General features: G+C 47.0%; 1 protein-coding gene and 1 long non-coding RNA gene across 2 annotated transcripts; one reads left to right on the forward strand and one right to left on the reverse strand.

Annotated features, from left to right (window-relative positions):
- Positions 1-24000: 24000 nt before the first annotated feature.
- On the forward strand, positions 24001-69580 carry LOC147971086 (uncharacterized). The gene is made up of 2 exons (XM_087523817.1): positions 24001-24139; positions 68970-69580. Exons 1-2 carry the CDS (start codon positions 24001-24003, stop codon positions 69578-69580), a joined length of 750 nt encoding a protein of 249 aa, XP_087379943.1.
- Positions 69581-95315: 25735 nt separating this feature from the next.
- On the reverse strand, positions 95316-98592 carry LOC147971087 (uncharacterized). The gene is made up of 3 exons (XR_015604525.1): positions 97712-98592; positions 96859-96946; positions 95316-95614 (listed from the first exon to the last, which is right to left on the reverse strand). It is a non-coding gene; the product is annotated as an uncharacterized LOC147971087 (long non-coding RNA).
- Positions 98593-144179: the final 45587 nt, after the last annotated feature.

Genomic DNA, 144179 nt, shown 5'->3' on the forward strand with positions numbered 1-144179 from the left:
CCGCCAGCCCCGCAGTGCCAGGCCAGCCCGCTGCTGCCATCGCGAGCCTGCGTTCCCGCCGGCTACCGTCGCCCTGCCTCTCCTCCTGCTTCTCTGCGTCGCCCTCAACCCGCCTGGACGTCGTCGTCGACAACAGCAGCTCTGCACCCTCTTGTCATCGAGACTCGTCGTCCCCACGCTCCTGCCGTCTTGCCGGACGGGGAGAAGCTGCCTCGTCGTCGGCCAGAACAAGCCAGTCCCGACCTCCTCGCGCCAGATCCAGCAGTGCCGTGGCCTCGCCTCTGCTTCGTGGTCGCGTTGACCTGAGGCCGTCCTTCCCGACGCCCCTACTTGCTGCTTCGACTCCCTGGTCGAGCTCCGTTCTTCATCATGAACGTTGGGGTAGCTGCTGAACCTTGCCATGGATTTTTCCAACGCCGCAAGTCAGACGCTAGGAGCACCTCAAGTCGACTACCCGTAACAGCAAGTACCACTGCGGCCGGAGACCTCGACGCCCGACGCCTAAAACGATCGCCGAACCGGAAATAACGCTAAGTACTAGGTCAACGAGGACCACCAAGTTCGTCTTCTGCCGTCTTCGAAATCGCCAAGTACCACGTCGCCACGAGAACAGCTACCTTTTACGTGCATTTTGCCAAGTACCACTACCGTCGACCCTCAAAAACTCCGTGGACGTCAAGTTTCTCGTCATGTCCCTGAACATCTACAAAAACTTGTGAGACTAAGAACGTGAACGACTACTTCCCACAACGAACCGTTAACAAGAACTTCCTCTACCATCGCCGAGTACCACTACTTCCCACGACGATCGTGAACGACTACACCGCTTGACCCGAACCGCTCCGATAACGCACGCTTCGAAGGTATAACCTCGAGATGACCTCTGTGAACGAATGCTTGCGATGTTTGAGATGCTCGTGTTTGCACCGTGTCCAAATTGTCACTCGCTTCCTTGTTGCCAACTCGTGGGACACCCAGAATCCGGGAGCGCCCCACCATCTTTTGCACGCATCCACACACTTCTCCTTTGCATCGGTATCTCAATCGAGTTACCGGAACCGGAACGTTGCCGTGGCACCATTTCATTATCGTTGTCGTGGCACCCCTTTCGTTTCCGCCACGATGACAAATGCCTCATATCTTATCATGTCAACGTTTCCATAAATACTGCATAAAACTTGCACATGTCATTCGCATCATGATAATAACATTTAAATATTTAAAATTCTTGTTGCACCAAATTGATAATTGCATATGGGGATTTACCAGATTTGTTGTTTGTTATTTCCGGCCTCATTTAAACTTGCCTAAATGTTTAGTTTACTTATGCTCCACCTCTTGCCATGTTTAAACAACATTTAATATTGTTGAGTACCTAACCGAGAGAGAACTAAATAATTGATGTGGTGTTTCGTCAATATGCATCCCGATGCATATTGAGCTCCACTTAATTTCTAGTATTGTTTGTTGCACTTTGCCATGCCATGCCTCTTTAAACTGGACATGCATCATACTTGGTTGTGCATCATGCCATGTTTATGCTGGGTGGAAGGGTACGAGGGAAAAAAGGATCGGGCCAGAGGTTCTAGGGTTAGTGGGGAAAGGTGGGCCGACGTGGGAGAAAGTTGGGCCGGCCTGGGCCTTGGAGGCCGCGGGAGGCTTTAGAGGCAAGGCTGGGCTAAACAGTGAGTCCCAAAGGGCACTGCTGCTATCTCTCCCTCTCTCTTAAATAAATCCCATTAACTTAACATAAAAGAAAGTTAGAGAGAGGAGAAGAAAGAGAGGGTTAGGGAAGGAGTTGCGCATGGGAATAATTTCCCCGGATTCACAAAAATGTGCTCATTCCGCGGAAATAGAAATGGCCAAGATTGAAAGATATAGAAATGGCCAAGATTGAAAGATTAAATTCAAAATCATTTGATTTAAATTCAAATGATTTGAATCGGAAGTGAGGTTTGTGAAGGTCCAAAAAATGTTCGGTCTTTTGGAGGGAACTCGGTAAATGGAAGAGAATTTTTGGCTAGTTGCAGGTGAAGATTGGAGTTTGTTCCTTGTTGGAACATGATTATTGTTGGGATATCACAATATCTCTTATTTTATTAATGCACCTATATACTTGGTAAAGGGTGGAAGGCTCGGCCTTATGCCTGGTGTTTTGTTCCACTCTTGCCCCCCTAGTTTCCGTCATACCGGTGTTATGTTCCTTGATTTTGCGTTCCTTACACGGTCGGGTTATAATGGGAACCCCTTGACAGTTCGCCTTGAATAAAACTCTTCCAGCAAGGCCCAACCTTGGTTTTACCATTTGCACTAACAACCTAGCCTTTTCCCTTGGGTTTCCGGAGCCCGAGGGTCATATTTATTTTAACCCCCCCGGGCCAGTGCTCCTCTGAGTGTTGGTCCGAACTGAGCTGCCTGCGGGGCCACCTCGCGGAAACTTGAGGGTTTGTTTTACTCGTAGCTAGTCCCGTCCGGTGTTGCCCTGAGAACGAGGTACGTGTGACTCCTATCGGGATTTGTCGGCACATCGGGTGGCTTTGCTGGTCTTGTTTTACCATTGTCGAGATGTCTTGTAACTGGGATTCCAAGTCTGATCGGGTTGTCTTGGGAGAAGGAATATCCTTCATTGACCGTGAGAGCTTGTGATGGGCTAAGTTGGGACACCCCTGCAGGGATTTGAACCTTCGAAAGCCGTGCCTGCGGTTATGGGCAGATGGGAATTTGTTAATGTCCGGTTGTAGAAAACTTGACACTTAACTTAATTAAAATGCATCAACCGCGTGTGTAGCCGTGACGGTCTCTTCTCGGCGGAGTCCGGGAAGTGAACACGGTGTTGGAGTTATGCTTGACGTAGGTTGTTCTAGGATCACTTCTTGATCATAGTTTTCTCGACCGTGCCTTGCCTTCTCTTCTCGCTCTCTTTTGCGTAAGTTAGCCACCATATATGCTAGTACTTGCTGCAGCTCCACCTCAAAAACCTTTTCCCTACCTATAAGCTTAAATAGTCTTGATCGCGAGGGTGTGAGATTGCTGAGTCCCTGTGACTCACAGATTACTTCCAAAACTAGCTTGCAGGTGACGCAACCAAGCTCAAGGAGGAGCTTGATGAAGATATCGTTCATTGTGTTGTTTCGTTCCAGTTGATCAGTAGTGGAGCCCAGTTGGGACGATCGGGGATTTGTAGCATTAGGGGTGGTCTTCTTCTATTTTGGTTCTGTAGTCAGACCTTGTTTGTATCTGGATGTTGTAATGCTTTATTCATGTATTGTGTGAAGTGGCGATTGTAAGCCAACTATGTATCTCTTTCCTTATTCAGTACATGGGATGTGTAAAGATTACCCCTCTTGCGACATTGCTTACATTGCGGTTATGCCTCTAAGTCTGCTTCGACACGTGAGAGATATAGCCGCATCGTGGGCGTTACACTTCTCCACATAACACCCCTACATTATATTCTATTCCACCCATAGTGCTATGTCCATGGCTCGCGCTCATATATTGCGTGAAATTTTATAGGTTTGAGATTACTAAAGTATGAAACAATTGCTTGGCTTGTCATCGGGGTTGTGCATGATGATAGCACTCTTGTGTGACGAAAATGAAACATGACTAAACCATATGATTTTGTAGGGATGAACTTTCTTTCGCAATGTTATTTTGAGAAGACATAATAGCTTAGTTAGTATGCTTGAAGTATTATCATTTTTATGTCAATATGAACTTTTGTCTTGAATCTTTCGGATCTGAATATTCATACCACAATTAAGAAGAATTACATTAAAATTATGCCAAGTAGCACTCCGCATCAAAAATTCTGTTTTTATCATTTACCTACTCGAGGACGAGCAGGAATTAAGCTTGGGGATGCTTGATACGTCTCCAACGTATCTATAATTTTTGATTGTTCCATGCTATATTATCTACTGTTTTAGACATTACTGGGCTTTATTTTCCACTTTTATATTATTTTTGGGACTAACCTATTAACCAGAGGCCCAGCCCAGAATTGCTGTTTCTTGCCTGTTTTAGGGTTTCAAAGAAAAGGAATATCAAACGGAGTCCAAATGGAATGAAACCTTCGGAAACGTGATTTTCTCATCAGATAAGATCTAGGAGACTTGGACCCTCCGTCAAGAAAGCCACGAGGTGGTCACGAGGGTAGGGGGCACCCCCCTAGGGCGCGCCCCTGCCTCGTGGGCTCCTCAAAGCTCCACCGACGTACTTCTTCCTACTATATATATATCCACGTACCCCCAAACAATTGGGGACGGAGCCAAAAACCTAATTCCACCGCCGCAACTGTCTGTATCCACGAGATACCATCTTTGGACCTGTTCCGGAGCTCCGCCGGAGGGGGCATCGATCACGGAGGGCTTCTACATCATCATCCAAGCCCCTCCGATGAAGTGTGAGTAGTTTACTTCAGACCTACGGGTCCATAGCTAGTAGCTAGATGGCTTCTTCTCTCTCTTTGGATCTCAATACAATGTTCTCCCCCTCTCTCGTGGAGATCTATTCGATGTAATCTTCTTTTTGCGGTGTGTTTGTTGAGACCGATGAATTGTGGGTTTATGATCAAGTCTATCTATGAATAATATTTGAATCTTCTCTGAATTCTTTTATGCATGATTAGTTATCTTTGCAAGTCTCTTCGAATTATTAGTTTGGTTTGGCCTACTAGATTGGTTTTTCTTGTCATGGGAGAAGTGCTTAGCTTTGGTTTCAATCTTGCGGTGTCCTTTCCTAGTGACAGAAGGGGAAGCAAGGCACGTATTGTATTGTTGCCATCAAGGATAACAAGATGGTTTTTTTATCATATTGCATTAAACTATCCCTCTACATCATGTCATCTTGCTTAAGGCGTTACTCTGTTTTAACTTAATACTCTAGATGCATGCTGGATAGCGGTCGATGAGTGGAGTAATAGTAGTAGATGTAGAATCGTTTCGGTCTACTTGTCTCGGACGTGATGCCTATATACATGATCGTACCTAGATATTCTCATAACTATGCTCAATTCTATCAATTGCTCAACAATAATTTGTTCACCCACCGTAGAATACTTATGCTCTTGAGAGAAGCCACTAGTGAAACCTATGGCCCCCGGGTCTCTTTCTCATCATATCAATCTCCATCACTTTATTATTGCTTTGCTTTTACTTTGCTTTTACTTTATTTACTTTGCATCTCTATACCAAAAATACCAAAAATATTATTTATCATCTCTATCAGATCTCACTTTCGTAAGTGACCGTGAAGGGATTGACAACCCCTAAGCACGTTGGTTGCGTTGAGCTATTGTTTTTGTGTAGGTACGAGGGACTCGAGCGTAGCCTCCTACTGGATTGATACCTTGGTTCTCAAAAACTGAGGGAAATACTTACGCTACTTTGCTGCATCATCCCTTCCTCTTTGGGGAAATCCAACGCAATGCTCAAGAGGTAGCAGGCAGCGGCGGCAGAGTGTGTGGTGGGTGTTGTGCGCACACCCAACAGCACGCCACACGTAGTACACAACACTGGTGACTGCGTCGCTGCCGTGGTGTAGCCTCCCTGCTGGAGCTGTCTGATGCGGCTTGAACTACGTCGGTATTTCCCCAAAGAAGAAGGGATGATGCAAGACAACTACGGTAGGTATTTCCCTCAGTGATGAGACCAAGGTTATCGAACCAATAGGAGAACCACACAACACCGTGTAAACAGCTCCTACACACAAATAACAAATACTTGCAACCCGACGTAAGAGAGGGGTTGTGAATCCCTCACGGGTAAAAAGATAGGTAAAATTGTAGTAGATTGGATAAATAGATCTCATAGGAATGCGAGACAGAATAAATAAATAAAAATTGTAGCAAGGTATTTTTTGGTTTTTGGATTAATAGATCTAAAAATAAAAGCAAATAAAAATTAACCGCGAAGGCTAATATAATAAACAAGAGACCCGAGGGTCGTAGATTTAACTTGTGGCTTCTCTCGAGAAAATAGTATACGGTGGGTAAATAAATCAAATTACTGCCGGGCAATTGATAGAACTTCAAATAGTTATGACAATATCCAGGCAATGATCATTATATAGGCATCACGTCCAAGATTAGTAGACCAATCCTGCCTGCATCTACTACTATTACTCCACACATCGACCGCTATCCAACATGCATCTAGTGTATTAAGTTCATGGAGAAACGGAGTAATGCAATAAGAACGATGACATGATCTAGACAAGATCTATTTATGTAGAAATAGACCCCATCTTATTATCCGTAATAGCAACGATACATACATGTCGGTCCCCCTTCTGTCACTGGGATCAAGCACCGTAAGATCGAACCCATCACAAAGCACCTCTTCCCATGCCAAAAAAATCGATCTAGTTAGCCTAACTAAACCAAAGATTCGAAGAAGAAATACGAGGCTATAAGTAATCATGCATATAAGAGATCAAAAGACTCAAATAACTTTCATGGATAAAAACAAAGATCTGATCATAAACTCAAAGTTCATCGGATCCCAACAAACCTACCGCAAAAAGAGTTACATCAAATAGATCTCCAAGAGACCCTTGTATTGAGAATCAAGAGAGAGAGGAAGCCATCTAGCTACTAACTACGGACCCGAAGGTCTACAAAAGACTACTCATGCATCATCGGAGAGGCACCAATGAGGATGATGAACCCCTCCATGATGGTGTTTAGATTGGATTTGGTGTTTCTGGAACTTGCGGTGGTTGGAATTGATTTTCGTTGACTCCCCTAGGGTTTCTGGAATATTGGGGTATTTATAGAGCAAAGAGGCGGTGCAGGAGCCCACCAAGGTGGGAACAACCCACCTGGGCGTGTGATAACCCACAAGTATAGGGGATCGTTTGTAGCCTTCTTCGATAAATAAGAGTGTCGAACCCAACGAGGAGCTAAAGGCAGAACAAATATTCCCTCAAGTTCTATCGACCACCGATACAACTCTACACACACTTAACGTTTTCTTTACCTAGAACAAGTATGAAACTATTTGGCAAGAATAAATCTACGAGTACTTTGCGAGAATAAAAGTATGGATAAATTGTGAGGTCATAAAAGTGGATAGCTTTTGTCAACAAGGAAGTCAATTGTCCCTAGGCAATCGATAACAAGTACCGGTAATCATTCTTGCAATTTTATATGAGGGAGAGGCATGAGGTAATATACTTTCTCTACTTGGATCATATGGACTTATGATTGGGCCCTTAGCAAGCATCCGCAACTACTAAAGATCATTAAGGTCGTGAAACCCAACCATAGCATTAAGTATCAAGTCCTCTTTACTCCCATATGCCATAACCCACTTATTCGCGTTTAGGCTGCTGTCAGCCCCGCAACACTGACAATAAGCAAACCATGAACATATTGCAACACCCTACAGCAGGGTCCCCTCGCGTTTGCGTGAGACAGAGGGCACCGTAGAACAACACCATAAATAAAATATACAATCATACCAACCAAGATCACGATTAACCCACAGGACAAAACGGATCTACTCAAACATCGTAGGATAACCATAGATCATTGAGAAATAATATATGGAGTTGAGCACCATGTTTAAGTAGATATTACAGTGGGGAGAAGGGGTGTTACACCGCTGCATAGAGGGGGAGAGAGTTGGTGTTGACGGTAGCAAGATTGTTGATGTAGATCATCGTCATGATCCTAGCCTCGACGGCACTCCGGCGCCACCGAGAGAGAGGGGGAGAGAGCCCCCCTCCTTCTTCTTCTTCCTTGGCCTCCCCCTAGATGGGAGGAGAGTTCCTCCACTGGTCCATGGCCTCCATGGCGCTGGAGGAGCGGGAGCCCCTCCGAGATTGGATCTGTCTCTCCGTTCCCTTTTGTTTCGCGTTCCCCATATCTGGCCGAAAACCGTTTCTTATATTCTAGGAGATCCGTAACTCCGGTTGCCTGAAATTTTAACACCATTTTCTCCGGATATAAGCTTCCTTGCGCCCAAAGTAGAGCTCCAACCGACGTACGAGGTGAGCACAACCCACCACCGCGAGCCAGGCTCCTCTGGTGTGCCCTGGTGTCTTGTGGGCTGTGTGGGCCTCCGTTTGCGGTGATTCCAACTCCCAAAAATCACATATATTCCAAAATAATTCTCTGTAAAATTTTATTGCATTTGGACTTCGTTTGATATGGATTTTCTGTGATACAAAAAACATGCAGAAAACAGGAACTGGCACTAGGCACTGTATCAATAGGTTAGTCCAATAAATCATATCAAAAGTTGCCAAAATATGTGAAAGTGGTATAATATTGGAAGGAAACAATGAAAAATTATAGATACGACTGAGATGTATCAGCATCCCCAAGCTTAATTCTTGCTCGTCCTCGAGTAGGTAAATAATAAAAAAGATAATTTTTTATGTGGAATGCTACCTAACATAAACTTGATCATATATCTAATCATGGCATGAATATTAACACACGAGTGATTCAAAGAAATAGTCTATAATTTGACATAAAGACATCAATACTCCGGCATCCAAACAAACAATCGTGTCTTTTAAAATATCAACGCTAAAGAAAGCTATCCCTACAAAATCATATAGTCTTGTCATGCTCTGTCTTCTTAACACAAAGTATTTATCATGCACAACCCCGATGACAAGCCAAGCAATTGGTTCATGCTTTTTAACGCGCTTCATCTTTTTCAACCCTCACGCAATAAATGAGCGCAAGCCATGGATATAGCACTATAGGTGGAATATAGTATGATGATAGGGGTAAATATAGAGAAGACAAAAAAGTAAGAAAGTCTCACATCGACGCGGCTAACCAACAGGCTATGGAGATGCCCATCAATTGATACCAACATGAGGAGTAAGGATTTCCATGCAACGAATGCACTAGAGCTATAAGTGTATGAAAGCTCAATATGAAAACTAAGTGGGTGTGCATCTAATCCTATAATGAAAAATTCCCACTAGTATATGAAAGTGACAACATAGGAGACTCTCCATATGAAAAACATGGTGCTACTTTGGAGCACAAGTGTGGTAAAAGATACTAACAATGCCCCTTCTCTCTTTGTTTCTTTTTCTTTTTTTCTTTTTTTCTTTTTCTTTTTTTCTTTTTTTCCTTTTTTCCTTTTTATTTTTCTCTCATTGTCCAGAGTCTCATCCCGACTTGTGGGGGAATAATAGTCTCCATCATCCTTTCCTCACTGGGGCACTGCTCTAAAAATGAATAATGACGATCATCACACTTCTATTTACTTATAATTCAAAAGAAATAAAAATTATAACTCGATACATATAACAAAATATGACTCTATATGAATTCCTCTGGCATGTACCAGGATGTGCAATGATCTAGCATAACATGTATAAAAAATGATGAACGGTGGCTGAGCCACAACTACTATGTCATCTATATGATCATGCAAAGCAATATGACAATGAATGCTCAAGTCATCAAATGGAAGCGGTGGAAGTTGCATGGCAATATATCTCGGGATGGCTATGGAAAGGCCATAATAGGCAGGTATGGTGGCTGTTTTGAGGAAGATATAATAAGTCTTATGTGTGATAGAGTGTATCATATCACGGGGTTTGGATGCACCTGCGAAGTTCGCACCGGCTCTCGTGGTGAGAAAGGGCAATGCATGGTACCGTAGAGGCTAGCAAATTGCGGAAAGGTAAGAGTGCGTATAATCCATGGACTCACATTAGTCATAAAGAACTCCTATACTTATTGCAAAAGTTTATTAGCCCTCGAAGCAAAGTACTACTATGCATGCCCCTAGGGGGATAGATTGGTAGGAAAAGACCATCGCTCGTCCCCGACCACCACTCATAAGGAATACAATCAATAATAAATCATGCTCCAACTTCATAGCATAACGAGAGACTATACGTGCATGCTTTGGGAATCACAAACCTTAACACCAATATTCTTACTAACCACAACCGTTTACTAGTACCTCCCACATATTCCATCTCTATATCGCAAAACTATTGCAAGGAATCAAACATATCATATTCAGTGATCCATAAGTTTTATGTAGGATTTTATGACTAACCATGCAATTGACCAATTCCTTTTGACTCTCTAACTAGATATAAGTGAAGCATGAGAGATTAATTATTTCTACATAAGACCATGCTCTAACAAATATAAGTGAAGCAAAAGAGCATTCTTCAAATAACGGTTTTCTATGTGAAGAGAAACAGGCAATCCAAACTTCAAATGATATAAGTGAAGCACATGAAGCATTCTATAAAGCCACACTCAAAATATATAAGTGAAGTGCAATGAGCATTCTATAAATCAACCATGGACTATCTCATACCAGCATGGTGCTTAAAAGTAAAATGAAAAATAAACACAAAAGATGATCCAAGATTCACACATATCACATGAACGAAACGAGAACGAAAACATACCGATACTTGTTGAAGAAAGATGGGATGCCTTCCGGGGCATCCCCAGGCTTAGACGCTTGAGTCTCCTTAAATATTTACTTGGGGTGCCTTGGGCATCCCCAAACTTGAGCTCTTGCCTCTCCTCCTTCTCCTCATATTGACACCTCCTCGATCTTTGATCACTTCATCCACACGAAACTCAACAAAAAGCTCGGTAAGATCCGTTCGTATAATAAAGCAAATCACTACTCTAAGTACTCTTGCAAACCAATTCATATTTAGTTTTTGCATTTTTGCTACTGTAATATAACTTTGTCATGGCTTATTCCACTGATATAATTGATAGTTTCATCAAAACAAGCAAAAGAATGCATCAAAGACAGAATCTGTCTTAAACAGGAGAGTCTGTAGTAATATGAACATTCACAATACTTCTGGTACTCCAAAAATTCTGAAAAATTAGGAAATAATAAAAAAATTGTATAGAAAGACTGTGCAAAAGGTTTAATAAGCTTTTGACGTTCCAGTAAAAAAAAGTAAAATCACGCACTACAGCCAAAGTTTTTGTTTTTGCACCACACATACCAACAAGCAATCTACTCATCCTAAAGGCAAATCTTGGCACATTATTTTTATAATACAATGGAATTTTACAAGGGCATAATTATTTTTGTTGAAAAGTTTCTATAATTCAAGATTCACAAACTTTCCAAGGGCATGAACAAAGTTCAAGGCATGCTCCCGCTTACACGGTGCTCGTCTATCTCACTTTCACTTTTCTTTTTGTGAAGTTTTAAGTTCCCCTCTATATTTTTTCTTTTAAAACTTTATAAAAGCACTCAACAGAAATAAATGACTCTCTAAAACTTTTGGGCTGTCTCCCTGGCAGCACTTTCTTTAAAGCCAATAAGCTAGGCATAAAGTGCTCAAGTAATGGATCCACCTGGATCCCAAGGTATATCAAAGCCAATTTTAATTAACAATGATTTGGAATTTAGTAGTGAGCACAAAGCAACATATATCATGCAATGACGAAGTCTAACTCTCTTCCTATGCATCGGCATGTCATACAAGAACAATTCATGCACATCAAGTAAAGGCCAATACATAGCATAAGCAGTTTCTTGCAATTTTATCGTGTTGGAAACATAGAGAGGTGGAGATATAGTTCCTCTCTCATAATAATTGCAAGTAGGAGCAGCAAGCACATGCATACTATATTCATCAAAATCATCATGTGTAATGGTAGAATGCAACCCATCAATGTAAACCTTAATAAGTGCAAACTTCTCCGATATAGTATAGTTTGGAGAATTCAAAAAGATAATAGGACTATCATGTGTGGGTGCAATAGCAACAATTTCATTCTCAACATAAGGAACTATAGCAAGTTCATATCCATAAGCATAATTCATATTGGCATCTTGGCCAAAAGCATAGCAAGCATCAAGTTCTTCAAAAAGGGATATTTCAAGAGAATCAACGAGATCATAGCAATTATCATAGCATTCATCCTTCGGTAAGAACGAAGGGACATTAAACAATGTACGAGTTGAAGAGTTACTCTCATTAGAAGGTGGGCACGGGTAGCTAATCCGCTCTTCCTCCTTTTGCTCTTCGCTCTCGTCATCATCTTTTTCATCCAATGAGCTCACAGTTTCATCAATTCCTTCTTCCATAGACTCCTGCAAAATATTAGTCTCTTCTTGGACAGCGGAGATTTTCTCAATAAATTCATAAATATTAGAATTTTATTTATAATTATCATAGTAATATTTAAGGATAGTAAAATTTTCAGGTCTATAAACCGAATCATCAAAATCTTCAAACTTTTCAAACAAAGATTCAATTTCATAAGCGCCCTTAAAAGCAACAAGTTCTTCTATTTGTTACACATCATAGTAATCATATGTACCATTAGCATAAGAAGCCAAGGTATCCTTATCATTAAATTTGCATGAAAAGGGAAGGGGTGGAGCATTCATCCTAGAGCAACAAGTATAAACATATCTCTGGCATAAATTCCAAGCATACCAATGCAATATATGAATTTGATCCCATAAATTTTTCCCTTTTTGTGTCAAGCGATGATCCCTAAAGTATTCACGTTGATCCAACGTTACTCCCATTATCAAGTTGAATGGGGTTTTCTTGAGATTATCAAAGTAGTGCATAATATTTTTCACACAACGAGCATCGAAGGTTTTAGGAGGTTCCCCATAGCCATGAGTAGCAAGTACAACTAATTTTTTTGGTGTTTCATGTTCCATATCGATAACTAAAGATAGAGAACAACTTAGAACAGAAAATAAAAACTACTTAGTGATGAAGCAAACAAGCACACACGAGAATATTCACACCACGCTATTGCTCCTCGGCAACGGCGCCAGAAAAAAGTCTTGATAACCCACAAGTATAGGAGAGGGAGTCTAGGATTATGGGGTCCTCGGGCGTCCGGGCTATGTGATATGGGCCGGACTAATGGGCTGTGGAAATACAAGATGGAAGACTTTCCCTGTGTCTGGATGGGACTCCCCTTGGCGTGGAAGGCAAGCTTAGCATGCAGATATGAAGATTCCTTTCTCTGTAAACCGACTCTGTACAACCCTACCCCCCTCTGGTGTCTATATAAACTGGAGGGTTTAGTCCGTAGAGGCAATCATAATCATATAGGCTAGACATCTAGGGTTTAGCCATTATGATCTCGTGGTAGATCAACTCTTGTAACCCTTATACTCATCAAAGTCAATCAAGCAAGAAGTAGGGTATTACCTCCATCAAGAGGGCCCGAACCTGGGTAAACACCGTGTCCCCTGCCTCCTGTTACCTTCGATCCTTAGATGCATAGTTTGGGACCCCCTACCCGAGATCTGCCGATTTTGACACCGACATTGGTGCTTTCATTGAGAGTTCTACTGTGTCGTCATCGAAAGGCTCGATGGCTCCATCAGTCATCTACAACAATGCTGCCATGAAGGAGATTTTTCTCCCCAGCCAGATCTTTGTATTCAGCGGCTTCGCACTGCGTGCCAACTCGGTTGGCCACCTGGAGCAGATCGACAGCTACACCCCTGGTCCAGATCAGTTTTGGAAATCTAAACTATGTCGGTGATACCCGAGGAGACCGGATCTTCCAAGGGTTCGCGGCCCCAACCACCGTTCCGGCCTTAGATCCGGAGCGCGTCATCAGGTCCGAAGACGGGAGTCTAGAGCCCGCCGGACTCTCTGCGGCCTTAAAGCTCAACACCGGAAAACCAGAGAGAATAGCGTCTCCGGCAATCATTACAAAGTGGGACTCTTCTCTGGACACTAATTCCGAACCCTGGAGGCCTGCGTCATGTGAGCTCGGCCCGGAAACTTCCGACCCCGTCCAAACCCCGCTCCTAAACGAGGCTCTGGACTTAATGTGATCCCTCATCATCATAGATGAACCGCTCCCGAATTGCACCCAGCCCGGACTAGGGGCTGAAAATAGGGAATTTTACTTCCCACCCACCTCCCACTTTATAGCCACTGTCGAAGATCTAACCGACATGCTTGACTACGCCTCCGAAGACATCAACGATATGGACGATGATGCCGGAGAGGAGCAGGCCCAAAACCCGCCGTTCATCGGACGCTGGACGGCCACTTCCTCGTATGACGTATATATGGTGGACACACCTAAAGAAGGAGATGGCGATGAGAAAAATCCAGTCGAGGATGAACCTCCTAAGATACAACCAAAGCGTCGATGTCAGCGGCGCCGCTCTAAATCGCGTCGCGGAAAGGACAACAACACCAGCACCGAAGACAACGATACTCCGGAGAACGCTGAAGACCAAGAAGACACCATCGAACCAACATCCGAACAGGATGATCGGGAGGACAGGCAGGTTAACCCTGACGAACAAACAGGGAACAACGACTCGTAGGACAGCAACTATCTGCCACTCTCCGAGGACGACGAAAGCCTCGGCGACGAAGATTTTATCGTGCCAGAGGAACCCCTCGAACAAGAGCGCTTCAAGCGCCGGCTAATAGCCATGGCTAGAAGTGTAAAAAATAAACAGCAGAAGCTACAAGCTGACCAAGACCTGCTCAACGACAGATGGACTAATGTCCTGGCAGACGAAGAATACGGCCTCGAGCGCCCAAAAAAGAGTTACCCGAAGCGTAAGCTGCTACCCCAATTCGACAATGAGGCGTTGGAGCCCATACCACCCGTGCGTAATGCGGCTGACGGGCCCGATCGACCACCACGTGGTCGGGACAGAACGACAACTCAAGACAAACACCAACCTGCACCACCTCGCCGCAAAAGCAAAGAAACAACAGCTCGGGGATACACATATGACCTACGGCATGACCTGGAAAATAGGACAGACAGACCAGATCCATCTACGGAACGCGGGGGCGTGCACCGACGCGAGAAGACGGCTATCAAGCCTGGCGCGACAAGCATAACCACGTCCGGGCCGAAAACTGCGTACGGACTTCACCCGAATTGCGTCGCGACTTGGCCCGATACAGAGGCGTCGCACACCCCCTATGCTTCACCGATGAGGTAATGGAGCACCAGTTCCCTGAAGGGTTTAAACCTGTGAACATCAAATCATACGGCAGCACAATAGATCCCGCAGTATGGATTGACGATTTTCTTCTCCACTATCACATGGCTCGCGGTGATGATCTACACACCATCAAATACCTTCCCCTAAAACTTAAGGGGCCAGCTAGGCATTGGTTAAACAGCCTCCCAGAAAGTTCTATTGGAAGCTGGGAAGACTTGGAAGATGCCTTTAGAGACTACTTCCAAGGCACTTATATCCGGCCTCCGGATGCCGATGACCTCAGTCATATAGTCCAACAGCCCGAAGAGTCGGCCAGGAAATTCTGGACCAGGTTCCTAATTAAAAAGAACCAGATTGTCGACTGTCCGGACCCCGAATCCCTAGCGGCCTTCAAACATAGCATCCTCGACGAATGGCTCGCCCGACACCTCGGCCAAGAAAAGCCGAAGTCCATGGCAGCCCTCACAACACTAATGACTCGCTTTTGCGCGGGCGAGGATAGCTGGGTATGCTTTTCCTGTCAACGAAAATGATTGAGTAGTTCCCAATACTTTCCATGCTAGATATATCATAGGCGCTTCCCAAACAGAAAATAAAGTTTATTCCTTTTTCCACCATACTTTCACTTTCCATGGCTAACCGTATCCACGGGTGCCTTCCATACCAACACTTTCCAAGGAATTTATTATTTGACAACATAAAGTAAATTCATTGTTCATTTCGGGACTGTTCATCTCTAATACCTTTGCCGTACTCTTGTGCAATGACAAGTGAATAAACACTCATCTTGAGAATAACACATCTAGCATGAAAATATATCAGCCGCCCCTACCGTTTCATGAGCGGTACGAGCACACAAAAGAGAAGTTTATTTTGAAAATTAGAGATGGCACATACAAATTTGCTTAGAATGGCAAAAGAATACCGCATATAGGTAGGTATAGTGGACTCATGTGGCAAAACTGGTTTAAAGTATTTTAGATGCACAAGTAGTGATCATACTTAGTGCAAATGAAGGCTAGCAAAATATTGAGAAGCATCCAACCAAGAAACGAAAAATCTCATAAGCGAGCATTAAGCATAACTAACACCGAATAATGCACCACAAGTAGGATGTAATTTCATTGCATAACTATCGACTTTCATGCTTGCATAGGGAATCACAAACCTTAACACCAATATTCTTACTAAATCATAATTACTCATCAACATGACTCACATATTATATCAACATATCGCAAAACTATTACAAGGAATCAAGTTTATTTTGTCCAATGGTCTTCATGAAAGTTTTTATTATATCCTCCTTGGATATCTATCACTTTGGGACTAGTTTTCATAGGGAATCACAAACCTTAACACCAATATTCTTACTAAAGAATAATTACTCATCAACATGACTCACATATTATATCAACATAACGCAAAACTATTACAAGGAATCAAGTTTATTTTGTCCAATGATCTTCATGAAAGTTTTTATTATATCCTCCTTGGATATCTATCACTTTGGGACTAGTTTTGGTAGCTCCTTGGATATCATATGTTGCTTTTGATAGCTCAAACAAATCTAAGTGAAGAACATGAGCATAAAAATTTTCTTCTCTCAAAATAATTTAAGTGAAGCAAGAGAGAATTTCTTAAAAGATTTACTAACTCTCAAATAAATCTAAGTGAAGCATGAGAGCATTTCTTCAAAAATACTAAAGCACACCGTGCTCAAAAAGATATAAGTGAAGCACTAGAGCAATTCCATAGGTCATAAAGATTTAAGTGAAGCATAGAGAGCAATTCTAACTAGTCATGGCATAATTTTGGCTCTCTCAAATAGGTGTGTCCAGCGAGGATTCATCACTAAAAATAAAAAGCAAAACAAGCAAAGGCTCATATCATACAAGACGCTCCAAGCAAAACTCATAATATGTGACAAATAAAAATATAGTTTCAAGTAAAATACCGATGGTTGTTAGAAGAAAGAGGGGATGGAACTCAGGGGCATCCCCAAGCTTAGTTGCTTGATACTTCTTGAATATTATCTTGGGGTGCCATGAGCATCCCCAAGCTTAGTCTTTTGCTAATCCTTATTCCTTCATCCATCATAAAGTCACCAAAAACTTGAAAACTTCAATCACACAAAACTCAACAAAACCTTCGTGAGACCCGTTAGTATAAGAAAGCAAATCACTACTATAAGTATTGTTGCAAACTGATGTCTACTATGCAACCTTCTCCTTGTAGACGTTGTGTTGGGCCTCCAATCGTGGAGTTTTGTAGGACAGTAGAAAATTTCCCTCAAGTGGATGACCAAAGGTTTATCAATCCGTGGGAGGCATAGGATGAAGATGGTCTCTCTGAAACAACCCTGAAATCAAATAACAAAGAGTCTCTTGTGTCCCCAACACACCCAATGCAATGATAAATTGTATAGGTGCACAAGTTCGGCGAAGAGATGGTGATACAAGTGCAATATGGATGGTAGATATAGGTTTTTGTAATCTAAAAATATAAAAATAGCAAGGTAGCAAGTAACAAAAGTGAGCAAAAACGGTATTGCAATGCTTCGAAACAAGGCCTAGCGTTCATTGCCCTTCCGACGAAGCACGAATAGTTTACCTCAGACCTACGGGTCCATAGCTAGTAGCTAGATGGATTCTTCGCTCTCTCTCTTTGATTCACAATACCATGTTCTCCTCGATGTTCTTGGAGATCTATCCGATGTAATCTTCTTTTGCGGTGTGTTTGTCGAGATCCGATGAATTATGGATTTATGATCAGATTATCTGTGAATATTATTTGAATCTTCTCTGAATTCTTATATGCATGATTTGATATATTTGTATTTCTCTTCAAATTATCGGTTTGGTTTGGCCAACTAGATTTGTTTTTCTTGCAATGGGAGAGGTGCTTAGTTTTGGGTTCAATCTTGCGGTGTCCTCACCCAGTGATAAAGTACGGGTAGCGAGGCACGTATTGTATTGTTGCCATCAAGGTAAAAAGATGGGGTTTTCATCATATTGCTTGAGTTTATCCCTCTACATCATGTCGTCTTACTTAATGTGTTACTCTGTTCTCTTGAACTTAATACTCTAGATGCAGGCAGGAGTCGGTCGATGTCGGTGTACAAAAGTAGGGGCTCTCCTTTTGCACCCCTTAACTTGTGCATAGGCAGTCAGAGCCGCGCCCACGGCCACACTAAGCAGTGCAGGGGAGGGATGCCGGAGCAACGCCCAGACCAGAGGCGCAAAGAGAGCAAGAGGGCGAGGTGGACTCCCCCGGCAAGACTCTTGTCGGGCTGGCTTCCGCAGCCTCGGGAAGATCCTTGCCGAGGCAACTTGCCCGACGCCAGCAGAGCACGCCACCCTTGAGCCTAAGGGGTTCCTACGCAGTATTGGAACCAAGGCTCGGGAGGCGCCTCCGTGGTGGCATGCAGATCTTTGTAGAGATCATAGACACACAAGATCAGATGGAAACCAGAAGACGACGATCCTTGGCGAGATCCTTGCCATGGAAATCCACGAGACCCCTGGCATGGTCCTTGCCGGGGACGACCGCGGTGCCGCAGCGAGACCCTTGCCAGGCCCTCGGCAAGACCCTTGCCGAGGATGCATGTGGGGCCGCAGCCAGGCCCGCGTCTGCCAAAGACTCCACTGCCGCTCCCATACAGCTGCCAGCTCGACCAACTGAACAGGCATCTGCATGGCAGCGCGCGGCCACTACACCAACTTAGCAAGCACCTACATAGTGGCTTGCAGATCTTCGTGAAGGCTCCACCACCGCGCCAGCCCAGCGACCGGCCAACATGGCGCTATAATGCCTCGTCAGCTTGGACACGCGTCGGAGCCAGGCGAGGCGATGACAGCTGGGACGAGCTTCCTTGGCGTCCCCAATAAAGCGAGAGGGGCACGTCGGCAGCGCATTAAATGCATTTGTTCGACGGTGCCAGGGGATAGACTCAGCCCCTGTACACCTTTCCACCTCCTGTGTGCCACTATGGCAACCCCTTTTTGTCTATAAAAGGAGGCCCGAGGCGTACTGGAGGAGGATTCGGATCTTTTGGACTAGAAAGCCACCGCAGCTAGATCAAGAACACAAGAACACCTCAATACACATACAAGCAGGACTAGGGTTTTACGCGTCTCTGTGGCCCGAACCTGGGTAAACGATTTGTGTGCTGACCGCCAGACCCGCTCTTCGCACAACCCCGTGCCCGCCAACCGTAGAAGGGATCCCAGTGATCCCATAGGTGTCGTTTCCCACCGACATCTCTAGCGCACCAGGTAGGAGGTGCGCGGTTGTGAGAATCTGGTCTAGCAGTTAGTTTAGCGGTTCTTCATTGCCATGGCTCCCATTAAGAAGACGATCACGGCAATCGGCTTATCGAGGGCCGAACGACCCGTATCAGTGCGGGTGAGTGGTGGGGCGGTCATGGACGGAAGCCGAGGCACGGCTCGCGAACACCCGCACCGCTCTAGCAGCCAAAGCCTGGTGAGCGGCGCCATTCGTGTGCAAGACGACGGGCGACACGCCACCAAGTCCAAAGACGGAGCCAGGCCCCCCGCAGGCGGCGCGGGGCCCTCCAGGGGCGGCGTCGTGCCACCCACGGGCGGCGCGGCGACTTCCGAGGCGCCTACGCCGGCGCCCCTGACGCGCTCTTCCCAGTTTGTGCGCGACGAGCAGCGTCGCCACGCTGGCGACCCTGGGCACCGTCGTGGGAAGAGTCATGTGCATCATTCGCGGGACGTAGAAGGCCAGCACGCACGCCGAAGTGCTGGCAAAAACGGCGTACAGCCGCTGGGCCATGATAGAGCTCCTTCTAACGTGGTTAGAAGTCAGAGCGCATCACGGTCCATGCAGCTTTCGCCACCACCCACGCCAGCGAAAGCTTTGGCACGCGTGCAGTTGCTCCTCGATTTTCCTCCTGCTGTGGAGAAACTCGATGAGTGGAGAGCCACCATCCGAAGCCACGTCGGCGTTGCCAATAGAGATGAGCCACGACCAGCGGGGCCTTCTGGCCGGCGCTCCATCGAGCCGCCGCATGCCAATGGTGGAAGGATCAGGGGCGCTGCAGCCACGGTGCACTCCCCTCCTCCACGCCAGCCACCGCGGGTGTCGGTCCGTCGTGACGGCGCTTGTGATAACGTTTCCGTAGCGTCATCTGACCCAAAGACCCACCACGATTAGCACCAAGTTCTTCGAGAGCAGGCCCGTGAAGACGCTCGAACCACCATCGAATGCCGGCGCGACCCGCGCCACCAGTCAGATAGGCGGGCGGGGCCCACTATGGACCACCCAGCACCGGGGGGCTCTGGCGACCTACCCTACGAGGTGGGTTGCCCGGCCTTTACCTGTGAGCTGCGGCAGTTCAAGTGGCCCGCCCACCGCAAGTTCAAGCCAGTCATTGGCAAGAAGTACAACGGCAAGACCCACCCGTCAGAGTTCCTCAGCATCTACACCATCGCGATGCAAGCTGCTGGAGCCCGCGATGACAAGGTGCTTGCCAATTACTTCCCACTAGCGCTCAAACCCAATGTCATGTCATGGCTGATGCACTTGCCGGCGGATTCCATTTCTTCTTGGTCAGACTTGTGCCATGAGTTTGTTGGCGCCTTTACCGGAGGCCACCAAGCTCATGGCCAGGCAAGCGATTTGCATATCATCCCCCAGAAGGAAGGTGAAACCCTACGCAAGTACATACAGAGGTTCAGCCAGGTGCAATACAACACCCTAGACGTTCATCCCGCCGTCGTGATCAGCGCACTCCATCAGAATGTGCGCAACCGCAAGATGCGTGAAGAGCTGGTGATGAACAAGGTCAAGGATGTGGCCGAACTCTATGTTCTGACCGATAGGTGCGCTCGAGTGGAAGAGGGGAGGAAGTACCCCGGCGAGGACATCGGCGCAGAAACCGACTCCACAGACGAAGACGCGGCCACCTCGACGAGAGATCCGAGGGCCGGCACCACAGGGCCGACACCGCAACAGGAAGCGCAAGGGCAATACCGTGCTCGTCGCCGAGGGATCCGAGGATGTCGGCGCTGCCAAGAAGGCCAAGGCAGACAACCCCGGCAAGGAAATTGCCGGGTGCGCCGCTTGCCGGGCCTTGGCGGCCGCCGACAAGCCAGGAGGCTCCGACAAGCAATATTGCAAGATCCATCGCACCAAGGGCCACGACCTCCAGAACTGCCGGCAAGTCGAGCTACTTGCTGAGAAGCAAAAAGCCGAGTATGAGAGGCGGGACAAGGAGAAGGGCCAGGGTGGAGCCAAGAGGTCTGGCAAGAAGTGTGGCGGCCAAGGAGGCCGTCGCGGGAAGGATAATCAGCAAGAGAGGCCCGCCCGGGGCCGCGACAAGAAGCAAGAAGATGATGATCATGACGAGGATGACGAGTCTGGTGAGCACGAATTCCAGAAGGCTACGGAGGCCATGTGCGTCGACGGTGGCGCCTCGTTGCACACTTCTCACCGCCAACTCAAGTAGTGGGCGCGTGAGATTACAGCAACGGAACCATCCCTCGATGCTCAGAGGCCACTGAAATGGTCTAGCACACCTATCATTTTCGATGCTGAGGACCACCCTGACCACACGATTGCGGTCGGGTGTTTGCCGTTGTTGGTCTCGCCAACAATACGCAACCTCAAGGTGACGAAGATGCTGGTTGACAGCGGGGCCGGTCTGAACTTGATCTCGCCCGTTGTGGTCAAAAGGCTGCAGATTCCGGATGGAGACCTCGAAGAGACGGGCACGTTTCAAGGGGTCAACCCGGGGAGGAGCCAGCCGAAGGGTAAGGTCACGTTGCCCGTAACGTTTGGAGGTGAGTTAAACTATAGGACGGAGAGGATTGTTTTCGATGTAGCCAGATCCCCTTGCCCTACAACGGGACTCTCGGCCGCTCGGCACTGGCCAAGTTTATGGCGGCGTCGCATTACACCTACAACACGCTGAAGATGCCGGGACCGATGACCATCATCACCGTCCCCTCCGACAAGAAGGATGCACTAATCTGCGCCGACCAACTCCACTGGGAAGCAGTTGCAGTGACTGCTGCCAAGGCACTCGCTCCTGCCGCTGGGGCCCCGGCAGGGAAGAAGACCAGCAAGACCTCTCGCACCCACTCCGACAAGCGCACCTCTTCGGAGTGTTGTGCTCCCGTCGAGGATGTGCCAGAGAGCTCCACCGGCAAGAGCAAGAAATCCAGAGCTGCGCCACCAGAGACCAAGAGGGTGTCTATCGAGGAGGATGGCATGTGTGGGCTTTCACCATAAGCTCCACCCTGGACAGCAAATAGGAAAGCGCACTCGTCACCTTCCTGTGGGCGAATGTCAACGTGTTTGCATGGCAAGCATCCGACATCCCCGGTGTTCCCAGGGAGGTGATTGAGCACCATCTTGTTGTTTGTCCTCATGCGCAACCCATCAAGCAGAAGGTCAGGAAGCAAGCTTTGGAACGCCAGGAGTTCATCACGGAAGAGATCAGGAAGTTGGAAGCGGCAGGTTTGGTGAGAGGAGTACTCTATCCGACGTGGTTGGCCAATCCGGTAGTAGTGCGCAAGGCGAATGGGAAGTGGAGGCTATGCATTGACTACACATATATCAATAAGGCTTGTCCCAAGGACCCTTTCCCGTTGCCACGCATTGACCAGATTGTTGACTCCACGGCTGGGTGTGACCTGCTATCGCTCCTTGACGCTTACTCGGGGTACCACCAAATCTTCATGGCGAAAGAAGACGAAGAGAAGACAGCGTTCATCACCCCATGTGGCACATATTGCTTTTTACGGATGCCTTTCGGGTTGAAGAGTGCTGGCTCGACGTTTGTAAGGGCGGTCCAGATTGGTTTTGAGCCCCAGCTACATAGAAATATGGAAGCTTATATGGATGCCATAGTGGTCAAAACCAAAGACAGGGCAACACTTGTACAAGATCTGGAAGAGACGTTTGCAAATCTGCGCAAGATCAACCTCAAGTTGAACCCTGAGAAGTGTGTCTTCGGCGTTCTGTCCAGCAAACTTCTCGAGTTCTTTGTGTCACTGCATGGGATCGAGGCAAACCCAGACAAGATCAAGGCTATTGAGCAGATTACGGCACCCAAGCGGATCAAGGACGTGCGTCGGCTCACTAGGTGCGTTGCCTCCATGAGCAGATTCATCTCCAGGTCTGCTGCGCGTGCCCTTCCCTTTTTCAAAATCTTGAAAAAGGCTGGCCCAATGGAATGGACCCCAGAGGCCGAAGTAGCGCTGCAGGATTTGAAGAAATACCTCTCTTCTACACCGATACTGGTTGCGCCCAAACCCCAAGAACCGTTGCTGCTGTACCTGGTGGCAATGAACCAAGTGGTCAGTGCCGCACTAGTGGTGCATAGGGAGGTCGATGAAGAGGTAAGGCCCCTGGACACTGGCGGAGCAGGGCCTACGCAACCAGATGGAGATCTGCCGAAGAAGAAAATGATGCAACACCTGGTTTACTTTGTCAGCTCCCTCTTGCAGGGGGCTACTCAAGGTACTCCGGTGTGCAGAAATTGCTCTTCGGCCTCCTTAGGGCCTCGAGGAAGCTGCGTCATTACTTCCAGGCACACGAGATTACTGTCGTCACCCGCCTCCCGTTGCAACGGATATTGAATAACCCAGATGCAACCGGGAGGATTGTGGAGTGGGTTGTGGAGCTGTCAAGCTTTGGTTTGAAGTTTGAAAGTACTTCGACAATCCAGAGCAGAGTATTGGTAGAGTTCATTGCCGAGTGGACCTTGACGCTAGACGAAGAGATCCAGGAGACCACCCAACCCGGCAAGGAGGCAAGTCACAACTGGATTATGTACTTTGATGGGGCTTTCTCGCTGCATGGCGCCGGCGTTGGTGTGCTGTTCGTCACACCCACCAGAGAGCACATCAAGTATGTAATCCAGATGCACTTTCCCAGGGAGATGTCCACAAACAACACTGCTGAATACGAGGGGTTGCTTGCCGGTCCCAGGATCGCGGCAGACCTCGGGATCAAGAAGCTCATCGTCAGGGGTGATTTGCTGCTTGTTGTCAGACAAGTCAACAAAGATTATCAAAGCTCGTTGATGGAGGCCTATGTGGATGAGGTGAGGAAGCTGGAGGAGCGCTTTGACGGTATACAGGCGGAGCATGTTCCCCGAGTGGAGAACGACATCGCCGACTACCTGTCGAAGCGCGCTGCCTTCAAACTACCTGTGGAACCAGGTACTTTTGTGCTTCGGCTGACTCAACCATCCGTTGAACCATCAACAGAGTAGAACAGGCAAAGGAAATCAGGCCCCGACAAGTACTTTCCCGCCGAGCTCCCAGGAGCCGTCGGCAAGGATGTTGCCGTGGGCATTGAGCCAGTCATGGGGCAACCGGCTCCGGCGGGGCGTCAAGTCCTGGCTGTAGAGACAGCTGCTCCCATGGCCGAGGAAGTGCCTCTGGTCCTTGCCGTCGAGCCTCAGGCTCCGGCATGGGCACAACATACCATCCGATTCCTCCAAACAGGGGAACTCCCTGAGGAGCAGGAAGAAGCAAAGAAAGTAGCCTATCGGTCTGCCATGTATCAGTTCGTCGATGATGTCCTGTACAGGAAAAGATCGAACAGTGTGAAATTGAAGTGCATTCCTTGGGAGGAAGGACTGGAGTTGTTGGCAGAGATACATGGAGGCATATGTGGCTCCCACATAGGGTCGAGGGCCCTTGCCGGCAAGGCATTCCGGCAAGGTTTCTTCTGGCCCACCGCCCTCCAGGATGCAACGGCACTAGTAAACAAGTGTGAAGCGTGTCGGTTCCATTCAAAGAAGCTTCATCAACCAGCTCAAGCGCTCCAAACAATCCCTCTCTCCTGGCCATTCTCGGTCTGGGGGCTCGACATATTGGGCCCCTTTCCCCGTGCTGTCGGGGGCTTTCAGTACTTGAACGTTGCAATCGACAAGTTCACAAAGTGGCCGGAGGTGGAGACAGTGAGAAAGGTGACAGCACAATCGGCCGTCAAATTCTTCAAGGGGCTAGTTTGCCGTTTCGGTGTGCCAAACAGGATCATCACCGACAACGGCAACCAGTTCACGAGCCACGCCTTCATGCAGTACATCCAAGACCTCGGCAGCAAGGTCTGTTTTGCTTCTGTTGCACATCCACGAAGCAATGGCCAGGCTGAGAGGGCGAATGTTGAAGTGTTGCGAGGCCTCCGGACAAGGACTTTTGATAGGCTACGTAGGTGCGGACGACGCTGGATTGATCAATTGCCGACGATTCTTTGGTCAATCAGGACGACGCCAAATCGAGCCACCGGTCAGACACCCTTCTCCCTCGTTTATGGGGCAGAAGCAGTTCTCCCCACGGAACTCACATACGGGTCACCTCGAGTGCTCGCTTATGATGAGCTTGAGCAAGAGCAATTGCGGCAAGATGACGCGACACTCCTTGAGGAAGATCGTCTTCGGGCGGCTGTGCGAGCAACGTGCTACCAACAAGCTTTGCGCCGCTACCATAGCCGCAAGGTTCATGCCTGAAGCTTTGAGGAAGGCGACCTTGTTCTTCGGCACGTTCAGTCGGCCAAGAATTCCAACCAGTTAACGCCGAAGTGGGAGGGCCCTTATTAGGTAATACGAGTCACCAGGCCTGGCGTAGTTCGCCTGGAGACTAACGATGGTGTTCCAGTGAGCAACTCCTGGAACATCGAACATCTTCGCAAGTTCTACCCATAAGGCGCGGTTGCCAGGCCCCTCGGCAAACCACCGTTTGTACCCTAAGCATAAATAAACGAAGCGCCGGCGCCCTAAGTTATAGCATGCATGCTAGGTTGAGTCTCTCCCTCGGTTAGGGTTGATAGTGCTTAGCGGCGGCTAACCCCTAGCTTAGAGGTCGAGTGTGTGTCATTCTGTTCCTTTCCGTCCTTTTTGGTTCGCAAGGTACATGGACATTTCTGCTGAGCTATTGGGAGGAGAAAGAATGGGTCGGTGCTCCGGCCCTGGCTAACCAAGGTTGCCGGGGGCTCCGAACACGAGGATCCAACCGTGGCAGGTCAAGGTTGCCGGGGGCTGCAACGTCAGATAAGTTTTTCTCCCCCCCTCCTTGCGCCCATGTGAACCTTGAACTTATAAGTCTTCGCTCGCTCTCGTACCATCTTGCCCCCTCCGTTCTGTGCCCGAAAACTTTACTTTGGGCCAGAACTTGGTTGTAGTGCGGTGGGAAAAGGGCGAGCGAAAGGCCTAATCCTACTCGGCCATTACCTCCGCCAAGAGCGTGAGCGTAGTCGGGCCGTAAAGCAGGAGGAAGGCAAGGACCTGTTGCCGGGAGACCATGTTTATCTTAAGATAATGAGGACGCGTTCCTCGGTGTGGCCCTCACCCACGCGCAAACAGAACCCGGCAGCACCCTTCCTTTCATTCATACATTGTGAACAAGTGCAATTCATACAGAACGGGTACACAGGAAGGGGGATTACAAAATTTGAAATCTAACAAGTGCCTGCAGGCTTATGAACTAGAAAAGATAAGTGCCCCGTGATCCCCATTCTTGCCCCTTTCCTCCCAGGTGTGGCAGATAAATGCAAAAAGGAAGGTACGAGGAACGCGCCGATGGAGAGCTTGACGAGGAAGGCCCTCGGCAGAGCACACGGTGAAGGGAGGGTGACGGTCAGTCAGAGACGAGGTCGACGTGCCCCCGCTCGACACTCTCATCGTTGCTGTCGTTGTCCTCCTCATCACTCCCACTTGAGGAGGAGTCTTCATCGTCGGAGGAGCTCTCCTCGCAGCACTTCAGGTGAGTCCGAGAGTCTCCAAAGACCTTGACAGAGAGCAGGCCATTCTCCATTAATTTGAAATAGAGAACGAGCCCCATCGTCAGGCTATGGATGCGAGCGAAGGTCTTCCACCCGCGACGAAGATACATGACCCGAGGGGCGGGGAAGTCGACTCGACCCGCGTGCCGCCATTCCCGCAGCCCCTCATGTGCCGCCTCAGGGTTTGGGGCAGATCGAGCTCCATCTCCCGAGCGAATGGCGTGGGAAGGCGAAGGCGACGGTGCGGTGCCCGACGCAGCTTGATGAAGAACTCGTGAGGCTGGTCCCCAACATGGCCCTCCATCGGAGGAGGCATCGCTAGTGGAGGCAGGGTCGGTGCGCCGCCCCGTCCCCTCTTCCCCGAGCGCCACGCCGACCTTGACCTCGCCCCCTCCCCTTCCTCTCGTGGCCGGCTCCGCCACCACGGGCTCTTGGGAAGGAGGGACGCGCTGTCGAGTGGAGACCCTCGCCGCCACCGTCAAAGGACTGGTGCCCCCTCTCACCATGATAGATGAAAGAGTGGAGCCGAGGTGGAAGGAGAGGGATGATGAAAGATTGTGGGAGGCCATCCCCCTCCCCCCTTCTTATAAAGGGACGGGGTCGGGACTCCTCCGCCCCACTCAGCCAATCCAACCATCAGGGGCACAGGGAATCGAGGCCGACCCACTGCCCCAATCAGCAGCGGCCTGTTTCCCCGCCTCGCCATTCAAGGCCCGCACCCACCGCCTACCACCTTCAAAGCATGGGGGACACGTGGCAGACGAGCAGAAACCGAAGGGACAGATGAGGCGGCTATTCTCCACCCCGTGGTCGTGGGGCGCGGGAGCCTTGAAGACCACAACCCGAGCCCATTCAGTAAATGAGCCACACGCCTCTGTGTTTTCCTCTTTTTACGGGGAAGGCGCGAGCTGCCTCTTTACCACGATGTGACACATGCGTGCGGAAACCGCCCCATGCACGACCCTCACGTCACGCATGACCCTCCACATCGCGCGTTCAACGCGGGTCGTGGGGAAGCGCAGCGGAGGGAAATTACTGCGGTAAAAATCCGCCCCACCTGCCCGTGCACCGTTCTGGGACTAGCCCAACAACGCGTCGTGCTTATGTGTGGCCCAGGCTCGGGGGCTCCTATCGATGTACAAAAGTAGGGGCTCTCCTTTTGCACCCCTTAACCTATGCACGGGCAGTCAGAGCCGCGCCCACGGCCACACTAAGCAGGGCAGGGGAGGGATGCCGGAGCAATGCCCAGACCAGAGGCGCAAAGAGAGCAAGAGGGCGAGGTGGACTCCCCCGGCAAGACTCTTGCCGGGGTGGCTTCCGCAGCCTCGGCAAGATCCTTGCCGAGGCAACTTGCCTAACGCCAGCAGAGCATGCCACCCTTGAGCCTAAGGGGTTCCTATGCCGTATTGGAACCAAGGCTCGGGAGGCGCCTCCGTGGTGGAATGCAGATCTTTGTAGAGATCATAGGCACACAAGATTAGATGGAAACCAGAAGACGGCGATCCTTGGCGAGATCCTTGCCATGGAAATCCACGAGACCCCTGGCAAGGTCCTTGCCGGGGACGACCGTGGTGCCGCAGCGAGACCCTTGCCGGGACCTCGGCAAGACCCTTGCCGAGGACGCCTGCGGGGCTGCAGCCAGGCCCGCGTTTGCCAAAGACTCCACCGCCGCTCCCATACAGCTGCCAGCTCGACCAACTGAACAAGCATCTGCGTGGCAGCGCGCAGCCTCTACACCAACTTAGCAAGCACTTGCGTGGTGGCATGCAGATCTTCGTGAAGGCTCCACCACCGCGCCAGCCCAGCGACCGGCCAACGTGGCACTACAATGCCTCGTCAGCTTGGACGCGCGTTGGAGCCAGGCGAGGCGATGACAGCTAGGACGAGCTTCCTTGCCGTCCCCAATAAAGCGAGAGGGGCACGTCGGCAACGCATTAAATGCATTTGTCTGACGGTGCTAGGGGATAGACTCAGCCCCTGTACACCTTCCCACCTCCTGTGTGCCACTATGGCAACCCCTTTTTGTCTATAAAAGGAGGCCCAAGGCGTACTGGAGGAGGATTCGGATCTTTTGGACTAGAAAGCCACTACAGCTAGTTCAAGAACACAAGAACAGCTCAATACACATACAAGCAGGACTAGGGTTTTATGCGTCTCCGCGGCCCGAACCTGGGTAAACGATTTGTGTGCTGACCGCCAGACCCGCTCTTCGCACAACCCCGCGCCCGCCAACCGTAGAAGGGATCCCAGTGACCCCATAGGCGTCGTTTCCCACCGACAGTCGACGTGTGGAGTAATGGTAGTATATGCAGGCAGGACTCGGTCTACTTGTCTCGGACGTGATGCCTATATGCATAATCATTCTCTTGGCTATCGTCATAACTTTGCGCTTTTCTATCAATTGCTCGACAGTAATTTGTTCACCCACCGGATTAGTTGCCTTCATGAGAAAAGCCTCTAGCGAAACCTATGGCCCCGGGTCTATTTTCCATCATATTAGTTTCCAATCTACTATTTTGCAATCTTTTATTTTTCAGATCTATAAACCAAAAAAACCCAAAATATTTTATCTTTTCGTTAGTTTTATCTATCTCTATCAGATCTCACCTTTGCAATTAATCGTGAAGGGATTGACAACCCCTTTATCGCATTGGGTGCAAGTGTTTGATTGTTTGTGCAGGTGCATAGATCGGGGACTTGCTGGTACCTCCTACTGGATTGATACCTTGGTTCTCTAACTAAGAGAAATACTTATCTCTACTTTGCTGCATCACCCTTTCCTCTTCAAGGGAAAAATCAACGCAAGCTCAAGAAGTAGCAGGGTTCAATCTTGCGGTGTCCTCACCGAGTGACAAAAGGGGTAGCGAGGCACGTATGTATCGTTCCTATTAAGGATAAAAGACGGGGTCTATTACTACATGAATTGATCTTGTCTACATCATGTCATTGTTCTTATTGCATTACTCTGTTTCTCCATGAACTTAATACATTAGATGCATGTTGGATATCGGTCGATGTGTGGAGTAATAGTAGTAGATGCAGGCAGGAGTCGGTGTACTAATCTTGGACGTGATGCCTATATACATGATCATTGCCTGGGATATCGTCATAATTATTTGCTCTTCTATCAATTGCCTAATGGTAATTTGTTTACCCACCGTATGCTATTTTCTCGTGTGAAGCCACTAGTGAAATCTACATCCCCCGGGTCTATCTTTTATCATATTATTTCCAGATCTATTATTCCAAAAACCCAAAAATACCATGCTGCACTTTTTCTTTACTTATTTTATTTTGTGTTTTTGCTAGACCTATTTATCAAATCTCATACAATTTAATCTATCTTTTTACCGTTGAGGGATTGACAGCCCCTCTTACGCGTTGGGTTGCAACTATTTATTGTTTGTGTGCATTTACTATTTACATAGTGTTGCTTGGTTCTCCTACTGGATTGATAACCTCGGTTTCATAACTAAGGGAAATTCTTACCATAGATGTGTTGCATCATCCCTTCCTCTTTGGGGAAATACCGACATAGATTCAAGCTATTGGCAAAATAATTTCTGGCACCATTGCCGGGGAGACATCATCAACATCTATCAGGTTCCTAATCACAAATATCATCTCCTTGCAATTTATATTATTTGTAATTTGCCTCTCATTTACATCTCCCCCACTTCACAAAAATTTGTCCTTTATTTGCCATCTTTTTCGTTCGCCTTTTTCCCATTCGATCTTTTGTTTGCTTGAACTTATCATCATGAGTTACTTTGGTATGGCAGAAACAGATGATGGACGAACTCCTAAAATTGGACGATCTAGCAATCTGGATGCTAAAACTTTTGTTTTGTGACAAGGGAACGTTATAGGAAAATAACCTATCAAAGAATTGTTCAATTGTGTTGGAACTTAGACTTGTGATGATGCCCCTATACTTAAAAGAACTAAAACTTATGCAAAAGCTATTTCAGCGCTAGTTCTAAAACTTGAAAATAGATTTAACGGTACTCATCCTACCTTGCAAAGATTTTTTTATGAGCTACCCATTATGAAGGATCCGAAAGCTAATAAGTTAGCTACCCTTGTTCTTACGAAGGAATTTGATCACATAGTACGGGAAGCTAGGGAAATTTTGATTTTTCTGGTATGAACCGTGAAAAACCGGTAATAGATGAGATCCTTTACAATGATGACTATGTGTTAAGACATTTGCTTGGAAATAATCAAATATTTTATGAGAACCTTAAAAAGGAAACCCCCATTTTGGATATGATCCAACAAGTTTTTAATGATGTTAAATTGTTAATCAACAATATTCATGGATTGTAGCCGAGAATCAAAGGGGGTATAAAGATGGACAACTTGATAATGCTAAAATTTATATGGACAATGTGTTTCAAGTTATATTTGAGAAACCTCTTGGCAAAAACACATCTATGGAAAATAAGAAGAAAGATGAATATACTTGAATCTATGCATTGCGCATAGCTAGGGGCATAAACGTTAGCGCTTGTCGGGAGGTAACCCAATGAGTAAAATTTATTTTTACCTTTTTATTTCTGTTATTGAGTGTTTGCACAATTATGTACTGTTATTAATGTGTTTTTAATGTTTTAATTAGTGTTTGTGCCAAGTAAAGCCTTTGGGATCATGTTGGGTGATACTTGCTTTGATCTTGTTGAAAAACAGAAACTTTTGCGTCCAGTAGAAGAATTGATGTGCTTTGGTGGAGCGTGATAAAATTCTGAATTCATTACGCAAGATTGATATACAAATTGCGTATGTTGTCCTAATTTTCCAGAATTTTTGGCATTATAAAAGTATGGTCAAAGTCCAGATTACTACAAGCTGTTCTGTTTTTGACATATTCTATTTTTGTTGCATTGCGTGCTTATTTTGGTGAATCTATGGAATGTATCGATGGGTATAAGCCATGGTGAAGTTATAATACAGGTAAGTATAATGCAATAATAAAATATGAATGGGTTCACAATAGTACTTAAAGTGGTGATTTGCTTTATTATACTAACGGATCTCACGAAAGTTTTGTGTGATTGAAGTTTTCAAGTTTTGGGTGAGATCACGATGGATGAAGGAATAAGGAGTGAAAAGAGCCTAAGCTTGGGAATGCCCATGGCACCCCATGTTAATACCCAAGTTAGAACCAAGCAACTAAGCTTGGGGATGCCCCAGAAGGCATCCCCTCTTTCTTCTAACAACCATCAGTAATTTTACTTGGAGCTATATTATTATTCATCACATATCATGAGTTTTGCTTGGAGCGTCTTGTATCATATGAGTCTTTGCTTGTTTTGCTTTTTAATTTGTCGCAATCATCCTTGTTGGACACACCTATTTGAGAGAGCCATAATTATGCTATGATTTGTTAGAATAGCTCGATGTGCTTCATGTAAATTTTTTGATCTATGGAATTGCTCTAGTGCTTCATGTCGGTGTAAAAACCGGCGGATCTCGGGTAGGGGGTCCCGAACTGTGTGTCTAAGACGGATGGTAACAGGAGGCAGGGGACACGATGTTTTACCCAGGTTTGGGCCCTCTTGATGGAGGTAAAACCCTACGTCCTGCTTGATTAATATTGATGATATGGGTAGTACAAGAGTAGATCTACCACGAGACCAGAGAGGCTAAACCCTAGAAGCTAGCCTACAGTATGATTGTATGTTATTGTGTCCTACGGACTAAAACCCTCCGGTTTATATAGACACCGGAGAGGGCTAGGGTTACACAAGGTCGGTTACAAAGGAGGAGATATACATATCCATATTGCCTAGCTTGCCTTCCACGCCAAGTAGAGTCCCATCCGGACACGAGACGAAGTCTTCAATCTTGTATCTTCATAGTCCAACAGTCCGGCCAAAGGATATAATCCGGCTGTCCGGAGACCCCCTAATCCAGGACTCCCTCAGTAGCCCCTGAACCAGGCTTCAATGACGATGAGTCCGGTGCGCAGTGTTGTCTTCGGCATTGCAAGGCGGGTTCTTCCTCCGAATACATCACAGAAGAATTTGAATACAAGGATAGTGCCCGATCCTGCAAAATAAATTCCACATACCACCGTAGAGAGAATAATATTTCCACAAATCTTAATCTGCTGACACGTTTTGGCAATATGACATCATGCCATGGCTCGGTGATTATTCGAACCGTTTTTCTTTAACCAGCTCCACACATAATGCGAGGCGGTTTCTTGACACGTCTTGTCAAAGCAGAGATCGTGTTCCCCTAATTACGGGATTCTCATCAATACAGTTGTGGGTAACCCAACCGTGTCTAGGACTCCTAGATTATAGGAAAGTCCCAAATGGCTACGGAGAGGACGCTTGATATTCACCCTCTTTATAAAGGGACAAGGCTTTTACTTTTTTCCCTCCCGTGCTCAATCGAATCCTTCCCCCGCCTCGAGTTCTAACACCCAAAGCCCAGGTCAGGTGCTTCGGACCTTCAATCATGTCCGGATCTAGCCTTCAAGGCCGGTGGATGCCCTCCTCCGTTACGGAAGAGGATATCAAGAAGTTCAGGGAGGCCAGATACCTGACCACCGAGGTTTCGCATCGGCTGCCTGCCTGAGGGAAGGTCGTCCCTACTCCCGAACCCAACGAGAATGTTGTGTTCATCTCCCACTTCCTCCGAGGCCTAGTCCTCACCCTAGATCCCTTTATCATGGGTTTGATGTTCTATTATGGGCTAGATTTCCACGATCTAGCCCCGGACTCCTTTCTCCACATCTCGACATTCATTGTCGTGTGTGAGGCCTTCCTCCGCATTACCCCTCACTTCGGCATGTGGCTCAAGACCTTTGACGTGAAGCCGAAGATGGTCGAGGGGTAGTATGCAGCATGCGGAGGCGCATTAATAAGCAAGATAGCAGGAGCTTCGTGGCCAAAAGGTTCCTTTCTAGAGGTGTCCGGATTATGGCAACGGGAGTGGTTTTACATCACAGCTCCCAGAAGTGCCAAGTGGGTGGCTGCCCCTGCTTTCCGCTCGGGCCCTCCACCACAACTGATGTCATGGATTAGTAGAGGACTGAGCTGGGGTCCAGCCAAGGACGTGCCTATATTGCAGAGCCGCATTCAAGATCTCTTCGAAGGAGATTCCAGTCTGGTTACGGTGGTGCAAATCATGCTGGTTTGTCAAGTCCAGCCTTGCAAACGCTGGCCCCTCCGTATGTGGGAGTTCAACCCAGAAGGGCCACGCACTATTTAGAATTTCCTCGGCCTGACGCACGAGGAGATGTACAAATCATTCTTCGGACCCCAAATAGAGTGTCCGGATAATACCGAGGACGTGGGCCTGAGCAGCAACCGTACCGCCGACCAAGTAAGCAATCCTTTAGCCGAACACACCGTCTTTCATTTACCATGATGTCATCTTGAGAAATCGCTCTTTGACCAGGACTGGCTAACAAGGGCAAATATGATTCGGTGTTCGGCCCCCCTTCCTGAGGGTCTGGAGAATCCGGTACTGGAAAAGATGCTCGAGCTAGCACCTTGCCCGGAGCCCTCAAAGGAAGATAAAGGGGGAAATAATGAGGTCGAAAGCGGGCCCCCATCGCTACCAATTCCAACCGAGGGAATGAGCGCCTTCGTGAAGGAGGATAACCAAGGGGAAGAATCTGACCTTCTCTCGCTTCAGGGAAGGAAGAGGACTGCCTCTGAAGATCCGGAAACCAAGGCTTCCAAACGGGAGAAGTCTCCACCAGAGGGTCCTGCCTTGGAGGGTGCTTTTGCCGCACAAAGTTCGCGCGAGGATCAGCCCTCCAACGTGCTGTAAGTAATCAAAAAGTACTTTAATAGTGGAGATATACTACCTTACCTCTGAGGAAAATAACCGAAGCGTTTATCTTGCAGTTCGGATCTTAGCCCTTCTCAGCTGAGCTCGTCTTCGGGAGATCTTCTTCCGGAGATGATGGAGAGCGAAACGCCTCCCCCGGACTCCCCCGCTCAAGAAGCGGGCGACCTTGAAGTGTCATCATGGAGGGCCTCTCCGGATCCGGTGAGGCCAGAAGATAATCCTATAGTCACCCGAAGTCCCCAGCGCCCGGCTCTTGAAGAGAGCAAACAAAAGAGTCCGGCACCGTCTGGTATGCGGCCGGACGTACTGACGGAGCTGTTGGAGCGAGCGGCCATCTCAGAAGAACACCGTACGTTGATGAGTACAGTGATGGAAAGAATTTCGTCCGCCGAAAGCGGATTGCATGAAGCCTTTATGAGTCTACTGACGGGCTTTGAGGTACATGAAATGATATACTTTTTGATAGTACCGCACATTTTTAGGTGTGCCCTGTGTAGATAGTAGCCCCTGAGACTCTGGTCGTCGTCGAGAACGGCGGTGAACAGAGGATCGTAGTCCCAGGTAATAACCATACCGCTTTATGTGCAGGTGATGGGAGCTCCGGTGGCTGGCCGGACTAATGAGTTTGCCGAACTAAAGCGGCAACTGGATGCGGCAGATGCTGACATCGAGCTTGTTAACAAGCGGCTTGACGAGGCACAAGTTAAGTAATGTTTTTCCGGTCAATGTCACATAGTAAGAGCAGCATGATGCCAGTATCTTTAATATGTTGTGACTATAGATGGAGCTGCCGCCATGGAGACCCTTCGGGCGGAACTTGCCCGAGCCAACGAACAAACAAGGATTAGTAATGTGGCCGCTTTAAAGGCGGCCGAAGAGTTAAGAGCCGAGAAGGCCGCGCATTGCGAGAGCAAAGAAAAGATGGCCAAGATGGCTGTAAAGTTAAAAGACACTGCCGACCATTGCTGGTTCCTGGAAGAAGAAAACCAAGCGAAGGCGACGGACCTCGAAAAGGCCACGATGGCGGCCAAAGACACCCGCTCTGCCATGAGGGCAAAGAAGGAAGAGCTGCGTGAAGCTGGTGATATTGTGGCTGGGAAGCCCTTTTTGCTGCGGAGGAAGTTTGGAGATCCGTGGTATGCCCCTCTGGATCGGCCGTGGAGTTCGGCAGACGCATATCTGGATTTGACGGCGAGTGCTGTCGATGCGGCCGAATACTTCCGAGATCAGACAGATCGTGAAGTGGACAAGCTATTCTGGTCGCAATTTAACGTTCCAAAGCGTCCGCTTCCCTTAACTGATCGGCTAGCCGAATGGGCCGAACTCAATAGATTGTCCGGACTCGCCATGAGGTCCGTCGTAGATCATCTGTGGCCAGAAAAATCGAAGCCGAACAGCCATTTCAGCTTAGTGCAACAGTTCCTTGGAGCGGTGCCGCGCATTAATGCGATGAAGAGGTCAGCGAGTATAGAAGGCTCGCAGATGGCCCTTGCCCGTGTCAAAGCATACTGGGCGGAGATGGATGCTACCACTGTTGCGGCGCAGGGTTTGGCCATAGGCCGAGTGGCTGCCGAGCACTATTTTGAAGAAGTTCTTGAGGGTGCTCGTTTGATAGAGGCCCAGTGCTCGAAGAATATTATGTTTGAGTGACATGTATTCCCATTGTAAAAACAATGTTTTTATGAAATTTATCAAGGCTGTATTTATACTTTTGCCCGAAAGTAATATGATGCCTCCTGTGCGGCCGTTTATGTATACATGTGTATAACCTGAAAGATTGCAGTCGTTGGCTTCAGCCCCCACGCATATAATGCGGGGGTGTTCGCAGAAGACGCGTATTCACACTTAATCCAACGTCTTGGTCCTAATAAGGAGGTGATGGCGCAGTGAATTAGGCAACCGGACTATAATGCTTTAACACTTTCACTTAGCCATAGGAGTTTGACAGTGGGGCTACTATATAGGCCCTGGTGGCTCCGCACTCATCCGAATTCGGGGTGCGTACATGCCTGGCCGGGAAACGGCCCTTCGTTAAGGCGGAGGAATTCTAACATTCCGATTGGTCATCGAGTGGTTGACCAGTCTCACGCTATATCATGACAGTCAGTTTTCGGCTTTCTCTACTGAGGTGCTCATCCGGATGAACCAGGGCACAATCGCAGCAGTTCTCCTGGTGCCGCCTTAGCCGATAGAGCGGAACGTAAGGCAGCAAAACACAGGAGCCGGGAAAACCCAACATTTGACCAAAGACATGATTCGGAGCTGATGCATATAAGGCCAAACTCGTGACGCCGAACACTCCCTAAGGTATTCAGTCTTTATGGTGTAAACCGGGCCTAAACAGTGCCCTTTGTAAGAAGCCCCTGTTGTCCAGGTACATGCATTATTCTAACGTGGCTACATGCCAAGACGCCGGCATCCTTCTCAATTGTACTGAGAATCCGAGGGATGTGTATCAACAAGAGACAGTAAAAAAGGTTTACGTAGGGTCTTAATCTAAAAAGAATCCTTGGAACGGGTCCCTGCTGCACGTCTGCGCCTGTGTCTCCGTTGTGCCGTATCCTGGACGGGTATAGCACGATGGTCATCTGTAAAAGAGAGAAACTTAGGTGAAAAGTTGTCGTGCAAAAAGGTAGGTTTAAAGAAACCATGTACAATCAAGATGAGTAAAAATTGCCACTAGTCCGCGCGCGTTGAGCCCCTTGTATTTGTAATAGGGGTGTGGCCTATCAAACCTGTGTGAATTACATATAGCTGCGCCAGACTCATCTAACCGTGTTCGTGGTCTTCACGACCTATCAAATGCTTTAGTTGGTGAGGCCGTTTTTAGTGTGCGGCTGCCAAGGCAGTCGCACTCTCTTCAGCGCGCAAGGATCACTCAATATTTCCATTCACTGTAATGATGCCACGTGGATCGGGCATCTTAAGCATGAGGGAAGCATAATGCGGTATTGCATTAAAGCGAGCGAAAGCTTCGCGTCCAAGTAGTTCTTGATAGCCACTTTGGAACGGAGCAATGTGGAATGTTAAATTTTCGCTACGAAAGTTATCGGGGAAGCCGAATATAACCTCTAGTAGCACGGAGCCTGTGCAATGAGCCCCTGAGCCTGGCGTTACTCCTTTAAAGGTAGTATTGCTGTGGCAAATTTTCGTTGGGTCTATCCCCATTTTGCAGATTGTGTCCTGATATATCAGGTTTAGACAGCTGCCACCGTCCATCAGGACTCGTGTGAAATGGTATCCGTCAATTATTGGGTCTAATACCAAGGCAGCCCATCCTGCACTCCGGATACTTGCTGGGTAATCCCGATGGTCGAAAGTGATCGGTTGAGATGACCAGTGGCAGGACTCCGCGGTGATAGGCCCTTGGGCATATTTCTCTGGGAGTGCCGCTTTGTTTCTCCCCTTGATCACGTGTAACACGTTCACTGTTTTGACTTCTGGTGGAAATTTCTTTTGTTCCCCAGTGTCTTGCTAGAGAGGCTCATCCTCGTCTTCGCTTGGTGTATCCTCCCCCTTGTGTACGGCGTTGAGCTTGCCGGATTGCTTGAAGACCCAACATTCTCTGTGGGTATGATTAGCGGGTTTACCAGGGGTGCTATGGATCTGACATATTTGCTCTAGAATTTTGTTTAAGCTGGACAGTTCGTCTCTGCTGCCTTTAGGGGACGGCTTTTGCTGACCTGCCTGAGAGCTTCTGAATCCGGCGTTTACTGCCGTGCTCTTCGGGCTGTCTTCTTTATTCCGGCGCATATTATTTTTACTGCATCGTGATTTCCCATTTCCATCTCTAACTTCGGATGTACTTGGGTCGCTGGTGCTGCATCTGGCTAGCCAGCTGTCCTCACCCGCGCAAAAGCGGGTCATGAGGCTTGTTAATGCTGCCATTGTTCTCGGCTTTTCTTGGCCGAGGTGTCTGGCAAGCCATTCGTCGCGGACGCTATGCTTAAAAGCCGCCAAGGCTTTGGCGTCTGGACAGTCAACTATTTGGTTCTTTTTAGTAAGAAACCTGTTCCAAAGCTTTCGGGCTGACTCTCCGGGCTGTTGAGTTATATGACTCAAATCGTCTGCGTCCGGAGGTCGGACATAAGTCCCTTGAAAATTTGCCTGAAAAGCGTCTTCGAGCTCTTCCCAGCTTCCAATGGAGCTTTCGGGGAGGCTTTTAAGCCAGTGCCGAGCTGGCCCTTTGAGTTTGAGGGGTAAATACTTAATGGCGTGGAGATCATCTCCTCGAGCCATATGGATATGGAGGATATAGTCCTCAATCCATACCCCTGGGTCTGTTGTTCCGTCGTATGCCTCTATGTTTATGGGTTTGAATCCCTATGGAAATTCATGGTCCAGCACCTCGTCGGTGCAACATAGGGGGTGTGCGGCACCCCTGTACCTGGGTGTACCGCGTTGTTCGGATGTTTGTTGTGTTGCATCGTATACTAGAGCGCGCTTGCGTGGTCCATAGATGGATCTGGTTGCGCCGTCCTTTTGATGCGAGCCCTCGCGTGGATCGCGTATTGGCTTACGTGCGGCGTTGTTTGCTGCTCTATGTTGGCCGTGAGGTCGTCTATCCGGCTAGATGGCCATTTTAATTTTTGGTTGCGGGGGATCTAAGGCCTCCTCATCGAATTCAGGTAGCAACTTCCGCTTCGGGTAGCTCTTGGTGGGGTGATTACCGCCGTACTTCGCTGCTGTGTTGAGCACTTTACTCCATCTAATTCTGAGTGTGTCTTGCGCAGCCTTGAGCCTTTGCTTCTGCTTTTTTAGACTCTTCACGGTGGCAACGAGCCTTTGATGGGCATTCTGTTGCTCCGAGTGTCTGTCCAGTGTGATGTCGTCTGGACTATTATCTTTGACAGAGTTGGGTTGTTCGGTTTGGTTCTCCGTGCTGCCGTGGTCCAGCGATGGTTCACCCTGCTCTAACGCTGGGTCTATATGATCGTTGTTTCTGCCGAGCCGGGATTTAGAGCGGCGCTTACGTTGCCGCTTTGACTGCTTCTCGAGGGGACAACCCTTCGTTGCGTCCTTCCATTCCTTGTCGTCGTCTTCTTTTGGTGTGTCCATGATGTATACGTCATGTGATGAAGTGGGCGTCCAGTGCCCTATGGGCAGTGGTTCCTGTTCGTCTCCTGCATCGTCGTCCATACCGTGGATGTCTTCGGAGTCGGAGTCGAGCATGTCGGTTAAGTCATCAACAGTGGCTACTAAGTGGGTGGTGGGTGGGCGGCAAATTTCTTCGTCATCCGCATCCCAATCCTGCCGGACATATTTCGGCCAGGACTCTCCTGATAAGGAGAGAGACTTTAATGAATTCAGTATGTTGCAAAAGGGCGAGTGCTGAAAGATATCCGCGGAGGTAAACTCCATGATCGGCACCCAACCGGATTCAATAGGAACGGGCGCAGGCGGTTCGGACTCCGTGGCCGAAGAAGTATCCGGCAGTTTAACAACACGGCTCTCGTGAAGGGTAAGATCAATATTCGGCTCGATCGCCGTTGGCGATGCGGCCTCTGTGTCGGGGTCTATCCACCCGTCCATGGGAGGCGCAACTGGCTCTGAATTAAGGGTCAGAGCGGCTGCCGGTGTGATTTCCTGAACACTGTCCGATGGCAGAGCTAAATCGTACTCATCGTGACCGCATGACGCACAAGGCAGGGGCTCAAATCCGCCGAATATCAAGTCTCCGCGGATATCGGCTGTGTAGTTTAAGCTTCCAAACCTGACCTAGTGGCCAGGGGCGTAACTTTCGATCTGCTCCAGATGGCAAAGCTAGTTGGCCCGCAGTGCGAAGCCGCCGAACACAAAGATCTGTCCTGGGAGAAAAGTCTCACCCTGGACTGCATCGCTATCGATGATAGTAGGAGCCATCAAGCCTAACGGCGATGACACAGAGGAACTCTCAATGAAAGCACCAATGTCGGTGTCAAAACCGGCGGATCTCGGGTAGGGGGTCCCGAACTGTGCGTTTAAGGCGGATGGTAACATGAGGCAGGGGACACGATGTTTTACCCAGGTTCGGGCCCTCTTGATGGAGGTAAAACCCTACGTCCTGCTTGATTAATATTGATGATATGGGTAGTACAAGAGTAGATCTACCACGAGATCAGAGAGGCTAAACCCTAGAAGCTAGCCTATGGTATGATTGTATGTTATTGTGTCCTACAGACTAAAACCCTCCGGTTTATATAGACACCGGAGAGGGCTAGGGTTACACAAGGTCGGTTACAAAGGAGGAGATATACATATCCGTATTTCCTAGCTTGCCTTCCATGCCAAGTAGAGTCCCATCCGGACATGAGACGAAGTCTTCAATCTTGTATCTTCATAGTCCAACAGTCCGGCCAAAGGATATAATCCGGCTGTCCGGAGACCCCCTAATCTAGGACTCCCTAACTTCACTTATATCTTTTTGAGCACAGTGTGCTTTAAATTTTTGAAGAAATACTCTCATGCTTCACTTAAATTAATTTGAGAGTTATTAATTTTTTAAAGAAATTCTCTCATGCTTCACTTATATTATTTTGAGAGATGAAATTTTTTATGGTCATGTTCTTCACTTAAATTTGTTTGAGCTTATCAGAAGCAATTGCAATGTATGAAATTAATCTCAAAGTGTTAGATAATCAAGAGGGATATAATAAAAACTTTCATGAAGATCATTGGAAAAAATAAACTTGATTCTGTGTAATAGTTTTGAGATATGATGATAGTAATATGTGAGTCATGTTGGTGAGTAATTATGCTTTAGTAAGAATATTGGTGTTAAGGTTTGTGATTCCCTATGCAAGCACGAAAGTCAATAGTTATGCAATGAAATTACATCCTACCTGTGGTGCATTCTTTAGTGTTAGTTATGCTTAATGCTCGTTTATGAGAAATTTTATTTCTTGGTTGGTTGCTTCTCGATCTATTTGCTAGCCTCCATTTGCACTAAGTGGGAATACTACTTGTGCATACAAAATCCTTAAAGAAGTTGTGCCATATGAGTCCACCATACCTACCTATATGTGGTATTTCCGTGCCATTCTAAGTAAATTTGTATGTGCCAACTCTAATTTTCAAAATGAATTTCCTTTTTGTGTGCCCGTACCTCTCATGAAGCGGCAGGGGGTAGCCAATATTTTTTCCATGCTAGATGCGTTATTCTCAAGATGAGTGTTTATTCACTTGTCATTGCACGAGAGTGTGGCGGTAATAGGGATGCCTAGTCCCGAAATGAAAAAGAAATTTACTTTATGTTGTCAATAATAAATTCCTTGGAAAGTGTTGGTATGGAAGTAACACGTGGATACGGCTAGCCATGGATTGTGAAAGAATGGTGGAAAAAGGAATAAACTTTATTTTATGTTTGGGAACCGCATATGATGTATCCAGCATGGAAAGTATTGGGAACTACTCGGTCGTTTTCTTTGATGGGAAAAGTATGCCTCCCAAAAGATTTTATCTCTCGATTTAAGCTTTGAGCTTTGGCACCTCTACAAATCTTTACTTCCCTCTATGAAGGGCCTATCTATTTACTTTATGCAAAAAAAAATTTGAGTCTCCATCTTCTCTTATAAATTAAGCACCAACTAGGGAGCACTATGGTCATACTTGTGCATTGGATGTAGCTAATATTCGAATGTGTTTCATGAATGGATCAATGATTGAGCATGATGGGCTAAGGATAGCTTTCTTTAGTGTTTATATTTTGAAAGACATGGTTACTTTTTGATATGCTTGAGTATTGAAGTCTTCATGTCAATTATACTCTATTGCTTTGATCGATCTTAAAGTCCAAATGGCCATGCTACAAAAGAAAATAATATGTGATGAACATGTTAGGCAACATTCCACATAAAAAAAAATGTTTTTATCATTTACCTACTCGAGGACGAGCAAGAATTGAGATTGAGTATGTTGATACTTCTCCAACATATTTATAATTTTTTATTGTTCCATGTTGTTATATTATCATTCTTGGATGTTTTAGCTTCATTTTATAGCAACTTTTATCATGTTTTGGGACTAACCTATTCACATAGTGCCAAGTGCCAGTTGCAGTTTTTTGCTTGTTTTTTACTTCGGGAATACCCATATCAAATGGAGTCCAAACGCAGCGAAACTCTTTGGAGTTTTTTTTGGACCAGAAGACAACTTGGGAGCCAAGGAAGCACTAGAGGGAAGGCCCGTGGGCCCCACCACATACCTGGGCGCGCCAGACCCCTAGTGCGCCCCGGTGGGTTGTGGGGCCCATGGGAGTTCTTTCCACCGCCTCTCGGCTCTATAAATTCTCAGATATTCCATGAACCCTATGGGAGTCGGCGAAACACAATTTTAGTGGCCGCAAGTTCTAGAACAACAAGATCCAATCTAGAGCCCTATTCCGGCACTCTGCTGGAGGGGAACACGATCATAGAGGGGTTCATCGTCCTCATTGGTGTTCCTTCGATGATGTGTGAGTAGTTCACCCTAGACCTATGATGCATCTCCATCGTATCTACTTTTCCAAACACTTTTGACCTTGTTTTGGACTCTAACTTGCATGATTTGAATGGAACTAACCCGGACTGACGCTGTTTTCAGCAGAATTGCCATGGTGTTATTTTTGTGCAGAAATAAAAGTTCTCGGAATGACCTGAAACTTCACGGAGAATATTTTTGGAATTTATAAAAAATACTGGCGAAAGAATCAACACCAGGGGCCCACACCCTGTCCATCAGGGTGGGGGCGCGCCCACCCCCATGGGGCATGGCCCACCCCCCTAGGGCGCGCCCCCTATCTCGTGGACCCCCTGAGGCTCCACCGACCTTAATTCCAACTCTATATATTCATGTTTGGGGAGAAAAAATCATGGAGAAGGATTCATCACGTTTTACGATACGGAGTCGCCGCCAAGCCCTAATCTCTCTCGGGGGGGTTGATCTGGAGTCCGTTCGGGGCTCCGTAGAGGGGAATCCGTCGCAATCGTCATCATCAACCTTCCTCCATCACCAATTTCATGATGCTCACAACCGTGCATGAGTAATTCCATCGTAGGCTTGCTGGACGGTGATGGGTTGGATGAGATTTATCATGTAATCAAGTTAGTTTTGTTAGGTTTTCATCCCTAGTATCCATTATGTTCTGAGATTGATGTTGCTATGACTTTGCTATGCTTAATGCTTGTCACTAGGGCCCGAGTGCCATGATTTCAGATCTGAACCTATTATGTTTCCATGAATATATGTGAGTTCTTGATCCTATTTTGCAAGTCAATAGTCACCTACTATGTGTTATGATCCGGTAACCCCGAAGTGACAATAATCGGGACCATTCCCGGTGATGACTATAGTTTGAGGAGTTCATGTATTCACTAAGTGTTAATGCTTTGGTCTTGTACTCTATTAAAAGGAGGCCTTAATATCCCTTAGTTTCCAATAGGACTCCGCTGCCACGGGAGGGTAGGACAAAAGATGTCATGCAAGTTCTTTTCCATAAGCATGTGTGACTATATTCGGAATACATGCCTACATTACATTGATGAATTGGAGCTAGTTCAGTGTCACCCTATGTTATAACTGTTGCATGAGGAATTGCATTCGACATAATTATCCATCACTGATCCATTGCCTACGAGCTTTTCACATATTGCTCTTTGCTTAGTTACTTTTCCGTTGCCACTGTTACAATCACTACAAAACCAATGCTGTTACTTTTGCCACCGTTACCTTTACTTCCATATTACTTTGCTACTAAATACTTTGCTGCAGATATTAAGTCTTTCAGGTGCCGTTGAATTGACAACTCAATTGTTAATACTTGAGAATATTTTTTGGCTCCCCTTGTGTCGAATCAATAAATTTGGGTTGAATACTCTACCCTCGAAAACTGTTGCGATCCCCTATACTTGTGGGTTATCGAGACTATTTTCTGGTGCTGTTGCCGGGGAGCATAGCTATATTCTTTGAGTCACTTGGGATTTATATCTATTGATCACTATGAGGAATTTGAAAGATGAAAGAACCAAGATTTTTCCCTCAACTACGAGGGGAGGTAAGGAATTGCCATCTAGCTCTGCACTTGATTCACCTTCTATTTTGAGTAAACTTGTGACACCTACTCCTGCTATTTATTCTGATATGTCACATGTTATTGATGATGCCACTTCTGCTTTGCATGATACTTATGATGAAACTACTTCTATGCTTGATAATACTGTGCCATTAGGTGAATTTCTTGATAAACAACTTGCTAGGGTTAGAGAATGAAATTATTGAAACTGATAATATTGATGAAAGTGATGATGAAGATTCTCCCCCTAGATATGAATTGCTTGTTGTGCCTGAGGGCTATGTTATGGATGAAGAAACTGCTAGAGACATTTTTGCTTGCAAAGATAGATATGGTCTTAAGAAACTATTAGCTAATCTGGAAGAAAAATCTTTGAATGCTAGAATGAAATATGACCCTGCTTTTGCTACTTCACCCATCTGTACTTCTGATAAGGATTATGATTTCTGTGTCGATCCTGAGATAATTACTTTGGTTGAATCTGATCCTTTTTATGGCTATGAATCTGAAACAGTGGCATAACTTACTAAATTGAATGATATAGCCACCATGTTCACTAATGAGGAGAAGATTCGTTACTACTATATCCTTAAGTTATTTCCGTTCTCATTAAAAGGTGATGCTAAAACATGGTTTAATTCTCTTGATCCTGGTTGTGTGTGTATTCCGCGGGATATGATTTATTACTTCTCTGCTAAATATTTCCCTGCTCATAAGAAACAAGCTGCCTTAAGGGAAACATATAATTTTGTGGAAATTGAAGAAAAGAGACTCCCACAAGCTTGGGGGGCTTCTTTGATTACTTAATGCTTTGCCTAATCATCCTCTCAAGAAAAATGAAATACTTGATAACTTTTATAATGGACTAACCGATGCTTCCAGAGACCGCCTGGATAGTTGTGTTGGTTGTGTTTTCAGGGAAAGAACTGTTGATCAAGCTGAATTGCTATTGAATAATATGTTGAGTAATGATAATGATTGGACACTTCGTGAACCAACTCCTAAGCCAAATCTGAAGAAAAGGGGTATTCTATTTCTCAGTCCTGAAGATATGCAAGAGGGAAAGAAATCTATGAAAGAAAAATGTGTTAAAGCTGAAGATGTTAAGGATTTACCACCTATTGAAGAAATACATGGTCTTGATAACCCGACACAAGTAGTAAAGGTAAATTCTCTCTATAGATTTGATGAAGGTGATATTCCTTATAATAAGTCTGCTAGCCAATGCTTGGATGAGTTTGATAATTTTATTGTTAAACAAGAAAACTTCAATGCTTATGTTGGTAGACAATTGAAACATAATGCTTATATGATTGAACACTTAAGTGATTATATGTCTAGAGTTAAAGGTGAACTTAAACTTATTAGTAAACATGCTTCTATGGTTACCACTCAAGTAGAACAAGTGCTTAAAGCTCAGAATGATTTTCTCAATGAATTAAATAATAATAAAATCGATAATGCTGTTAGAGTTGTGACTAGAGAGGGTAAAATGACTAGGGAACCTTTGTATCCTGAGGGCCACCCTAAGAGAATTGTGCAAGATTCTCAGAGAACTAATATTAATGCACCTAGTCATTCTAAGAAGAAGAAAAAGAAAAATGATAGGACTTTGCATGCTTCTAGTGAACCTGTTGTTGACACACCTGAGAATCCCAATGATATTTCTATTTCTGATGCTGAAACACAATCTGGTAATGAACATGAACCTAGTGATAATATTAATGATGATGTTCATGTTGATGCTAAACCTAGCAATAACAATGATGTAACATCCCAAATTTTCAATTTGGAATGTTATACGTAGGTCATCCATGCATATCATATTTTATTGCATTGTTCTTGTGATCCTCGAAATCCTAAGCAACTCAAGGACCCTCGGAGAGAGTTGGGGATTTTCCCTTGTTCTCATATTTGAGTTTTATCAAATATTGAAACAAGGATCACTTTGGTTTTAATTATTTTTCTCCCCAAAAATATTCCATATTAAAATTATATGAGAGGAGATAATATGACTAATCCAAAATAAAAGAAATGTTGGAGGAAAAATATTAAAATCATTTTGTGTTTTTATTTGGGGTTTTATCGCTATTTTATTTGAATTAGGAAAAATATGCGTTTTCCGAAATTGCATTAGAGGCCCAAATAAATGTTCACCATGTCCGGCGTACTTTTAGAGGATAGGCAAAATTTATTTCAGGATTTTTGGAGTCCGTTTAGTATTTCTTTTCTTCGTTTTTCTGAGCGGAATTATTTGAAAAAAAGTCAACCGACCTAGCCGGGCCATGCCTGACTAGGACTTCGCCGGCCAGCCTTTTTAAGCGGAGGCCCGAGCCGCCCCAAAACCCTAGCCCCGATCCGCCGTCGCCGCCGGCGCCGCCGCCGTTGCGCCGCCGCCCCGTTGCCGCGCCGCCTCGCTGCCACCCCGCCGCTCCGCCGCCGCCGCCCGCGCCGCCTCGCCACCCCACCGCCCCATTGCCGCGCCGCCGACTCGCCGCCACCCCGCCGCCAAAGCTCGCCGCCGCCGGAGTTCGTCGCCACCACCGTCTCGATCTGCGAGGTAGCCGTCGGTTTTATTCTAAAAACTGTTCGGTTTTTATACGAAAACCTAGATGCGTTTTTTTAGATCGGTTTTTTCCCCCGGTTTAGTTATTTAGCAAACGCCCGTTCGTATGTTCATTTTAATGAACGGTTTTCACCCGTTAAACGCAGATAGCGAACGTTTGCTCGTTAGCCTGTTCATCAGTTTTCTTTTTCCATGGTTTTTCCGCGATTATTTTCGATCGCGATTTCTGCCCTGTTTTTCGTTTTAGTTTATCTTTTCTCTTGTTTATCGGAATCAGGTGATTCAAGCGCCTAGATCTTCGTCTCAAAGCCCTCTTTCTGTTTAACCAACTTGAACAAGATTTTGGTACTGTAAAATTTGACTTTAGTCCAGATTAGTAATCGGATCTTGTTTCTTTCGTAGTTTGAGTTTCTTGCTCCGTTTGATTTGATTCTTTTTGCAAACAGGAGTTCTTTAGTTGAACTTTCCGGTTAGATCTTCTTATTGGAGATTTACCCGTGCATCTTTGCTTGATTGCTTATGTTTGCTATTGTTTGTTTGCGATAGAACACCCGGAGTGCGAAGCGTGCTACTACGAGTCTTTAGGATTTGTAGATCGTCAGCAAGGCAAGTAACACTTTGATCATACCCCTTTATCACCCGATTTTTATGCATTAGTTTCAACCTTCACACAATGCATGAGTAGGATCTCTTAACATGTGGTTCTGGGAAGTAGATAATGAGGTAGAACCTATTACCTATTTTATTATCAAACCCTTGGGAGTTACTTCTACGTTATGCTTATATTGCCATGCTATGCTCGTAGACGTGGTTTGGGTTTTGAGTGTATCCATAGCAGATGTGAGTTGTTAATTAATGGTTCAACTTAAGATGGAAACTTTAATACACATCTGGGTGGATTGCTTGTGGGCACTTGGAGAATCCAGTGTTGTCCTAGGATATCCCGGAGTACCCGTGTGATCATCCTACGGTCTGCAGCCCAAGCTCAAAGGGATCATAGGACTATTCATGCTTGAAACTTCCGTGTGCAGCCACAAGCCATTATGGGATCTGGCATAGTTGAGTAAGTTGCGTGAGTTCTTGAAGAGGTGGACTAGCAGATGTAGGGGATTGTAGGTGTACCAGTCCGCCCAGAGTAGAGAGCAAATGCTTCTGAAAGATTGTGTCTCGGTCATCCATTTCTCAAACACCCTGTAGTGCGAGAAATCCAACGGAGGAGATCGAGTCTTGCGGGGAAAAGTGCGCAAACCTCTGCAGAGTGTATAAACTAATCATGGTTAGCCGTGTCCTCGGTTATGGACATCTTGAGTATCTGGCTCTTGGATTATCATATGGATCTCATCACTCTAAATTAATTTGTTGGGTTGATAATTACTTTTAATTGGGATTGAGTTGGAGGAACCTTCTCAATATTGTTCAACTACCATGATAGTTAAATAAAATATATTCCTTTGTTGTAGGAAAAAATTGGCTTTTCGCAAAATATATTAACCATACAGCCTCCACCAGCCATATATGCATATAGTGATAGCTTTTATCTGTTCATTACTCTCCTGTGTTACATTGCCAGCATATTCCATGTGCTGGCCCGTTTTCGGGCTGCAACATATCATGTTGCAGACTTTTCAGATGAGGAGTAAGGTGCGATAGGTCGTTTGTCGTGCACTCAGCCATGCCGTTGGAGTTTATGGACTCACTTTATCTTCCGAGCCTTCCGCTGTTATCGTATTAGATGGCCTTAAGCCATATTTATTGTAATAAGTTATTTCTTGAGACTTTCATTGTAATAAGTGTGTGATTGCCACCCTGTTATAAATCCTTCGAGTACTGTGTGCGTCAGCATTACCGATCCAAGGATGACACTGAAGCATAGAGACTTGAGCGTTTGAGGTCGGCTCGCTACAAGATGGTATCAGAGCACACGCTGAATGTAGGACACGACCACTAAGAAAAGCCATAGGCCACTCTTCTCTACTTATTTCTGACCCCTCTCCATTTTCTACTCTTTAGGATGGCGGATACGAGGAACAAGTTTGCACAACCGGATGAAGACACACCTTTTGGACGACACTTGAAGGAAGTCACTAAGTACCTGAACATTGGAATACCAAGCTTCACCGGGACCTATACCGCTACTTTACCAGAAGAGGAGTGATGGATGATTCGAGTTCAAGTTCCAGGAAGGACGTTCATGCCAGTCACTAAACCCATAGAGTTTTCCTTTGATGCACCCACCTGGAGTCTAGGCAAGAGTATGGTAGCCCACATCGCTATAGGACGCATCGGCGAAGTTTACCACAAGGAGCTGAAGGACACTATCTACCAGATATGTGGGCGCCGAGATGAGCAATGGGAGATGATTAACACCAGGAAGGATAGGTCCATTGCAGCATTCATCCAGGAATTAAACCACCACATTCGTCGCCAGGAGAACCAGATGTGCGCAAGCATGATAGATTTGAAGAAGGCGATGATCAGAATCACAGAGCTAGAAGTGGAGCTTAAGTCTACATGCGATGGATATGAGGAGGAAATGATGATACTTGTGGAGAGGAATGACGACATGACCAGGAAGCTAGGAGTTTTATGGGAGACCCCGCGCCAGGAGGAGAAGACGATGAACCCAAGGAGATTCGTTCCGAAGACTACATCATCATAGACGACACTGATTCCGACCCGGATAGTAGTGATGATGACTATGAAGACGAAACTGGAGCAGATATCATGGAGTCTTCCACCGATCAAAATTTCTAGTAGACCACCATACTATTGGTAGTACCCCCCATGTAAACATTAGTAATCCGAGCACTGTAATGATAGTTAGACCGATTGTATGCCCTTGCTTGCTTGATTGAGTGATATGATATGATTGTGTTTGTCTCATGTGCATATGGGTAGTGTTTTCTCATTAGACCTCATTCTATTCTAATATCTTCCCTCTAAACCCACCAGATGCCTCCGAGACGTGACCCCGGTTTTTCTTTCCCACCGGAGCTCACTCAATTGACCCAGCAGCAGAATGCCTTGATGCAGTTGTTAGCAACAACAACAACAACAACAACAACAATAACCCACTGCCACCACCACCAGTTGACAACTTAGCCCGTTTTCTAAGGCTGCAGCCGCCGGTGTTTTCCAGTAGCACCGAGACTATAGTTGCTGATGATTGGCTGCGCAGGATTGGAATGGAGTTGACCACCGCAGGTTGCACAGATGCTGAGAACGTGCGTTTTGCCGCACACCAATTGGATGGACCAGCGGTCGCATGGTGGGAGAATTACACAGCCACTTTTCCTATAGCCAATGTCACCTAGGAGCAGTTTCAACAAGGATTCCGCACATCCCATGTATCCACTGGAGCTATGAGCATGAAGAAGCGTGAGTTTCGCAACTTACACCAAGGGAACCATACTATAGGCTAGTACGTGGAGGAGTTCAGTAAGTTATCTCGCTATGCTCCAGATGATGTGGCCACGGATGTCGCGAAGCAAGAGAATTTTATGGAAGGGCTGAATGATGAGATGAGTATGCATTTAATGGTGGTAAAATTTAAAAACTACCAGGAGTTGGTAGATAAAGCTCTCATGATCGAAGGGAAGCAACAGCAGATAGAGAGCCGCAAAAGGAAATATGGACAAGGGAAGTACAATTCATGAGCTCAACAGAAGCCTCTCTTTACCCCGAACTCGGGAGGGATTACCCATAACCATGGAGGCCACACTCACAATGGAGGAAGTACCCATAATCATACTAGCCCAAGGAATGGGAATGGAGCAAGCAGCAATCAGAACCGATCCAATCCAGCCACACCCGCTAAGAGGGACCTAAGCCATGTTACTTGTTTCAAGTGCGGGAAGACTGGACACTATACCACGGAGTGCCCTGAAGCGAAGAACAGAAATGGTAATGGGAGCTCTGGGAAGAAGCCCAATCCATTTAACAAAGGACAAGTAAATCACGTGAACATGGAAGAGGTTGAAGAGCAACCAGATGCAGTTATCTGTAAGTTTTTAGTTAAGTCGTTTAATGCAATCGTTCTTTTTGATACTGGTGCATCGCGTTCATACATATCAAGGGGATTTGTGGATAAGTATAAGTTGCCCACTAGAGTTCTTAAGACACCTATGCTAGTAACCTCACCCGGAGCCGAGTATATGGCAAGTAGTGGATGTTTTCAGATGCCATCAACCATAGGTAGTCATGTTTTCCCCTCTGGCTTGATAATTCTGGAGTCGCAAGGATTGGATGTGATAATAGGAGTGGATTGGCTGTCGATGTATGGAGGAAACATCGATTGAGCCAGTAAGTCAATTCTGCTTACTACCCTGGAGGGAAAAAGGATCAAGTATGTATCCAGGCATGCGCCAAGGAGAACCCAAGTACATTCTCTCACGAGAGTTGTTTAGGAGGAAGTGCCTGTTGTGAAGGATTACCTAGATGTATTTCCAGAGGAGTTACCAGGAATGCCGCCAGATCGAGGCATCGAGTTTTTGATAGAGCTGTTGCCAGGCACCGGGCCTATATCAAAGTGACCATACAGGATGTCCACGAATGATCTGGAGGAGATCAAGAAACAGATTAAGGAATTATTGGAGAAAGGTTACATCCGACGGAGTTGATCACCATGGGGAGCCCCAGTACTATTGGTTGAGAAGAAGGATAAATCTCTAAGAATGGTTGTTGATTATCGGGCGTTGAATGAAGTGATAGTCAAGAACAAGTACCCACTGCCGATGATCAATGATCTGTTTGACCAGCTGCAAGGAGCTAAAGTGTTTTCAAAGATCGACCTGTGATCAGGTTACCACCAGCTGAAGATTCAAGAAAAGGATATACCTAAGACAGCTTTTACCACAAGGTATGGGCTTTATGAGTATATGGTTATGTCATTTGGATTGACTAACGCCCCTGCCTATTTCATGAGTATGATGAATAAGGTGTTCATGGAGTTCTTGGATAAGTTTGTCGTGGTGTTCATTGATGATATTTTAGTATACTCAAAAAATGAAGAGGAACACAAGGAGCATTTGCGCTTAGTTCTCGAGAAACTCAGGGAGCATCAGTTGTATGCCAAGTTCAGCAAATGTGAGTTTTGGTTGAAGGAAGTTGGATTTCTTGGGCATGTTATATCAGGAGAAGGTATAGCAGTAGACCCCACCAAAGTTCAGTCATTCACTGAGTGGTTGGCACCCACCTTAGTTGGAGAGATCCGCAGTTTTCTCATGGGATACTATCAGAGATTCATTGAAAATTTCTCTAAGATTGTGAAGCTTATGACGACGTTGTTGAAGAAGGACACCAAGTTCCATTGAACTGAGGAATGTGAAGCAAGTTTCCAGGAGTTGAAGAAATGTTTAACTACAGCCCCAGTGCTGATCCTGCCGGATTTCCAAGTGTATTGCGACGCCTCTCGCTTAGGACTTGGAGGAGTACTTATGCAAGACGGAAGAGTTGTTTCATATGCCCCACGACAACTTCGACCGCATGAGTTGAGTTATGCCACACATGACTTGGAGTTGGCAGCCGTAGTACATGCACTCAAGACTTGGAGACATTTTCTTATTGGGAGCCATTGTGATGTGTACACGGATCATAAGAGTTTGGAGTACATTTTTACACAGAAGGAATTTAACCTCAGGCAAAGGAGATGGTTGGAGCTTATAAAGGATTATGATATGAAGTTGCACTATCATCCGGGAAAGGCCAATGTCGTAGCAGACGCTGTGAGGCGAAAGAGTTATGCCAATACCTTAGTAACAGGAGGATTGCCAAAGGAGTTAGCAGAAGATTTCAGGGAGCTATGTTTAGAGATTGTTCCCAAAGGTTTTGTTACAACCATGGAAGTTTAGTCGACCTTGTTGGGAAAGATTTGAGAAGCCCAGAAGGATGACAAACAAATTGTCGAGATAAAGGAGAAGATGAGTGAAGGCAAGGCCAAATGTTTTCGTGAGGATGAGCACAACACCTTGTGGTTTGAGGACCGGATATATGTGCCCAATAATGCAGAGATCAGGAAGTTGATATTACAGGAAGCTCATGACTCACCATACTCGATACACCACGGAAACACCAAGATGTATTTGGATTTGAAGGAGCGTTTTTGGTGGACTGGAATGAAGAAGGATATTGCCGAGTATGTAGCTGTATGTGATGTATGTCAGAGAGTGAAGGCAGAACATCAGAAGCCAGCAAGATTACTACAGCCTATGCCGATACCCGAATGGAAGTGGGATAAACTTGGCATGGATTTTATCACCGGATTACCCAGGACCTGATCGGGATATGATTCTATCTAGATAGTAGTGGACCGCTTGGCCAAAGTAGATCACTTTATCCTAGTTAAAACCACATATACAAGTGCAAAGTTGGCCAAGATATATATGATCAGGATCATATGCCTGCATGGAATTCCGAGGACCATCGTATCAGACAGAGGAACACAATTTACTTCAAAGTTTTGGCATCAACTGCACCAGACTTTGGGAACCAGGCTGGAGTTCAGTACAGCTTTTCACCCGCAGATAGATGGACAGACTGAGAGAGTCAATCAGATTCTGGAGGACATGTTGAGAGCTTGTGCACTAGACTACGGGTCTAGTTGGGATGATAATTTACCCTACGCTAAGTTCTCGTACAACAACAGCTACCAGGACAGTTTGAAGATCACCATTTGAAGCTCTGTATGGAAGAAGATGCCGAACACCATTGATGTGGGATGAAGTTGGAGACCGCCAGTTGTTTGGACCGGATTTGATTAAGGAGTCCAAGGAGAAGGTTAAGCTGATTCGAGATAGAATGAAAGTAGCTCAGTCCAGACAGAAGAGTTATGCAGACTTGAAACGCAAGGAGGTAGTCTATGAAACTGGAGACAGAGCATATCTGCGAGTGTCACCTCTGCGAGGAGTTAAGCGTTTTGGAGTTAAGGGAAAGTTAGCCCAGAGATTTGTAGGACCGTACCGTGTTCTAGAGCGCATGGGAGAGGTTGCCTACAAGTTGGAATTGCTTGAAGGATTGTCAGGAGTTCATGATGTGTTTCACGTTTCCCAGTTAAAGAAGTGTCATGCCGAGATGGCCGATATTCCTCTGAGAGATACAGTGCCCCTGGAAGCAATTCAGTTGGACAGTGATTTGATGTATGAGGAGAAACCAGTCAAGATTCTCGAGTTTGCCAGTCGAGTTACCCACAGCAAGGTTATCAAGTTTTGCAAAGTTTAGTGGAGCAACCATAGCGAGGACGAAGCCACCTGGGAAAGAGAGGATAATCTACGCAAAGACCACCCACACCTATTTTCTAGCCAACCCGAATCTCGAGGGCGAGATTCATCTTAAGGGGGGTAGGTTTGTAACATCCCAAATTTTCAATTTGGAATGTTATACATAGGTCATCCATGCATATCATATTTTATTGCATTCCTCGGAGAGAGTTGGGGATTTTCCCTCGTTCTCATATTTGAGTTTTATCAAATATTTAAATAAGGATCACTTTGGTTTTAATTATTTTTCTCCCCAAAAATATTTCATATTAAAATTATATGAGAGGAGATAATATGACATCTACAAAATAAATGAAATGTTGGAGGAAAAAATATTAAAATCAATTTGTGTTTTTTATTTGGGGTTTTATCGCTATTTTATTTGAATTAGGAAAAATGTGCGTTTTTCAAAATTGCATTAGATGCCCAAATAAATGTTCACCTTGTCTGGCGTATTTTTAGAGGACGGGGAAAATTTATTTCAGGATTTTGGAGTCCGTTTAGTATTTATTTTCTTTGTTTTTCTGCTCGGAATTATTTTAGAAAAAAGTCAACCGACCTAGCCGGGTCGTGCCCGACTAGGACTTCACCGGCTAGCATTTTTAAGCAGAGGCCCGAGCCGCCCCCAAACCCTAGCCCCGATCCACCGTCACCGCCAGCACCGCCGCCGCCCCGTTGCCGCGCCGCCTCGCTGCCACCCCGCCGCTCCGCCGCCGCTGCCAGCATCGCCTCGCTGGCACCCCGCCGCTCCACCGCCGCCGCCAGCGCCGCCTCGCCACCCCGTTGCCGCGCCGCCGCCTCGCCGCCACCCCGTCGCCCGCCGTCAAAGCCCGTCGCCGAAGGAGTTCGCCGCCGCCGTCGACGTCCTGATTCACGAGGTAGCCGTCGGTTTTATTCTAAAAACCGTTCGGTTTTTATACGAAAACCTAGATGCGTTTTTTTAGATCGGTTTTTTTTCCGGTTTAGTTATTTAGCGAACGCCCGTTCGTACGTTCATTTTAACGAACGGTTTTCACCCGTTAACCGCAAACAGCGAACATTCATTCGTTAGCCTGTTCGTCGGTTTTCTTTTTCCATGGTTTTTCCGTGATTATTTTCGATCGTGATTTCTGCCCTGTTTTTCGTTTTAGTTTATCTTTTCGCTCGTTTATCGGAATCAGGCGATTCAAGCGCCTAGATCTTCATCTCGAAGCCCTCTTTCTGTTTAACCAACTTGAACAAGATTTTGGTACTGTAAAATTTGACTTTAGTCCAGATTAGTAATCGGATCTTGTTTCTTTCACAATTTGAGTTTCGTTGCTCCATTTGATTTGATTCTTTTTGCAAACCGGAGTTCTTCAGTTGAACTTTCCGGTTAGATCTTCTTATTTGAGATTTACCCGTGCATCTTTGCTTGATTGCTTATGTATGCTATTGTTTGTTTGCGAAAGAACACCCGGAGTGCGAAGCGTGCTACTACGAGTCTTTAGGATTTGCAGATCGTCAGCAAGGCAAGTAACACTTTGATCATACCCCTTTATCACCCGATTTTTATGCATTAGTTTCAACCTTCACACATTGCATGAGCAGGATCTCTTAACATGTGGGTCTGGGAAGTAGATAATGAGGTAGAACCTATTACCTATTTTATTATCAAACCCTTGGGAGTTACTTCTACGTTATGCTTATATTGCCATGCTATGCTCGTAGACGTGGTTTGGGTTTTGAGTGTATCCATAACAGATGTGAGTTGTTAATTAATGGTTCAACTTAAGGTGGCAACTTTAATACACATCTTGGTGGATTGCTTGTGGGCACTTGGAGAATCCAGTGTTGTCCTAGGATATCCCGGAGTACCCATGTGATCATCCTACGGTTCGCCACCCAGGCTCAAAGGGATAATAAGGCTATTCATGCTTGAAACTTCCGTGTGCAGCCACAAGCCATTATGGGCTCTGGCATAGTTGAGTAAGTTGCGTGAGTTCTTGAAGAGGTGGACTAGCAGATGTAGGGGATTGTAGGTGTACCAGTCCACCCGGAGTAGAGAGCAAATGCTTCTGAAAGATTGTGTCTCGGTCATCCGTTTCTCAAACACCCTGTAGTGCGAGAAATCCAACGGAGGAGATCGAGTCTTGTGGGGAAAAGTGCGCAAACCTCTGCAGAGTGTATAAACTAATCATGGTTAGCCGTGTCCCGGGTTATGGACATCTTGAGTATGTGGCTCTTGGATTATCATATGGATCTCATCACTCTAAATTAATTTGTTGGGTTGATAATTACTTTTAATTGGGATTGAGTTGGAGGAACCTTCTCAATATTGTTCAACTACCATGATAGTTAATAAAATATATTCCTTTGTTGTAGGGAAAAAATGGCTTTTCGCAAAACATATTAACCATACAGCCTCCACCAGCCATATATGCATATAGTGATAGCTTTTATCTGTTCATTACTCTCCTGTGTTACATTGCCAGCATATTCCATGTGTTGACCCATTCTCGGGCTGCAACGTATCATGTTACAGACTTTTCAGACGAGGATTAAGGTGCGATAGGTCGTTTGTCATGCACTCAGCTATGCCGTTGGAGTTGATGGACTCACTTTATCTTCCAAGCCTTCCGGTGTTATCGTATTAGATGGCCTTAAGCCATATTTATTGTAATAAGTTCTCTCTTGAGACTTTCGTTGTAATAAGTGTGTGATTGCCACTCTGTTATAAATCCTTCTAGTACTGTGTGTGTCAGCATTACCGATCCAGGGATGACACTGAAGCATATAGACTTGACCGTTTGAGGTCGGGTCACTACAAATGATGTAGAGATTGAACCTGCCGTTGATCTTGATAACCCACAATCAAAGAATCAATGTTGTGATAAGAGAGACTTTGTTTCTAGGAAGCACGGTAAAGAAAGAGAGCCTTGGGTTCAGAAACCCATGCCTTTTCCTCCTAAACCATCCAAGAAAAAGGATGATGAGGATTTTGAGAACTTTGCTGAAATGATTAGACCTATCTTTTTGCGTATGCGTTTGACTGATATGCTTAAAATGAATCCTTATGCTAAGTATATGAAAGATATTGTTACAAATAAAAGAAATATACCGAAAGCTGAAATTTCCACCATGCTTGCCAATTATACTTTTAAAGGTGGAATACCTAAGAAACTAGGAGACCCAGGAGTACCAACTATACCATGCTCCATTAAAAGAAACTATGTTAAAACTGCTTTATGTGATCTTGGAGCCGGTGTTAGTGTTATGCCTCTCTCTTTATATCGTAGACTTGATTTGAATAAGTTGACACCTATTGAAATATCTTTGCAAATGGCTAATAAATCAACTGCTATACCAGTCGGTATTTGTGAGGATGTGCCTGTTGTGGTTGCAAACGTTACGATTTCAACAGACTTTGTTATTCTTGATATTCCCGAGAACGATAGTATGTCGATTATCCTTGGTAGACCCTTTTTGAATACTGCAGGGGCTGTTATTGATTGCAACAAAGGCAATGTCACTTTTCATGTTAAGGGTAATGAGCATACGGTATGCTTTCCGAGAAAACAACCTCAAGTCCACAGTATTAATTCTATTGGAAAAACTTCAACGATAACTATTGGAGGTTTTGAATTTCCTCTCCCTACTGTCAAGAAGAATTATGATATTCTTATTGTTGGGGATGTGCATATCCCCGGTAACTTAGTGTTATTCGAAAATTCTCCGGTTTCATGTTATTCCAAAAGAGTTTCTTAACAAGACTTGATCAACCTTGTTAATGGATTCCTTTTTTTATGAGCATGAGATGGATGAAGTTAGAAAGCACAACTCTCTGTATCCTCCTTTTACCTTTTGTTATTTAGATTAAATAAAGCAAAAATAGTATTTTCTGTCTGTTTTCTGAAGTATCCTTGCAATAAAAAAATACCTCGAAAATAGAAGTTATCCAAATGTCCCGAAAATGATATATGAATTTTTTGTAGAATATTTTAGAATTATTGGCACTAAGAACACACCAGGGGGCCACACCACCTGGCCACGAGGGTCCAGGGCGCGCCCCCACCCCCCTGGGGCGCGCCCCCTGCCTCGTGGACCCTACGTGGACCCCCTCCACTTATTCCAGCACCTACACACTTCGTCTTCCTGCAGAAAAAATCATCCCATAGTTCAAACCCATGTTCTAGCTCATCTTGCTGCCATTTTCGATCTCCTTGCTCAAAGCTCCATTCATAAAACTATTTTGGGGGATTGTTCTTCGGTATGTGACTCCTCCAATGGTCCAATTAGTTTTTGTTCTAGTGCTTTATTTATTGCAAAAAATTTCTGCTTAGGTGACCCTGTTCTTGAGCTTGCATGTCAAATTTATGTGGTCAAAAGTAGTTCTAATGCATGATATGGCCTCTACGCACTTGTAGGAGTAGTTGCTATCAATCTTGTTGAGTTTGATTCACTTTTATTTTGAGTCACTAAAAATTTCAGAAATTTTTAGAGGAATAAAAATGTTTAGGAAAATGTACCAAGGTGGTTCCTCAAGGAAGCAAGGACCGAGGCTTGCGATACGTGAGCCGGACGATGAACCACCAAGGGAAGCTCAAGTGCGGCCTTGGGAATGGCCGTCAGAGGAGTTCATGGTCCAGGCAGGCATCAAGGATGAATTTGACCCGTATGTGCATAACGCTGATCTTGAGAGCTTCATGTCAGATAAGTGCCGACAATACCACTATCTAACTGATTCCTTTGTGAGAAGGTTTAAATTTACATCCTAGCGCAATTCTCACACTGTTTTATTTGATCTTTATAATAAATCATACAGCATGGACCTAGAAGATTTTAATGTTGCTTGTAAACTCCCGCAGTGGGGCAATGTTAGTGAACCTCGCAAATCTGAATATAAAGACTTTCTTGCTAGTATTACTGTGGGGGAATCTAGAGAAATCACACAAGCTACCATAGGGAGCATTCATTTCCCTTACATACATTATTTTGCTCTCTTCATTGGTAGATGCATTAACGGTAAAGATGAGGCTTGTCACATGTGCTTTCCAGATCTTAGTGTCCTAAAGAGTGCGGTATTAGGTGATAAACAATAGAACTTGAGGGCTATTGTTGCACGTAGGTTGCATCACAACAGTATAAGTGGAGATTTGTTTGGTGGAATTTATGCAACCCGTGTAGCTAACTATCTTGATATACCCATACATGGAAATGATATAGAATTACCTCCTGCTTACCTAGATTATAATGCCATGGTTCGCCATCAGTTTGTTGAGAGGAATGATCAGTTCCTCCAGTACCGACTAATCTTTGACAGATGGCGCACCATCCATATTGCTCTCCCTTCTCCTACTTTCTTTGACTCTCAGGCAAAAAGGAGATATGTTATAACCAGGGAGGAGGAGAACGAGTACGAGAGGAGGACGGAGGCAGCTCGTTAGGCAGTAACTGTTGCATCACAATACGACCCGAGTTACAACTTTGGATATCCACTAGGCCAGCCGTGGCCATAGACCAACTTAGGCCAAAAGCCTAAGCTCGGGGGAGCACGTATTTCTCGCCGACATTACATTCATGTTCACACACTCACGCCAGTTGTCGGTGCTCATACTTTTTCATTGTACTATCCATGCTAGTTTATTTTCTTTTCCAACATTCTTCTTGTGTGTTTGAAAAACCTTAATAAAAACAAAAAAATTAGTTGTAGCTTTTAGCTAGTTTACTTTCCATGCTTGTAGTAGTAGTAATTAAAATAAAACCCAAAAATATTTCTCGTTCTTCTTTTGCTTGTTGGGAGCTTTCCCGTGTAAATAGTTATATTTCCTTTCTTATCTTTGGGGGTCGAGAGGAGAAGACCATGATGAAAATGTTGAGTGGCTCTCATATGCATTATTGTTGATCTAACGAAGATCCCATATTACCTTGTATTCTCCCTTGTATTGAATGCTTGCAGATTCCAGCTTAGTCCAATGCACGTGCACTATTATTATCCACACCGTTCGGTTGTGCAAGTGAATGGCAATAATGACAATATATGATGGACTGATTGAGATGAGAGAAGCTGGTATGAACTCGACCTATCTTGTTTTTGTAAATATGATTAGTTCATCATTCCTGATTCAGCCTATTATGAGTGAAACATGTTTGCAATGACAATTAGAGATTATAGTTGCTCATGCCATGCTTAATTTGCTAGGAGTTTATAATGGTTTACCTTGCGTGCCAACATGCTATTAAAATGGTTGTGATGGGGTATGATAGGGTGGTATCCTCCTTTGAATGATTCGAGTGGCTTGACTTGGCACATGTTCACGCACGTAGTTGAAACAAAATCAACATAGCCTCCACGATATTTATGTTCATGGTGAATTATATCCTACTCATGCTTGCGCTCAGTGTTGATTAATTTTAATGCATGTCCATGACTATTGTCGCTCTCTAGTTGGTCGCTTCCCAGTCTCTTTCTAGGCTTCACTTGTACTAAGCAGGAATACTGCTTGTGCATCCACTTCCATAAACCCCAAAAGTTATTCCATATGAGTCCACCATACCTTCCTATATGCGGTATCTACCTGCTGTTCCAAGTAAATTTGTATGTGCCAAACTCTAAACCTTCAAATGAAATTCTGCTTTGTATGCTTGAATAGCTCATGTATCAACTAGGGTTGTCTATATCTTCCATGCTAGGTGGGTTATTCTCACGAGGTGTGGACTTCGCTCCTCATTCACGAGAAAATGGCTGGTGACCGGGATGCCCAGTCCCATGCTTAAATTAAAATAATTGCAAACAAAACTCCCCCAGGATTGTTGTTAGTTGGAGGCACCCGTTGTTTCGGACAAGCCATAGATTGATGTTTGTTGGTGGTGGGGGAGTATAAACTTTACCATTATGTTTGGTAACCGCCTATAATGTGTCTAGCATGGAAGATATCGAGATCTCTCGGTTGTTATGTTGACAATGAAAGTATGCCACTCAAAATATTATTCATCTCTATTTCAAAACTCGAGCTCTGGCACCTCTACAAATATCTGCTTCCCTCTGCGAAGGGCCTATCTATTTACTTTTATGTTGAGTCATCATCCTCTTATTAAAAAGCACCAGTTGGAGAGCACCGCTATCATGTGCATGCATTACTATTAGTTTACATTGAGTATGACTATGACTGGATCTCTTTTACCATGAATTACAAGGTTTAGTCAGTCCTTGAACTTCAGAGGTGCTTTGCATTTATGTTTTGCGGTCTCAGAAAGGGCTAGCGAGATACCATCTTGTTATATCATATTATGATTGTTTTGATAAAGTGTTGTCATCCGAGATTTACTATTATTGCTCGCTAGTTGATTATGCCATTGATATGAGTAAACATGAGACCTAAATGTTCTTGTGAATATGGTTAGCTCATAATCTTTGCTGAAAACTTGAATGTTGGCTTTACATATTTACAACAACAAGATCAAACAGAGTTTGTAAAAGTTTTTCTTTATCACTTTCAGTTTGTCAACTGAATTGCTTGAGGACAAGCAAAAGTTTAAGCTTGGGGGAGTTGATATGTCTCCATCGTATCTACTTTTCCAAACACTTTTGACCTTGTTTTGGACTCTAACTTGCATGATTTGAATGGAACTAACCCGGATGACGCTGTTTTCAGCAGAATTGCCATACTATTATTTTTGTGCAGAAATAAAAGTTCTCGGAATGACCTAAAACTTCACGGAGAATATTTTTGGAATTTATAAAAAATACTGGTGAAAGAATCAACACTAGGGGGCCACACCCTGTCCACGAGGGTGGGGGCGCGCCCCCCGTCTCGTGGGCCCCCTGAGGCTCCACCGACCTGAACTCCAACTCTATATATTCACGTTCGGGGAGAAAAAAATCAGGAAGAAGGATTCATCGCGTTTTACGATACGAAGCCGCCGCCAAGCCCTAACATCTCTCAGGAGGGCTGATCTGGAGTCCGTTCGGGGCTCCGAAGAGGGGAATATGTCGCCATTGTCATCATCAACCTTCCTCCATCACCAATTCCATGATGCTCACCGCCGTGCGTGAGTAATGCCATCGTAGGCTTGCTGGACGGTGATGGGTTGGACGAGATTTATCATGTAATCGAGTTAGTTTTGTTAGGGTTTGATCCCTAGCATCCATTATGTTCTGAGATTGATGTTGCTATGACTTTGCTATGCTTAATGCTTGTCACTACGGCCCGAGTGCCATGATTTTAGATCTGAACCTATTATGTTTCCATGAATATATGTGAGTTCTTGATCCTATTTTACAAGTCAATAGTCACCTACTATGTGTTATGATCCGGTGACCCCGAAGTGACAATAATCGGGACCACTCCCGGTGATGACTATAGTTTGAGGACTTCATGTATTCACTAAGTGTTAATGCTTTGGTCCGGTACTCTATTAAAAGGAGGCCTTAATATCCCTTAGTTTCCAATAGGACTCCGCTGCCACGGGAGGGTAGGACAAAAGATGGCATGCAAGTTCTTTTCCATAAGCATGTCTGACTATATTCGGAATACATGCCTACATTACATTGATGAACTGGAGCTAGTTCAGTGTCACCCTATGTTATAACTGTTGCATGAGGAATCGCATCCGACATAATTATCCATCACTGATCCATTGCCTACGAGCTTTTCACATATTTCTCTTTGCTAGTTACTTTTCCATTGCCACTGTTACAATCACTACAAAACCAATATTGTTACTTTTGCCACCATTACCGTTACTTCCATATTACTTTGCTACTAAATACTTTGCTGCAGATATTAAGTCTTTCAGGTGCGGTTGAATTGACAACTCAACTGTTAATACTTGAGAATATTTTTTGGCTCCCCTTGTGTCGAATCAATAAATTTGGGTTGAATACTCTACCCTCGAAAACTGTTGCGATCCCCTATACTTGTGGGTTATCAACCTACGAGTCCGTAGGCAGTAGCTAGATGGCTTCTTCTCTCTTTTTGATTCTCAATACAATGTTCTCCTCAATGTTCTTCGAGATCTATTTGATGTATTGAATTTTTGCTGTGTGTTTGTTGGGATCCGATGAAGTGCAAGTTTATGATCAGATATATCTATGAATATTATTTGAGTTTTCTTTAATCTCTTATATGTAGGATTGTTATAGCCTCGTATTTCTTCTCTGAAACTTTGGTTTGGTTTGGCCAACTTGATTGATTTTTCTTGCAATGGGAATATGTGCTTTGGGATGGGTTCGATCGTGCGGTGTCCTCGCCCAGTGACAGAAGGGGTAGGAGGCACGTATGTATTGTTTCTATTAAGGATAAAAAGACGGGGTATATTCCTACATGAATAGATCTTGTCTACATCATGTCATCGTTCTTACTGCAGTACTCCGTTTCTCCATGAACTTAATACACTAGATGCATGCTGGATAGCGGTCGATGTGTGGAGTAATAGTAGTAGATGCAGGCAGGAGTCAGTGTACTAATCTTGGATGTGATGCCTATATACATGATCATTGCATGGGTATCGTCATAATTATTTGCTCTTCTATCAATTGCCCAACAGTAATTTGTTTACCCGCCGTATGTTATTTTCTCAAGAGAAGCCACTAGTGAAATCTACGGCCCCCGGGTCTATCTTTTATCATATTGTTTTCAAATCTATTATTCCAAAACCCAAAAATACCTAGCTGCACTTTTTCTTTACTTATTTTATTTTGTGTTTTTGCTAGATCTATTTATCCAATCTCATACAATTTAATCTATCCTTTTACCGTTGAGGGATTGACAACCCCTTTTACGCGTTGGGTTGCAAGTATTTGTTCTTTGTGTGCAGGTACTATTTACATAGTGTTGCTCGGTTCTCCTACTGAATTGATAACCTTGGTTTCATAACTAAGGTAAATACTTATCGTAGTTGTGTTGCATCATCCCTTCCTCTTTGGGGAAATCCCAACGCAGATTCAAGCTATCGTCAGGGTGTTCTGGATTCATTTGTTCTAGCGTAGCAGGGAGTGAGGCATAAGGAGGGTGTAGGGCTACGACAAGGCTTAGGGCGCTGAGCTTGCCAGGCATGGCGTGATCTCTCTCTCTCTCTCTCTCTCTCTCTCTCTCTCTTGTGTGTGCGCGCACACACACACTCGCTCCTTGTCGCTATCGGAGGGCACGCACATGGATGTCGAGCTTGTCATGTGGGTAGGGTTGGTGGGGTTCGCGAGCTAGAGCAAGTATGTTTTCCCTAAATGGCTCCCCTAAATCTATATACATGGGACTCTCCTATAAAGATTTTACCCCCTAATTTTATAACTCCTACAGCTCCCTGATATTTTAAAATCCTTTTTTATTAGTTTTGTGTAGGTATCACATTCATATATTCATCTTTTTAATACACTGCATTTCAAATAGAACAACCATTCTACAGTACAAATACAACACATAGAACGAACAAACAAACAAATGAAAAAACATTTTTACATGTTCTATAACACAATAGAAAACAACCCATTTTTGCAGCAACATACCCATATAGTGGTGTGAAGCAATTGCAATCAGTGCATTGCATGATTACACATCTATTTGTTCTCTCTAGCAAAAATCCATTAGATCATAACATTTCAAAATCCACTATGCATCCACATCTTGCAATCGACACTATGTGTATTGTCCTTCTTGAATCCTTGTTAGCGGCAACCATATTGTTCATCTCAAATTATTGTCACTAGCGACTATGATATCACAAGGTCGTAAGTGTCCCTAATAGGAGTTGTATTATGATAGTTACCAAAAAAGGCAAAGGCGAGCAACATTGATGGAACAACAATCAAAATACAGATCGACGGCATAGACTCTTCATAGGTAAGGAATGAGGTGATTTGGGGCAAGGTGCATCCACGCATGCCCCTCTACACTACACATTTCAATCTGCGTGGTCCTTACCTTAGGGATGGGTGCGACGATGTGTTCACGGCGGCGGCGTTGTCCTTATCTCCATAGTGAAGTGGATTAAGAGGATGTTGTTCTTGGGAACGGATCTTCGAAGGTTCATGGAGGATACATGAGGTGCATGATGTATCTCATGCAACCATCTCCAGCCTTTGCAATTTGGCACCAGTTACAAAGTAAGTGAGCGCAACATGATGCTTGTTGCAAAGGCTGACTCGACGGTAGGTCTGACGAATCAGTTTGCAATTAGTATTAAACGGTTCAATCATTATAACAAATGGACTATAGCAAAGCAAGCAAGCGCCATGGTTCTTGTTCCATAGGTTGGGGCTGATTCGACGATAGATGAGATGGAGCATGTTGTGATTCGTGTGAAAGGATTCGACCATTCCAAAAAGGGGTCTACTACAAAGAAAGTTAGCACAATATGATTGTTGTTGCAAAAAAAGTGAGCACAACATGGTGCTTGGGCAAAGGCCGCGTGTTAAGGCATATTTTTCCCTTAGTAGTTTTGGTGATTGATGACAATGCATTTGTGGACTAATCGTGTGCATTGAGCATTTCAGAGAATCTATCATATGTCACAAGACGATTCTTGCCCCTCAGAGCTATTGCGAACACGATGTTTTTCTTGTGTTTCATTTTCGGTGGATTTGAGTCATAGGATCACCGTACTATTAAGAGGGAGTCCGCTTCGAAAAGGTTTGGGTGGAATCAATACATACGCAGACTCTTTGCACCCCCTTTCCTTCCCGGTTCCAGAGCTTTGTCCTCCCCTGTACATGGGCCTTCTTGAGGCACATAAGCAGTAGTGCCGCTCCAGCGATACTACCGCTATTTAGTGCTACTAGGACTTCTGCCTATTCTTAGGGCTCTGTAAATGAGTGGTAGTTCAGCGCGATAGTACCGCTCCGGCGGTACTGCGGCTCTGACTACCACTCCACTACCGCAGATGATGCGGAGCATCCCTCGACCATCCCCATGGACATTACGTCACCACCATAAGCACCAAAAGGACCAATGACAAGAGCACGCGCACGTGCCATCGAAATTGAGGTTAACTCTTTCCTCTTCGAGTTTTGTTCGGATTCACATGTGAATTGGGTTCTACCTCAAACGGAAATGTTGTGCATTCTTAGATACAAAGAAGAATCCCAAGAAGAAGCTAGGAGGGAGACCCAAGCATCCGGGAAGGAGAAGAAGGAAGAAGGAAACACAAAGAAGGAGGACCTGGAGGTCTTGGACACTCCGGGTGCCTGGCCGCGGGCAGGGGAACGCGCCTGGACACCCCGGGTGCCCGGCCCCTCTGCCTGGCGTTGGTTGCAGTCGCCCGGGTGCCCGGCCACTTCTGTCGCCCATGGGCCGGCTCCCTGACCGCCCCGGATGCCGAGTCCCCTCAGCCGCCCAGCCCCTGTACGCCCCGGGTGTCCGGCCCTCTTCCCCAGGCACGGCCCGGGTGCCCGGACCCTCCACCGTGGCTAAGCGTTTTTTGGATAAATTACCCATGTACCCTTGTTTTACCCCCAATTCGTCCCTAGCCTATAAGTACTCCCCATCTAGCTCATTTGTGAGGTTAGCAAAGTATTTGATAGACACTAGAGAGCTTTGCTCCTTGTATACCCTCCTCTTGGAGATCAAGACCCCTCTTTGGGAAGAATCCTTGTGGATTATCAAGGCTTCCTCTTGGAGAAGATCAACATCAAGACCTCATCTCCTTGGAGTGGGAAGAACTTTACCCTAGTGCTATTTTCCTTAAACTGTTCTTGTATGCATGTGGATCTCATGTATGCTACTCTAGTGGATGTGTTACTTGGGTTTGTTTGAGTGATTCTTCTCCTTTGTGTTCTTGTTTGTTCAACACTTTTCCCCCTCCAAGTGTGAAAAGATCCCATCTAGGGTTTCACCCTACAACATCTTGGTATCATGAGCAAGGTTGATTCACATCTTGGAGTCCCTACCCCCCATTTGCTAGCTTGATTTTGTTGTTTTTCGTCCTAATTCAAAAAGCCCCACAAAAATAGCCCCATAAGTTTTTCTTGCAATTTGTAGGATCTTGTGAGATTTGGTTGTTTTGGTCCATGGATTTGTTGTTTGGCAAATGAATCTGGCCCCTACACCTTCATCCCCACCCTTCCCACCATGAAATCCACCGAATTTGACCATTTCCCAAAGATTTCCGCCCAAATCTGAGACCCCCGGGCACCCGCGCCCCGAACCCCCAGGTGCCCACACCCCCGGGCTGTTTGCCCCTGACCACCCTGGGCACCCGCACCTCCCACCCCCGGGTGCCCGCACCCCCCGAAATAGCCCAACTACACCTCCATTTTGGCCATAACTTTCACTCCTGAAGTCCGTTTTTCGTGTTCTTTAGCTCGTTTGGAAGCTCTTGGCATCCCCCATCCACATATATCATCACCACCACCATTTTCCCCCATAAAAATCTCCATAAAAACACCCACCTTCCGCATTTGACCGATTTTGAGTTGTGGTTTATGTTTCCTATCGTGTTTCGGCTACTTGGGAACGGTTTGACATCGACGGCGCCGCTCCACATCATCGCTTTGACCTCGACACTGACAACGACCGCTACAACATCATACCAACCGTAAGCAAGGACGGTAACTTCGATGATACATAGTACATTTCCTTGCCTTTGCCTTGATAAACCGAGCCATTTTGCGTCACTTTCTTATTGAGACTAGCGAGTTGAGATGCCGGGCCACGCTCTTTGTGCACCTTAGTGATATGCTTACTCTGCATAGCTACATTTAGCGTGCAAATCATCTTGCTATCATCTTTGTGCCATAAGTCTCTCCCGTGCATCAAGCATAGTGAAAAAAAGAAAGCTTTTAAGCAAAAGAGGAGAAACAAAGAGCTTGTAAGCAATAGCATTGAGCCATTTTGCATCGCTACATCATCTTGGTCACTACATACTTAGCATATTTGGGATTGAAGACGGCACGTTTCTCTCATAGGTTGGTGCACAAGCATATCTAGCCCATTTGAGCAATCGACCTAGCATCTCTCTTGCATCCATATAACAAGAGCATTTCCCGTGGTCACACATCTTGAGCTCACTCCTTGGTTGTGCGGATCCCATCTATGTTTCGTGTGTGTGTTCCTAGTGATATTCTTGGGTTTGATCTATTTGCTTTACTTATAATTATGTGAACCTTCTCAACCTTATCTATATTTTGACTAAAGTTTTCTTGAAATTTTTTGCCACTCATCCTAACTAAGCTCCTCCATAAGCCTTACTTGTGTAGGTGTGAGAAACAAACCCGGTACCAATTCTACTATTGTAGCATTACATTGAGCGACCCTCGATACATCCACAATCTTTGGAAAAGTAAACTTGGTATTGATCTCTCATTTTCCTACTCACCTCCGCTTGGTTATGATGGATAGGCCAGCTACTTAGGAAAACCAACTCTTCAAGGGTCAAGATGATGAAGGTGACTACGTCACCAAGAACCACTTCTTCGTCGCTCAACGAGCTCTCCATAAAGAAAGTGAAGCTTTGGGTGGTTGCATTGAGCAACTCGCCACTGACCTTCGTCAATTGGAAGCAAGGAACCGTGGCTACCTAGACGCCAAGTTCGCCAAACAAATGGAAGAATTCCGCACCATGATCGTGAGCCGCGCGTCTTCCTCAAATTCTTCACCGAGACGGCGCCGCCACTCAAGTCACCACCCATCGTCATACTTTTCTTCTGATGTGAGTCCTCCTCGAGCTCCATTTCCTCGCCGCGACTACTCTCAAGATCGCCAAGCTCAAGAAAATCCATTCCATGGCAATGGTTTGCAAGGCCAAGTCCGAGCACGCGAAAGGGCAAGACGTGAAGCTCAAGATGCCAAGGACCAAGAGCAACCTCCACAAGTGCAATGTCAAGAATCTCAAGACGGTGATGCAATCCGACAAGCACAAGAGCATCGTGAAGCACAAGCACTCGAAGCACAACACGCACTCCGTGAGGCTACTAGAGCCGTCGATGAGCGTAACCGCCAAGTGCGTGAACAAGAAGAAGCACTTCGTCAAGCACGACAATAAGAGGCCGCTCGACTTGAGGAGCAACAAGAAAGATGAAACCAAGCGCATATGCCTCGTCCTCCTCCATGACAAGAGCGACACCAAGTGGATGGAGTGCTTGAAGACCCTCCTCTATGCCAAGAGCGACATCAGGAGGAATGAGCATTTGAGGACCTTCCTCCATGGAAAGAGCGACATCAAAACCGCCACTATGATGAAGAAATCCGATACGACAAGCTCAAGTTCACCATGCCCAAGTTCTCCGGAAGCAATGATCCCGAACAATATCTCTCATGGGCATTGAAGGTTGACAAGATATCCCGTCTTCACAACTATGGCAAGGAAAAGAAGATCGCCATGGCCTCCCTCGAGTTTCAAGACTACGTCCTCATTTGGTGGGAACAAGTGAACGAGCAATGACAAACAAGACGCGAACCACCCATCACAACTTGGACACAAATGAAGGATGTCATGCGAGCTCGCTTTGTGCCTACACTACACTTGTGATCTTTTCAAGAAGTTGCAACTCCTCAAGCAAGGCATGAAGACGGTGGAAGAATACTACCAAGAAATGGAGATTGCCATGATAAGACCCAATGTCAAGGAAGATGATGAGCGAACTATGGCATGCTTCTTGAATGGCATCAACCACCGAATCAAGCGGATTGCCGACTTCCAACCCTACTCCAACCTCCTCGAGTTAGTTCACCAAGCGACAAAGGCCGAGCGACAAGTGCAAGATGACTTCAAATACGCCAAGTATGCTTCCAAGACCTACGGCTCCTACACTCGAGCTCCCACGACTTCGGCTCCTCCTACCTCAACTAGAGCATCACCAAGTACCGGTGACAAGTCAAGTTCCAAGCAAGTTATGTCTTCTTCGACTCGTCCTCCGGCAAGCAACTACAAATCCAAGACTCCCTCATCATCGGCGCCACCAGAGGATCCCATCAAGACAAGTTCTATCAAGTGCTTCACATGTGGTGGCTGAGGACACAAGTTCTTCTAATGCACCAACAAGTGAACCATGATTTTCAACGATGATGGCACATACGACTCCATGAGTGAAGAAGAAGTGGAAGCCCTTGAGCACGTGGCCATGCACCGGCGCATGAATGAAGATGAAGATCAAGATGATAAAGTCTTTTGTGACAACGATTCAAGTCCCTCTCTTGTGGTCTCCAAGGTCTTGATGCTTCGACACCACCAAGAAGAAGACCAACGTTGCCACATCTTCCACACCAAGGTCGGCATCAACGGGCGTTCCGTGAAGGTCATCATCGACGGAGGAAGTTGCTACAATTTAGCAAGTGAAGAGCTATTTTCCAAGCTACAATTGGTTAAGAATAAGAATCCTCGTCCCTACAAGGTCCAATGGCTTAGCGACTCTGGCACTATTCAAGTGGAGCACACGGTGCAAGTTTCCTTCAAGATCGGCGCCTATGAGGACACCTTGGAGTGCGACGTGGTCCCAATGTCCGTGTGCCACGTTCTCTTGAAAAGACCTTAGCAATTCGACCGCGGCGTCATCCACAATGGAAGAACAAACCACTGTAGCTTCAAGATGAAGGGAAAGGAGTACGTGCTACGACCTATGTCACCAAGCCAAGTGATCGCCGACAAGAAAGCATCCATCCATCATGGAGAGACTAGTGAGAGAGTGAACCACCACAAAGGAATTTAGCGCCACAAGCCCAAACTAAGTGACTCTTCGCCAAGAGAGAAAAACTTAGTCCTCCTAGCCACCAAAAGTGAGATGAAAGAAGTGTGTGAGAACCCATCGAGTGTCATACACTATGTCCTGGTGTGCAAAGATAAGATGGCAAGGACTAACCCTTCTAGCCCTCTTCCTATAGTGTTCTATAACTTGTTGCAGGAATTCACGGATGTCTTCCCTGATGAGCTACCTCCGGGTCTTCCTCCTATACGTGGCATCTAACACCGGATCGACCTCATCCTCGGAGCACCTCTTCCGAAAAAGGCTCCATACCGCGTCAACCCCGAAGAAACTAAAGAGATCCAATGGCAAGTACAACAACTCATCGACAACGGACATGTACGTGAAAGCTTAAGCCCTTGTGCCATTCCGGTTATTCTTGTGCCAAAGAAAGATGATACGTCCATTTTGCATCATGTTTTCTTACTATTATTTATGATGTTTTTATCCATAATAATGCTTTTTTTGAGTAATTCTAATGCCTTTTCTCTCATAATATGCAAGGTATACACAAAGAGGGAGAATTTCGGCAGCTAGAAATCTCGACCTGGAAAAGCTACATCAGGCCACCTATTCTGCACAACTCCAAACAAGCTGAAACTTCACAAAGATTTTTTATGGAATATGTTAAGAATATTGCAGCAAATAACAACCAGAGGGGGCCCACCAGGTGGGCACAACCCACCTGGGCACGCCAGGTAGCCCAGGCGCGCCCTGGTGGGTTGTTCTCACCCAGGCCCACCTCCGGTGCCCATCTTCTGGTATATAGGTCGTTTTGACCTGCAAAAAATAAAGGGAGGACTTTCGGGACGGAGCACCGCCGCCTCGAGGTGGAACTTGGGCAGGAGCACTTTTGCCCTCCGGCGGAGCGAATCCGCTAGGGGAACTTCCCTCCCGAAGGGGGAAATCATCGTCATCATCATCACCAACAACTCTCCCATCTTGGGGAGGGAAATCTCCATCAACATCTTCAATAGCACCATCTCATCTCAAACCTTGGTTCATCTCTTGTGTTCAATCTTGTTACCGGAACTATAGATTGGTGCTTGTGGGTGACTAGTAGTGTTGATTACATCTTGTAGTTGATTAGTATATGGTTTATTTGGTGGAAGATTATATGTTTAGATCCAATATGCTATTTAATACCCCTCTGGTCTTGAGCATGATTATCATTTGTGAGTAGTTACTTTTGTTCCTGAGGTCACAGGAGAAACCATGTTGCAAGTAATCATGTGAACTTGATATGTGTTCGATATTCTGATAGTATGTATGTTGTGATTCCCTTAGTGGTGTCATGTGAACGTTGACTACATGACACTTCACCATATTTGGGCCTAAGGGAATGCATTGTGGAGTAGCAATTAGATGATGGGTTGCGAGAGTGACAGAATCTTAAACCCCAGTTTATGCGCTATTCCGTAAGGGACCGATTGGATCCAAAAGTTTAATGCTATGGTTAGAATTTATTCTTAATACTTTTCCCGTAGTTGCGGATGCTTGCGGGAGGGTTAAACATAAGTAGGAGGTTTGTTCAAGTAATAACAGCACCTAAGCACCGGTCCACCCACATATCAAAGTACAGAACACAAATCAAACCAACATGGTGAAATGACTAGATGAAAATACCGTGTACCCTCAAGAACACTTTGCTTATCATAAGAGACCGTTTTTGCATGTCCTTTGCCTCAAAAGGATTGCGCTACCTTGCTGCACTTTTGTTACTACTATCGTTACTTGCTCGTTACAAATTACCTTGCTATCAAACTACTCTGCTACTTATAATTTCAGCACTTGTAGACATTACCTTGCTGAAAATCACTTGTCATTTCCTTCTGCTCCTCGTTGGGTTCGACACTCTTACTTATCAAAAAGAGCTACAATTGATCCCCTATACTTGTGGGTCATCAAAAGATGGTAGTTTTCACATGTGTTCCGATTGTAGACCCATCAATGCTATCACCGTTTGCTATAGGCATCCCATCCCACGCCTTGATGATATGCTAGATGAGCTTAAAGGTGCCACCATTTTCTCAAAAATTGATCTTAAAAGTGGCTATTATCAAATCCGCATACAAGAAGGTGATGAATGGAAAACCGCTTTTAAAACTAAATTTGGCTTGTACAAGTGGTTAGTTATGCCTATGGGTTTATCGGAAGCTCCCGGTACTTTCATGCGTGTTATGCATTTTGTGCTTCGTCCATACATTGGAGTGTTTGTTGTGGTCTACTTTGGCAACATACTTGTGTTTAGCAAGTCCATCAAAGATCATGTAAATCATCTTAGGACCGTTTTGCAAACTCTTCGAAAAAACGTCTTTATGCCAATATGGAAAAATGCACTTTTGGTGTTGACAAGCTTGTTTTCTTGGCTTTCGTCGTTTCTCCAAAGGGTGTTCATGTTGATGAGTCTAAATTGAAGCAATTAAAACTTGGCCTCAACCACTAATTTGCAACAAGTGCGTAGATACCTTGGTCTTGCGGGTTTTTATCGTCACTTTATGAAAGACTTTAGCACTATTGCTGCACCGTTGCATGCCTTGAGTAAGAAAAATGCACCCTTTGTTTGGGGACCCTTGCAATCTACCGCATTTGATGAGCTCAAATCTTTGCTTACACATGCTCCGATTCTTGCTTTTCCTAACTTTGACAAAACTTTTGAGGTTCATTGCGATGCTAGTGGTAATGGAATTGGTGGAGTTTTGATGCAAGAAAAGTGACCAATTGCATATTTTAGTGAAAAACTTTCCGGTGCTCAACTTAACTATCCCATCTATGACAAAGAATTGTATGCTTTAGTGCATGTGTTGCATGTTTGGGAGCATTATCTTCTCCCACATGAATTTGTCATACATACCGATCATGAGACACTTAAGTACCTTAAAGGTCAACCCAAGTTGAATAAACAACATGCTAAATGGAGTGAATTTATTGAATCTTTCCCTTATGTGATCAAGTACATTAAGGGCAAAGAAAATGTTGTGGCGGATGCTCTTTCTCGCAAGTGCATGTTAGTTACTCCACTTGAATTGAATGTTGTTGGATTCGAACATATCAAAGACTTGTATGAGCACAATGTTACTTTTGCTACTCCTTATGCTAAGTGTGTGACGCATACATCTTGGGAGCGATATTATATCAAAAATGGTTATCTAATGGAAGCTAACAAACAATGTATCCCCGAGTCTTCTCTTTGTTTGTTACTTTTGTAAGAGGCTCATGGAGGAGGACTTATGGGACATTTTGGACGGAGAGAAGTGCATATTACACCCCTCAACTCTAGCCCTAGTCCAATATACACCCCCAACTCCAATACCATCTAGTTTACACCCCCCAACTCTCAAAACCGGCCAGAATTCAACCCTCCCCTCCTCGTTGACCGGTTTTGACCCAGTTGACCGGTTTTGACCTGTTGACTGGGTGAACAGTAACTAGTTTAAAAAACATATTTTTTCAACGAGTCAACAGTAAATTCAGAAAAAAATACAATACAAATTCAAAAAATAATTTTAATTTTAAAATTTATTTTTTTGTTCATGTGAACAGTAATTCTGAAAAATAAAATAAAATAAATTTTCTGAATTATTTTTGCATGGACGATGTTTGAGTGCGTGATGTTCATTCCAATTTTTAGTTTGTTCGGACATCTGAGTAGTTCTCAGCAAAAAAGACAAATGTGAATTTTGTGAAATAGTTAACTGTTCGTGTACAATACGGGCCGATTTTTTTTGTTAAGATACCACTCAAATGTCCAAACAAGTTGAAAATTGGCACAAACATCACCAACTAAAAAATCGTCCATGCAAAAGGTATTCAGATCTTTTTGAAAAAAATTAGTAATTTTTTGAATTCTACTATTCACCCGGTAAAAAATCAAAATTGTTTGTTGAATTTTATTTCCTACTTTTTTCTTCTGAATTTACTATTCACTCGTTGAAAAAACGTTCTTTTTATTTTAGTTACTGTTCATCTAGTCAACAGGTCAAAACCGGTCAACGAGGAGGGGAGGGTTGAATTCTGGCCGGTTTTGAGAGTTGGGGGGTGTAAACTAGATGGTATTAGAGTTGGGGTGTATATTAGACTAGGGCTAGAGTTGAGGGGTTTAATATGCACTTCTCTCTTTTGGACGTGACAAGATTTTTGCCACACTCTCCAAGAACTACTTTTGGCCCAAGATGTTCTGCGATGTCTCATGCTTCACCAACCGGTGCTCTACATGCCGCAAAGCTAAGTCACAATCTCAATCCCATGGTTTATGCCACTTCCTATTCCACATCAACCATGGGAAGATATTATCATGGATGTTGTGCTTGGATTGCCTAGGACTCAAAATGGCAAGGATTCTGTATTTGTTGTTGTGGGTCGATTCTCTAAAATGGCACATTTCATCCCATGCAATAAGATAAACAATGCTTCACATGTTGCAAATCTTTTTTGCAGGGAAATCTTGAGGTTACATGGAGTGCGAAAGACAATTGTGTCGGACCAAGACGTCAAGTTCCTAAGCTACTTTTGGAAGATGCTATGTGCCAAGCTTGGTATCAAGCTACTATTCTCGACGGCCTATCATCCTCAAATCGATGGCCAAATGGAAGTCACCAACCAGATGATATCTACTCTCCCATGCATGTTAATAAAGAGGAACATCAATGAGTGGGAGGAATGCTTACCGATCGCCGAGTACGCCTACAACAGAGAAAGACACACTACTACCAGCAAGTCCCCCTTCGAGGTTCTCTGCGGATTCAACCCTTTGTCGCCCTTGGACATCCTTCCTCTACCTCTCCAAGAACGAGCGAACATGCATGCTAGCACAAGAGCCACCTACCTCAAGAAGATGCATGAAGAAACAAGGTCCACGATCGAGCGTGAAGTACACCGCCTCGCCACCAAGCTCAACATCAACAAGTCATCGATTGTGTTCCAACCGGGCGATCTCGTATGGTTACATCTCCGCAAGGACCGCTTTCCCAAGGAGTGAAAGTCCAAGATACTTTTGAGAGCCAATGGACCCTTCAAGGTGCTCACATGCTACAACGACAACGCCTACCAGATCGATGTTCCACGTGACAAGTACAACATAAGCGACATCTTCAACGTCAAAGACTTGGCCAAGTACCATGGTGATGAAGATCACGATCTACGGACGGATCTCTCCCAAGGGGGGAGATGATGTGGAGCATCCCTCGACCATCCCCATGTACATTCCATCACCACCACAAGCACCAAGAGGACCAATGACAAGAGCACGCGCATGTGCCATCGAAACCGAGGTCAATTCTTTCCTCTTTGAGTTTCGTTCGAATTCACATGTGAATTGGGTTCTACCTCAAATGGAAATGTTGTGCATTCTCAGGTACAAACAAGAATCCCATGAAGAAGCTAGGAGGGAGACCCAAGCATCTGAGAAGGAGAAGAAGGAAGAAGGAAATGCGAAGAAGGAGGACGTCACTACTGCAGGATGCTGCTAATGCGACACTACAATCAGAGACCCTTCGACGAAACTGTGTGCGATGCAATAATCACAAATGGTGATGTAAAAACCATCAAAAAAAGATGCAAAATGTTTGCGATGGTGGATACATCAAACACGGTTCAGAATTTAGTTGTGTGTGCGATACGACACATACGGTTCAGTTTAATGAACTGTCTGCGATGAGGCAGAAGAACAGAAATGGGCAGCCAGATGAAGGTGTGTGCGATATACGGCATACGGTTCACTCAGATGAACTATTTGTGATTAGGCAGAACAAAAGAAACGGTCAGCCAGATAAAGGTGTGTGCGATAGAGGGCAAACAGTTCACTCGGATGAACTATTTGCGTTGAGCCAAGATAACAGAAACGGTTCAATTTAACAAGATGTGTGCGATACGCGGCAAACAGGTCTGTAATCAGAAATGTGTGCAAAGACCAATAATAACACAAACGATTGCTACTAATAAGACGTGTGTGTTGTAAGTTGCGATTGCATACAGAACAACAACATATAAATACACATTTATAAGGACATGGTTGCATAACCAAATTAAACATCCAATTACATAGGTGGCTACTACACACATGACATTTGCACACACCAAAGTAAACTATTACATGCATAATTACATAGGTCTACACACATGACATTTCCACACACCAAAGTCAACTATATATTACATGCATAATTAACTAAGATAAACGATCATCTGATCATCATCTACTTCTTGTGACGCTTGCCGCTACTACTCTGCTTGTGGCTCGATCCGACCTCGTTGATTTCGGTAACGAGGCACTTCCTCATGTCAATGATCCACCTGTGCATCTCGTAGCATGTGTACACGCACTTGGCCGCGAACCTGAGGTGAGGTTCATCCAGTTGCCGTATCCAAGCCCCGTGCCAGGCTATGGGACTTGTACTCTTGGCATCCCGCTTCATCTTTTCGTAGTAGGGGTCGATGATGCTCGAGGCGAGTTCAACCAGGGAGTCCTTCGTGTTGCCCCAGACCCTGTAGTGCTCACAGATTTCGACAAGGTTCTTGCAGGCCAAGCCCGTAACCCTGAGCGCTTTCACATCGTCAGTGGTTTCCATCATAGCGAACTTGTAGCCAGTGTTGTTGACAAACCTGGTGAAATGGTAGCGAGGCTCTGTGGCCATGAAGTAGTGGTAGATGAGGACATGATGGCGCATGCGCAACTAGGCGACGACAACCTTCTGATCTTTGTCGGGAAGACCGGTGGTGTACTGGAGGCCGATGCCGACCACCTTGTACTTGTCTCCAGCAAGCAACTGCTCCACGGTGTTGACGTAGTCCTCCACCACGGCTGGGTCGATGGTGTACACCCGCATGAGATCCGTCTCCCTCGCATGGGTCTTGACTTTATGATCACCAAACTCCATTGGAGATCCGCTGGATATCCTCTCTGTATGTGTCGTCGTGGATGCTCTTGTTGTGTTTGAAGGAAATATGCCCTAGAGGCAATAAGAAAGTTATTATTTATTTCCTCATATCATGATAAATGTTTATTATGCATGCTAGAATTGTATTAAACCGGAAACATAATACATGTCTGAATACATAGACAAACAAAATGTCACTAGTATGCCTCTACTTGACTAGCTCGTTAATCAAAGATGGTTGTGTTTCCTAACCATAGACATGAGTTGTCATTTGATAAACGGGATCACATCATTAGGAGAATGATGTGATTGACTTGACCCATTCTGTTAGCTTAGCACTTGATCATTTAGTATGTTGCTATTGCTTTCTTCATGACTTATACATGTTCCTATGACTATGAGATTATGCAACTCCCGTTTACCGGAGGAACACTTTGTGTGCTACCAAACGTCACAACATAACTGGGTGATTATAAAGGTGCTCTACAGGTGTATCTGAAGGTACTTGTTGAGTTGGCGTATTTCGAGATTAGGATTTGTCACTCCGATTGTCGGAGAGGTATCTCTGGGCCCACTCGGTAATGCACATCACTATAAGCCTTGCAAGCATTGTAACTAATGAGTTAGTTGTGGGATGATGTATTACGAAACAAGTAAAGAGACTTGCCGGTAACGAGATTGAACTAGGTATTGAGATACCGATGATCGAATCTCGGGCAAGTAACATACCGATGACAAAGGGAACAACGTATGTTGTTATGCAGTTTGACCGATAAAGATCTTCGTAGAATATGTGGGAGCCAATATGACCATCCAGGTTCCGCTATTGGTTATTGACCGGAGACGTGTCTCGGTCATGTCCACATAGTTCTCGAACCCGTAGGGTCCACACGCTTAAAGGTCGGTGATGATCGGTATTATGAGTTTATGTGTTTTGATGTACCTAAGGTAGTTCGGAGTCCCGGATGAGATCGGGGACATGACGAGGAGTCTCGAAATGGTCGAGAAGTAAAGATCGATATATTGGGTGACTATATTCGGACATCGGAAAGGTTCCAAGTGATTCGGGTATTTTTCGGAGTGCCAGAGAGTTACGGGAATTCGTCGGAGAGGTCAATGGGCTTTCATGGGCCTTAGTGGAAAGAGAGGGCAGCAAGGAAGTGTGGGGTGCGCCCCCCCTAGGCCCAAACCGAATTGGTTTAGGGCTATGGGGGTCGGCCCCTCTTTCATTCTCCCATACTCCTCTTTCCTTCCCCTCCTAGTTGGACTAGGAAAGGGGGAACCTACTCCTAGTAGGAGTAGGATTCCCCCCTTGGGGCGCATCCTATGAGGCCACCGGCCCCCTCCCCTTGCTCCTTTATATACGGGGGCAGGGGGCACCCTAGGACACAACAATTGATCATTGATCTCTTAGCCGTGTGCGGTGCCCCCCTCCACCATAATCCACCTCGATCATATCGTAGCAGTGCTTAGGCGAAGCCCTGCGTCGGTAGCATCATCATCACCGCCACCATGCCGTTGTGCTGACGAAACTCTCCTGTAAAGCTTTGCTGGATCGGAGCTCGCGGGACGTCATCGAGTTGAACGTGTGCAGAACTCGGAGGTGTCGTGCGTTCAGTACTTGGATCGGTCGGATCGTGAAGACGTACAACTACATCAACCGCGTTGTGCTAACGCTTCCGCATTCGGTCTACGAGGGTACGTAGACACACTCTCCCCTCTCGTTGCTATGCATCACCATGATCCTGTGTGTGTGCGTAGGAATTTTTTTGAAATTACTGTGTTCCCCAACAGTGGCATCCGACCCAGGTTTATGCGTAGATGTTATATGCACGAGTAGAACACAAGTGAGTTGTGGGCGATACAAGTCATACTGCTTACCAGCATGTCATACTTTGGTTCGGCGGCATTGTTGGATGAAGCGGCCCGGACCGACATTACGCGTACACTTACACGAGACTGGTTCTACCGACGTGCTTTGCACACAGGTGGTTGGCGGGTGTCAGTTTATCCAACTTTAGTTGAACCGAGTGTGACTAGGCCCGGTCCTTGTTGAAGGTTAAAACAGCACTAACTTGACGAACTATCATTGTGGTTTTGATGCATAGGTAAGAACGGTTCTTGCTCAACCCATAGCAGCCACGTAAAACTTGCAACAACAAAGTAGAGGACGTCTAACTTGTTTTTGCAGGGCTTGTTATGATGTGATATGGTCAAGACGTGGTGAGATATAAGTTGTTGTATGAGATGATCATGTTTTGTTGAAGTTATCGGCAACTGGCAGAAGCCTTATGGTTGTCTCTTTATTGCATAAGATGCAAGTGCCATGTAATTGCTTTACTTTATCGCTATGCGAGAGCAATAGTTGCAAAAGAAATAGCTGGTGAGACGACCATGTGACGACACGTTGATAAAAGATCAAGATGATGGAGATCATGGTGTCATGCCGGTAACAATGGAGATCATGACAGTACTTTGGAGATGGAGATCAAAAGCACAAGATGATGATGGCCATATCATGTCACATATTTGGATTGCATGTGATGTTTATCTTTTATACATCTTATTTTTGCTTAGTTCGGCGGTAGCATTATAAGATGATCTCTCACTAAATTTCAAGGTAAAAGTGTTCTCCCTGAGTAGGCACCGTTGCCAAAGTTCGTCGTGCCGAGACACCACGTGATGATCGGGTGTGATAAGCTCAACGTTCATCTACAACGGGTGTAAGACAGTTTTACACACGCAGAATACTCGGGTTAAACTTGACGAGCCTAGCATATGCATATATGGCCTCGGAACACTGGAGACCGAAAGGTCGAGCATGAATCATATAGTAGATATGATCAACATAATGATGTTCACCATTGAAAACTACTCCATCTCACGTGATGATCGGACATGGTTTAGTTGATTTGGATCACGTGATCATTTAGATGACTAGAGGGATGTCTATCTAAGTGGGAGTTCTTAAGTAATATGATTAATTGAACTTAAATTTATCATGAACTTAGTCCTGATAGTATTTGCATATCTAGGTTGTAAGTAAATAGCTCGCACATAGCTTCCCCGTTTATTTTTGATATATTCCCAGAGAAAAATAAATTGAAAGACGTTAGTAGCAATGATGTGGATTGGATCCGTGATCTGAGGATTATCCTCATTGCTGCGCAGAAGAATTATGTCCTTGATGCACCGCTAGGTGACAGACCTATTGTAGGAGCATATGCAGACGTTATGAATGTTTGGCAAAGCTCAATATGATGACTACTTGATAGTTTAGTGCACCATGCTTTACGTCTTAGAACCGGGACTTCAAAAATGTTTTGAATGCCACAGAGCATATAAGATGTTCCAAGAGTTGAAATTAGTATTTCATGCTCATGCCCGTGTCGAGAGGTAGGAGACCTCTGACAGTACTTTGCCTACAAGATGGAGCAGAATAGCTCAACCAGTGAGCATGTGCTCAGATTGTCTGGGTGCTACAATCACTTGAATCAAGTGGGAGTTAATCTTCCAGATAAGATAGTGATTGACAGAGTTCTCTAGTCACTATCACCAAGTTACTAGAACTTCGTGATGAACTATAATATGCAAGGGATAATGGAAACGATTCCCAAGCTCTTCGTGATGCAGAAATCGACGAAGGTAGAAATCAAGAAAAGCATCAAGTGTTTATGGTTGACAAGACCACTAGTTTCAAGAAAAGGGCAAAGGGAAGAAGGGGAACTTCAAGAAGAACGACAAGCAAGTTGATGCTCAAGTGAAGAAGCCCAAGTCTAAACCTAAGCCTGAGACTAAGTGCTTCTACTGCAAAGGGACTGGTCACTGGAAGCAGAACTGCCCCAAGTATTTGGCGGATAAGAAGGATGGCAAAGTGAACAAATGTATATTTGATATACATCTAGTTCAGTTGCTGAGATTAGTAAATCGAAATGGGAGTTGCAGAATGAACAGAGACTAGTTAAGGGTGAAGTGATGATGTGTGTTGGAAGTGATTCCAAGATTGATATGATCATCATCGCACACTCCCTATAATTTCGGGATTAGTGTTGAACCTAAATAAATGTTATTTGTTGTTTGCGTTGAGCATGAATATGATTTGATCATGTTTATTGCAATACAGTTATTCATTTAAAGTCAGAGAATAATTGTTGTCCTGTTTACATGAATAAAACCTTCAATGGTCATACACCCAAGGTGAATGATTTATTGGATATCGATCGTAGTGATACACATATTCATAATATTGAAGCCAAAAGATGCAAAGTTAATAATGATAGTGCAACTTATTTGTGGCACTGCCATTTAGGTCATATTGGTGTAAAGCGCATGAAGAAAATCCATGCTGATGGGCTTTTTGAATCACTTGATTATGAATCAATTGATGCTTGCGAACCATGCCTCATAGGCAAGATGACTAAGACTCCATTCTCCGGAACAATGTAGCAAGCAACAGACTTATTGGAAATAATACATACTAATGTATGCAGTCCGATGAGTGTTGAGGCTCACGGCGGGTATCGTTATTTTCTGACCTTCACAGATGATTTGAGCAGATATGGGTATATCTACTTGATGAAACATAAGTCTGAAACATTTGAAAAGTTCAAAGAATTTTAGAGTGAAGTGGAAAATCATCGTAACAAGAAAATAAAATTTCTATGATCTGATCATGGAGAAGAATATTTGAGTTACGAGTTTGGTCTTCATTTGAAACAATGTGGAATGGTTTCGCAACTCACGCCACCTGGAACACCACAGTGTAATGGTGTGTCCGAACATCGTAATCGCACTTTACTAGATATGGTGCGATCTATGACGTCTATTACTGATTTACCGCTATCGTTTTGGGGTTATGCATTAGAGACAGCTGCATTCATGTTAAATAGGGCACCATCTAAATCCGTTGAGACGACGCCATATGAACTGTGGTTTGGCAAGAAACCAAAGTTGTCGTTTCATAAAGTTTGGGGTTGCGATGCTTATGTGCAAAAGTTTTATCTTGATAAGCTCAAACCCAGATCAGAGAAATGTGTCTTCATAGGATACCCAAAGGAGATAGTTGGGTACACCTTCTATCACAGATCCGAAGGCAAGACATTCGTTGCTAAGAATGGATCCTTTCTAGAGAAGGAGTTTCTCTCGAAAGAAGTGAGTGGGAGGAAAGTAGAACTTGATGAGGTAATTGTACCTGCCCCCTTATTGGAAAGTAGTTCATCACAGAAATATGTTCATGTGACTCCTACACCAATTAGTGAGGAAGCTAATGATGATGATCATGTAACTTCAGATCAAGTTACTATTGAACCTCGTAGGTAAACCAGAGTGAGATCCGCACCAGAGTGGTACGGTAATCATGTTCTGGATGTCATGTTACTTGACCATGACGAACCTACAAACTATGAGGAAGCGATGATGAGCCCAAATTCCGCGAAATGGCTTGAGGCCATGAAATCTGAGATGGGATCCATGTATGAGAACAAAGTATGGACTTTGATTGACTTGCCCAATGATCGGTGAGTCATCAAGAATAAATGGATCTTCAAGAGGAAGACGGACACTGATAGTAGTGTTACTATCTACAAAGCTCGAATTGTCGCAAAATGTTTTCGACAAGTTCAAAGTGTTGACTACGATGAGATTTTCTCACTCGTATCGATGCTTAAAAGTCTGTCCGAATCATGTTAGTAGTTGCCGCATTTTATGAAATCTGGCAAATTGATGTCAAAACTGTATTCCTTCATGGATTTCTTAAAGAAAAGTTGTATATGATGCAACCAGAAGGTTTTGTCGATCCTAAAAGGTGCTAACAAAGTGAGCAAGCTTCAACGATCCATCTATGGACTGGTGCAAGCATCTCGGAGTTGGAATATATGCTTTGATAAAGTGATCAAAGCGTATTGTTTTATACAGGCTTGCGGTGAAGCCTGTATTTACAAGAAAGTGAGTGGGAGCACTACAACATTTCTGATAAGTATATGTGAATGACATATTGTTGATCAGAAATAATGTAGAATTTTCTGGAAAGCATAAAGGTGTGTTTGAAAAGAGTTTATCAAAGAAAGACCCCGATGAAGCTGCTTACACATTGAGCATCAAGATCTATAGAGATAGATCAAGACGCTTGATAAGTTTTTTCAATGAGTACATACCTTGACAAGATTTTGAAGTAGTTCAAAATGGAACAGTCAAATAAGGAGTTCTTGCCTGTGTTGCAAGGTGTGAAGTTGAGTAAAAACTCAAAACCCGACCACAACAGAAAATAAAAAGAGAATGAAAAGCAATTCCCTATGCCTCAGTCATAGGTTCTATAAAGTATGCTATGCTGTTTACCAGTCCTATTGTATACCTTAGCATCATTCTGGCAAGGGAGTACAATAGTGATCTAAGAGTAGATCACTGGACAGCGGGCAAAATTATCCTTAGAGGACTAAGGAAATATTTCTCGGTTATGGAGGTGATAAAAGAGTTTGTCCTAAAGAGTTACGTCGATGCAAGCTTTTACATCGATCTAGATGACTCCAAGTCTCGATCTGGATACATATTGAAAGTGGGAGCAATTAGCTAGAGTAGCTCTGTGCAGAGCATTGTAGACATAGAAATTTGCAAAATACATATGGCTGTGAATGTGGCAGACCCGTTGACTAAATTTCTCTCACAAGCAAAACATGATCACTCTTTGGGTATTGATCACATAGCGATGTGAACTAGATTATTGACTCTAGTAAACCCTTTGGGTGTTAGTCACATGAAGATGTGAACTAATCACGTAAAGATGTGAACTATCGGTGTTAAATCACATGATGATGTGAACTAGATTATTGACTCTAGTGCAAGTGGGGGACTGAAGGAAATATGCCCTGGAGGCAATAATAAAGTTATTATTTATTTCCTTATATCATGATAAATGTTTATTATTCATTCTAGAATTGTATTAAACCGGAAACATAATACATGTGTGAATACATAGACAAACAGAGTGTCACTAGTATGCCTCTACTTGACTAGCTCATTAATCAAAGATGGTTGTGTTTCCTAACCATAGACATGAGTTGTCATTTGATAAACGGGATCACATCATTAGGAGAATTATGTGATTGACTTGACCCATTCCGTTAGCTTAGCACTTGATCGTTTAGTATGTAGCTATTGCTTTCTTCATGACTTATACATGTTCCTATGACTATGAGATTATGCAACTCCCGTTTACCGGAGGAACACTTTGTGTGCTACCAAACGTCACAACATAACTGGGTGATTATAAAGGTGCTCTACAGGTATCTCCGAAGGTACTTGTTGAGTTGGCGTATTTTGAGATTAGGATTTGTCACTCTGATTGTCGGAGAGGTATCTCTAGGCCCACTCGGTAATGCACATCACTATAAGCCTTGCAAGCATTGTAACTAATGAGTTAGTTGCGGTATGATGTATTACGCAATGAGTAAAGAGACTTGCCGGTAACGAGATTGAACTAGGTATTGAGATACCGACAATCAAATCTCGGGCAAGTAACATACCGATGACAAAGGGAACAACGTATGTTGTTATGCGGTTTGACCGATAAAGATCTTCGTAGAATATGTGGGAGCCAATATGAGCATCCAGGTTCTGCTATTGGTTATTGACAAGAGATGTGTCTTGGTCATGTCTACATAGTTCTCGAACCCATAGGGTCTGCACGCTTAAAGTTCGGTGACGATCGGTATTATGAGTTTATGTGTTTTGATGTACCTAAGGTAGTTCGGAGTCCCGGATGAGATCGGGGACATGACGAGGAGTCTCAAAATGGTCAAGACGTAAAGATCGATATATTGGACGACTATATTCGGACATCGGAAAGGTTCCGAGTGATTCGGGTATTTTTCGGAGTACAGGAGAGTTACGGGAATTCGTCGGAGAGGTCAATGGGCCTTCATGGGCCTTAGTGGAAAGAGAGGGCAGCAAGGAAGTGTGGGGTGCGCCCCCCTAGGCCCAAACCGAATTGGTTTATGGCTTTGGGGGCCGGCCCCCTCTTTCCTTCTCCCCTACTCCTCTTTCCTTCCCCTCCTAGTTGGACTAAGAAAGGGGGAACCTACTCCTAGTAGGAGTAGGATTCCCCCCTTGGGGAGCATCCTATGAGGCCGCCGGCCCCCTCCCCTTGCTCCTTTATATACAGGGGCAGGGGGGCACCCTAGGACACAACAATTGATCATTGATCTCTTAGCCGTGTGCGGTGCCCCCCTCCACCATAATCCACCTCGATCATATCGTAGCGGTGCTTAGGCGAAGCCCTGCGTCGGTAGCATCATCATCACCGTCACCATGCTCGTGCTAACGAAACTCTCCTGTGAAGCTTTGCTGGATTGGAGCTCGCGGGACTTCATCGAGTTGAATGTGTGCAGAACTCAGAGGTGTCGTGCATTTGGTACTTGGATCAGTCGGATCGTGAAGACGTACGACTACACAAACCACGTTGTGCTAACGCTTCCGCATTCAGTCTACGAGGGTACGTAGACACACTCTCCCCTCTCGTTGCTATGCATCACCATGATCCAGTGTGTGTGCGTAGGATTTTTTTTTGAAATTACTGCGTTCCCCAACAATGTTGTGGGGAGAGATCGAAAGGTTGAAGAGACTAAGGTATAATGGCCGCGGGAATTAATGGGGAAGCCGGACAGACTGGAATATCCGCAAGCCCGGATGGCAGTTCTAATTTGCAGCGCATAACTCCATCCTGCCGCACGTAACTGCATCGTGGCGACGCACACGGCGCAACCGCATGCATATGGGCCCCCAACGTGATCGTGCACATGCCCCAACCGCTGGCAGAGCGTGCGCGTAGGGACACGGGCAGAGCGCTCCGCGGTGCCTCAACGACGAGCAACCATATATATGCATATAGCAATTGAACGTGCAAGGAAAATATGTCCACAAGCCGAGCGCGTGGAGGTACGTGAGCAGAGCGCATCGACGGACAGCAGAGCACGTCGCGGCGCCTAACGACGAGCAGAGCGTGCCGAGGGACGCGAGCAGAGGCCGGCACCGTGATACGTGGCAAATAAGACGAACTATGCGAGCAATAGCGGAGACAGCAAGCACGGATCATATTAGAGTTGCATGTGCGATACGTGGCATACAGTTGATCCATCCGAGTTGTTTGTGATGGAATAAGTCATGTGTGTTGTGGGCAAACGCTTGCTGGTATATAGCTGTTTGCGATTGATGAATTCATCACCGACGAGTTACCTAGTGTGGTCCGTGTGCGATGTGATATGCTCTGTCTGCAGAACATCTATGCTCTGTGTATAGAAGAACAACATATATATATACTTGTAATAGGACATGATTGCAAGACCAAATTAAACATCCAATTACGTTATATAACAAATACCATAAATATTGCAAGGTTCAAATTCCAGTATTACAAGCCCCAAATTCAAAGATTACAAGGTTCAAACTTTTTAGACACATAAAATTCATCTTCTTCAAAATCTTTTTCATGCATTATTTCTACGAAAGGATCAGCCACCGAGAAGTCATATAGTGGCTCGATACAGTGACTTTCGAATAATCTGTCATATGAAGTTAGAAACTGAAATTCAGCTTCTGCAGAGCCTTTTCGATTAAGCTGTAGATGCCTGCGCTCGTTAGCAATCCATTCACTTCTGCGCAGTAAATATAGGGCAAACCTCATTACCTTGAGCAACCTTGCTTTCTCAACAAAGAACCTGGTGAATTTAATTTCTGGTGTGGTGCCTTGGTACTCGTTAAAAGTAATTTCTATGAGTTGAAGATCAAGGCATGCAATGGGATTGTTATATTCCCCAACATTTTCTACTTTCGGGCCTGCTAGTATCTGCAAATGAAGACAACATATTAGTGCATAGCTGCAGATTTGAACACTTCGAGCCTCTTTGATTTGCAGGATTTCTAAAATACATGAAAAGAGTGAAATGCCACCTTCAATCTTTCATGGTGAACTTTTATCACAAAAGCATGTCGGGCGAAGGAATAAAACACATACAACACTAGCATCTCAAAAAATATATGTATTGAAATCCTCCAAATTTCCTTTAGAAATCATTCTACATTTGTCATTGTAATCATGGGTAAAAGTAACAAAAATTGAGCTTTGTTGTGGTTAACAATTAACATGAAAGGAACATCACCTCGATGTATAGCTTCTCCATGCAAGGAAAGCATCTAAGGAATCTAACAACTTCATCCAGATCGGGGCCGACTGATTATAGTGCCAAGATCTTCACTCTGCGTAGAGGCCGGGTCAAGCTTGTGGGAATCATTTTCTGGATGACGGGCGAACATATAGATTAACAACAATTAGATAAAATTTGTTGTCCAATAATATATAAGGAGGATAAGAAGAAGACTATTTTACCTGAACGGATAATGATCCAGTAACAAGTTCATTGAATTCAGCACACGAATAGCCCAACACTATCAATCTCGGTGCGTGAATGACCCTGATTCTTGCTGGACCTAATTTATCAAGTACATACAATCTCTCGAGGAAATGCGCATTTTCAATGAAAATATCGTGAAACACCTCAACTAACAACCTTGGGTGGCGCCAGCAATGCACATAAATCGCACGGACATTCATTGAGGTGATGTGGAGGCTGTTGAACCCATCCATCGCATGAAGACAAAGGTACTCGAGCGATGCACAGCCAACGAGAAGGCGCTCCAAATCCTCCTTCGAGATGCGGACGGCAATGAGCTCGAGGTTCTTAAGTTTAGGGAGATGAAGAGCGCACGCAACATCGATCCAGGGGAAATGCATTGCCTGAATGTAGCGTGGCGCAGCGTGGGCGCGAGGCGGAGGACGGATGACGGTAGCGAGAAAGGATGTCTAGCATGAAGGGTGAGCTCCTTGAGCTGATCTAGGGCTGGGGATAGGAACCTGTAGTGTAACCTGGGTTCGGTCTTGTTGTGGGGATTGAGCCTGCCGATAGCAAGGCGTTTGACGGGCCCAGGGAGCATGGCGAGGACATGGGACAATGCGTCCAGGCGTTGCTGCTCCCTGCTATAGAACTCATGGTCAATGATGATGTCTAGGGGGTGGTGTGCCAGAGGGGACGCCACCGCCGCGAGAGGACAGTGGTTCGCACGCCATATTTGATGGGGAGGTGGGATATGATGGTTACCAACATCTCATCGGGGAGGCTGCTCCTGAAGTCCATGTTCACCGAAGGCTCTTATGGTTCTGGCTCGACCCGCCCCCGCTTATTGGTCGGCTCGTCCTCCATCTCGCAGCAGGCGTCAATCCATGGGGGTAGTGCTTGTAAATGAGAACGGAGGACTGTTCTACGTACCTTCCCGAGGCGGGCGAAACAAAAGCCCAAAACCAGCAATAAATTGCAGCGCTCGCAGCGTGCGTGGCGGACTGCTCACAGTCATCCCGTCTAATTAAACAACTGCCTGCGGTAATAAATGGTTAGTTGAACGCCCACAGTTGGACTAATACGGCCGTTTGCGATAATAACGTGGTGGCTATTTGTTAAAAATGCCTAGGAAAATCAATGTATAAAAAGGTGAAACGAACCCTGAATAATTTCATATGTTTAGCACAGTTGCATGTTGCCTCTGTAAAATAAATCAAGGCGGGAAGATACAGCTTATGTCGTTTCGCACACAGATCATGTGACCAAGTTCCCTCTCGGAACCATGAGGCTTCTTGATAGAAGCTTCGGTTTGTATGCAAGAAAATATGGGTCAAAGCCTAGTTGAAAAGGGCAGTAATATCTAACCCCATCTTACAGAAGGTACAAAAGCACGATGATTAATTGTTCATCAAGTTTACACAAAATCCAGATTGAACAGGACAATAACAACTAACTCAACCAAAGTTTTCGGCAGTCACAATCAAATGGATCGGTCTGATCCATAAAATAAAGATCCTGGACCAAAAAATCTACTGGTACATGAAGACAAGTTGTTGTAAATAGAAGCTGGGCACGTTCAGAAGCCCTTTTGTCCACCTGAAAATTATTTTTATGTTGTTCAACGTGTCCATCCATGAGAAAGTTTAAAAAACTTAATCCTCATGGACAATAGTACTGTCACATTCAACAGGAAGAATGTGACAAAGCTAGTGTTTGTATGGTTGGATGCATATCCTTCCAGCGTTATTGTCCTCAAACGAATGTCATGAGAACTGAAAAAATCCCGGTGCTTCTTATGCCACCGATTGGTTATACCTTTTTGTCCATGTCCTTTAGCCTAAATAGACATGAAGACTGAAAACCATTAATGTCTAAAAAATAGTATAGCTGAAGGGTTAGTTCTAGTAAAGTATATCAATGTGCTTGATATCATCACCTCTATATACAAATTCTCCGGACATGGAAAGCATCTCAGCAAGATGATAATCATGTTCAGATCAAAACACCACGTACTGATATGTAAGGTCTTGACAGAATCCAGCACCATTGATAGGGTACCCATGGACAAAATCTTCATTGAGCATAGAACATAATATTATTACCAAAAGCATACTCCAAGATTATATAAAGGTTATGCGCACAAATGAAAAATGCAACTTATGATTACAAAAGTGTTGATGATATAAAACTTACACACACAAATGAAAATGCATCTTATGACTACAAAAGTGTTGATGATAATATACAGTACCTGAATAAGTGTGGAGCCAACCACCATCTTGTAACCTTCAAACGGATCGGGAATTACACCCAAGGTCTCCAGTTTAGGCACAGAGACCACAATTATTTGCGAAGGTGCATAACGATAATCAAGGAGCAGCCTTTGGAGTGAAGGGGCGTCTTTGTTGATGAACTCCTTTCTTTTAAAGAAAATTCCAATGCTTACAAGGTGAGGCGACTTTATTTGGAGACAACGGATACGAATTTCTTTTCAAAAAACAAGCAGAAAGCGCTCCAGGGCAGGGCAGCAGGAGTGGATGATGCTGCGCATGAGGCCTCCGACAGATCGACCACCACAAGCGCAAGTTTTTTTTAACAGTGGGAGTCGAAGCATTTGTACCAGATTGTCTGGTAGATGACACTGGGCCAGGGTGGTGGTGTGGAGAGAGGAGGAAAACCATGAGATGGACACTGATGGTGAGGGCACGGCTATAGTGCTTGGTGGACAACTATTTGCATAGTAATGGTAGAACTCAAGATGTTGGATTTTTCGAATTGACAAGATGTCAGTCAGGCGTTCACCATGCAGGGTATGTGCAGCAGGTAACATGCCGGGATGCATAGGTGTTGAACGGAGCCCTGGTGGGAGGAGATGATGGCTCCGTGGAGTTCAAAATCATGAACGACAGATAGCCAGCGTTAATCGATATTAAGAGGTGTGGCACGCCACAGAGTGCGCCACCGAGATGTGAGGACCTGTGTGCGGCAACCATCCTTGGTGGGGAGAAGGAAGTTGATCTCCCCAAGGATGGCGTCCGGAGATCGCTGATGCAGTCCACCCGATATTCTGTGGGTTCCTCAGATCCAGCGAGCGCGGACGCTTCTGCCCGCACTGCCGGGTGCAGGATCTAGAGCTGGCGGTGCCGCTGGTCGGAGCCTCATCTGTGTACATAGCAATCTGGAAGAAAAAAAGGTATAAACATACATGAAGGACATTCAAAATCAATTCTCAAGATCTGGAAGAAAAAAAGGGCACAAACATATATGTAGGACATTCAAAATCAATTCTCAAGATTTGGCTATGAATTATTAGCACGCACGCTAACCCTAGTCGGATTATTAGCAAAAAATCATTTGTACGGAACAAATGATTAATCACTAACCATAGATACCATTCAAACAATCAATACACTACACGGATCTAATGAATCTTACTCTGATTTCATGGACTAGGTGAACAAAACCAAGGCTTTCTGTTCCCAACAAAGGGGGGACTAAATGGTTTTCCGTCGGAGTCGTTGCCGAAGTAGTTGTGGACCTCCGACTCCGGCTCCGGCTAGGGAGGCACGACGACGGCGACGAAGTCAATGTCGTGTTGCTGCCCACGCGAGACCTCATCGGCGGCGACAGCAACCTATGCGCCCAGCTTCATGCGTTGCGCCGGTGCTTCACTAGCCCCGGCATCGCCACTCCCACCGATGGTGCGCTTCGGCAAAATCCTAATACACTCCATGTGGCGGTGACAACTATGGACGGGGTGTGTGGATGCCTATTATGACCAGCAGATCAGGCTCGCCATTAATATGGAGCTGTGGGAGTGAGGTGGGCAGTGGTCAAAGGGCTGGCTCGCCTCCCGGTGAGCTTGCGTAGTGGACTGCTGGCACGCCTACCGTCATTTCACACAGCTACTAGCACGCCCCACGGTGAGTGCGTAGAGAACACGTGCATGCCTCAGCCTCCCGGTCTGCCTGCTAGCATGCGTCTCGTCAACTCACGTATGCTCATACGGAACACGGGACACGTGCGCGGCATGTATTATATTGATTTTTCTTTTTGATGATTAATTCTACCGCTTTATTTCTTAACCAAGCACGACACTTACATTGTTGGTCTAACGCACACGGTTCGAATAAAGAGTTCACTTGCGATTTGATAATTATTTATAATTTCATGTATGTAAGAAGATTATATCAAAAAAATTCTCAAATTTGAAAAAAAAATATCACAATCTATTGGTGTCCATATGACACCACGATAAGTTTTATGGATTTCAACTTAGTTTTGGGTTTATTGGATTTTAAAATCAAGATTCTTGATGTTAGAAATTTCTTGCATGGGGACTAAAAATGCACCCAAGGACATGTACACATGATTTTGCAATCCATTTTCATGCACTATCACGTGTCTCATGTAGATCAAATTTAATTTTTGCACATTTAAATCCCTATGAAATCAATCAATGTATAAAAAACGGACAAATGTTATCTGTTTTTTCAATTTTCAACACTAAACTCCTTTGGTCGCATGTTCCCTGCAGAAAATTTTTGACATGCATCTTTGGGCCACATGCACGCGGTGGTCCTAGGACACTCACTCACGTGGGCCCACGAGAGGGCGCCGTCCGGCACAATGACATGCGATGAGAGAGGTTAATTTGACAGACAAGGATGGTCAGTTTTTTGGTTTTTGTTATACGTATAGTAGGAGTATATATGGAGTACGCGTTGAAGAGGGTGGCCGGGGGCAATACTACGCGTCATATAGAACACTCACTCATGTCTGATGCTTCCACCCATGGGCCCACGAGGTTGTCCTCCATCACTTTGACCCAGCAAGGAGGTTTCTTTTTGGGTTGTGTTGCGGTAGGAGTATATAGTACACGTCGAAGAGGGGAGGAGGGGCCGAGGCAACACATCTACGCACGCATCATGAATCGATCTCGCTCCATGTGGGGAATTTTCGGTTTTCGAGGCAGGTGCCGCAAAGAAGTTGTGCATATTGGGTATTAAAAACATCACCAACACATTGAGCCACGTGCAGATGATGGTTGTCACTCATTCGCCTGCGACTCATCCCTCCATGGGCCCGCGAGGTCGTCGTCCATCAAATATATGACCCAACGAGAAAGGTAATTTGACGAACAAGAAGGATTATTTTCGGGTTGTGCTACGGTACGTAGGAGTATATATTACGCGTCGAAGAGGGGAGGGGGAAACATATATATACTACATGTCATGAAGCTCGGTTCGTGTGGGGGACTTAAAGGTTGTCGGGGCAGGTGCCACATCAAAGTTCTGGATATATATTAGGTATTCAAAACATCACAACCACACATCTCCATACATGTGTTTGGCCAATAAGCAAGCGATGGCGGTTGTCCTCTAGCACTCACTCATGGGGTTATCGGCGAGATGCTTCGCTCATCTCTGTGTGCCCACTTGGTCAATCACTTCGACTGACAGCGATAGAGGCTAATTTGACTTATAATTAGGAGGGGGTTAAATTTTGGTTCGTCTTATACGTTTCGGTACATGCAACTATACTTTGCGCGCATGTGTATGCACGAATCCCTCCCACCGGGTCGAAGTGGGGGGGGGGCGAGCACGCGACGTGTCATGAACCAAATATGTGTGGGTACTATGCGATTTTCGACGCATGCATGCGCCACATCAAAATGTTGTGCTTTTGGTATTCAAACATATATGCATGCATCACCCATGTCCATACATATGTTTGGGGCACATACATGCAGTGGTTATCTTAATTTGGACACTCTCCCTCGCTTGGTTATCATCGACGGACTATATATTTGTCGGCCCGCATGGACATCCATCACATTGACCAACAACGCGATAGAGCTTACCAGGGTGGATTCTTCTTCTCTTGGTTCGCATTACCATATAGTCGTACGTTGATCATGGTGAGATTCGAGACCTAAGTTTGAGGGCTCGCATACACATAAATCCTTATATATATATATAGTATACTACGCGTAGTGAACCCTCGCTCTGTGTGGGGACTTTCTGGTTCCAAAAGCACGCTGCCACATCAAAGTTGTGCATTGGGTATATTCAAACACCACATGACACTTCATACATATGTTTGGGCCACATGCACACAGTGGTTGTCTTCAGGCACTCCCTTGCGTGGTTATCAGTGACAAGCTAGCCTATTTTGTGGGACCGCGTGTGGAACATCAATGCATGACTTTGACCCAACAAAACAAGAGAGGTTATACGACCAAGGTGGTGATTCTTCATGGTAAATCTTACAATACACCTTGGTGAGATGCCCCCTCCCACCGGCTCAAAGTGTGTGGGGGGCACAGTACTACTTCGTACTAGATGAACCTCCATGGGGTCGGGGATGTCCGGTTAATTTGCGATGCACATGTGCCACGTCAAATTTGTGATTTGGTTATTTAAATATCATAACACATCGTTTTCACACACACACACATCGGGCCACCCGCAGGTGTGGTTTGTATGTGGTCTCACCCATCTAACGCCAGAAGAACACATCTGTGGGCCCACACATGGTCCACATTTGATCGAAAGCAAAGGGGGGGTTGACCATGATGTACTCCTTTCGGTTTTGTGTTACGATAGGGTGAGATGTCAGACCTACCTATTTGGGGGCATGCGTTCATAGCTAGGATTCCCCTCCCAGCAACACGAAGTGTGTGTGTGTGGCGGGGGGGAGGGGTGGGGGCTAGTAATAATAATGTGCGCTTTGTGCGACAGGTGCCACATCAAAGTTGTGCATTGGGTATTTGAACATCAAACCACCATTTTCATACATATATTTGTTCCACATGCAAGTGTGTCCATGTTCTGACCCTTTCCCGCGTTTTTTGGCCAAATTTATAAACAACAGACGAGTCGGACGTAGCAACCGTCTATGATCGGGTACGAAACAGACACAGTTCCCTAGGACTACCCGTGTGCCATGCCCCTACCCCTGTCACCCACGTGATGTTGCACCCAAGATGAGATTCTATCCCAATCACGTGATGAATTCATGATTGGGGCACAATCGCATTTCGACCGCATAGCAAGGTGGATATCATTACAACATACCATGTACTGAATAGATGAGGATACAAGATAAAGGCTAACACTCGCCACAAGCCACAACATGAATACATGAATACATCAATACATCAATACACAACAATCATCATACAGAAGAGAAGGATTCGACTACAGATGAAATCAAATGAAAAAGAAGCACAACATCCACCCTGCTAATCCCAGGCTCCCGACCCGGAACCTATTCCCTTGATCGAAGAAGAAGCGGAAGAAGAACTCCAAACAATCAAGCATCGCTCTCACGTCAGAGCATCGCTTTACCTGTACCTGCAACTGTTGTTGTAGTAATCTGTGAGCCACGAGGACTTAGCAATCCCATTAACATGGGTATCAAGACTAACAAAGCTTAAAGGGTATGGAATGGATACATGGTGGGGTTGTAGCAAGCGGCTAAGCATTGTATGGTGGCTAACTTAGAATTACAAGAGTAAGACGAGAATCTATGCAAACGATCGCAAACTAGTAATGATCAAGAAGTGATCCTGAACTACTTACGTTCAAACATAACCCAACCGTGTTCTCTTCTCGAACGCACCCGAAAAGAGACAGTCACGGTTATGCACGTGGTTGGTGTATTTTTAATTGAGTTTAGTTCAAGTCCACTACAACCGGATATTAACAAATTCCCATTTGCCACATAACTATGGGCACGACTCTCGAAAGTTTAAACCCTGCATGGGTGTCCCAACTTAGCCCATGACAAGCTCATGATCCGTGGAGACAATCCTCCGACGCGGGACATCCAATCAAACTCGGGATCCCGGTGCACAAGTCATTTCAACAATGGTAAAACAAAACCAGCAAGACCACCCGGTGCGTCGATACCCTGATAGGAGCCACGCGTATCTCGTTCTCAGGACAACACCGTCTATGCAAAGTGGACGATGGCCAAAATACCATTGAGTTGCCCCGAGGTGGCACCACCGACTGCTAGGTAGGTGGACCAACACTCATGAGGAGCACTGGCCCGGGGGTGATTAAGAGACCTCGGGGCCGGCAGGTCCCTATGCAAGTTTTAGTTGTTATTAGGCAAATGGTAAAACCAATGTTGGGCCTTGTTGGAAGAGTTTTATTCAAAGCGAACTCTCAAGAGGGGCCCATAAACCCTCACAGTTTTAGGGACGCAAAATCAGGAACATAACACCGGTATGACGGAACTAGGGCGGCATGAGTGGAACAAAACACTAGGCAAAAGGCCGAGCCTTCCACCCGTTACCAAGTATATATGTGCATTAATTAAATAAGAGATATTCTGATATCCCAAGATATCCGTGAATCCATGTCCCAACATGGAACAACCTGCAACTACACCTACAACTAGCAACGCTATAAGAGGGGCTGAGCAAAGCGGTAACATAGCCAAACAATGGTTTGCTAGGATGTGGAAAAGGTTAGAGGCTAACATGGCAATTTGGGAGGCTTGATAAACAAGTGGTAGGTAGCGCGACATAGCGATAGCATCGAGACAACTAGCATAGCAAAGATAGTAGTGAGATCCAAGGTGAGGGTCATCTTGCCTGAAATCCCGCTAGGAAGAAAATCGCGTCCATGAAGAAGACGAACCAACGTACTCGAACGAATTCTCACGATGCAACGAAACAGTAACTATCGAGAAGAAGCACAACCGGAAAGAAGCAAACAACATGGTAAACCAACAAGCATAAACATGGCATGATGCACAATCAAGTATGATGCATATCCGCTTTAATGAGGCATGGCATGGCGAAGTGCACAAACAACACTACAAGTTAAGTGGAGCTCAATATGTAACAAGTTGCATATTGACGAAACCACACAACAATTATTTGGTTCTCTCCCATTTAATCTACTCAAAATATTAAATGTTGGTTAACATGGCAAGAGGGCGAACATACATGAACTACCTATCTAGGCAAGTTTAAATGAGGCCGGAAACAACAAACAACAATTCCGGAAAATCCCCATGTGCATATTTTTGAATTTGGTACTGTTCTGCCCTATACACAATTTTAGAGTTGTGAAACATGCAAAGTAATGCCACCATGTTAATCTATGCATTTTTCTACCCCTTTACATATAAAGTTTATTTAATTCAAAGCTACGGTTATTTAGTTATGAAATAAACCATTTTAACATGTCATTTGAGCAAATTAATGCAAACAGCAAATTAAACATTTTAACATGGATGAAAGCAGCATATTATGAAACTAGATGAAATTCTAAGCATTTTACATGTTTAAAGCATTTTAAACCGATGCACAGTTTATGAGTTATAATATGCATGTACATGAAGGACTTTTCTGTAAAATAGGCAGTCACTGGAAATAACTAAATTCACAGATCTGAAAAAATAGGAACTAGGTCGCATCTCGAGCGGACTGGGCTTCTCACCAGAGGGCCAGGTCGGGCCGGTGGTGGAGGAAGGCTGAAGCAGGCCGGATTGGGGAGGTTGCTGGTGGCCCAGGAGGCAAACGAGATGGGCACGTCGCGGTCAATGCGAGCGACCGGATGCCTCTAGAGCATGCTCCTCTCCAACAGAGGCAGAGGAGGCGCATGTCGAGGCGCTGCTCGATCCCGGGGTCTGGGCACCGGCGTTTGAGCGAAGCAGGGAGATGGAGGTCGACGGCGCTGGTGGTCTCCGGCGCGGGCGGGCGCGGCAGATCCAGCCAGACACAGACCCATGAGGTCTGGCGACGGGTCTTAATAGCGCGACGGCCGGGCGACGACCATGGCGGTCCCTATGAGAGGAGGGAGTAGAAGGCAGGGAAGGATAAGGAAAGGAGCAGGGGAGGCCTGGCCTAGTCGGCGGCGGTCAACAGGGCGGCATCGTGCTCGGCGTGGGGCACAGGTGCACAAAGAAGGCGAGCGGGGCGACGCTACGCTCATCCCAAGCGGGCGCTGGCAGGAGGATGGCGCGGCTTGGCGGGGTGTGGAAGGGCAGGGGTGTCGGGGATGGACATGACGAGACGGATCCGGCCACTGGGCCTCGGATCTGGCCGGAGACGGGCGAGGGAGGTGCAGTCATGGAGCTGCAAGCGGCGCCGCCATGGTTGAGAGCTCCTATAGTTTGAACCAAGGGAGACACGAAGGTCAGACACTGCTCGCTGCTGCACGGGGACGAGAAGGAGCTGCTGGTTGGCTTGGGGCTGAAAACGAGGGGAGGTGGTGGATCGGCAAGGATCCCGATGGAGAGAGTGGCGGCTGGTGGATGGGTAGGCGGGTGGGATCCCGAGGAAGGAGGAGGGAATAGACAGGGGCGGCGGCGGCTAGGAGAATCCCTATAAATTAGGGATTTGGTCTCGAGTTAGACTAACATATATATCGAGTGGGTTAGGCTAGGGGTTATCTCGACCCTCCGATTAAGATCGGACGGTCGAGAATAAATAGGTTAGGACGGTCTAACAAAGAACCGAAGATATTTTAGGGACGTTTCGGGATGATCCGAATCCAACGGCGATGACTGAGCGGGTCGGGTTCAGGGAAGTTTCGGACGCGCGGGGTTTTGTGCACTGTGTAGAGAGGCTCAAACGGTCGGACAACAAAAGAACGCTTGGTCTTGAAAGGGACAACAAGGCAACCGGGAGAAGCGGGAACTATGAACGGATGCAATTTTTATGAAAACATGCAGATGCAATGCGCATGATGCCATGATGAAATGCCACAAGCAAAATAAATACACACAACGATAACAAAAAAAACATGGAAGGCGTCTAGAGCGTCGGTCTCGGGTCGATACAACACTCCTCCACTTACAAGAGATCTCGCCCCGAGATCTAGGGATGGCACCTGAGAGAAGTGGAAGAGGAAGAGGTAAAACAAAGTTGATTCTTTGACAAACGAGTGAAACCATGAACCTTGAGAGGTTGAACAAATTGAAAGAAAGAATGCAATGGAGATGAACGAGATTGCTCACACTCCGTTAGCAAAGAGGAACAAGAAACATTACGAGAACCTTGTAGGTTGAAAGACATAAAATAAGAGCTTCACAAACCAAAAGAATATGACCACACCGGTATAATGAGATAGCCAAGGAACAAGAATAATAGAATTTGGACAACACTCCGCTAGAAAAGAGAAGGAAAACTTAATAAGATGAAAAGAACTTGAAAAGAGGACATGACACTCTTGCTAAATGGATAAGCAAGGAAAAGAGCATGACCTCCAAAATGAGATGATGGGTCGAAGAAAACATCACAATGCCTCCGGAACGAAAGAATGGAAATTAGATGGTTGGAAGGAAAGAATGGAGAAGATAATGACAACTTCTACCATAACTGAATTCGGAAAGCATCCTTTCAAGAAGGTAAGAATGGAGTTGTTGGGAACCCAATAACGAAAAAATAAGCTTGTAGTGGGCTTATGGAAAACTTCTCAAAATTGAGGCAAAATTCTGCCACTATGGAAACAAATAATATAATTGATAACACCAATGAGATGAAAAACTTCTTCCACCAAGATGATAAAGAGATAACTTGGATCATTGATAAGCACCATAATAGAAACATTCCTTAGGGAAGGCTTTAGGTGAAATATTTACCAAGATATCTCCAACAAAGAGAATGATGGATTTAAAATACCTCATTCTTGACAACATGTGAATCATGAAACACGAAGGAAAATTATCAAGAATGACATAACACCACCTCAAAAGATGAGATAGAAAGAAGTGCACTTCGGATGCAAGATGAAGAATGCTTGAACTCCTCACAACAAAACATGTGTTGAGCACCATTTTTATTTTAGAATATAGCTTGGCGGTTCTTAACTTCGAGAGAAATATTGACAAACATTGAAGAATGAATGGAATCCTTGATGAACCACCATGTTGAGCCTTTGTGAGAACTCCGGTAATAAAAGAATGATCAAACGAAAGGAAGGTTGAAAAGAACTCCGGTAAAAGCCTTGTAATGATTTGAAATTGATATCACGAACAAACTCCGGTAGAAAGAATTAAATCATCTCGAAGAAACAAGAATAAGAATTATGTCATGCCTATCCTTCATCAACTTAAAATTGATGACAAGCAAAGGATTTGGCATACTACTTATTCTCGTTCAAAGGGGTTAAGGAGAGATATAGCACAAACTTGGGAAAATCTTGAATGAACCACCGGTAGGATTTGGGAGTGACGAATGAATCGATATGATAACCAAGGAAGAGAACTCTTGAACGAACCACCATAAGAATTGAAAGCGATCGAAGGAACGGGCATGAACCAACAGGAAGAATTAGAAAATGAATATAGATACTTGGGGAAATTCAGATACGAGAGAACAAAGAGATCATGAACTGGTTAGAGGATATTTGAATGATGCACCGGTAGAATTGGGGAATTAACGAAGAGGCGTCAATTTAGAATAATTGGAGAATGAAGCTAAAAACTTAGAACGAAGAAATCTTCTGAATGGATGGCCTTCGAATGATCAAGAAAGGAAAGCAACTCCTTAAATGCGTCGAATGGGTATGAAAAGAATTCTCACAATCGAAAACAATTTTGAGGATGGCTTGAAGCTAGAACCATGAATCCTTGGAAGAACAGGCAAGATTTAATAGAAACTCTTCTTTAGTCTTCAAATGCAGAGAATGACAACGAGAAACACCACCATGAATTGTTGAGGCACTCCGGAATGAAGAATAGAAAGGTTGAACCAACAATGAAAAGAATTTGAAAGATCTTGGCGAAAGACATATGACTGATGGCATTCATTCTTACGTCAAACTTTAAAATGAGTTTGAGAATAGCTCCGGAAAAAATTTAGAAGAGTTAGGTAAGATCCTGGGAAAAGACCTGTGGGTTATGGGCCCACTCAGAAGAGAACAACATTGAACAACTTTCAAAGGGAGATTGCACTGGTTAATTAAATGGCTTGAATGGGATAACTAGCTCGAAATAACTTGAACGGATTGAGAATGGAAACACGAATCTTCTGATATATCTCTGGCAGTTTGCATATGAATAGAGAGAGGTGAATAAATAAGAGGGGCTTGGAAGAAATTCCAACATGGGAAAACATGTGAAACAAAACGAAGAGATATGATCAACACCGAAGCTTGAGTTTAGTCGACCGGAGAAGAAAGAGAATGAAGAATGATGAACTTGAAGCTTCCTTAGCATCTTCGTGAGAATCACCAGGATAAGAATTACATTGAAGGAAAGAATGAAGAAACTTCACATTCATAAGATGGATACTTGATTAAGAAATCTGAGTTCTTGAAGAAAAGGGTGGGAGGGCGGGAAAACAAAGGCAACTTGGGGACGGATGAAAGAGACAATCCTTAGGCTTCTCAACGACGCCCGTATGGAATGCTCTTGAAGAGAAGTGCACCAATTGAAAAGGATTGACACGAAAATCTTGATGATCAAGAAGGATTAGTATTAACATAGAAATATGAGAACACTGCTTAGGAAAGGTATGGAATCAACACTTGACTTCAAAGCAACTCGATACCACAAATAAAACAAAACAAAGGGTTTGGCTTGCAGAATAAGCCAGAAACAAATACATAACCCCTCATGCATTTGTTGGAAGGATAAACCTAGGTAACTACTTGAATTCCCACCTATTAACTCCCGAAACTTACTGGTTGTGCAATCTGGTGTTGGGGATACAGGGAGGCACAAATATCTCACACAACTAACAAATCCTACACTCCAACTGTATCCATATGTCAACACATAACCAAGAAAACCTCGGAAATCGTGTACCTCAGACCTTCGAAAACATTCGATATACTAGATGTGGCAATACATCTGATCGCTCTCCCCAGTACTGGGTGGCGCCAAAGTACTCTCACCACAAAGAGTATAGAAGCGACATCGATGTCGGCGACCTCTGGTATTCCGGAACTGAAACGATAAGCACTGCGACAAAAACACCTTGGAGCTCAACTCCCCAGGACACTGCCACAACCCCTAAATGACAGGAGGCACCAAGATAGAATTCCCGTCACAATGATATCAAAACAATCCCAAGATACCCGTGTGATCCTAAAAAAAGTGAGTGAAAAAGAGGAGAGTGAAGTTAAAACATCTACGTCACGAGTCCTCACCAGAATGATGAAGGGGATGAGGTGTAAAAAGAATTCCTACTCTCCGATATAACTAAGACTCGAAATAGATTTTTTTCTAGACTCAACAACGGCATCGGTTCGATCAATCAAGTGGTCTCCTAAGGTCGGTAAGGCTCTGATATCAACTTATCGCGCCCAAGATGCGATTCTATCCCAATCACGTGATGAATTCATGATTGGGGCACAATTGCATTTCAAGGGCATAGCAAGGTGGATATCATTACAACATACCATGTACTGAATAGATGAGGATACAAGATAAAGGCTTACACTCGCCACAAGCCACAACATGAATACATCAATACATAGCAATCATCATACAGAAGAGTAGGATCCGACTATGGATGAAATCAAACAAAAAAGAAGAAGAACATCCACCCTGCTAATCCCAGGATCCTGACCCGGAACCTATTCCCTTGATCGAAGAAGAAGTGAAAGAAAAACTCCAAACAATCAAGCATCGCTCTCATGTTAGAGCATCGCTTTACCTGTACCTGCAACTATTGTTGTAGTAATCTGTGAGCCACGAGGACTCAGCAATCCCATTACCATGGGTATCAAGACTAGCAAAGCTTAAATGGTATGGAATGTATAAGTGGTGGGGTTGCAGCAAGCGGCTAAGCATTGTATGGTGGCTAACTTACGATTACAAGAGTAAGATGAGAATCTATGCAAACGGTCGCAAACTAGTAATGATCAAGAAGTGATCCTGAACTACTTACGTTCAAACATAACACAATCGTGTTCTCTTCTTGAACGCACCCGGAAAGAGACAGTCACGGTTATGAACACGGTTGGTGTATTTTTAATTGAGTTTAGTTCAAGTCCACTACAATCGGATATTAACAAATTCCCATCTGCCATAACCGCGGGCACGGCTCTCAGAAGTTTAAACCCTGCAGGGGTGTCCCAACTTAGCCCATGACAAGCTCATGATCCGCGGAGACAATCCTCCATCGCGGGACATCCGATCAAACTCAGGATCCTGGTGCACAAGACATTTCAACAATGGTAAAACAAAACTAGCAAGACCACCCGGTGCGTCGATACCCTGATAGGAGCCACGCGTATCTCGTTCTCAGGACAACACCGTCTATGCAAAGTGGACGATAGCCAAAATACCATTGAGTTGCCCTGAGGTGGCACCATCGACTGCTAGGTAGGTGGACCAACACTCATGAGGAGCACTGGCCTGTGGGTGATTAAGAGACCTCGGGGCCGGCAGGCCCTATGCAAGTTTTAGTTGTTATTAGGCAAATGGTAAAACCAATGTTGGGCCTTGCTGGAAGAGTTTTATTCAAAGCGAACTGTCAAGAGGGGCCCATAAACCCTCACAGTTTTAGGGACGCAAAATCAAGGAACATAACACCGGTATGACGGAACTAGGGCGGCATGGATGGAACAAAACACCAGGCAAAAGGCCAAGCCTTCCACCCGTTACCAAGTATATATGTGCATTAATTAAATAAGAGATATTCTGATATCCCAAGATATCCGTGAATCCATGTCCCAACATGGAACAACCTGCAACTGCACCTACAACTAGCAACGCTATAAGAGGGGCTGAGAAAAGCGGTAAGATAGCCAAACAACGGTTTGCTAGGATGTGGAAAAGGTTAGAGGCTAACATGGCAATTTGGGAGGCTTGATAAACAAGTGGTATGTAGCGCGACATAGCGATAGCATCGAGACAACTAGCATAGCAAAGATAGTAGTGAGATCCAAGGTGACGGTCATCTTGCCTGAAATCCCGCTAGGAAGAAAATCACGTCCATGAAGAAGACGAACCAATGTAGTCGAACGAATCCTCACGACGCAACGAAACAGGAACTATCGAGAATAAGCACAACCGGAAAGAAACAAACAACATGGTAAACCAACAAGCATAAACATGGCATGATGCACAATCAAATATGATGCATGTCCGGTTTAATGAGGCATGGCATGGCAAAGTGCACAAACAACACTACAAGTTAAGTGGAGATCAATATGTAACGAGTTGCATATTGACGAAACCCCACAACAATTATTTGGTTCTCTCTCGTTTAATCTACTCAACAATATTAAATGTTGGTTAACATGGCAAGAGGGTGAACATACATGAACTACCTATCTACGCAAGTTTAAATGAGGCCACAAACAACAAACAACAATTCCGGAATATCCCCATATGCAAATTTTTGAATTTGGTACTGTTCTTCCCTATACACAATTTTAGAGTTGTTAAACATGCAAAGTAATGCCACCATGTTAATCTATGCATTTTTCTACCCCATTTACATATAAAGTTTATTTAATTCGAAGCTACGGTTAATTAGTTATGAAATAAACCATTTTAACATGTCATTTGAGCAAATTAATGCAAACAGCAAATTAAACATTTTAACATGGATGAAATCAGCATATTATGAAACTAGATGAAATTCTAAGCATTTTACATGTTTAAATCATTTTAAACCGATGCACAGTTTGTGAGTTATAATATGCATGGACATGAAGGACTTTTCTATAAAATAAGCAGTCAGTGGAAATAACTAAATTCACAGATCTGGAAAAAAATAGGAACTAGGCCGCATCTCGAGCGGACTGGGCTTCTCACTAGAGGGCCAAGTCGGGCCGGTGGTGGAGGGAGGCCGAAGCAGGCCGGATTGGGGAGGTTGGTGGTGGCCCAGGAGGCAAAGGAGATGGGCAGGTCGCGGTCAACACGAGCGACTGGGCGCGTCTGTAGCATCCTCCTCTTGAACAGAGGTAGGGGAGGCACATGTCGAGGCACTGCTCGATTCCGGGGTCAGGGCACCGGCGTCTAAGCGAAGCAGGGATATGGAGGTCGACGGCGCTGGTAGTCTCCGGTGCGGGCGGGCGCGGCAGATCCAGCTAAACAGAGCCCCACGGGGTCCAGCGACGGGTCTTGACAAGGCGACGACCATGGCGGTCCCTGTGAGAGAGAGATGTGAGAGGAGGGAGTAGAAGGCAGGGAAGGAGAAGGAAAGGAGCAGGGGAGGCCTGGCCTGGTCGACGGCGGTCAATAGGGCGGCATCGTGCTCGAGGACGAGCTCGGCGTGGGGCGCAAGCGCACGAAGAAGGTGAGCGAGGCGATGATGCGTTCATCCCAGGCGGGCGTTGGCAGGAGGATGGCGCGGTTTGGCGGAGTGTGGAAGAGCAGGGACGTCAGGGATGGACATGACGAGATGGATCCGGCCGCTGGGCCGTGGATCTAGACGGAGACGGGCGAGGGAGGCGCAGTCATGGAGCCGCAAGCGGCGGCGCCATGGTTGAGACCTCTTGTAGTTTGAACCGAAGGAGACAAGAAGGTCAGACACTGCTCGCTGCTGCACGGGGACGAGAAGGATTTGCTGGTTGGCTTGGGGCTGAAAACGAGGGGAGGTGGTGGATCGGGAGGGATCCCGATGGAGAGAGTGGCGGCTGGTGCATGGGTAGGCGGGTGAGATCCCGAGGAAGGAGGAGGGAATGGATAGGGGTGGCGGTGGCTAGGAGGATCCCTAGAAATTAGGGATTTGGTCTCGGGTTAGACTAACATATATATCGAGTGGGTTAGGTTAGGGGTTATCTCGACCCTCTGATTTAGATTGGACGGTTGAGAATAAATAGGTTAGGACAGTCTAACAAAGAACCGTATATATTTTAGGGACGTTTGGGGATGATCCGAATCCAACAGCGATGACTGAGCGGGTCGGGTTCGGGGAAGTTTCGGACGCGCGGGGTTTTGTGCACTGTGCAGAGAGGCTCAAACGGTGAGACAACAAAAGAACGATTGTTCTCGAAAGGGACAACAAGGCAACGGGAAGAAGCGGGAACTATGAACGGATGCAAGTTTTATGAAAACATGCAGATGCAATGCGCATGATGCCATGATGAAATGCCACAAGCAAAATAAATACACACGACGATAACAAAAAACATGGAAGACGTCTGGAGTGTCGGTCTCGGGTCGTCACACGTGATCAAAGTAGATTGGGCTCCACGAAGCTTCCCTCCCCCTCTAGAAAATATCTACTCCCTCGCAATCTCAAAAATATCTACCCGTGTAGATGGTTTTTCTATTTGACAGCACACGATTAATATGTGTGGACCGTGTGCGATGTCTGTTACTCCCGCTCTGCTTCAATCAGTAGATCCAAATTTTCTGTAGCCCCGGAATTTTACTCCCGCCTGCATCCCTCACAATCTCAAAAATATCTGCTTGGCTGGAGTGTTTTTCTGTTTGATAGCACACGATTATTATGTTTTAACCATGTGTCATGTTCGTTACTCCCGCCCCGCTCTTCTTCAATCCCTTAATCCAAATTTTCAGTAGCCCCGCCATTTTACTCCCGCCTAGTAAAATTTTCAGTACCCGCGACATTTCCTCAAACACCACCTTGGACCTCCTCCACACACACACCCCAAATCCTGCTCACCCCAAACCCCCTGCTCACACGCATACACACCACCCCTCCCTCGCTCCAAACCTAGCTAGGTCGCCACCGCCGCCGCGCCGCCTCCATCGTCAACCTTTGTCGGTTTGCCCGTGCAGTTTACCCACCGATATACATACCCTCGCCGCCCTGAGTTTCTTAGATGATGCCTACGAAATGCCCCCTTTACCAGAGATCCCCATCCCCACCCTCTCCCCCACTTCAAAGCGTCACAACCTAAGCCTGGCTACGCTTCCCGCGGAGCTCGAGGAGCGAATGGCCCAAAAGAGCTTTACCGTGGCCTCTTCGCCTGTCGTCGGCGAGGTGGCCGCCGAGGAAGCTGACGACGATGACTGGACCTAGATTGAGCCTTTCAATCAGCGAGCTAGAGTATTCTGGCATGTCACGGACGCCGGCTACGACATCGAGGTCATCGACACCGATGGCTTGACGCGAGTTATGTCACAGGTTAAGTTGCCCACCCCCAACCCTTTGGGTTCGACAGCCGTCTATCTCATCGATGCCCCTGCCGCTGATCTCCTGCAGCTTGTTATGAACAATTTACCATCCTTCATCGCCATGGAGCCCCTTTTGTCATTTCTGAAGGACATGTTTTGCGACACTGGCTTGGGATCTTCAGCTGGCAAGTCAGACCTCATCGACGGCGACCACGAGGAGGAGTCAAACTGTGGCAAGTGAGGAAACTCATGATTTGTTTTCTCGAACCCCTTTTGTAGTGAGAACATGTCCAGTATTTATTGCTATATTTGGTTGTTTGCATTACGCCTTGTTTATTCTTACATTTTATGGTTGTTCGGTTGTTTGTAGCTAGCATATGTCCAGTTTCAATTGCCATCTTTGGTTGTTCGTAGTATGCCTTGTTTATTTCAGCTATTAACTATGTGATGTTCTATATGTGCTAGTATGAACTGTGCAGTTCAATTTCATCAATACCAATTTTAACAATAGCTCTATGAATGACTATATTTGGTTGCTGTTAAGCATGTTGAACTCCCTCTGAATCTTTTTAGTTCGCATATAAGTTTTGTCTAAAGTCAAGCCTCATAAAGTTTGACCAACTTTATAGAAAAAATACCAACATTCACAATATGAAATCAATATCAGTACATGTGTCATGACTTAAATTTTCATATTGTATAACTTTAGCATGGTAGATGTTGATATTTTTTCATATAAATAAGGTCAAACTTTATGAAGTTTGAGTTCAGACAATTCTTATATGCAGAGTAAAAAGGACTGGAGGGAGTATTTGACACGCCTTTCCATTTTATTTAACAATGGTACTGTTTGGATACTCTAGAGGTTAGAGTTAGTTTCTAGCTCATGATAGTTAAAAGGGAGAGAGAAAGACATTGGTAGAATAGTTGGTTGTATTGCTTGAGCCTCGTGGGCATATATATAGGAGTACATGGTCATATTGGAGTACAAGTCAAGGTAGAATAAATTCTACGCTATCCTACGTTTCCTAAATAACAATAATACTCAACAATGACTAACCCTGAACTAACTCTAGTCAAAAAGGTGTTTGGATGACAGTGTTAGATTGACAATAAATGCACTAGAAGAACTAACCCCAATCGGTACCTCTTGGGTGGGATAGTTGTTTTGGGTGGGTTAGATGCAACTAGCACAAACTAGCCCTCATGTTTGGATACTTTAGGGATATTTGAGCCCAAACTAGATCAAATTAACTCTAACCCATGGATCCAAATTCCAAACAGGGCCAATAACTAGTGTACCTACACCTGCACAACACAAGTTTGAATGACTATGTTTGCTTGTTTTTAAATATTAGGCCTATTGCAGTTAATAGCACACCTTTCCCCTTCTTGTTTTAAAATATTAGGTTTTTAACAATTTGATTTTGCACATGTAGGTCTTGTTGTCAGAGGTTTTGACCCACTTTTTGATCCTTTTTGCATATGTGGAAATGAGTTGTCCATGAATATTAGTCAAGTCAAGAAACTCAGAAAGATTGTTACGATAAAGAAATTAGCGACAAAAAACAATAAGATCTTTGTCTGCACAATGAAGAAGACATCAGTTCACTACATGATGGTACTAACTGTTGTACCTTGTCTTTTTAATTCCTTTGCGCCATTTCAAATCTAGAGAAGATATTTATGCATATCCTTGTTTTCAGGCCTTTCCAAAGCAGTTCACTGATGATTACCTCTCAAACCACCTGTATGGTCAGGAGGCGAGGAAGGTATTCATACAACACCCACAGTTCAATATTGAAGTGTTCCTGAAGAGGACGAAGGATGGACAGGCACTAGCCTAAAGTTGCAAAGACCTTCAACATCAATGAAGGCTCAATATTCGCCTTCCACTTCAGCATTTTTCCAGATGAGATCCATTTGTCTATGTACCGTCTATGATGCTAATTTCGAAAGGTTATAGATGTTGCATGTGAAACTTGGTGTTGGTGCAGTTATGTAATGGGGTAGCTGAGTTCTGAAGCTATATGATGTTGTACTCTGATGTATTTCAATTATGATATCCTACTTCCTTAATATGAAAATGAAATATATTATGTGCTTAATATGAAATGTCAATTAGATTAATAAATGTATTATTAATAATAGGACAATTAGTCTGCTAATTGGGTTTTCCTCTTGCAAACGGTTATTGAGAAAACACCGTGGGCGATGACCTCAGGCAACGCACACAGTTTCTACAAATAAACCGTGTTGGATCAATGAACAATCACACATGACATCCTCTTGAAAACTGTTTGCACTAGGCCACCTTGCGCAAATGTTTACCACATAAAAAGTGTGTGTTGTGGACAGCCTTTGCCACACAGTTTCTTCTACACACCATGTGTGATGCATTCAATAACGCAAGCGATAAAAATTTTAATATCGTGTGCAATGGCAACGCTATCACAAACGATTTAATGGAGAAAATTGTGTGTGATGTACCTGCAAACAGAAACGTTTTACTTGGAGTGACTTTATGGGATGTATATACAAATGGAAATGTACTTTTTAGATTAACTATGTGGGATGTACATACTAACAGAAACGTATTCCTTGCATTGACTGTGTGGAATGTACATACGAATGGAAACGTTTAGCAGGCACTGATTGTGTGGGATGTACTTACGACCGGAAACGATTTGGCCTGTATAATTGTATTTTTAGCACAATAGTATGTATAACAGTATCTGATCGCTCGCCCGTCGCACATGACCTTATTTTGCTGAGCGTGTGTACCAGGAGGGCCTATCCCTGACGGTTTCTGGGTCGTGTGGGAAGGACCCCGCTATCACAGTCACTCACTTGGTGACGGTTCAGAAAAACGTCGCGAAAAGAGGTTAAAAATGTTTGTATAGCACCTCACTGTACCAGCGCGTGGAGGTCCTGGACACTCTGGGTGCTCGGCCGCCGGCTGGGGAACGCCCCTGGACACCCCGGGTGCCTGGTGTTGGGGAACACAGTATTTCAAAAAAATTCCTATGATCACGCAAGATCTATCTAGGATATGCATAGCAATGAGAGTGAAGAGTGTGTCCACGTACCCTCATAGACCGAAAGCAGAAGCGTTTAGTAATGTGGTTAATGTAGTCGAACGTCTTCGCGATCCAACCGATCCTGGCACCGAGCGTACGGCACCTCCGTGTTCTGCACACATTCAGCACAATGACGTCCCTCGAACTCTTGATCCAGTTGAGGACGAGGGAGAGTTTCGTCAGCACGACGGCGTGTTGACGGTGATGATGAAGTTACCGGCGGAGGGCTTCGCCTAAGCACTACAACAATATGACCGAGGTGTGTAACTGTGGAGGGGGGCACCGCACATGACTAAGAGAAGACTTGGTGTGTCTTTGGGGTGCCCCCTCTTACGTATATAAAGGAGGGGGGAAGAGGAGGCCGGCCCAAGGGGGGCGCACCATAGGGGGGAGTCCTACTTGGACTCCCGGTCCAAGTAGGATTCGCCCCCCCCCTTTCCTATTCCAACTAGGAGAAGGAGGGAAGGAGGGAAGGAGGAAGAGGGGAGAAGGAAAGAGGGGGGCGCTGCCCCCTCCTAGTCCAATTCGGACCAGCCATGGAGGGGGGGGCACCCCTTGAGGCCCTTCTATCCTTTCCCCTAAAGCCCATTAAGGCCCATTACTTCCCTGGGGGTTCCGGTAACCTCCCGGTACTCCGGAAAATACCTGAAACACTTCGGAACCATTCCAGTGTCCACATATAACCTTCCAATATATCGATCTTTACCTCTCGACCATTTCGAGACTCCTCGCCATGTCCGTGATCTCATCCGAGACTCTGAACAAACTTCGGTCATCAAATCACATAACTCATAATACAAATCATCATCGAATGTTAAGCGTGCGGACCCTACGGGTTCGAGAACTATGCAGACATGACTGAGACATATCTCCGGTCAATAACTAATAGCGGAACCTGGATGCTCATATTGGCTCCTACATATTCTACGAAGATCTTTATCGGTCAAACCGCATAACAACATACGTCATTCCCGTTGTCATCGGTATGTTACTTGCTCGAGATTCGATCGTCGGTATCATCATACCTAGTTCAATCTCGTTACCGGCAAGTCTCTTTACTTGTTCCCTAATGCATCATCCCGTAACTAACTCATTAGTAGCATTGCTTGCAAGGCTCATAGTGATGTGCATTACCGAGAGGGCCCAGATATACCTCTCTGATACTCAGAGTGACAAATCCTAATCTCGATCTAAGCCAACTCAACAAACACCATCGGAGACACTTGTAGAGAATCTTTATAGTCACCTAGTTACATTGTGACATTTGATAGCACACAAGGTGTTCCTCCGGTATTCGGAAGTTGCATAATCTCATAGTCAGAGGAACGTGTATAAGTCATGAAGAAAGCAATAGCAATAAAACTAAACGATCATTATGCTAAGCTAACAGATGAGTCTTGTCCATCACATCATTCTCTAATGATGTGATCCCGTTCATCAAATGACAACACATGTCTATGGTTAGGAAACTTAACCATCTTTGATTAACGAGCTAGTCTAGTAGAGGCATACTAGGGACACTCTGTTTGTCTATGTATTCACACATGTACTAAGTTTCCGGTTAATACAATTCTAGCATGAATAATAAACATTTATCATGATATAAGGAAATATAAATAACAACTTTATTATTGCCTCTAGGGCATATTTTCTTCAGTCTCCCACTTGCATTAGAGTCAATAATCTAGCACTACAAAAAAATACACTTCCGTGATGATACGTGTTTGTCACAGTAGGTCACGTTTTCTGTCATGCATGTACATCCATGACAAATTTATGACAGAATCAAGATAGTCATACATGTGCTGTCGTAGAAGTGTTCCATGACATTACCAAAATTATCATCACGGAAGTGTCCACTTCCATGACGATAAATCGCGCGTCACAGAAGTGCTTTCGTCAAGGGTGACCGACACGTGGCATCCACCGTAACGGAATGCCGTTAAGCTATCGGGTCGGGTTTTGGATCCGATAACCCGTTAACAACCCCGACCAATGAGGATTTTCCACGTGTAAAATCATCATTAGCTGGAGGAAACACGTGTCGGCTCATCGTTGGTATAGATGTCAACCACTCATTGGACGGAAGGCACCTATGATACGTCGACACGTGGCATGGCCCAACAGAGGCCCATTCCTGTGAAAAGGCTGGCCCGTTTGACTTGGTCAAAAGCTGGCGGGTCGGCCCATGGAAAGCCAGTTAACGGCCTGTTCGAATATAGCCCATTTATAGCCCGCTAACCCAAGGCCCGTTACGCCCTATCCGAATTAGGCCCAGTAGCGTCATCTGGGCCATCCAATATGATTCTAGCCCGTTTTCACTTCTGGCCCATGTATGGCCCATGACGTCTTTCGGCCCATATGAGGCCCTATGTAACTCTTGACCTACTAACGGCCCGTGGTGAAACTGGCCCGTAATGAACAGTGTATCACTTTACACCCATTAATGGTCGGTGGTGAAACTGGCCCGTAATGAACAGTGTATCACTTTATACCCATTAACGGCCCGTTATTCCGTTGGGCCGTTTCCAGCCCATGTTATCTTTCGGCCTTCTCAGAGCCCATTTATTCTTGGGCTCATTTCCAGCATTCGTTTACTTACGGCCCGTTACTGTCATTTTCTGCTTGTGGGCCAAATTTAGCCTGTGGTTACAGTCGGCCCATTTTGGTCTGTTAATACGTTGGGCCGATTTCATAGCATCATCAAATACGGCCTATTAACGATGGCCCATTATGGTCGTCCCACGAACGGATGATTCCAACTCTAGCCCGTTTACGGCCATAATGCGGTCTGTTTGGCCCATGTTTGGCCAATCGATTATACGGCCTGTATAAGGCCCATTGATAATACGCCCCACAGAAGGCCCATTGTTTCTATGGCCTGTAGAAGGCCCATTGTTTCTACGGCCCGTAGAAGGCCCACTGGTTCTACGGCCAGTAGGAGGCCCAGTGTCACTACAGTAAATATTAGCCCATGGTTATTGTGGCCTAGTTTTTAAAAATAGGTTATTGCAGCCACTAGCTAACCGCGGAAAAAGAACTGCAATGACTACAAGCAAACAAATAAACAAGACAACAAGGAAATAAATAAGCAAGCAACTAACGCTAGGGTATCACGGCTATTACACATATTACATCCACTGGGCATCAAAGTTCGCCACCAGTGCAAATATAGGGAACAAAGCAACATATCATATACACTAGTTGTCAAAGTTGGCGACCAGTGCAAATAAACACCGCAGCAAAACAAATCCAGAACTGAAACCACTTCAGAAGATCTCAAGAAACAATATCCTGGGTACCCATAATGCTGGCAAGATGCTTAGCAAGCTTATTAACTTTCTCTTGTTTGGCGCTTAAATCCTCCAGCGCTTGCTATTGCACCAAAAAATATGCATTTGAATTCTACAGGGACTTCCTCAGTCCTTCAGCTTCCTGTCACAGCACATCTGATCGATGTCTTTCAACTTGAAGTTGAGACTCAAGAAGACGAACTGATTCAGGCAGCGAGTTCGAAGAGCTTGTGCCAGCAGTACTGGCCAGTAACTTAAACACTACATCAAGACAAGACTTTTGGGTTCCCTCACTGTCGTCAAGATAGTTTTTATCAGCTTTCTTGGAGACCAACAGGGATGTCTCACTATCTTGAACCTTATCTGCATTACTTCCTTTACCATTGGATAATGCAGTACTGTTCTCCAATATTTTGTCCGCATTCTAAAAGAGAAACAAGCAGACACATCACATGTTTTACCATGCTGTATATGAAACTCATTTTGGTAAATGAGTTTAGTAGTAAAGTGGACAGGATAACAGCATGAAACAAACATATATCTATGTACCATGGTCACTTTATGGTCTATATCATTCTAGTTTTTGTTGCCAAATCAAGATAGAGACATAGTTCAAATAATATTTGTTCAAGACAAAGAAAAATAGACAGAATATAAGTGTGGGTAACTATAGAGCAATAACCACACTTGTAATGTGCATGACATGAGAACATAATTGTTTATTCAATTGAAATTGAAATCAACATAGAACAGGTTACAACAGCAAACCAGTTAAAGAAATAGGTTTAAAACATACCTGTTGCGCCATTGGAGTTTCAATTCCATCCTTCAAATTTGAAAATAGTTGGTATGAGTAAATACAGTCATGAAAGAGCAAAGGAGTATGAACCATAGCTACAGAACCTGACCTGAGAACAAATCTTCTTCTCCTTTAAGCGTTGAGTTGGGATTCGGAGTGGTGGTCCTCGTGCTTTGGGCACTGCAGTTCCCTTACTAACTGCTCGTGTTTGGGTGCTTTGTGGTGGAGACAGTGTTGTGTCAACTGGAACTGGGTTACTATCTGCCGGGGTTGGGGTTAGAAGGGGTGTAGCTGGTTCTCTGTCCAACTGGGTAGGGGTACAATCTGCGAGAGTCTGGGTTATGTGTGGTGGATCTGGTCCTTGGGCAAGTACAACCATGGTTCTATCTGCATCAACTGGTAGCACTATCTTTTCTGAAGACCGTGTTGTTACTCCCTTAGATACTGCCATCACACTCTCCAATTCAAATGGCTGATAAACAAGAAAAGTAATTGAAAGTATAGACATTGTATGATAGACAGGTGCAATGGATAGTGGGGAATAAAAGAGGGCATGAAATAATTCATATTTATGTTGTCTAACCAAACAGGATAGCATGACACAATTTCACATATATGATGGTTAACTAAACAGGCTAGCATGACACAATTTCACATTATGATGGCTAACTAAAAAAGATGGAAAGACATAGTTCAAAATATGAGACTATGTAAACAGGATGACATGACATAACTATATAATGTGTTTATTAAATAGGTTGGCATGCCATAATTCACATACATTCACGGATAGAATGCCATAATTCAAAATATGATGACTGTAAACACTAAACAGGATGAGATGATATAACTATATGATGTCTTTATTAAATGGGTTGCCATGCCATAATTCAGATAGATGATGTGTGTCGGTGTCAAAACCGGTGGATCTCGGGTAGGGGGTCCCGCACTATGCATGTAGGCCGGATGGTAATAGGAGGCAGGGGACACGATGTTTTACCCAGGTTCGGGCCCTCTTGATGGAGGTAAAACCCTACGTCCTGCTTGATTAATATTGATGATATGGGTAGTACAAGAGTAGATCTACCATGAGATCAGAGAGGCTAAACCCTAGAAGCTAGCCTATGGTATGATTGTATGTTATGGTTGTTGTCCTACGGACTAAAACCCTTCGGTTTATATAGACACCGGAGAGGGTTAGGGTTACACAAGGTTGGTTACAAAGGAGGAGATATCCATATCCGTATTGCCTAGCTTGCCTTCCACGCCAAGCAGAGTCCCATCCGGACACGAGACGAAGTCTTCAATCTTGAATCTTCTTAGTCTAATAGTCCGGCCAATGGAGATAGTCCGGCCGTCCGGAGACCCCCTAATCCAGGACTCCCTCAATAGCCCCTGAACCAGGCTTCAATGACGATGAGTCCGGCGCGCAGTATTGTCTTCGGCATTGCAAGGCGGGTTCCTTCTCCGAATACATCAGAAGAATTTGAATACGAGGATAGTGTCCGACCCTGCAAAATAAGTTCCACATTCCACCGTAGAGAGAATAATATTTTCGCAGATCTAATTTGCTGGCTTGTTTTGGCAACATGACGTTATGTCATGCCCGATGATTATTCGAACCGTTTCTTTTAACCAGCCCCACACATAACGCGAGGCAGTTTTTTTGACACGTCTTATCAAAGCAGAGATTGTGTCCCCTTATTACGGGATTCTCATCAATACGGGCGTGGGTAACCCAACCGCGCCATCAATTGCGGTGCTTGGGGGATAAGCGAGTTTTACCAGGCAAGTGGGGACGCTTAGTTTCGTCCGCCCATATAAAGGGATAAGGATTCACCTTTCTATCCATGCCTTCTTCCTCCTTTGCTCATCCGTTTTCGCACACTCGAGCTCCAGCGCCCAAGCCCACACTTCCGCCTCAACCTTCTCCAACCATGTCCGGAGCGGGAGGCAAGTGGATGGTCTCCTCCGTCACGGAGGGAGACATCAAGAAACTGAGGAGAGTCGGATACCTGCCCGATGACATCGCGCACCAGCTCCCCGATGAGGGGCAGCTCATCCCCACCCCCAGGCCCCACGAGAGGGTTGTATTCCTCACCCATTTCCTCCACGGACTGGGATTCCCTCTCCATCCCTTCGTCCGGGGCTCATGTTTTATTACGGCCTGGATTTCCACGATCTGGCCCCGAACTTCATCCTCAACATATCGGCGTTTATCGTCGTGTGCGAGGCCTTCCTCTACATCAAGCCCCACTTCAGTTTATGGCTGAAGACCTTCAATGTCAAGCCGAAGGTGGTGGGCGGCCGCCAGGCGGAGTGCGGAGGCGCCATGGTGGGCAAGATGCCCAACATAACATGGCTCGAGGGCTCCTTTGTGGAAACCATAAAGGGGTGGCAATCGGGGTGGTTCTATATCACCGAGCCGCGCGACCCTGCATGGGCAGCGGCCCCCGAGTTCCGATCTGGCATCCCCACGCGGCTCACCTCCTGGAAAGAGAAGGGCTTGTCCTGGGGTAACTCGAAAGTGCTGACCGGACTCCAAACATGTATTCAAAACATGGTGGACAAGAAGCTCAAGCTTGTCAACATAGTCCAAGTCATGCTCATCCGCCGGATACTCCCGTGCCAACAACGGGAGTTCAATTTGTGGGAGTTCGATCCGGCGCAGCACCAAACTCTGAACAGGCTCTTCGACACGACTCATGAAGACGCCTGGAGGGTGCTGTTCAAAAGTGCCGAGGTCCCCCCCCCCTATTACGGAGGATCACGGATTCAGTGCGAAGCGCCAAGCCAGTGCGGTAAGATGCTCTACCTTTCATAGGATGTTTATTTTTTCATATAGATTGACTCTATGCGGGATCCAAACTCCCGTACCTTTGACAGGACTGGCAGAAGATGGCCGGACAGATCGACTATCCGGCTCCTTTGCCCGAAGGCCCCGCAGACGCTCTTCTGGCGAAGATGTTGACTTTGGCCCCTTATAAGGTGCCGGAGAAGACCAAGAAGGCCAAGGGAACTCGAAAGAGTTCCCGACGCCAGGCATCGTCGGATTCACCGTCCGATGACTCTGCGGCGCACTCTTCCCCCGAAGACGAGGAAGAAGAAGAAGAAGAAGAAGAATAAGAAGAAGAAGAAGAAGAAGAAGAAGATGCTCCCCCACCGACTGGGGGAGACAAGAAAAGGAAGGCCGCCCCAACTGGGGAGGCCGGAGGGTCCAAGAAGGGAAGGACTCTCCTTCCGGACAGCTCCACCACCGCCGACGAAGGCGAAGACGAGTGGTTGCCCAGGGCCAAGCCCCCGGGGAGATCGTAAGTATTCGGATATCAAAGTAACCCATAGGATTCCTTTGTCGCACTATTTTCCCTAACGCCGAACACAATTATGCAGGCCGCCCCGAGCCAGCATCGATGTATCGTCGGACGGCTCCTTGGGCTTGTCGGACATGGATAGCGATCCAGTCCCGACCGCCACCTCCCCTCATCCTGCCGACGACGCCGAGGTGTTGTCTCAAGAGGCACCAGATCGAGGGGAGACAGTCCCGGAGGCACCTCAAGGCGACCTTCCGGACTCTGGGAGCCGAGGGGACGGGGCCCCCGAGAGCTCCGAGTTCGGCCCTCAGCCAAACACCGCGCCTGACCCTCCAGTGGTTCCGGGCTCGGGCAGGCGGCCTCCTTCTAAGAGGGGCAAGACGCCTGTGCCGGTGACCTCTGTCCATCCAGAGGCGCCGGACAATTTGCTGGAAGCACTTCGCAACGCTTCCATCAACGAGGAGCACCGCACTATCATGAGTGCGGTGATCCAGAAGGTTCAGTCCGCCAAGAGCGGATTGACTGAAGCCTGTGCCAGCCTTCTAACAGGCTTCGAGGTAAGTGTTTTAAAATGTAGTAGAAATATTACCGCATAGACAGTAGCCCTTGATGCTTTGTTCGGTGTTCACAAAGAAAAGCCGAACAGAGGATCAAATAATATCGCAGGAGTTTAACATAAGTGTGTCAATATGCGTATGCAGGCTTCGCTGCTGGCGTCCGCCGCACTGACTGTGGAGGTCGCCGTACTGAAGCAGGACCTTGAGGGGTCTAGGAAAGAGCTCAGCCTTGCCAAGAGGCAGCTCGAGGAGAACAGGGGTAAGTAATACCATGTCTATAGAAATGTATATATATATATATATAAAAGGACGCGATTCCAAAATGACAGGATCATTTTATGTTTGCTAGGGGCCACGACCGAGGTGGTGACCCTGAAGCAAGCGATAACCAAGCCCGAAGATACAACGGCCAAGGAGCGCACCGAGCGAGAGAAGCACGAGGCTCGGGTGGTCGAGGTGCAGGAAGAGCTCCAGGCTCTCGTGACAAAGCACGAGGCGTTGGAGCTTGACTTGAAGACACGAGAGTCTGAGCTTGCCGCGGCCCTTGAGAGTGCAAAGAGTGCCAAGGCCGAAGCCCAAAAGGCCCTCCAAGAGATCGACACGATGAGGAAGATAGCGGCGGGTAAGGCTTTCTATATGCAAAGCAAGCATGTAAAAGTTAATTACCGATTACTTACCCGAATCCGGAGCTCTCCAGGAGCATTCGCAGATCTGCCCCGCAGTGTGTCTGATGCCGCACAATTTTACCAAGCCGAGGACGGAAGCTCAACGGAGAAGTTGTTCTGGTCTCAGTATGCTGAGGCCGAACATCCGGTGCCAATGAGCGACCAGCTGAAGCAGATGGTCGAGCTACATAAGGTGGCCGATCAGGCCATGAAGAGCTTTATAGTCCGGCTGTGGCCTGGCGACGCTCTTCCGAACAGCTTCTTCGGCCTGGTGAGGTGGCTTGTGGATGCCTGCCCGCGGCTGGAGGTCGTCAAGCGATCCGTCTGCATTGAAGGTGCACGTCGGGCTTTCGCCCGTGTGAAATTACAGTGGGTCAAGCTAGACGCCGTGAAGCTGATCAAGGAGGGGCCGCCAGAGGGCAAGGAGCACCGCCACCCCGAGATGTACTACGAGGGTGTTCTGCCGGGCGCCCTTCTCATCGCGGACGAGTGTTCAAAAGATGTAATATTTGAATGAGACTTGCTCGTTTTATCCTGTATGTATGAAAACTTGTTTCATATGCGCTATGCAACGCTTGTTGGAATTTAAAATATTACCTTCTGTTTGGCTGTTTATCCAATCTGAGCGATGGCTAGTCCTCGGCTTCTGCCCCCATGCCACGAGTGCTGGGGTGTTCGGGATAAACCTGAGCACTCTTGTTCCCATATTTGGGTCCTTCGAGGGAGGTGCTCAGCACAACGAACAAGGCAACCGGACTAATAATGCTTTATCACTCTCACTTAGCCATAGAATTCTATAATTTTAAATTTCGGCGAAGCCCCTGGTATTTGGAAGGTCGAATTCGGGGCGCGATACACGCCTGTAAGCCGGACAGGGCCGGCCCCTCGCCCTAAGTGGCATAAGTCTTTAGGGACTCGAAAAACCTCGACGAACAGCGACCAGTCTCTCGCCTTATCATGACAGTCAGTTTTAGCTTTCTCTACTGAGGTGCTCAGCCCGGCAGAACCGGGGCACAATCGCAGTAGTTCTCCTAGCGCTACCTTAGCCGATAGAGCGGAACGTAAGGTACCAAAACATAGGAGCCGGGCAAACCCAATTGACCAAAGACATGATTCGGAGCTGATGCATATAATGCTATAAGTTCGGGGTGCCGCACTTGTGAAAGTGTTCGGACTTTTCACACCGCATTGTGGGGTACGTAAGCCCCTGGTGTATTGGTCGTACCAGAGTGTACGGTTGCAAGGCGTCATTAATGAACACACAGATATACATATATAACAAGAATGCAATAATAGTCATAATGTCATGCATTGTTTATTGAAAAATTGTGTTAAAGCAGAATGATACAGATAGTGTGATAAGCAAAGAGTAGGACTATGTCCCTTCCAAGGGCAAGCTGAGGAATGATATGAAATCGAATATTTCGCTCGTTACTGTAATCAACCTGGGAATTCCGTGGTATGACATAGCTGTTCGCCTCCTTGGTTGTTGTATCATGTGTTCAGCAATAGTGCTACCGGACAGTGTTTCCAGAGATTAAGGTCCTGAAAGAAAAAGAAAAATAACCAAACGGGAAAGCCCCTAGTGCGGTTTAGGCCGCGTTTTGGGGCGTGCCGCAGTTGTACCCCCTCCCCACCTGTGCCCATGGTATTTTTAATGCGTAATTATGTATGCGCGGCACGAGTTTCGCCGCTGGGCTGGGATTGGGGTGGTCACCGTATTGCTACGCGAGCTCAGATCGCGCCAGGCGGTCTATTTGCCGATTGCCCCGAGCGCGCTTGAAGGTGTCCGGGCTTTGAAGCGCCGAACTGGTTGATTGCCTTGAGAGGTTGCTTTGCGCTTCTGCTGCGAAGGCCGCGGTGTGCTCCTCTGTTCGGAGAGAGCGCTCTGTGTTTCCATTGACTGTAATAACTCCGCGAGGTCCTGGCATCTTGAGCTTGAGGTATGCATAATGAGGTACCGCATTGAATCTAGCGAATGCGGTTCGCCCGAGCAGCGCGTGATAACCACTGCGGAACGGGACTATATCGAAGATTAACTCTTCGCTTCGGAAATTATCCGGGGATCCGAAGACCACTTCCAGTGTAACTGAGCCTGTGCAATGGGCCTCTACACCTGGAATGACGCCCTTATAGGTCATTTTTGTGGGTTTGATCCTTGAGGGGTCTATACCCATTTTGTGCACCGTGTCCTGATAAAGCAGGTTCAGGCTGCTGCCGCCGTCCATAAGGACTCGAGTGAGGTGAAATCCGTCGATGATTGGGTCTAGGACCAGTGCAGCAAATCCGCCATGACGGATACTAGTGGGGTGGTCCCTGCGATCGAAGGTGATCGGGCAGGAGGACCAAGGGTTGAACTTTGGGGCGACTGGCTCCAACGCATATACGTCCCTGAGCGCACGCTTCCGCTCCCTCTTGGGGATGTGGGTTGCGTATATCATGTTCATCGTCCGCACTTGCGGGGGAAACCTCTTCTGTCCTCCAGTGTGCGGCTGCCGGGGCTCCTCCTCGTCATCGCTATGCGGCCCCTTGTCCTTGTTTTCGGCAATTAACTTGCCGGCCTGCTTGAACACCCAACAATCCCTGTTGGTGTGATTGGCTGGCTTGTCTGGGGTGCCATGTATTTGACACGAGCGATCGAGTATACGGTCCAAGCTGGACGGGCCCAGCGTACTTTGTTTGAATGGCTTTTTCCGCTGACCGGGTTTAGAGCCTTTGAATCCGGCATTGATTGTCGTATCCTCAGTATTTTCACTGTTAATGCAGCGCTTATGCTTGTTGCGACATGACCTGCTATTGCCGTCCTTGGTATCTGAGGTACAATGGTTCTTTGATATGTTATTACTGCGAGCCAGCCAGCTGTCTTCTCCTGCACAAAAGCGGGTCATGAGCGTCGTGAGAGCTGCCATAGATTTCGGCTTTTCCTGACCAAGGTGCCGGGCTAGCCACTCGTCTCGGATGTTGTGCTTGAAAGCCGCTAAGGCCTCCGCATCCGGACAGTCAACTATTTGATTTTTCTTTGTAAGGAACCGAGTCCAGAATTGCCTGGCCGACTCTTCTGGCTGCTGAATTATGTGGCTCAAGTCATCAGCGTCTGGTGGTCGCACAGAAGTGCCCTGAAAGTTGTCGAGGAATGCGGCTTCCAGATCTTCCCAACAGCTAATGGAGTCCGTTGGCAAGCTGTTAAGCCAATGCCGCGCTGGTCCTTTGAGCTTTAGTGGGAGGTATTTGATGGCGTGTAAGTCATCACCGCGGGCCATGTGGATGTGGAGGAGGAAGTCCTCAATCCATACTGCGGGATCTGTTGTGCTGTCGTATGATTCAATGTTTACAGGTTTGAAACCTTCTGGGAATTGATGTTCCATTACTTCGTCTGTGAAGCATAAGGGGTGTGCGACGCCTCTGTATTGGGCTATATCTTGATGCAGCTCGAATGGGTCTTGCCCGCTGTGTTCGGCCCGGATGGATTTGCTTTTACTGTATACGGGGTGACGTTTGTCATATCGCAGAGTGGTGCCCCCTCGTGATCTGTAGATCGATCTTGAATGCTTTGCCTTGTCCTCCAATATGTCTCGCAGGTCTGGCATATCTCCCCATGCCTTTTTATTTGAATGACGTTGGGGTGGAGGCTGAACTTTTGGCTGGAATGCCTCTCTATCGCGGCCACGGGGTGGCCGATCAGCCGTATCATACGCTTCTTCCTCCCGTCGGGGAAGTAACCTGCACCTTGGGTAACTCTTGGAGGGACACTCGAGTTTATATTCCTCGGCCGCGAGGACTTCAGTCCATTTGTCAGCTAGCAGATCTTGACCAGCTTGAAGCTGGTGCTGCTTTTTCTTCAGGCTATTTGTCGTGGCCATAAGCCGGCGCTTGAAGCGCTCTTGTTCGACGGGATCCTCTGGGACGGTGAATTCATCGTCGCCGAGGCTTGCCTCGTCTTCGGAGGGGGGGTGTAATTGTCATCCTCCTCCTCTCCGTCTGCCACTCTCTCAGGAGAGCTAGCTCCTCCATCCTCCTGCTCTAAATCTTTCTGGGGGGGGGGGGGGTTTGTTGTTTTCTTTGGCACTATCCAGAGTGTTATTATCTCCTGTGCCGGTATCACCACTTTTGCTTTGGCGGGACTTAGAGCAGCGCCGCTGACGTCGGCGCTTGAGTTGCTTCTTGGAGGGGTCATCCTCCGCTATCTCGTCACCATTGCCTTCGTTGGGTGTATCCACCATGTATATGTCATATGACGAGGTGGCTTTCCAGTGCCCTATAGGTGCTGGTTCATGTTCGTCTCCTACATCGTCGTCCATACCGTCGATGTCTTCAGAGTCAAAGTCGAGCATGTCGGTTAAATCATCGACAGTGGCTACGAAGTGGGTGGTGGGTGGGCGTCGAATTTCTTCATCGTCCGCATCCCAATCCCGTTGGCCATAATCCGGCCAGGGCTCTCTTGACAAAGAGAGAGACCTTAGTGAATTCAGAATGTCGCTGAAGGGCGAGTGCTGAAAGATATCCGCGGCTGTGAATTCCATGATCGGCGCCCAATCGGATTCGATTGGCAGGGGCGCGGGCGGTTCGGAGTCAGAAAAAGAGTCCGGCACCTTGGAGTCATGGGCTACGCAGAGGATCATGCTGGTGTTTGGCTCGATCGCCGTTGAGACTGTAGCCCCTAAGGCGGTGTCTAACCACCCGTCCTCGATTGGCGCAGTTGGCTCCGAACTAAGGGTCGGAGCTGATGCGGGCATGGCCTCTGGGGTTTGTTCGGTGGCAGAGCTAGGTCATACCCATCGCGACAGTGCGGCACGCCCGGCTGTGGCTCGAATCCGTCAAAGATCAAGTCTCCGCAGATGTCGACCGTGTAGTTGAAACTTCCAAATCTGACCTGATGGCCAGGGGCGTAGCTTTCAATCTGCTCCAGATGGCCAAGCGAATTAGCCCGCAGTACAAACCCGCCGAATACGAAGATCTGTCCGGGGAGAAAAGTCTCACCCTAGACCGCATCGCTATCGATGATAGTAGGAGCCATCAAGCCTAACGGCGACGACACAGAGGAACTCTCAATGAAAGCACCAATGTCGGTGCCAAAACCGGCGGATCTCGGGTAGGGGGGTCCCGAACTGTGCGTCTAGGCCGGATGGTAACGGGAGGCAGGGGACATGATGTTTTACCCAGGTTCGGGCCCTCTTTATGGAGGTAAGACCCTACGTCCTGCTTGATTAATATTGATGATATGGGTAGTACAAGAGTAGATCTACCACGAGATCAGAGAGGCTAAACCCTAGAAGCTAGCCTATGGTATGATTGTATGTTATGGTTGTTGTCCTACGGACTAAAACCCTTCGGTTTATATAGACACCGGAGGGGGTTACGGTTACACAAGGTCGGTTACAAAGGAGGAGATATCCATATCCGTATTGCCTAGCTTGCCTTCCACGCCAAGCAGAGTCCCATCCGGACACGAGACGAAGTCTTCAATCTTGTATCTTCTTAGTCTAACAGTCCGGCCAATGGAGATAGTCCGGCCGTCCAGAGACCCCCTAATCCAGGACTCCCTCAATGTGTATGTACTATGTAAACATGATGGCATGATATAATTCAAATATATGATTTATATAGTAAGCAAGTAAGCAGATGGCAATCCATATATGATGTAAAAACTAAGCAATGCAAGACAACATGCATGACATGGGTAATATAACCCTGCCAAGTTTGAGCATAGACCTTAGGGGGAAAATAGGATTGGTCACCAGTCTCTGAATCCTCCTCTGAGGAGCTCTCTGTAACCAGCAAGATGTCTGCTTCAGCAGGTAGCATTGTCTGCTTTGAATACCTTGTTTTCACTCCAGATACTTCCATCGCCACTTCAAATGGCTGATGCACAGGAAGAGTAGTTGAATATACAAACGTTGTCGACAAATGGAACACGTAATACAAAAAAATGACAGCATGATATAATTCACATACATGATGATTGGCTAAACAGCATGGCATTGCATAATTCACATATATAATGCCTTTGCAACAAGATAGCATTGTATAATTCACATATATAATGTCTTGCAACAAGATGGCAATGCATAATTCACATATATGGTAATTAGACACTGAACAGGTGGCATTCACACAAAGCATGTCTAAACTAATCAAATGACATAGCAATGCGAGACACCATACGCACGATATGAGCAACATAACCCTGCCAAGTTAGAGCATACACCTCGGGGGGGGGGAATAGGACTGGTTATCTGTCTCTGAATCCTCCTCTGAGGAGCTATCCGTAACCAGCGAGATATGCGCTTCGTCAGATAGCATAGTCTGCTCTGAAGACCTTGTTTTCACTCCAGAATTTGCCATCACCGTGTCAAATGGTTGATGCACACGAAGAGCAGTTGAATGTAATAACATTGTTGACAAATGTAATATGTAACGAAAAAAAAGGATGGTCTGATATAATTTACATATAAGATGACTGGCTAAGCAGGATGGCATTGCAAAATTCACATATATGATGCCTGGCTAAACAAGATGGCGTTGCATAATTCACATAAACGATGAATAAACTAAACAGATGGCATTCGCACAAAGGATGTCTAAACTAAGCAGATGACATATTTGATGTATAAAGTAAGCAATGCAAGACACCATATGCATGATATAACCAACATCAGCATGCCAAGTTATAGCGAAGACCTCAGGGGGTAAATAGGAGTTGTCTTCTCCTTCTGAATCCCCCTTAGAACAGATATCTTCCTCTCGATTACAATCTGAAATGCGTGGAGGGGGGCTGCCTTTGCTCCTACCATGGAGCGACGTCTGCATGAAATTTTATTGCCGTGCAAGGCTCATCTCTTTTGCTCTACATGTTCAGTTCCATTGTTTACAATAACTGTCATGCGTAGGAATAAAATATAGTGAGATTATGTAAGGAGTGCATGCAGAAATCCAGAGTGATGGCAGCAACCTGTGGATAGACCCAAAACCAATAATAGTAGGTAGATAATGGCTTCAGTTAAAAAATACAAATAATGGCTTCCTTACTATTTGTTTCCCACCCAACATGAAACTCATAGTAGACACCGGAGATTAACCAGATAGTAGATAGATACTATTGATAGCGGCCCCGATATGTACCCCACAACCATTTAAAAACTCAAGTTTGACCATTAGTTTGGAGCTGACTCAGAGTCTAATCAGTGAACAGGACGATAAAGTAGCATGTAATATTAAGGGCCTCTTTGATTCATAGGATTGCAAAAACACAGGAATGGGGAAAACGTAGGATTGGAATGGCATGTCCATTGAATCCCTGTAGGATTTGAGTTTGTTTGATTGTGTCACTGTCGGGTTTGGTGCGACATATGCCAACGGATGGCTTATCATGGTGGGGGCGAGTAGAACGTCGCCAGTGCCTGGAAACGGGATGAGGCAAAGACATGCACGCCGGCGAATCTTACCCAGCTTCGGGGCTCTCCAGGGAGATAATACCCCTACTGCTGCTCTGCGGGGTCTCCGCATGATCACTATGGCCAAGTGTTTACACGATTTCTCCTTGAGCTATTTCTGGTGGTAGAAGAGGGCAAGGCTAGCTCTCTCCTTCTATCTGGTATGGTCTAGAACTACTGGGATCCAACCCCTTGCATGGGTGCCCCGGGGGATTTATATAGGCCTACCCCCCAGGGGTACAATGGTAATTCGACTGGGCGCGGGCCCAGCCATCAGTGCCTCCGACCTCCGACTTCTCCGCCGATTGCTGGAGCCCGCCGACTGGTGGGCCCCGCCGACTGGTCTGGTACGGAGCCGACAGGCCGCGTCCGCCGCGGGCGGGTCTTGCCGGCTGCTCATTACTGTAGCCGTGCTTCTGATGACGCGGGCTTGGTCATGGGGTCGTGGCAATAGCCCCGCCGCCTGGCGGGTGATCACTGTGGCCACTCCCCATCTCATCTTGATTAATGGCGCGTGGGCCCCGGGGGAGGGCTCGGCCGACTCCCCCGGGCCGACTCCTGACGGGTCCGACTGGCGGTCCTCCCGCCGTCTCCCGAGGTCTCGCTAACTAGTGGGCCCCGCTGCCTCCAGGCCATACAGACAAGCCGTCATGGGCGCATGACTTGGTACTATGGTGCTGACGTCAGGGCCAGCCGGGCAACAGTGCCACGCCGCACGGAGATCTTCCCAGGTACGGCGTGTTGTGGCCATGCCTGCCCTTGGTAAGGGACGGGAAGTGGGCTTCACTGTAGCCACGCCCCTGCCCCGTCCCCTCCGATGAGGTCATGGTTTGTTGGAGTCGCCGTCCGACTCCCCAAAGCCGGCTTCTCTGGAAGTCGTCCCTGGGACTCGGCCATGAGCGGGCAGTCGGCCGCCCTGCCGTTGACTCCTCAGGAGGCGGCTCTTTGCCCCGGGGTCTTGAGGGGCGCAGCCTGCCCTGATGTCTTGAAAGGTTATGGACTCGGGTTGGCCTACCTGTGGCCCATTACTCCGACAGTAGTCCCAAAGCTGGTGAGGCGCCACGGATGATCGGCCGAGAAGCCTCGGCAGTTTCTCTTTCTGGGTGCTCAACACATGGTCTTGATTGACTTCTGCTGGGCCGTCTGGAAGGAGTTGGACTTGCTCAACTCAGACTTCACTCAATTTCGACTTGCTCGGTATTTCGAATGTCGCGGCGGGATTTTAAGTGGCGTGCTAGCTAAGCCTCCAGGCCGCCGCCCGTTCTTGGCCTGTCATGCGAGGGCACGTGGCTAGGCCGTCCTGCCAGCCCACGCGTGCGACGGGACAGGCCCACAGGCGGGGCCCGCCACTACCGCGCCTCGGCGCCTGAGCGGATCCGCTGCGGCCCCGGTGGACGGTTGGGATTCCCATGGAGTTACTGCGCGCATTAACTTTACGTGGATCGTGGGGGTCGTGGGGTTGTGGGCGCAGTAAATCCCCACGTCCGCCCCCTCGGCTTCGCAGCCCACAGGGCTATAAGTAGGGGGAAGAGGGGGGCACGCGCGCCCCTCCTTCCCACTACTCCTCGTTCTCTTTCTCCTTGCTGCTCCTCGCACTCCTCCTTCCTCTTCTCTTCTTCGCTCCGCCGCACGCCCAAGCTCCGGCGAACGCTGCGGCGACAGCTCGCGATGAGTTCTTCCTCCGCTGTCGCGCCTCCCCAGTGCGTTCCGGCACCTGGGACGGTTCCGAGGTTCATGAAGACCACATTGAGCTCCTCCGCCGGACCCGTCGGCTTCCCGGCAAGGATCGCGTGCAGGTGCGTCTTGCGCCGGAGGGGGAGATTTCCCCCGCCCGCGGGAGGGCGAGCGGGTCATCTTCCGCTCGCACTGCCTGCGCGGGCTGGGGCTGCCGGCGAGCAGCTTTTTCCGGTCTTTCTTGGAGTTCTACGGCCTCCAGCCGCACCACCTCACCCCCAACACAGTGGTGCTGCTGTCCGCCTTCGTGGCCTTGTGCGAAGGCTTCCTCGGAGTCCTCCCCACCCTCGAGCTCTGGGGGGAGTTCTTCTTCTCCAAGCTCGGCACCCAGGCCGCGGGCGTGCCAGCTCAATGCGGCGCCTTCATCGCCGTGCAAAGGTTAGGAGCCGACAACCCCTTCCCATCCATCTCGCTGATAAAGTCGGTGAAGATGTGGCAGAGATCCTACTTCTACGTCAGGAACGTCGCCACGAGGGGCGACTGGGTCAATCTGCCGGCTTTCGAAGCCCGCCCGCTGGCTGGGAGACTGCCCAAATGGTCGTACCAGGCCAGGTCGCTGACGCCTGCGGGAGCCGGCGCCATCACGCGACTCCGAGTGCTGACGCAGTCGGAGGGTCTGACTGGTCCGGACCTGCTGGCCGCCTTTGTCTCGCGCCGAGTTCTCCCACTCCAAGGCCACCCTCACATGATAAGCCAGATGAGTGGGCGCCGCGACCCAAGTCGGATGTGCACCAAGGACATGCCTCACGAAGAGGTGGCCCTCATGGTGAACTACCTCTCGGACAGCAGGCTCCCGGAGGACTGGTGATTCGGCAAAGAGCCGTACTCCCGCGCCAACCCCCCACCAGTGGTGAGTCGCCTTTCTTTTCTTTCTTTTAGATTGTCTTCTTCTTGCCGAGTGTTGTGTTGACCAGTCGGCTTTGGTTAGAATCCCCTTCTTCATCCACCAGCCGGCACCTCGGGGCCGGCCCGTGAGTTCCTCGCCGACCGGGCGGAGAGCGACATCGACGACCCCGATCTGGGGGCGGCGGCTCTGGAAGACGATGCCGAGGGAGGAGGAGGGACAGCAGGCGACTTCAGGCCTTTGGCTACCTTTGTCGACTGGCCTGAAGACAGCGCCGAGGGAGAAGTCGCCCCTCGCCATCGGCCAGGAGCCAGCCAGCCTGGCGCGGGCTCTTCTGCCGCGTCGGGCGCTCCAGGCGGCGGGAAGAAGCGCAGGGCCGTGCCGACCTTGTTCGGCAGTCGGCCGAAGAAGCCCAAGGGCTCGGCTGCGGCGACCCGGCGGGATGAGGCAGCCGCGAAGGCCATCCGCTTCCGTAAGGAAGTGAAGAAGCCGCCGTTGGTCTCCGCGTAAGTATTCTGTCTTCAAAGTTTTATTCTTTCTTCATGATTTGTCTGAGTCTTTGCTTGCCCCTCTTTCTTCAGGGCTCCCCTCTCTCTTGAGCGGGTCGCCTCCACCTCCGTCATGGGGTCAGCGAAGACGTCCGCCACCACTCGGCGGATTGAACCCGCTGCTGACCTCTGGGAGGCGACGGAGCGGAATGCGCAAGAGAGGCGCAACGAAGAAGAGGCCCTCCGCCTAGAGAAGGCGGAGGCCGACAGGGCGGAGGCCTCCGCTAAGAAAAAACTAGCGGAGGCCGAAGCCGCCGCCGCGGCGAAGCAGCAGGCTGAGGAAGCCGCACGCCGCTAGTCGACCTTGCTTGTCACCCCGCTGAACTCTGCGCCGCCGCCTCCGGAGTTCACGGGGCCAACTGGAGAAGCCGGCGGGGAGAACCTCGTCGAGGAGAGGGAAGGCGGCGACCCCTCTACTCCGAACGCGCACGTTCCGCCGCCGCCTCCGCCGCCGTCTGAAGGCGCGCAAGGTGAGCAGCCAGCGGACCCTCCGGTGCCGCCGACCGAAGACGAGGCCGTGGTGAGGCTACTCCTCCAAGTCGGCTCGCCAACGCGCCGTCGTCTGGAGAAGGCGACTTCGGCACCCCGCGGCACCCCGCCCCCTGGAAGCCGGCACCGCCAGCTCGGCGGCCCCAGACGCCGAAGCGACGAGCGCCGCACCTGTTGGGTGGGTGCGAGGAGGCGGCATAGGGCCGCTGAACCGGGCGCTCCTGGACGTCCAAGCGAAGCTCCGTGCTGAGGGCGACGCTCTCCAAAGTTGCACCAAGGCATTCCTAGCGTCCCGGGCAGCCGTCCGGGTATGTTTTTTTCTTTTGGTCTTTGTTTTCTTGCTCCTCTCTGTGGGGGCGCGCCAGCGCACCCACTGGGTGTAGTCCCCGAGTTTCGGGCCGGCTGCTGAGCAGGCGGCCCGGAACTCCAATTGATGAACTTCTGGGTACTAACTTTGTCTGAAATGCTTGTCGCAGGATTACCACAACCTCCGCGTCACTGCCTTCAACCGTAACGTTGAAGAGCTGGGCAAGCGGACCGCCGACTTGGCGGAGAGCCGGAGTAAGTCCTTTTTTCTTCTTTGCGGGGGCGTGCTAGCGCACCCGCGGGCTATAGTCCCCGAGATTCGAGCCGACTGCTGAGTAGTCGGGCCGGATCTCCCCGGCGACCTACTTTATTGACGACTGTTATCTTTCTTCCTTTTCTTCAGGAGCCAACGCTACTCTTCAACAGCAGCTGAGCGAAGCCAACTCCGCCCTGCGCGCCAAAGGGGAGGAGTGCAGCAAGCTCACCACAGAGCGCGATCTGCTGGCCACTCAGTTGGCAGAGCAGAAGGAGCTACTTGTGAAGTCGCGGAGGGAGGCAGAGGAGACGGAAACCGCCCTCTTGGCCGAGTTCGCGAGCGAGCGCTCCTCCTGGTCTGACAAGGAGGCGCTGCTGTCCTCCGGCTTCCACGAGATTGAAGACATCGTTGATGGTGAGCCTCTTTATTTTCTTTCTTCGAGCTGCCGACTTAGATCGTGCCGACTCCTGGTTTTTGACTTGCTTCTTCGTTTCTTCGTGTCTGTGCATACTTCTTCCCTGGGCAGTCGCAGGCCGCCATCCAAGCCATCGAGGCTGACCGTGCAGGTCGGAGGGCGGAGGGCGCAGAGATCGCCGCCGATGCCCCCCGAACTCTTGACGAGCACATCCTGAGCATCGAGGCTCGCCTCCGGCCGGCTCACGGGATGCTGCGCCGGCTCCAGCGTGTCGGTGCCCAGGCGATTGCCGCCCTTTGGCCGGATATGCAGGCTCCGTGCACCCCCAGCCTAACGGCCAACTGGCTGGAGGTCGTGGCTGGTCGTCTTGAGGCCTGGAAGGGCTCTTCGGCCCGGGCTGGAGCGCGCCGGGCCTTGGAGTTCGTCAAGGCGTGGTACCCGGGGCTGGATCTAGACCGGTTGGCCACGCTTCGGTCGGAGGCCCAGCCGGAGCTGGCGGCTGCGGAAGATGCCCTCGTCAAACATGCTGCGGCGATCGCCGAGTACACCGACACCAACATCTTCGTCCCGAGCGGTCTGAAGACGGCGAGGAGGTACCGCCGGAGTGGTTTGGGATGAACCCAAACTACGGCAAAGACTCGGCGGAGGTGATTGGCTCCAGCGTCAAGGAGGAGGACGAGGCGGAGGATGGGGGCGAGGCGGAGGCACCAGAAGACGGAGCAGACAATCAGCCTCAGCCCGACCGCGCCTCCAGCAATGAGCCGCATGCAACCGAGTCGACTGCCGCCGGAGGTGATCAAGCCGAGACTAGCCAGCCGGCTGCCCCGACGCCTGACGCTGGCGCCTCCTCCGACCCTCCGAATCCGTCTGCTGCCTCCTAAGATGTCGTTGTATCTTTTATTTTATCTGCTTCAGTAGTCTTTGAAGAACTTGTTAATTCGCACAATTCCACCCGCGGGGTGTATTTTGAACCTTTACTCGACAATTCGGCCAAGGGCCTATGTTATGTAAATATATATATATATATATCTTTTCTTGCTCATTGTTCTTTTGGCTTTTTCCTTTGCCGCTTTCTCTTAGCTGCCTGCCTTGCCAATCGGACAGCCACTCTGCGGACTGTTGCTGGATCAAGTGCTAGGCTACTTTGGGAAAGCAAGTACTTAGCCGATTTCAAGATTGTTTGAGCAAGTTGGATAGAAGACGACAATCCGACTGTCCGAGAGTCGGTTTGCGAGAAAGGCTGGAAGCTGTCTTGAGCTATGTTTTACGCTTTGAGTCCTTAGCCATTTTTCATGTGAACGCCCATTCTACCTTACCTCTGCCCACCGTACAGTCGCTCTGCAAGCTGCGGCTTCTGATAGAAGACGGTTTAGGTGTTACACACTACTTGTCCGGCTGCAGGAAGCATTTCATAGTGCAAGGCGGCAAGTCCCCGGGTCGACTTGTCGATCCCGGTGCCAAGCGGCATGACAAAGAGTAACATACTTGTAGGCATAATTTTTATCATACAGACAAAAGAGGGCAGTCCCTGAGCTCGTCTCGGGGGGCCCGAAGTCTTGGTACTTTAATACAAAAGGTAGCGTGGTACATACTGCATCAACTGTAAAATCTTTGGAGGAGATTTGCATTCCATGGCCGCTCTATCTCCTTGCCGGAGTCATCCCTCTTGTGTGCTCGGGGCTTCTGAGCGTCGATCAGGTAGTAGGAATCGTTGCCTAGTACTTTGCTGATGATGAAAGGGCCTTCCCAAGGCGCCGACAGCTTGTGCTGGCCGGCTGTTCGCTGGATCAGCCGGAGCACAAGGTCGCCTTCTTGGAAAGATCTTGTCCTGACCTTCCTATTGTGGTATCGGCGCAGGCTCTGCTGGTAGATGCTGGACCGGCTGAGTGCCAACAGCCGGCCCTCTTCCAGCAGATCGACGCTGTCTTGTCGTGCTTCTTCTCCTTCCTCCTCGGTGTACAGGTGACTCGTGGGGAGTCAAACTCTATGTCCATTGGGATGACGGCTTCGGCACCATAGACGAGGAAGAAGGGCGTGAAGCCGATTGACTTGTTTGGAGTCGTGCGCAGACTCCAGAGGACGGCTGGCAGCTCGTCGAGCCAGCAGCCAGCCGAGCGCTCCAGAGGCTCGATCAACCGAGGCTTGATGCCGGACAGGATGAGGCCGTTTGCTCACTCCACCTGGCCGTTTGACTGCGGATGGGCGACGGACGCTAGGTCCAGTCGGATGCCTTGTGTTGCGCAGAAACGGGCCAAGGTGCCTTTGGCAAAATTTGTGCCGTTGTCGGTGATGATGCTGTGTGGTATGCCGTACCGAATTGTGATATCGGTGATGAAGGTCACGGCAGTCGGACCGTTCAGTTTCTTAATTGGCTTCGCTTCCACCCACTTGGTGAACTTATCCACTACGACAAGTAGGTGAGTTAAACCACCTTGTGCTGTCTTGAATGGTCCCACCATGTCTAGACCCCAAACTGTGAAAGGCCAGGCAATGGGGATGGTCTTGAGCGCAGAAGCCGGCTGGTGCGGCTTGGAGCTGAACTTCTGGCACCCTTTGCATTTTTGGACCAACTCCTTGGCCTCTTCCAAGGCAGTCGGCCAGAAGAAACTGTGCCGAAAGGCTTTGGCGACGAGTGCTCTTGAAGCCGCATGGTGGCCGCATTCGCCTTGATGGATGTCTTTGAGAATCGCCTGGCCTTGCTCTGGCTCTACGCAGCGCTGGTAGACACCAGTGACGCTGCGCCTGACCAGCTCTCTGTTGACTATGGTATAGGCTGCCACCCGGCGTTGTACTTGCCGAGCTGAGGTCTCATCAGTTGGTAGCTCTTTGTTCACCAGGAATTTGAGGATGGGCTGGGCCCATGAGGGTGCTGCTATTTCTTTGACTACCAGAACTGCGACTTGGACGAGGGCGGCTGGGCTGGGAGGCGGCGGGTTGGAGTCAACAGCCGCTTGCTGGGTTGATGAAGTCCCCAGGCCGACTGGCGCGGTCCTTGGGCCGAGTTCTGGAATCTTCGAGTCCGCTACCGCAGTCCCTGGGCCGGGCTCGACTGTGGCGGCTTTGGAGTCATCCGCCAAAGTCCCCGTTCCGTCTGCCGGAGCTCTAGAGTCGGATCTGCCGTCTTCGGGAGGAGCCGGCACAAAAATGGAGTCTGATTCTGGTGAAGGCTTGACAGACGGCTTGAGGAGGCGTTGAAGGGCGACGCCAGATGGTATTGCTTGGCGGGTAGAGCCGATTCGTGCCAAGGCGTCTGCTTGGTCGTTGTCGTTTCTTGGCACATGGAGGAACTCGCACCCTTCGAAATACCCGCTGAGTTGCTGCACGAGGAAATGGTAGCTCGCCATGTTTGCATCTCTCGCGTCCCAGTCGCCAGATGACTGCTGGACCACTAAGTCCGAGTCGCCATAACACAAGATCCGGCGGATGCCAAGTTCTTTGGCAAGCTGGAGCCCGTGAATGAGCGCCTCATACTCGGCAACATTGTTGGAGGCGGCAAAATGGATTCGCAGTGCATATTTGAGCTTGTCGCCTTTTGGAGAGGTGAGGACGATGCCGGCTCCCAAGCCGGTGTGCATCTTGGAGCCGTCGAAGTGCATCCGCCAATGGGTGGAGTCAGGCGCTGGAGGCAGGTACTGGGTCTCGACCCAGTCGACGAGGAAGTCGGCCAGTGCTTGTGATTTGATAGCGGTGCGGGGCTGGTAGTAGATGGTGTAAGGAGCCAGCTCTATGGCCCACTTGGCCACTTGACCAGAGGCATCTCGGCTACCGATGATCTCGGCAAGTGGAGCCGTGCAGACCACCATGATTGGATGCTCTTGAAAATAAGGCTTCAATTTCTTGGCAGCAAAGTGTACGCCATAGCACATCTTCTGGTAGTGGGGGTAGTTCTGCTTGGAGGTCGACAGTACCTCGCTTAGGTAATATACTGGTCTCTGGACAGGCAGCGCCTTGCCTTCCTCCTTGCGCTCCACTACCATGACTGTGCTAACTACCCGGCTGGTGGCAGCGATGTACAGGAGCATAGGTTCCTTAGGAGTCGGAGCCGCCAGGACGGGTGGAGTAGTCAGCATCTTCTTCAACTGGTGAAAAGCTTCGTCCGCCTTATGGTTCCACTCGAAAAAAGTGGTCTTCTTCATGAGTTGGTATAAGGGGAGAGCTTTCTCGCCCAGCCGACTGATGAATCGGCTGATGGACGCTAAGCAGCTGGTGAACCTCTACACATCCAGCAGTCGGCTGGGTACCTCCATTCTCTCGATGGCCTTGATTTTTACTGGGTTGCATTCTATGTCGCGTTCAGAGACCAGGAAACCTAGCAGTTGGCCGGCTGGTACTCCGAAGACACACTTCTCGGGGTTGAGCTTGATCTAGAACCGGCGCAGGTTCTCAAAGGTCTCCTTGAGGTCTTCCAGTAGTGTTCCACGCTTTTCCGTCTTCACCACCACGTCGTCCACGTAAACGTGGGCGTTCCGGCCGAGCTGCTTAAGGAGACACTTCTGCATGCAACGCTGAAAGGTGGCGCCAGCATTCCTCAAGCCGAATGTCATGGTGAGGTAGCAGAATGCTCCAAACGGCGTGATGAAGGCAGTCTTCAATCTGTCAGCTGGGTTCAGCTTGATCTGGTGATATCCTGAGTATGCATCCAAGAAACTCAACAACTCGCATCCGGCTGTGGAGTCTATCACCTGGTCAATTCTTGGTAGAGCAAATGGGTCCTTGGGGCAGGCCTTGTTGAGGCTCGTGTAGTTAATACACATTCGCCATTGCTTGTTCTTCTTTAGCACCGGGACCGGATTTGCCAGCCACTCCGGGAAGAAAACTTCCGTAATGAAGCCGGCTGCTAGGAGTCGGGCTATCTCTTCTCCGACAACTCTTCTCTTTTCTTCTGATAAGCGGCGCAGGGGCTGCCTGACCGGCTTTGCATCAGATCGGACATGTAACTTGTGCTCTGCGAAATCCGTCGGTACACCTGGCATGTCTTTGGGAGACCATGCGAAGATGTCCCGATTCTCACGGAGGAAATCGACGAGCTCGCCTTCCTATTTGCTGTTGAGGTTTGCACCTACGACGACGTACCTCTCTGGGTGCTTCGGATCCAAGGGTATCTTCTTTGTCTCTTTGGCCGGCATGAACGAACCTTCGGCTTCCGACTCCTTTGGGTCGGGCGATATCTCCGGCTGCTTGCCGGCCATCGCCACAACTCGTTCAAGGAGTCGCTTCTCGGCTGCGATCACCAGGGACTCGGCCAGCTGACTGCTCTCGGCCGCGCAAGCGGACGACTTCCGGTAGTCGCCGGCCACAGTCAGAATTCCCCTGGAACTGGGCATCTTCATCTTGAGGTAGGCGTAGTGGGGGACCACCATGAACTTGGCCAAGGCGGGTTGGCCAAGTAGCGCATGGTATGGGCTCTCAAGGTCCACCACCTCAAACCAAACAGACTCTCTTCGGGAGTGATCTTTGTCCCCAAAGAGGATGTCAATCAGGATCTTGCCGATTGGTGAGCAGGAAAGCCCAGGAACAATCCCGTGGAACACAGTCCGGCTGTTCTGAAGTTGTCTTTGCTTGATTCCTAACTTCTCCATGGTGTCCTTGTACAAGATATTGATGTTGTTGCCCCCGTCTATCAGAACTCGCGAGAAACGCGCGGCCCGTTTGTCCGTGGCAAAGGTGGCGTCCAGGACCAAGGTGTAGGAGCCCGGACTCGGCATCACTTCTGGGTGGTCAGCCCTGCTCCAGCTGATGGGCTTCTCAGACCAGTGCATGAACTCTGGCGTCTCTGAGGCTACTGCATTCACCTCCTGTCGCTGCAGCCGCCTGCTGCATCGATCATCAGCCATACTGGTGAACACCACATAGGCTCCATGCTCTTCAGGGTATTCGTCTTGTATTGCGCCGACTGGCCTGACTGTCGGCTGCTGGGGCGGAGGCGGAGGCGGCTGCCCAGCAGGCGGGGGTGGCAGGAGGCCATCTCCCTTGGCGATCCTGGTGAGCCAGTGGCACTTCCAGGTGGTGTGATTCGACGGCTTCGCGCCGCTGTGGAACTTGCAAGGTCCATCCAAGGTCTGCTCATAGGAGAAGGCCGGCAACCAATTCGGCTTGCCGCCTTTATGTCGCTTGGGCGGAGGCTGCTCTTCTGGCTGCTGGGCTTCAACGGTCGCGACCTGCTGGCTGCCGGAAGCCGGCTGCGGGGCCTTGCACTTGTTGTCGCCCTGCTGTTGTCGCCGGCCGGCGTCTGCCGCCGGAGTTCTTGGAGCCTGAGGAGCTACTTTGCTAGTCGTGCTGATTTGAATTTCCGCCTTCATGGAGGAGTCGGCTGTGGCGTACTTGTCCACTATGATCAGCAGCTCGTCGAGGGTTTCTGGCTCGTCGCAGAGGAGCTTGTGCTTGAGGAGGGTGCCTTCTCGGCACCCGGCTATGAAGTACTCGATGGCCTGCACCTCGTGCACGCCCTCGCAGTAGTTCCGGAGCTCAGCCCAACGCGTGAGGTAGTCGCGAGTCGACTCGTCGGGACCTTGCACGCACAAGGAGAGCTGACGAGGCTTGGGAGGACGCTTGTACGTGCTGGTGAAGTTGCGGACGAATGCTTCAGTGAAGTCGACCCAGCTGTTGATGCTGCGGGGCTTTAGGCTGTTCAGCCATGTCCGGGTCGTGCCCTGGAGCATGAGCGGAACGTACTTTACGGCAACACGCTTGTTGCCGTTTGCTATGCTAATAGCCGTGGAATAGTCGACTAGCCAGTCTTCCGGCTTCACGGAGCCAGTATACTTGGGCGTGTCTCTTGGGAGCGTGAACCCTTTGGGAAAGGGCTCGTCCCGAATGCGGGGCCCGAAACAAGGCGGACCCAGCTCGTCTTCTTCTTCCAGCGCCAAGGGCCGGTGAAGTCGGTCGATCCGGTGGCGGGCGTCATTCTCTCCAACTCCCTCTCGGCGGCCAAGGCGGTTACCGAGAGTCGGATGGTCAACAGGCGGCGGGGAGACTTGCCTCTCCTTGCAGGGAGGGGGAGGCGGGCAGTCATCCCGTCGTTCCACTGCTCTCGGGCGGCCATCTCGGTCGCGCTCTATGGTAATGCGAGTCCGACTGTGGCTAACAGCCGGCTCCTTGTCCTTTCTTCCTCGGGCGCCGCTAGTCGGCGTCCGAGACATCGTGCCTTGGTCTCGGTGTGGGTCGTAGTTTGGCCGCTGCGGCGCCTCCGTGCGGCAGCCGGCCTCGTTCTACGCGGCGGCCGCGTCGAGGAGCCGCTGGACTTGCTCCATCATGAGGCGGCGTTCTTCGCCCTCGAAATTGTCCAGCTCATCCGCTGCTGCCTGGGCGGCTCGGATGTTCTCCGCCAGTGTAGCGTACACGGGGCGGCTAGCCCCAAACAGGCTGGCGATGGCTACGCCGCGCTGCTGGACCGCGCCAAGGTGGCTGGGCCCTGCCGGGGCCGGCGAGCCGCCAACGGCGCGATCCATCTCCCGTTGGTAAGCTTCTGACAAGCGTCTCATGCTGGCCAGCTTCTTTGCGCCTTCAACGAGCTGAAGGCGGCGCGCTTCTAACGTCTTTGCGTCAGCATCTTCCGGAATGGGCGCAGTCAGGTCTTGCAGCGCTGCGCCGAATGGGTCGGGCGCTCCTCCGCCAGGGAACTCGTCATGACTGATGACTAGCACCTCAGTGACAGTGCTTCCCTCGCTCTCTGTGTGGGGGAGAGGTTTGTCATAGACCACCACGTTGGTGGGGAACGCGTCGATCGACGCGGTGTCGGACTCGACCAGCATCGGGTCGGTGGAGCCTACGGACTCCAAGTCTACGGCAGGCTCGCCGGAAACGTGGAGTTGATCGAGGAGGCCCGCGAGGAGGTTTTCGGGGCCGCCCGCGCCTACGTCGGACGCAGGTTCGTCGGAGAGGCGGACCTCGCCGACAAGTTCGGCCAAGGAGCTGGCTGCGCAGGCGATCTCAACGCCGCGCAGCGCGTCGATGCAGACTTCGCCTAGCGTGCCTGGCTGGCTGCGCTCGCCAGGGAGGAAAAGGGTTCCCGTCCAGAAGAGATCTCCGGACGGCGGTGCACCAGGCCCCACGGTGGGCGCCAAATGTCGGGGGTTTGGTGTGACATATGCCAACGGATGGCTTATCATGGTGGGGGCGAGTAAAATGTCGCCGGTGCCTGGAAATGGGATGAGGCGAAGACATGCACACCAGCGAATCTTACCCAGCTTCGAGGCTCTCCGGGGAGATAATACCCCTACTGCTGCTCTGTGGGGTCTCCGCATGATCACTATGGCCAAGTGTTTACACGGTTGCTCCTTGAGTTGTTTCTAGTGGTAGAAGAGGGCAAGGCTAGCTCTCTCCTTCTATCTGGTATGGTCTAGAACTACTGGGATCCAACCCCTTGCATGGGTGCCCTGGGGGGTTTATATAGGCCTACCCCCCAGGGGTACAATGGTAATTCGACTGGGCGCGGGCCCAGCCGTCAGTGCCTCCGACCTCCGACTTCTCCGCCGACTGGTGGGCCCCGCCAACTGGTCTGGTACGGAGCCGACAGGCCGCATCCGCCACGGGCGGGTCTTGCCGGCTGCTGATTACTGTAGCCGTGCTTCTGATGACGCAGGCTTGGTCATGGGGTCGTTGTTGGAAATATGCCCTAGAGGCAATAATAAAAGCATTATTATTATATTTCCTTGTTCATGATAATTGTCTTTATTCGTTCTATAATTGTATTATCCGGAAATCGTAATACATGTGTGAATAACAGACACCAACATGTCCCTAGTAAGCCTCTAGTTGACTAGCTCGTTGATCAACAGATAGTCATGGTTTCCTGGCTATGGACATTGGATGTCATTGATAACGACATCACATCATTAGGAGAATGATGTGATGGACAAGACCCAATCCTAAACATAGCACAAGATCGTATAGTTCGTTTGCTAGAGTTTTTCCAATGTCAAGTATCTTTTCCTTTGACCATGAGATCGTGTAACTCCCGGATACCGTAGGAGTGCTTTGGGTGTACCAAACGTCACAACGTAACTGGGTGACTATAAAGGTGCACTACAGGTATCTCCGAAAGTGTCTGTTGGGTTGACACGGATCGAGACTGGGATTTGTCACTCCGTATGACGGAGAGGTATCACCAGGCCCACTCGGTAATGCATCATCATAATGAGCTCAAAGTGACCAAGTGTCTGGTCACGGGATCATGCATTACGGTACGAGTAAAGTGACTTGCCGGTAACGAGATTGAACGAGGTATTGGGATACCGACGATCGAATCTCGGGCAAGTAACATACCGATTGACAAAGGGAATTGCATACGGGGTTGCTTGAATCCTCGACATCGTGGTTCATCCAATGAGATCATCGAGGAGCATGTGGGAGCCAACATGGGTATCCAGATCCCGCTGTTGGTTATTGACCAGAGAGCGATCTCGGTCATGTCTACATGTCTCCCGAACCCGTAGGGTCTACACACTTAAGGTTCGGTGACGCTAGGGTTGTAGGGATATGTATATGCAGTAACCAGAATGTTGTTCGGAGTCCCGGATGAGATCCCGGACGTCACGAGGAGTTCCGGAATGGTCCGGAGGTAAAGATTTATATATGGGAAGTCCTGTTTCGGGCATCGGGACAAGTTTCGGGGTTATTGGTATTGTACCGGGACCACCGGAAGGGTCCCGGGGGTCCACCGGGTGGGGCCACCTGTCCCGGGGGGCCACATGGGCTGTAGGGGGTGCGCCTTGGCCTACATGGGCCAAGGGCACCAGCCCCAAGAGGCCCATGCGCTTAGGGTTACAAGGGGAAGGAGTCCTAGGAGGGGAAGGCACCTCCTAGGTGCCTTGGGGGGGAGGGAAACCCCCCTTGGCCGCCGCCCCACCCTAGGAGATTGGATCTCCTAGGGCCGCCCCCCCCCCTTGGCCCTCCTATATATAGTGAGGGAAGGAGGGCTTTTCTCCCACGCCTTTGGTTGCCTCCTCCTCCCTCTCCAACACCTCCTCCTCCTCCATAGCGCTTGGCGAGAGCAGCAGCGCGAGCAAGAGCAATAGCAAGAGCAGACCAGGCAGGGGACCGAGAGCAAGAGCAGAGCAGCAGCGCGAGCGAGAGCTAAAGCAGCAGCAGGTCCTACTGATGTGGACGTCGCCGCCGAGGGAACGACGCCGTGGAGGAAGTGGTCGGCGACGCCGCCGTGGATGGAGCCGCGCCGTGTTGGCTCGGGACCGAGCGCCGGCAGCACCGTGAGATCGAATCAAGAAGAAAATGTGGCGATTAGTTTACAACCTCTTTGGTGGCGCCGATTAGGCCACAGCTTCATCCGAGGAAATGGTGATGATGATGCTCTTCCGGTGGTGTAGGTGAAGACGGCGGTGTGGGAATGGAGGTGGCGCGAAAGACGAGGGGAACGTCGGGGCAGCTCCTTGGAGGTGGTGGACGGGGTGGCTGAACCGGCGGGACGATGAGATCGACGACGGATCCTCATCTGGTACGATGGATGAGGGACGTCGAGGTGTTGATGTGGACGACATCGTCGGGGAAGAGGCTCCGACTGGGTGGCGGACGGAGCAGGGTGTGGGGTTTCGTCGCGGGTTTTCGCGGCCTCGGTGTATGAATGGGTGGGCGGATGGGATGGCAGTGGGGAACCATGGCTTAGAGATGCGCTTGTCCGAAATGTGGGTTAAGTTACGAAAGTACCCCCACCGATTTGAGGCAGTTCTTTCGGTTCAGGGGTACCACGGGCATTTCGCGTGTCAGGATTTCACGGGAGGTGGGAGTTTTCGCGCGCGTTGTAATTTAGGAATAGCAAGGCGCGGGTTGATATGGAGGGAGTTGTCGGAGCACAACAAGACAAAGATATATCTTAAATATTTTGGGCTAACAAGGCGCGGGTTGAAATTTCCGGGCAAGGCTAACGTGTACTGTACCAAATCAATGCGCCCTACAAATGTCATTCAAAACTTTGAATTCATGTTATGTTCAATTAAAATATTTCGCTACGTGTATAATGCATGCAACCTACTACTCAAATGAACGTTTTAGTGCATTCCAAACGTATATACTGCCGCTTCAATATGAACTAAATTTGAATTCGTTTCTCTATTTGAATAAGATCTACAGTAATGATTGTTGTGAAATCAAAGCATTTGAATTCGTTTCTCTATTTTAATAAGATCTACAATCATCATTATTGTCAAGTTAAACCATCATTTGTGTATTATCTTCACAGCACACCACATGATTAGTCTTGAGTTACATATGAACTATGTGTACTATATGAACTCGAACTAGATTTTTTGAATACACTTTATTTTGATTTCAAATCACATTACATTTCTAGCTCTAGCTAGATCTTCATAATCTAAACCATGTCTCATATGTATAATGTGTTTATCACATTATGTATGGTGCCCCGCCCCCTACGCCTACAAGTATTTAGATGTGAGTTGCAAACACCACACATTACCACAAATTCAAATAAAATGTGAGAATGTTCGATATATAGTATTGTTTAGATTGTTCGATATTTAGTTGTAAGCTGCAAACGCCACACATTATCACAAATTCAAATAAAATGTGAGATTGTTTGATGTATAGTATGGTTTAGATTGTTCGGCATTTAGCTGTGAGTTGCAAACGCCATGCATTAATTATCACATTATGGTATAACATGTGCACAGCACGTGTATCACCGCTATATTCATGCATGCAATGTTTAAAACACTATGATCTCCTATTCAAATATATGAATCCGCTTTCATATCAAATTATGATCTTTGTTAGTCTCTTACACCCACACAATCCTCTAACCTTTGTAGCTACCACTAACTTTCTCTCGTGCATGCACACACCCTCCTCGCCCTCCTCCTCCCTCGACATTCTATCCACAGGGCACATTCATTTTTTTCTTTAGGTCGTTCTCCCAGAGTCTCCACGACTCCTTTCCGACACACACCGATCGATAAACCTCTCCAGCGATGCCTGCCTACAACATACAAACACACCTTCAATCTCCTCCTTTATGTGTCCTTGCCTCGTGTCTCTCATACGGTCAGACACACGTGTAAACTCTCGCCCCTCTTTTCATCGCTCTCACAACCGCACACTCCTCCCCCTATATAGCTAGTAGTTGGGAATCTCGCACCACCTCCTAGCTCCATTCTCTCTGTCTATCCGTCTCGCTAGGCCTTATTTGCCTCTGACAAATGGATGTACACCGACCGATCTCTCGCTATACATATAGCTAGCTAGGTCCTTATAACTCGTTTTTACCCACACGTCAATCGATCTACCTCATTAGTTGTGTCTCTCCCTTCCTCTGACAAACAACAATTGATCTATCGATCTAGTTAGGTTTGCTTACCAAACACATGGTTCCCCTTCATCATCCATGGATGCGTCCCGACAGATCTATCACGCACAGGCACACACAGAAACACATCCCCACTCTTATTGATAACATTGCAGTTCCACCCTCAGTTTGTCTAGTAGGCCTCTCCCACCATCTTCGAGAAGCAACTCCATCACCCATCCAGCACTCTACCCATCTCCCTCCCTCTCCCTCCCTCTCTCTCTCTCCCCTCTCTCTCTCTCTCTTCCATCATATTTCCCATTCTTCAGTTATGTATGGATGTCGACCGATCTCCCTCAAGACATAGCTGGGTCTCTCCTTCTCAACACATATACGAGTCGTTCTACCTCTATAGTTAGGCCTCTGCCTACCCCTCCCACCACCCCCCTCCCCCCCACACACACCGATACATCCAGCGCTCTAGTCATGTCTCCCTGCCACACACAAACTTGACGTGTGCCCTCTAACGTTCCGGTAGGCCAGTCGCCCTATATCTTTGACTTGTACACACACACAATTTCGATGACTCTCTTCATCGATCTTGCACCCACCCACTTGATCCTCTCTTCGACTCTATCAATAGCTATGACCCCTCCCTCTCTTCTCGTGGATTGCCTGACCCTCTATGTATGATATGGATAGGCCTCCATTTCACACACATTGCATGCAAAATTTTGTTTCAGATGTCATCGACACATATTCCCACAAATAATTCACGAAATCAACCCCCACCCCCCACCCCAAAACAAAAAACACTCACGAACGCGGTTTGTATCTCTCACACACACCCACGTAGGTGGGGGACGTGCATGAAGAGAAGAGGTGCATGCACGGCGCACGTACTCCCGTCTCTTTCCCAACCACACTCGCGCGGG

Source organism: Triticum urartu, chromosome 5A (assembly GCF_056163025.1).
Source record: "Triticum urartu cultivar PI428250 chromosome 5A, HENAU_Tu73, whole genome shotgun sequence".
Lineage (NCBI taxonomy): Eukaryota > Viridiplantae > Streptophyta > Magnoliopsida > Poales > Poaceae > Triticum > Triticum urartu.

Excerpts from the sequence above, each read along its gene's own strand:
- LOC147971086 (XM_087523817.1), top strand. The coding sequence starts at position 24,001 with ATGGAGGCCTATGTGGATGAGGTGAGGAAGCTGGAGGAGCGCTTTGAC. Across the intron at positions 24,140-68,969 it reads CAAACTACCTGTGGAACCAG|TCCTCCTCGAGCTCCATTTC; the intron begins GTACTTTTGTGC and ends TTCTGATGTGAG.